This window comes from Sinohyriopsis cumingii, chromosome 3 (assembly GCF_028554795.1).
Source record: "Sinohyriopsis cumingii isolate HCF-2022 chromosome 3, ASM2855479v2, whole genome shotgun sequence".
Classification (NCBI taxonomy): Eukaryota; Metazoa; Mollusca; class Bivalvia; order Unionida; family Unionidae; genus Sinohyriopsis; species Sinohyriopsis cumingii.
Window position 1 is genome coordinate 69,813,878 of NC_142963.1, and position 129,123 is coordinate 69,943,000.

Sequence of the window (129,123 nt, forward strand, 5' to 3'; positions counted from 1 at the left end):
GCCTTTTCCTTCCTTCCATATTTTAGTAGGTCATCGCGGTTTGTTTGTTTAGTCTTTTGGGTTGCCTCCGTATTCAGGTCTTTGTCGTAGCCTCGGTAAATTAAATGTTTAGATAGCTTATATACATATAGTCTTAAACTAGGTAACAGAAGAAGAAAAGCAACGAAAACCATACAGTTTTGTAAAATGCTAAAAGTAATTTATATCTCGTGAATACAAAAGTGTAAATTTCAATAGAACTTACATTATTGTGAAATAAATCCCAAATAGTTCTAAACGTTTCATCACAAGTCCAAATGTATAAAGTTCCAACTGAATTCCAGTGGTATTCCATATAAGTTTCAATATTGAATGTGTTGATGTGCATATAGTCTATAATGTGACACTGGCCTGAAGTGAGTAGTTGTGCAAACAGTATTTTGATTTATCAATAATATAACACAAAAATCTTCTTTTCTGAATTCACTATAATTCCAAATTAATGTTTCTGTCCAAGAATATTATTGATGAGTACTTTTTATTTCCAGTGGATAATATTTTAATTAATTTCACCCAAATGAAAAATTCCTAAGGCGGCAAAAAGAGTGATTCTGCTTCAAGATGGTAAGGAAAAAATGAGAATAGTTTTTTAAGTAAACAAGGTTGTATAGCCCTCTACTTGACAATACTATGTTGCTTAATGGAATTTTCTATTCTAGAATATTCAGAGGTCAGAATCAAGATTGTCTCTCTTTACTCAAATTCAGGTAAACATGTTTACATTAATAATGATCTAAATATTTAATCCACAATCAAAGAGATCATTTTAGCTATTTATTATGTTGTTTGCAAAATTAATGTTACTAGTCAGTTACAACATGAACATGATTTTGGGCAAATATTATCAATAGGTTTAAATCGCTTTGAACTTCTTGTTTAAATTTAGATAATCATGGCAAGGGGTCAACTCGTGTCAGACGTTCTGCCTTTGGCATTATCTTAGATTTCAGGCTATCACATAAAGATAGTCATGTACGTGCATATATAATTGTTCCCATATAAGACCACTTGATCATCAGTGAATGAGCAGTTCGAACCGCCAGTCAGACATGGCATACTGGGTGTTACTCGCTGCTATAGTGAGTATTTGTTTGGTTAGCCAGATGGTAAATGGAGAAACCGCTGTTGTGTGCCTCTTGCATCCACGTGGAATAGAATTCAAATTAGTGGGTAAGTTTTACTTGGGCGGAAATCTTTTTTTTTTCAGAAAAAAACATAAAGGCGCAGCTACAAAAGCGATTCTCGACGTTTCGAGGTAGTCGATGTCTTTTTCAGGGGAAGAAACAACTTACGTAAGACAGAATAAAATGTAACACAAGAGCGTGACTATTTGCATATTGGAATAACAGTGAAAATTTACAGACAAATAGCTAAAAATAAAAATAAGGTTCAGATGAAAAGTATGACTAGGTAGCAAGTGAAATGTGTAATGGGATTATTGTAGGGGATACTGACAAAATGAACAATAAACTAATAATAATAATAATAATAATAATAATAATGATGTATCTTTTGATTTTTAACGTAGCTTCAAAAAAAAAAAACCAAAAAAAAAATACCAGTCATATCGCTATGATGTCTGCAGTGTGACAGTCACAAAACAATGTCACATAAATCCGCTCGACACAGGCAACATATAGTGTATCATGCAAGTGTACCAATGTGTTGCTACAATGTATTACAAAATCCTGAAAAAATAAAATGGACTGCATTGAATTTCTTTTCGGTTCTTGAAACGTTTTAAGTTATGTCTCAAATCCAGTACAGTAAATTCTATGTTAACATAATTTGATTTACCCGGATACCTTCAGTATTGTATAGGCTAATCTGTATTGTCACGCACGGGATGCAGCATGGAGAGGATCGTCAATTCGAAAAATCGGTTGTCGTTTTTCATATTTATCAAGCTGGAACATTGGTGTTGGAATATAACTAGACCCGCAAGAAGGTTGGCAAAGGCGAACAGCAAAGTGAAGTTCCGTACTTTTGAAAAAAGAGTCCATCCTGAACTGTTGGTGAAAGTGTCAAACTTATGGAGGATCGGTGCAAAACCTATGTCGATTTCACTGTTGGTGGTCTCGGTATCTTCCCAGTTTAATATCAAACGAGCACCACTGCAGAACGTATCTAGTCATGCTTTTAAGCCAATTGGTGTAACCTCCACCGGCGTAGTAAAATCCGCAAACAAGAGGAATATATATATATATATATATATATATATATATATATATATATATATATATATATATATATATATATATATAGATAATGTGCCCGGTGGTGGTCAACAGGAGTAATGTTCATCTTGTACACGAAGGTGCTCAGTTGCTGTAACGTTATGATCCACAGAAACATGTTTGATTGAAGCTTCACAGCGTCGCTGCTTGGTATGTCTGCATGTGAAATTATGTCCCGATAATCTTCGATATCACCAACGCGCCTTTACGAAACCTAAATCCAGGGACTTATGCTCGTTGATGAACATACACAGCAGCCTCAGCAGCAATAACCGCGCGCGCAGCTGCATCCTGCATGGCCCGTGGAGGAATCTTAATATGTAATTGTGCTGCTGATGCTCGAAGCTAACTTAGTCTGGCGCATGCCTTTGTCATGCCACTTGGTTTTCTTATTTCCACTCCCTCAAGAGAAGTTCTTAAGCTGCTTCAGTCAGCAACCCTCTATGTAAAGGAGAAATACTGTCGAAGTGCTTTTTCGAAAACTATATTTTTGTTGTATTCTTACTTTACCAGGATCAGAAGCCGCAGTCACTTCATTCCTTGGTATTATTTCATCTACTTCATCGTATTTTTCCTCAACGACAATCGTTGTTTTTCCTTGACGACAGTTTACACGCTCTTGCTGGTAAGTGTTCGGCGCCGCTCGCGATAATACTTCGCAATAGATCCGCATGGTCGGCAAAGATCATAACGCGAGCAAATGTGAATTAAAATATTCATAATGACAAATTCTACCGCGGAGTTTACGTTTTCCATGGCATGCATATTTGCATTGATTGCGTTCCAATATCATTAAAATTTCTATATACAAACAACGTTATTTAATTGGTTGATTTATTCCAGTCGCCTTCGTTTGACCTCCTTATTTGCATATAGTTGTATGTGAATGAGGAGGTCGCAAAATCTATATCATAATTTAGAATATCACGGAGTCCAGCAAACGACATACAATATGTTTGTGCCATAGTAAAATGAATTTGTAAATAAACAGGGATGTTCTTTCCTAGATCATAAGATCCCCATGCAAGCCTAGATAGAATTTCTCTCAGGTTGGTCTCGGCACCAGTGAACTCATCCAATCCATCAGCAAGTATTACCATCAACTCGAATACGACCGACCAGACTTCGCACATTTATATCCAACAATATCAAATGTCTTAGAGTGCTTTTCTATATCAGCTATGATTTTGCTTTATTCGACAACGAAATGGCTTAAATTCTCTCTCTCTCTCTCTCTCTCTCTCTCTCTCTATATATATATATATATATATATATATATATATATATATATATAGATAGATAGATAGATAGATAGATAGAATAGATAGATAGGTAGATAGATATATAGATATATGACTGTGATTATTAAAGACAATGTGCTCTCACATAAGGAATCTTTCCTCGCTAGGTTTGTGATTATCAGCAGTATTTCAATGAGATTAATAGGCACTCTTCTGTCTTTAACTTTTGTACAATAATTCTTATAGTCAACAGATATGTTTTAGTCAGTCTTTATTACGGTGGTTTAAATTTGCAAATCCAAATGAGCCCCCACCCCCACCCCCCGCCAGCAAACGACATTCTACAATGCTCGGATGCTGTTTTGAACCAAGCTATATCACAATGAAGTATGCGTGGCTCATAGTAAAAATTCACACTGACAGTATATTATCAGATATATTTTTTCATTTTCGCATCCAAACCAGCGTGAGCTCGGCTTATCTTCAGCTGTGAAGAAGAATATCATTTTCCTTGAGTGTTATACGAACCTGAAATGTCTCCATGGGAGTATAACATGCTAACCGACTAGCTCACCAAGAACACTTAACAAATTAAAGGAAAGAACTCATATATAAACTTAACACCGCTGGCGAAAAAGAGTGTTATGCACCCTCCCTATTTGTTTCTGTAACAAAGAATCAATATAAAGATTTTCATTCCATTATTTTCGATAGTGTACATATCTCGTTTTATCGCATACGTCGTCCTACACGAGTATCGCAGCTGGCATCTTGGTATTGTAATACTATGTCTCAAAATTATTAATTAGAATTTTACCAACAATAATATGGGACGTTTTCACGTCAACTGTGACCAGTCTCTTGTGTAAGTGATGGAATGTTTGGTTCCTCTTTGAGAATTATAGACATTGAGAATTCTTCATTTCTTGTCTGATACAAGAGACATACTGCAAGCTGATAATCGCAGAACGAAGATAACAGTGATACAACCAGGTCACAGCGGCTGCATTGCTCTGATTGGGGCACCTCATGGAAACTTGGGAATTACAATTGCCTATGCACGTGTGTGTAAAATAATCCGTAATGGGAAATAATCGTGGAACTTAAATGAATAGGAACCGTGATCAGCTAGATAATACCATGCCCGGTTTAATTTGCTATTTGGCACAACCTGATATTCACTGAAGGGGTTCATATAAAGAAAGAACACAAAACATTTAGCGAAACTGTTCAGACTTGACACCAAATGTATTCATATAGAGAAAGATCTGGGCATGCACATCTAATTCAGCACATTGCGCATAGTTAGCAAAGTGTAAAGGGAAGGATCATAGATGGCCCAGAAAATGACAGATTTCATGCGAAGAATAATCATGCAATTAGAAGTGAAATAATGTATATAGGTAAACATGTACAGCCTCATTTCATTTTTAGAACAACGCCAATTCACCACGAGCCGAGAATTAATAAAAAGAAAGGTACCAAATCAGGAAGTAGAAAGACAATGGCATGAACAATTTTCATATAGTGACATGACTTTGCATGGAGAAACATTTCATCCTAAAGAAACAAAATTTATAGAGATCTATGTTAAAGTGATACAAGTTTTTTTGTTTTTTTTATGAAAAGAAATGCGTTATATTTACTCCTACTCCTAAGGGAATAAATAAAATTACGGATGGTTATTGAAGAATTGAGTCGTAATTGAAATTAAGCGAAACAGTTTACACAAGCCATGACGAGGGGAAAAAATGAAAGACGTTTTGTTTGAAAAAAGACTGAATGACAATCTACCGGAAAATACAACGTCTTAGAAGATTATGTGTAAACCTCAAAACAAATCTATACAAGATAATGACGAAGCATTAAAAAAAGTATCAAAGGTGACAGACAATCACTTAAATCTATCACAAGAGCAAACAAAGGTAGAACTGTTACAATTATGGACAGCAATGTTTAAAGTGACCAACTATTGCGATTATAGAAAGCTCTTTCAGGAAATGGGTGGGCAATCCGATTCGGACACTCACAGTGCAATATTTATTTAACTTATTTTAACAATTATACCAGTTACCTCTTTTACCGAAAATCCACACAATTAATACAATTGTAGAAGCAACTGAGGAGTTAGATACAGAACATTCAACCCAAGCACAGATAATAAATGTCTGATATAAGTAACGAATGTGTCACTTGTGAGAAGAGTCTTCACAGTCCAAGAAAACGGGTGAATTTGCACCAACACTGTGCTGATTTTCTTAGATTTAAGTACTTCTCCATAGCTGCAACAGGACACAACATGTTGTTTCTAAATATGTGAATGCACATGCCCTGACCAAATAAATTAGATTTTGAGGCACGTAAGGTCACTTTGTAGGGTGTGATTTGTCCTGAGCAAATTGAAAGTAATTCATGTGAAACATTATTGTTATAGCCACCAAACTTCATACTGTAAACTCTCCACAGTCCATAACACCAAGAATGCCATGAAACAAGCACTATACATTAAAGAACATTTTTAAGTCGTGAAGAAAAAACCCACCATGGTTCAATAAGTCACAAATTTTTAATAAAATGGCAAACGTTATGGAAAACATTTTGTAGACTCAGTACCATTTTGCAAGCGTCTAATCCCTTTCAGTATGAAATCCAAACGTTGCATTAGTAATGTAACTTTGGAACGTCCTTGTTAATAACATTAACAGTAGCCATGTGATCACAGTAGATGAACACCCTTTGGCATGGCCACAGAGGCCGCACTTTGGCCGCATGCCTGTACCATAAAGTTAAAAAAGGCCATAGAAGTTTTCTCGCCTTCTTTAAAGAATTAATGGGGCAAGTACCTTGAGAGCATATATTGTTATAGTAACTACCAAAAGCTTTGTCCGTAGCTTCAGTAACTAAGTGCATATCTGTTGCAGCAGTAACAATATCATTTAAGAAGAAAGAAACCAAATTCCACTGTGATAACTCTTCAGCCACATGTCAATAAAAAGTCTACATTCTGATGGCTTTTTATGTGATGATGGAGTTTCTACGGCTGTAGCTGAATAGAAAAGAAAATATGAAACGAATAAACGGTCTAGACGGGAAACACGTGAAGAAAAATTGAAATGAACCAAAAGACTAAGAAGCTGCCTCTTTGTGATGGACTGATTGTGCAAAAGAGAATATAATATATCACGAACGCAGTCCACTTGCATTTCTTCCATCTTTACTGAAACTTCGATGATCCCCAGCAAGTCTAGACACGCTGTGGGGCAAGTATTTTAAGAGGAGCTATTGGAATATGATAAATATTCAATATATGTGTTTGCCAATCCATGGTACGATTAAAGTCAAAATCTGGCTAGTCCACAGCCAAAAAGTCATCTAAAAAGTGTAGAATATTTCCAATGTGAAATTTCTGCTTTCCTATCCAAGAGAAAGCTGTAGTTGACTAATCAAAGATCGTTGGACTCGATTTGCTCCCAAACACCAGCCTGTGTGTTGTTCTATTTAATACCATGGAGGGACCAAAGAGACCGATAAATCGGTATAATTTTAAAGGAGTTACATATATCATAAAGAAGTTATTGACAAAAATATAATACTGATACTTTTCCGGGAAAATTTATTTTGTAAAGACAATTAATGAACAGCTCTTATATGCTGTGTCATCTGAGTCAATAAATCAAAGACAAAGTTTAACTTTTGTTGGCTTAGACAAGAATATTAAAAAATTACCCTCTGAATTGTTGTATATGTACAAATTTGTATACTTCAGAGGTTTACGATAAGTATGTATCAATTTACAGAATTACTTTGTGTTCAGAATGAAAAGGAATATTCAAAAATTCAACCAGGTGCTTTATAAGTAACCATCGAATATCACATCCCTTTTGTGTGTGTTAGTGTATATATATATATATATATATATATATATATATATATATATATATATATATATATATATATATACACTAACACACAGTATAGAGTTTTAAGTGTCTAAGATTAATATAGTCCATTATGTTACCTGCTTATTAACTGCCTCTAGGCAATTTTTAATTCTGCTTAGTTATTGTCTTCTGTTATTGATGCATGCATTTTCTGACGTTGTAAAATTGTTTATAAGATATAGGGAGATATGATAAGGATTATCATCCTTTATTTTGCATAATTTGGGGTATCATTGTCTCCTTCAGATGAACCAGGAATCGATGTTGTTGGTTTTCATTACAGCATCAATGAAAATCTGCAGGGTAGTTCAGGTTCCAAGAATAATTATGATGTACATAAAAAGTCTGGTAAGCAAACCCATCTGTGAAACGTCATCAAATATAAAAATACCATTATATATATATATATATATATATATATATATATATATATATATATATATATATATATATATATATATATATATATGTGTGTGTGTGTGTGTGTGTGTGTGTGTGTGTGTGTGTGATGGTCTTATTATGTAACGAATCTTCTTGAGGTCCAAAATCTACAGCAGTAATGTCGAGCATTCACAAACATGGATCTTTGATGATAATAAGTGCAGGCAATATTTAAAGTGAAATGAATCTTTGACAAAAGGCATTGACATAGTATGTGAATTATGTTTGGGATTTTTGCAAGCACTTTTGGTCGATCGAAAGAGAGAACGTCTGTATGTGCGTGTATGTGTCCGATATAGATAAATGCAGCAATAACATAAAAGGTAGACTTTTAAAACTAATCGTATTTGTCTAGTCATCCTAAACATGAACAGTGTAAGAAAGCATAACTTTTACGGGACAAAAATGCAAAGGAAATGAGAAAGAGAGAGAGAGAGAGAGAGAGAGAGAGAATACTTCCGAATTCAGAATATATATTGAAATGATGAACACTGCAAAATTTACTTTATTTATTGTGTCATCCTTTCAATGATTTAAATGAACAATGCAAGAAAACAATATAATACCGAAAAGACAAAATGATTCAATGAGAGGAAGAAAAAAAAATACCTTTTTATACCATTGTTCCACGAAATCAATCCAGAAATATAACAAATTTTGTCGTCAGTTTGATATATTTATGCAATATTTCGCAAGTATAAAGTCAGCAAAACTAATTCTAACACGATATAATATATTCCAGATAAAAGCAGGTAATTGTTCCAAGTAATTTAGGTTGGAATGTTTTGCATGTTCAAATCAGGTTTCATTCAGCAGATGAAAGTATGGCACTTACCTTTCAGCAGTGGAATGTTTTCATGAAGCATTCAAGTTTCCAGGTCAAAATGTCCAAAACTATACGGCGTGAATTTCCGTCTAATAAAACCCTTAGCTATATATCTAGATGTTTTCACTTCCTGCCCTGCCATCGGCATGATACAGATTGTGTGGCAAAATATTGTAAAATAGTCTTGTCATAAAGGTATCACAGCGCTGTCAAATATACTCGTATAAACGATGTGTTAACGAGAGACTGGAGTAGTCGGAAATGATCGGTTACATTTATTCCGATGATGCAGCATTTTAAAAAATAGAATCCTGTGTATGTATGTATGTATGTATGTATGTATGTAAAACCTGTAAATCACATAGGTACAATGCTTATTACTTTCTGAGCCTTATTTCCTTACCAGCTGATGGATTATGGCATCATATAAACACTAATATCGATGTGAGTCCTGGAGATATGGTCAACTACTATCTGTACATCTCCAAGAATGGAGTCGCACATGTGGTCACAGGCCAGCATTGGACAGCAACTGGTACTGCTTACAGTATAATAATAATAATAATAATAATAATAATAATAATAATGACATAAGAGGAAGATTGCTAGTGAAAACGTTTGCTAATCAAATTAGGCTTGTCACTAAGTATTCAGATACAAACATTAGTTCCTGGTTACGTTGACGTACACATCATTAATTATCTTAGAATGAAAGGGGGGAAAAATCTGACGCAGATCATCTGCTGGATTTATTGTTTATAGCAATATTCGCAAGAGTCCCTATTCATTTATATTTCAATATTCTCAATAAACATTTTTTTTTAAAAATGTATTTATCTCATATTGATCTTATTAGAGTCCCTCATTCATTGAACTTTAAATATTAATATTGGTAAAACAATTATTTATCTTGTATTGATCTTGTTATAAACATAAAGATGACAGTTATTTAGCATTAAATGTTCTTGTCACAAAGTCGGGTGTTCAAGTGGCAATGCTTCTGGATCATCCGGGTCTGGATCTTCCTCAAGTGGTACAAGTTCTTCCTCCTCTTCACTAACGTCCCAAGAGCCATCGCACATCTGGGCTGCTTCTGGCACTGGATCACTGCAACCTGCGCCAAGTTCTTCTGGTGGTCTTCGGCTTGTCTTCCAAGATGACTTCTCCAATGGTCTGGATTTGTCCAAGTGGAAACATGAAGTCTCTGCATTCGGTGGAGGGGTAAATGCACAAAAGCTTTGTATTGCAATATTTTGTTATGAAATTTCAATAAGGAATGTACAAGTTTAAAAATGATACTCAGACTTATGACTCTGCTATTCATTAATGTTTGTATAGGTATAATTCCAACATTATATTTGTATTGGACTTTCCTGAAAATTGCTATGATATAATAATGATTACAAATTATCTTAAATTTCCTTTAACTGATTTCAAGTTTTCTTATGGGTTTTGGGTTTATTGGTTTTACCTGCGATCTGCCCCGAGAATTTCTTCTCGCCAGGCATAATTTTAAACATCTACCTGTTAAATGAAACTTACCTTTGGAAAGATTCCAACAGTTTCGCGCTAATCCTCTGCCTTAATCTCTTTTTTCATTCCCCTGCATAATGATTTGAATTTCTTGCTGTGTTTGTCTTTGTTGTCGGTAGAATAATTAATCTTGTCATGAAATGTTAACCTCAGAAGTGTTTTTATTCATTTAAGCAGAGAAAACAAAGCAGCTTAGCATAAATTTGGTTTTTGAGTCATTCATTGTAGATGTTTTCTTTGTTGAACTTACATACAAATGAGCTCAGCTTTTAATTTTTTGCTTTTTTGAAAACATAGTAATATTATTATTTGGAGATATATTTTCTGCACAGAATTGGGAATTCCAAATCTATTCACCGGACCGGAAGAATAGCTTCGTTCGAGATGGCATTCTGTACCTTAAACCGGTGAGTTTTACAAAGCCTCCTTAAGAGACATCCCATTCCATTTGAGAACATACGTTAGTTGAGAACAGTATTTCAAAAGACAAAATGACCAAGATAGATTTCATGTGATATTTATTAAGTGACATTTTGTTTTCTTTAAAATGCGTCAGAATATGTTCCATATTTATTAGAGTTTATAAACAAATACTATTAGACAGTGTAAAGAAAATACAAATCAACCTTGTAAAACAAACATGTATTAAAAACAATTTTTCTTCATGTCAAGCTAACGAATATTGCCTCTCATTTGAGAAAGAAAGTATGCATAGAACAGAAAAAGAAAATGTATCCAACTATTTGCTGAACAAATGAATGCATTTTACTTGAACGGTGTAATGTTCGATGTAGTTTTATAAAGCGATGCACATACGATATCCTAAAAACATTGATATGTTGGTAAGATAATTGGATGTTTTTCAGTCTACATATAGTCTTCCCATCACCATTTCCACCGTTAAACGGCACCCTTTATGGACTGGCCACATAATTTTGGTCCCCACAGAGCTATTCTAATGCTAATTAAACCTTTTCAGAATGGTCCTTGTATAAAACGGCAAAGATATTCAGTACAAACGATGGTCGGTTTAATGAAGTTGCACTGTAGTTCATTTCTATCAATTCTTTACTTAAAGACTCCCACTGCAGACACATTTGGCGAAAGTTTTCTTCATAGCGGATTTCTTGATGTTACTGGTAAGTGTTATAAAAAAAACAGGAAACTGAAAATTTAATATCAAATTACCATGATCAGTATGTTACAAAAACATACAGTGCACTTTTTAACCAGTTTTCCTTAGGCGGTATTTAACATTACAAAGGTTGATAATAATTCTGTCGATGACTATAATCACTGCTTTATTGTGAAATTTTCTGTTAACATAATTATGCTTGTCATTGTCTTTGAGCTTTGAGGATGGAAATTATAGCATCACATGGGTAAAGAACAGCAATTTTCAAAAGTAACTAACTTTTCTTTATTTGTAATCGTCAAATTCTTTTGCAGAGTGCAGTCTTAGTGAACGTTTCAAAACTGCTAGTGATATCCTATCCAAAATATAATATTCAACAAGTGATTAGACCATGGCAAAAATAAAAGTTTTAATTTAATTTTTAGCAAATACGTTTCGTATATAAGCTTTTCTTACGACGATCTTGAAAATAAAAGACTCACCGGGGTAAATTGCATCACACTATCATTCGCTATAGTTTTATTTGATTTTACTCGTAACGAACACATTTGTTTTGGAAACTTCAGAACAGTGGGGAATATGCACAAAAGCAGAATTCTTTGGTTGCCTAAGAAACGCCGCTGATTCCATGATTCCACCAATCATGTCTGCAAAACTAATAACCAAGTCCCGCTTTGCAATTAAATATGGCCGAGTTGAGGTAGTGGCCAAGATGCCGATAGGAGACTGGATCTGGCCAGGTAAATATAGAATACCATTATTCCATTGACTTTAAAATCGACTTTTGAATTAAATTATTACACATTAGGAACTCTGTTTAACAATGATATGTCCACATACTACTAATACTAATGTCCTTTCTCTCGATTTGAGAAACGAAAATTACAATGACATTCATGCTATTGCTAAGTTTATTTTGAATCCTTTCTTGAGGGGCCCCGGAGGCCGAGTAGAACTAAGGCACTCGCCTTCACATATCACTGACATGTCACCTTTGTCCGCGTGAGTTCGGGTCTCGGGCTCGGCCAACGTGGGTATGTGCGAAAACTTTCTAGTAGCTGCAAGATGCAAGGTTGTTTTTCTCGGGCTTTTCTCGAGTTCTTCCTTCGCCGGCTGCAATGACCGCCATGTATAACGTTGCTGAAAAATGGCATTAAAACCACAAAACACAAACACGCATCGTTGCTAGAAGGCGTAGTCGTAAATAATATTATCAGTTTTACAATTTTAAGTCAAATACTTTACTTTGGGAGGGATAAAAAAAGGGCAATTGAAATGCACGTATCGCATTATAGACATGTTACACACACACACACACACACACACACACACATATATATATATATATATATATATATATATATATATATATATATATATATATATATATATATCCCTTTCACGGTCTCATTTCACAATTTATTTTATATTCATTATTTTCCCTTGTTTTTGTGTATAATGATATTTTACGAGTTTAAGCAACCATTTATGTGGTCTTTTTCTCGATGAAGCAATATTTCAATACAAATTAAAGCAAACCTTTTATGATGAATGGTGATGATTTATGTTATTTCATTTCGATGTAATTCTGATTTACATGTATAGTTATTTAGACAGCTTGTATGTTTCGTTTTATTTAATATCATGTATGAATACAGCTATTGATGAAATATGTATGTGCTATTAACAGCCTGTGCATAAATTTCAGCAATATGGTTAATGCCATCCGATGAACAGTATGGTGGCTGGCCTCGCTCAGGAGAAATTGATCTCGTGGAAACCAGATGTACGTTCATTCTTTTAATTATTGAAAATAACATAGATGCGCACGGCACTGAGAATGTAAGCTTGTCGATCTGTCTTATGGTTTTTAACTGCCGTGGAATTATTTGTTGTAAAATAAAATTGATTCACATTCGTAACCTTGGAAATGTGAAACATTCCTTGATAATAAGATAGAGAAATAGAAAAGCATATAAATGTATTTAACCAAACCCAGTAATTGATCAATATCATGTAACCGGTGAGACCTTGATCTGTTAGCAGCACAATGTAAAACACATTGTTAATACTTTATAACCTGTATACATACAAACCTATAATCATATATCTTATTTAATATTTAGAAAGATAGCTGAGCTCACACTATACTTTTTCGGATAATTCATTTACATGCACTTTTATACAAAAGTTTAATTTAGGACTAATCAGATACAATGTATATATTTATATCCAGCACATCTAAGAGATTATATTAAATAAAGGTATACGTTTTTGTTATAGACAATTGATCTCTGTTCGGATCTGTATTCGTGTCAAATGGTCCATACCTTATAGTGCAACAAAAATATTGTTGCTTGTATATAATTTATACCTTTTCTTTTTCGAGATGAATTTGTGCAAAAATCCAAATGTTTGTCGTCCCGTGATTTTAAGTTTCTGTAGTGCGGTTTCAGCATAAGAATGAAAGGCCTTTGTTAGGAGCCGAGCAAGATACCGTGCAAAAATGTGTCTTATTGTGATCTTGAGATCATCAAATTGTTTAAGTAGGATGGTTGAAATTAAGCTGAATGTGCAAAACCTCTGACGTGCTGCCCTACACAAGAGCTAAAATTTATATCCATGAGTTTTTTTTACAAATTCGATTTACTTTTGCAAACTGAATTTAAACCACATTAATACAATATAGCTCTCATATCGCATTTTTTTTTTTAAATTCGAGCTCAAACTTCGGCATCTAGTTAATAGAAAATGGAGGCTAGACGAGTCACTTCCCAAACCTTAGTGCTATCCCAGACATCTCATTAGTTTAGCTAATATATTGCGTTAGTCCAGAATCAGGCACCCATTATTCTATGTCCTATGATAGGATGTTTCGAAATAACAGCTTATTAGGATGATGGGAAACAGCGAGGGGGAGGGGGGCCAAAACCCCTCCCCCTTCAATTCGGGACTTGGAAAATGTTGATTTTTTTTGTAACCAAAAGCCAATCAGTGCCTTATATGTAAGACAACAATTAAATATAATTAATTAGCAAAAGGAGATGATCACGCCCAGATGAACGATGTTTGATATACTATTTCACGGATAATTATTACATTTATTGTTATAATTGTTAATTTGTAATCAATCACCACCACCACCATCCCGTGAGTTAAGCTGAATGTGCAAACTCAGGGTGTAAAATGAACACCCTATAGTGTTGGGGGGGGGGGACAAGGGAAATTTCACTTCTCAGCCGACAGCAGCTGTTCCCCCAATTATAATATTTTTTTTTATGCAAACTTCGACAAATTATTTGTCGTGTGGATTCGAACCCGAAAAGAGTTTTCACTTGGCGACCACGGGCCGCTGCTCAAACCTCTAGATTATCAAACCAGTTGTAAGAAATATAGTTTGGAACTAATATATAAAGATACCCACGGTGTCAATAGCACATCAGGCATGTTTTAAACGTGATTAAGATATAAATGTGATTTATTAGTATAGCTCTGAAGATGCTGTGATTTATCTATGATTTATCAATACATCTGCGATTTATCAATATAATCGGACTACATTGCTCAATCACGACTGTTTACACACACGTAACAGGCATATGTGACCTCGCTGTGTATAATTGCCGCTATTTAAAAAGTTATACCAATCTGATTCAATATAGACAAGACAAATTATTGATTTTTTTTCTCCGTCTGTAGCGTTACCGTGCGATCAAATATATGTACACCGCTTACAAAATGTGTTAGTTTAGAGTGTTTGAACTGAATAAGTCACTGGAAATTCCCATGTTGTTATTGAAATTTGTCGTAGACAGGGGCTCCGGTGGACGGTTGTTAAAATACGGTACATTAATATATATACTGAAATCTTACCGCTTCGATAGTGCTGAAAATATTTTGATCGTGTTTAATTTAAGTTTTATTTTTGTTTTAAACTTACGTGGGTAATTTTATTTGATAGCATTTACTCTGTACTGAATTTGGATGAATATAAAAATATTTTCCATCAGCCGATATTGATGCAAATATTTTTTTCGTCTGTCTGTTTAAAATTATCTATCATCTATGATTTCCTTGTCGGCAGAAAATCTATGATTTTTATTGAGATAATCTTTGGCGTCTTTTATTCTAGCCTCGTCGTATTCATGGCGACTTTTATTATAGTATCGTTTTAGCGTTCTATGCCCCCCCCCCCCCACATTGACATTAAATTCGGACATTCTCCTCACGCTCACGCCGCATTACCGCATGGTTTTGGCCCTAAACTTCCTCGTCGAACACTCGCTAAATGAGATGCACAATACTCATTATAACAATATTTTCCACATGGGTTTTCAATCCAATCATAAGCCAGTTACAAGTAGATTTTACTAGTGACATTATTATATAAAAAAATCTTTGATACCATTCAGTTAGAGAAAAAGTTGCCCAAATTATATAATGGGTTTGTGGACTGTAGCAAAACAATTGTAAGAAGAGCATTATAATCTTACCGGTGTTAGACGAGCCCTTGCAAGGTCAAAAGCTGACTTAGAAAATTTGCGGAATCTGATTAAATTGTTAGAAACAAAGAGAGAAGAGTTTGCAAGATTATCTGTCATTAAACCATCCGCGGAAAGGTTTGATTTGGATAGAGTAGACGATAAGAAAAAACACCCACCGTTTGCTTTCCAATTTTACGAATATATCAGAATGGCCAAGGAGGAGTTTAAGTTTGGTCAAATTTCCGGATAGATCACGACAATATTTTCATTGATGCTACAGTGAACGGCCAACGCGGGGGGTGGGGTGGGGGTGATTATTGATCGTTTAGCTGATGATAAAAAGTATTTATTTAGAATTAAATTTATTGTTGAGCAGAATGGCCAGAATGACCTAACATGGATTATCCGGAATAAACTTGACCCTGTTCAATAATCAGGAACACGTGGCCTGCATATTGCCGTTGCTGATTTTAAAAATATTCCGCACCGAGATTGCTGACGGGCAATGACAGGACATATTATGAAAAATCATAAGTTTACCCATTTTATCGTTTAGACGAGCCCGATATTAATGCTCTTCAACCGATTCGAACTGGCATCTTAACTGTGTTGTTCACCCAGTCACAGAACATTTTATGAACGCCCCACGAGGAAATGGACTGACAGAATCACGAATAAAAAATATAAAATAATGGGCAGCGCGTGTTAACGACAATGAAGCCCGCATGGAATAATACATCGCAGTATTGGAAAAGCGATTAAAGTTATCCATACTTGTAAAAACAATAACCGAGGAGCCTTTGTACGATTTCAGCAGCTATCGTAGTAAAGGCGCCCCGATAGTGTTAGTCGACCACAACGCTCATAAGTGAAAGACGAGAGTAACAAATTTGCGCCGAGAAAAACTACTAGCTTATACCACGGTAATATTTTGTGGAAATTTATTTAAGAGTTTAACGTTGTTTTTCTGAAGGGCATTATGTAAGCTGTGTGAGTCGGCCACTGACAGTTTATACCACGATAAACTCAGAAAATAAACTCAGAAAAAAACAACGTTAAACTCTTATAATTTAAATTTCAATCATTCGTTATGTGTTTTTGTTTGCATCATTAAAATCAGAAATCTTAATTGAGCGTAGTAATACATGTTTGGGGTGTTCTGTTACGTAGCTATTTATATCACTTGGGATTGTCCTGCTTGATCGTAATAACGTCATCATAATACCAGTCCTTCAACCAATGGAAGCAAAATTTATTCAATTATTTTTTTTAAATTGTTAGAATCTTTTGTTCCTTTAATGTTTACTTCGTGTCTGCCTTCACTGGCAGTGTTTATCTTATGCTGTACACATGACTCTATTTATAGAAGTGGGTATTCTTAGAAAAGTAGTTCTCCTTACAGTTCATACAGAAATAAACGCAATTCATTTTGATCACGTGGTAACATTCTGACCAATGGAAATGTTACTTTCCTTTACCAGCTACTGATATTGCACTTATAATATTAACAAAAACGATCCTGTGTCGGTCTGGCTGTTTCAGAGTTATTCAGAATCGGAAGCCCGATCCTCTGGATCCCGGTTTGATCAATTTGTACTACCGTCGGGTCAACTTGATCGCGAAGAATCTCACCATTATAAGATAAAACAAGTACCGCTAAAAATATATCATCTTCCGTTCACAAATTGACATAGATGAATTGCTGAATAATTGTTTTACAATCTCATCTGTGATTGCTCGTGTCGCCGGACAAAAATTCATGGAGTCCAACACTGTGGAGACTTCTCGATGATATATCGCGGTCGTGTATTAAATTAGGACACGGCGACCTTTGGAACACAAAATATATTCCCGTTCATGTAATTTCAGTTGATATGGTGGCCTGTGAAACTGCTTGTTTTCTTGAAGCGGGTGAATGTGAACCGTATTTCTTACGATTTGGTCATCCAACACATGAAACAACCAGATTTGCAATAAATGGTTCGTGGCAGCAGTAGATCTAACTCGATTTGCCGAGATTGAATCATTTGAGTTCCCAGCAATCATTCATCTGGATATTGTTGCTTGGCTTGGTTGTCATTTTAATAACCAGATACGGGAAAAAAGACACTTAGACTGCTGTGCAAAAAATAAACGTGGTTGGGTTCCATCAGTGTCATTGAGATATATGCTTGATTCTGAGATACCCACATCGCTGACAGGGAGCACGAGGATAATTTCATATAGGCCACAAAAAAGGTCTGGCTGCCAGAGGATTATCGCCAAATTTACCCAGGGAGCCTCATCTGATAACAAGCGCCGCTGTAAAAGGTTAATCTTAGACCAAGCATAACTTGACTTTATAATCGCAGATATGCCAGAGAAAGGCGTATTAGCGTCCGGGAAGTGTGCAAATTTACCAGATGGAACCACGATCGGTACCACTGTGTGCTACTACGGCGGTAATTCACCCTAGTTTACTCATCTCAGATCCTCTATGATTGCATATGCATCAATAAACATGTTATCGATGATTAACCGATTTCCAAATGACGCCGTTAGTCAGCACGGACTCAGTTTATATAAGTAAATCAAAAACAGATCTTATAAAAGATCTTCCGATTATACACACTGACAACACCGACTCAACTCGCTGGGTCATTGGAGAATACACAATGAATATTTACATAATTATTCTAAAATTGCAGATTATAAACCTCACCGTGTGTATTACCGCAACGATAAATTATCACAACCGTCATCGGTACCATGATCCCAGTTCACGACATAAAATGGTGTATCTTAGTGGTCCTGGCGGTTCTGGTAAAAGAACGCGTGCGTTAGAATTATTTAGAAATTTTGATATGATAGTGCTAACTCCAGCTCACCGGCTTACCAGGGAGATGAGACAACGATGTTAGCACAATTACTTATCACAGCTTCTTTCGATGGCAGGGAGATGCGTGGACATAAAACTTGAATGGGTGAGAAACATATTCCTAAAATCATCATTTGGAACTAATACGTAATGTGTCCAAGCAAACATCAACAGCGTTTCTCTGTTGTCTGTCGACGAAATCTAGGGCCATTATCATGTGCGGCGATCAAGGACAATCTCCTTCGATTAAAGGAGAACCTCCATTCAACTGGCTAAAAGAAATACGTCGATTATTACAAGGAAATGTAGATAGATCACTGGGCCAGCGATGAATCATTACGAGAGCTAAAAGCGTTAATTAGACTTCAGCCTAACACGATTTAATGCTTGATAATGCGTAGTACAATTCCAGAAACGGCGATCAGTGACTTCTGTAACTTATGGTGCCCTAATAATCTGATAGTATTACCACCGGTAAATAAACGCTGAGAGATATCAGCTGCTTCATTGATGAATTCGGGGAAATTATTGCCCGCTCGTCTTCCACCAATCAAAATTTCTAGTCGAGCATCATCAGCAAGGACGTTATTGGGACAACGTATATCGTAAATCACCGGCAAAGTTTGTTATTTACGACCATGATCGTGAGTGTCAAGGCTACTTTCGGCTGCTTCTTCGAGTAAGTTGTCGTGCGGATCTGGTTGTGGCTCCAGAGAAGGTTGGTGTTTCCTTGACCCAGCTTTTCTCTCTCTTTTTTCAGATCTAGTTTCTACGTCTGACTTTCTTCTGCTGACTTTTCAAGTTGACGCTTCATGTCTTCGTTTTCTTCACTTCCCTGTTTTACTATTGCAGCATATTCATCCACTGCTTGGATAAAGAGCTTAAGATTTTTTTTTTGTTATCGTTAGATCTGACTGTCTTGATATTACTGGCAACTCGATATACGGGTGTCACGTTTGCTCAGCCCCAGTTCGTAAGTCGTGTATAAACAAAGATATTATTACAAGCCATGGTTTGATGTCTGAAAATTACTGCAGGCTATATGTAATCTCTTCCGCAAGGTTACTGTGACCAGAGAGAAGATCCGGCATCTTGAATCGCAGAATAACTCATTACTACAACAATGATAAAATTACACGTCACCGATCAGTGGATAGACAAGATTTCAGTACATATATAGTAATGTACCATATTTTTTTACCTACTAAACGACCCACCGGAACAACTTGCGGAAAATTGTCTAGGAAAATTCCAATAAAATTCCCCAGTGGCGCATATCTGGTTCAATGACCTCTCGCGGGTAAATATAACACGTTATTAGCAGCGTAGTGTTATAGTCCAACACAAACAGATGTACTGATAAAGGTCATGCTGTATTTAAAAAACACTAAAAAATCACAGTGGTATTGAACAGATGTATTTGAATAACATTGATATCTTAATTATTTCAAATTACGTTTAAAACATGCATTTTGTGTTATTGACACAGTGGGTATCTTTATACATTACTTCCAAAATATATTTCTTACAACTGACTCGATAGCCATAAGTTAGAGTAGCGGCACGTGGTCACCAAGTGGAAACTCTGTTCGGGCTCGAATCCACGCGATGGACAATTTGTCGGAATTTAAAAAAAAAAAATATTATAATTGTTGGGACAGCTGCGATCGGCTGAGAAGATGTTGCAAAGAACATAACTTTTTTGACCCAGGTGAAATTTGCCTGGTCCCCCCCCCCAATAGGGTGTTCGTTTTACACCCCGGGTTCACTTAGGGGTGGTGGTGATTGGTTACAAATTAACAATTATAACAATAAATATAACATTTACCCGTGAAATAATATATGAAACATCATTCAGCTGGGCCTGGTCATCTCTTTTTGCTAATCAATTATTTGGCGCCAACCAGGCTTTGGATTGGCTTTTGGCAACAAAGAAATCAACAAAGCCCGGATTGTGTGTATGTATGTGTCACCCTCCCCCCCCCCAAAAAAAAAACAAAAAAAAAAAACGACTGCTGCCCCCCCCCCCCCAGCTGCTTGGGTAGATAATGAAATGTACTTACCATCATGAATATGTTCGACGACATATTCATGATGATGATTTTTAAATAATTATTTTTATATGTTCATATTAAAGTGTTATGGTGAGTTAAAATCGTTTCCTGTCTTTTTTCTTTTCGTTTTTATAAACTATTAACTATTGCTTTAAAAAAAAACAGGTAACAGAAACTATGGTGATATTGGTATCAAACGCATGATGTCCACTCTGCATTGGGGTACTCACTGGGACCAGGATCGGTGGCAACTAACCACTGCTCACAGGTATTTGTAATGTCGTTAACAACCATTTAGCGTACTTTTAAAATAACGTATCATCTGCATATTGACCATTTCGCGTACTATTATAAAAACGTATCATTTGCATACTTCTGAGAACCTTTTCAACTCAATACTTTATCTCCCTTTTTTTGTCAGTGATTCTGATTTTATGTACCACTTGGTACAATGACTGTTTCAGCGGTTCACCTTTATCCTACTGTTTGCGTATTGCTCCTATTGATTTGATTATCGAACTGTTTGCCTATTGCTCCTATTGATTTGATTATCGAACTGTTTGCCTATTGCTCCTATTGATTTGATTATCGAACTGTTTGCCTATTGCTCCTATTGATTTTATTATCGAACTGTTTGCCTATTGCTCCTATTGATTTGATTATCGAACTGTTTCGTCTTAATTTTTTGCCACTTGTATTCGTACTGTTTTGTCCTCAAATAATTTCTATGTTGCGATTGATGTTTAAAGAAATAAATGAAACATCCATTTCTAGTCACAAGGAATAAAAACTCAATTACATTAAGGTCTCAAAAATGATGTCAGAAACAATAGGGTGAACATTTGGTGGTTGGATCCATATGTGGGTAATGTACCATGTTTGACAAGAATAATTTTACTTCAGTTTTTATTTTAAACCATCTGATGATTATTTCTCTTGAATACATTTCCGTTTAGTCATGTACACACGGATGCTGTTAATATTTAAGACAATTCTTTATTATTAAAGGAAACTAATCAGGAGCCTCTATCAGCTGTCAGACTTAAAGCATTTTGAAACGTATATGCATCCAAATTTAAAATATAATAGCTTGCAGAGACTTTGAAAATATTTGTTTCATTTGATACATCTTTATTGCAGAGAAACAAGCTTCAGTGTTAATCCAGAGCATTCCTGTCGTGCATGATATTAATTCCAACTGTGATCAAATAACCAGTATAAAATAGCATGCCCTGTAATATATTCGATATTGCAGCTTTCAAATTGGGGATGATTGCATGATCGACTTTATTATTCAAGCAAGGCTTCAGATTGGGAAAATTGTACAGAATACTGGGTATTGGGGTTCCAATGAATAGGGAAGTATTCAGATGTATTTACTTGTAGTTTTTAGCTCTTTCATGTCTATATTACATTCATTGACTGTTCCCTTTTTAATATCATGCCTGAAGAGTCCTAACCAATGGATCCACATGGGGGGATGATTTTCACACGTATACCATGGACTGGGACAGTACCCATATTATGTAAGTAGAAATGAAATCTATCTGATAGTCTTTCTTCTCATATAGTACAAATATGATCTGGCCATTTAGAAGACATGTTAATCAACAAATATATCGCTTTAAGTCAAATAATAGATTTTCGATTAAAAGAAAATGTCATTTCTTTGCAAAACTGTCAATTATTCAGTTTTATTCAAATGAATTCTTATGATTAACTTTAGCAGGAAAGTGACTTGGAAATATATTATTGTGCAACCTCTTAAATTTGAATTGATTAGAAAAGCCCTCCCCACCTCTCCTAAAACGTGAATAATGATTGTCTTATAGTACTAATATTTGTACCCCTACGTCGTGGACCATGTTGAGGCTACGTCATCATAGCCAGTTTATCTTATCGTCTTACGGCCACGTTCATAATAGTTGAGAGAGAGAGAGAGAGAGAGAGAGAGAGAGAGAGAGAGAATAATGTACATCTGGTGTCATAAGAAAAGAGAGCAATGAGATATTCGTACCTGTATCAAAATAGTCCGAGGAATGTAGGCAGTATCACAATGTTGATAGGTTTCAGTACATCAACACGGAATCAATAAATTCAAAAAACAGAAACACAAATGTATATGTAAGTCATTATCTAGAAAGACACTCTAGCTATATCAAAATAAAAGTTGAGACAGAAACTTTAGAAGAAAGAGCAGAAATAATATGTGATATGAAAAATTAAGTATGTTTCAATATTATCCCCGACACTGTAAGCTTATTGAATGCTACTGCGTTACAGTCTCTCTGTAGATGGACAACCAGTTCTGACCGCTTCAACTCCATCAGAAGGTTACTACAAGAAAGGAGGCTTTAACACTGGTAATATATGGGCTACCGGAGGGAAAGATGCACCTTTCGATCAACATGTAAGAACCCTCTGATTGTTCTATTATCAATGAGTCCTTTACCACTCTTCCTGTTGCAATATCCTTTCCCCCCCAAGATTAAAAACAATTATAGTATTCTTACACAACATGTCTTTTGTTTGTACCACCCATTAAAAAAAACAGAAGGCATTAAGGATATAATTTTTTTTATATAACTTAGTCATTTCAGTCATTGAGTTATAGGTTCTAACTTAATTGTCACCATGGGTCCCAAACCCTTTCAACTTTTTGGCATTTCGAATCAAACAGGAGCTTCTTTACCAACATGGTCGCAATATTTGCTTGTGCCAGTCTCTTTTCAAGCAAAAGATGTAATTCACCAACTTTGATAATCTCAATAATTCTATACATTTGGAGTTACATCTCTTTGAACATATGCTTGCAAGACTTCCTCCTATTTATTTGTTTAAGAAATATTATAGCTAGACATTGCAAATATGGGATGCAGGCAACAGTTTCTAGTGAAATAGATCATTCTAGAAACCAGAAAAGGACAGCTAGTTTACATCAGAAACTTCCCTTTGCATTGAAATGCCAATAACTTGTTAGGGACACCTTGGCAACAATCAGGTTAGAATTATAAATTAATAAATGAAATGACTAAGTTTTGTTCATTTTTCAAAATATCTTTGATGCTTTTCATTTTTCAAATCAGTAGGGGGTACAAACAAATGGGAGGGTGTGCGAATACTATAGTATGGTGTAAATTTCTAACAGCCTGATATATATATATATATATATATATCAGCCCTTATATAAAAATGAAATTCTGGTAATTGTGTTATCAGTGGATGTGTCACAAGAAACAATGTAGTCTTCATTTTCACAAAGGTGTAATGTTTTTTTAAATTCTTATGTTGTAGCATAAATATACTCCGAACATTGCATATCAGAGTAGGAATTTAAGTAAATTTCTTTCTTTACAGTTTTATTTTCAAATGAACGTAGCAGTTGGTGGTACTAATGGCTTCTTCCCTGATGACATTCAAAACAGTGGTTACCAAAAACCATGGGCTAACAATGACCCCAAGGCTGCAGAAAATTTCTGGGCTGCAAAAGACCTGTGGTATCCAACTTGGAATGGTGACAGTTGTGCGATGAAAGTTAAATCTGTGAAAATCTGGCAAAAAGAATGATGTATTTGATGCACATGAAAAGTATTTTATCATTTGAAGAATTAAAATTTTATTCATTTTAGTTTTCTTCTATTTTTCTTTATAAATCATTATGCTGTCATAGAAACTACTAAGCATCTTGTGACCAATCTTATAATTGTCAATAGAGACATACTAAAACCTTCAAGAGGGTCATGCCATTTTCAATATTTACATTGTTACAATAGTTATTTTATATCATGAATTTTTTATGTTTGAGCTTCCTTTCATTATCATTATTTTTAAACTATAAAATGGAGATTATTTGCCTTTTATTATAGTAATAATCTGTGTTCTTCTTTTAACATTTTCGACTGCTCCAGTGGCCAAGTGGTTAGAGCATCCACCTAAGATGTGGGAGCTCACAGGTTCAAACCCTGGCTGAGTCACGCCAGAGACTGATAAAAATGGTATATGCAGCTGTCTCACTTGGTGCTCAGCATTAAGAGGTTAGTGTTAGGACTGGTCGGCCTGGTGTCAGGATAATGTGATAGGGTGGGACATGATGCTACATGTCTGCAGCATAATGCCCCAGAGCTAGACATCAATATAAACTATCACACTGCAGACATCTTAGCGATATGACTGAATTTTTTTAAAAACTATGTTAAAAAACCAAAACACACACACACCACACACATACACACGCTCTTTTAACATAGGCCACTGGCCCATAACATATACATATATAAAAGAAAATATGGTACAACGACGAAACGTAACATTCTAGGATTTAAAACACTAACTTTTATAGATTTGCAGGATAAAGAGAAAAATAAATGCACAATACTAATATTATTATTGATTCTTTGCTTAATGTAATAAAACCGTATTTGATTTGCATTACAATAAATGAACAAAGGTAAATAGAAATTTGTAAAAATTGTCATACATGGGACATTAATAGCACAGTGAAACTCATCTTCTATATCTGCACAAAAAGGGCAGTCTTGCAACATCAGAGATATATTTAAACCTACCTATATTTACCTTATATAAGAAGTTCTATTTTTAAACATCGATAGTAAGCAGACACTATGCAACGAGTTCAATCTCTATAGTATTGACAACCCAAATCGTTTATGATCTTATTATTAAATCATAATCTATCCATTGAATTAAACTCTTCCATTTCGTAGAAAATTATCTTTACATTATTTAAATGATGAAAAAGAATTCTCACAACACACCCCTTGATTAACCACACTTCTCCTATTCCATATGAAAACTAGCTTTAATCATGGGTACCAGTTGTTAAAACTGCCAAAAGATCAAGAAATTATTAAGAAATGGCATCCATGATCAAGAGATTGGACAATTTCACACTTCCTGTCAAATCACATTCTTGGCCATCACTGATTAAAGTGCGTCTTCCATTGAATCGATGAGGTAACACGGGATTGGAAAAGTCCATGGGTGGAAAAACTCTGTATTTGAACAGTTCCTGTGACGAATGTTTTCCACATCGATATGCTTTGTAAGAAATTCTGGCTTGCCCATCATGAATCAAGAATATTTACAGACCTATGGGTACTGTGAACACATATCAATATGCTTAATTTGTTCTCAAGATCTGCCTACACTGCACATATCGATATGCTTCAATTTGCCTACAATGTACTACAGCATATAGCGATCTAAGCTGTTGATGGTGGACAACTTAATTAGTTGTACAGAAACAAAATTTTAACAGCCAAATTAAAAGACTGCATAATACATTCCACGTTATGGTAGGCACATGTAAACATGGTGAAAAATTTGTTGATCAAGTGTTCTAAATGGATGTCAGATCATTTTAAGTTTAATGCTCTCAAATATGACAACTTACAATATTTCATCATATTCTTTGTGTCACACTAGTCATTCAGTAGATCTGGTTGCAAGGAGTCTTATAAAATGTATGTCATGATAGTCTTTGTCACACCACTGTCTGTCAGTGAATCTGAGTGAAAGGGACTATTTTATATAAAGTCCAAATATGTTTCACCATATTCTTTGTGTCACACTACTGTCAGTCAGTGAATCTGGGTGCTGGGTCAGTTTTATATTATGAAGTCAAAATAAGTGTCACTGTATTCTTGTGTCACACTACTGTCAGTCAGTGAATCTGGGTGCTGGGACAGTTTTATATTATGAAGTCAAAATAAGTGTCACTGTATTCTTTGTGTCACACTACTGTCAGTCAGTGAATCTGGGTACAAGGGACAGTTTCCTATAAAGTCAAAATATGTATCATCATATTCTTTGTGTCACATTACTATCAGTCACTGAATCTGGGTGTAGTGCCAGTCAGTGAATCTGGGTACAAGGAACAGTTTTATATTATCAAATCAATATATTTGTCACTGTATTCTTCTTGTTATACTACTGTCAGGCCATGACTGGGTGCAAGAGACTATAAACTGAAGTCAAAATATGTGTCAGTCTGGAGCTCCTCTGATTTGTAGAAATCTAGGGTATCATATATTTACCCATCCATGAATATGACTGTAACAATGTATTATTAATACACAATGACATACTAAACCACCTCTGAGAGTATACAGTAGTAAAAAGAACATAAATGCAAACCACCTTGTTGACATCACTATAGTAAACAGAACAAATGTTTGACAGAAACGGTAAACTTCATCAGACTACCAAATAACATATCTTAAAATGGTGTCATTCTCATGCAGTTTAAAGTTTTAAACAATCTGTTTACATTCTTAATACTTTGTTGCTACATGGAGTTGTATTCAGTTGTGTACCATTTGTATTGTATCCAAGCATTTATATCTTCACAAAAGGTACACTTAGAAGAGGAATTTAAAGTTTGAGGAAGATATACTGAAATGTAATGTTTTGAAATGAAATACAATTTATTTTGTTAACACCCGATATGCTTGCCTTATTTTCTTCACTGCATTAGGTAAAATGAATGGTGGTGGTGGGTTTGAAGACATTTTCTTAAGTCTGGAATTTTTTCAACAGATTTGTCTTGGAGATGCTGCCAGGATTTAATCTAAAGGGGGGAGCTCCCCCTTGTCACCAAACTAAAAGGGGAGTAGAAAAATGGAGGGGTAGGAAGAAAAATTCATTGTTCAATATTTGCCCAAAACTTCAATGTCAATCTCTTTTTTCCTGCTTCACTCTGTTAGAGTTCTATCGAACTCAAAGTTTTTTAATTATGTCGCCTGTAGTTGTATAAGGATTAATCTGTTGGTTGTTTGAGCTTATTCTGAGCCTAATCTATGAATGAATATTGTTCTATGCTGAGACCCGCCTTTTACCAGTCTGCTGTCTGAAGGGACACATACATAGCTAGCATAGCCAGCTTGAACAAGTTGGGAAAGTGTTCATTATGGTTGCTATGTACAGTTGGGAAAGTGTTCATTATGGTTGTTATGTACAATTTTCCACAGCTCATAGGTATTGTCATTTGGACACTTCTGCTTCAAAAGAGATTTTGTACTAGATAATCTCTGACAAAATTATAGTTTCTTAAGTCCATGCATTGCTTACTATTATGCCCGATTTCCTATCTGCTCCGTTATGCTGTATTAGGATTTTAAGTCCATCAGTGACATAGTTAAGACAGAGATGTTTTGATCAAATAAATATGTGTAGTTTTTAATTTCATTTTTGATGCTTATTTATTTATCTTATAGTTTTGTAGCACAAGATCCCACAAGGCTAAATTGTTTGAGAAAAGAAATGAAAATTGTACTCCACTTTTAGGGACCAAGAATTCCATGTTCTGGTGAGTGCATGTGTGTGATGAGGATTTTTAACGTAGCATTAACAATTTTTCAGTCATACTGCTATGATGTCTGCAGTGTGACAGTTTATAATGATGTCTAGCACTGGGGCATCATGCCACAGACACGTAGCATGATGTCCCACCCAGTCACACTATCCTGACACCAGACTGACAAGTCCTAACACTAACCTCTTAATGCTGAGCGCCTTGTGAGGTAGCTGTTTAACCACTAGGATGCTCTTTAACCACTAGGCCACCAGAGTGGTGCATGTTCTGGTAAACCAGTAATATTGAACACCTCTGCCTGGCAGCATCTCTTGCCTTTTCTGCTCTTCCTGTTGATTCAAAGAACAGAACTGATGTCTGAAGTGCGGCCATATATGGCAGCCAGTATAACTGGTGGAGGAAGAACCTGGGAAAACCCTTGTAAGTACAACCCATGGGAAGCTACTGGCATCTTTCTCAGATACCCACCATGGCCAAGCCCGGCTATAAAAAAAAGTACAGTTTTAAGATTTGCTGGTGTAAACTGGTGGGTATATTGTCCCAAATTTAATTTTATTGTTGACATGCTAACAATGCCAATAAGCTAGCTATATGGTGAAGGATCTGCAGAGCCAATCAACCATAAAATCTGTAACAGTATTTCCACCAATATTTGTCAGCAAATCTAAAAATCCAGTAGTTATCTCGATTTTAAAACAATATGGAAAATTGTGTTAAAACTGAAAAATGCAGCTTGTCTGTAGCAATATATTAAAAATTTAACTTTCATATGAATCCACTTGGCAGCTTTCTTAGCATTTTTCTGTTCACATTTGCAGAAATGAATCTGAGATTGCTTTATAAATGTTGTTCTAGGGTTGTTCTGGGCAGAGAGAACCCTCTTACAATCAGTGTTCTTGAGAGGCATGTACATGGTTAGCTTTGCTAACTTTAACAAGTTAGGAAATAAATCCTTATAATTAGATCAAATAATGAGGCAAAGGGGTGCAATGAAGGGACGGATGAGCAAACAGTGGGGGCAAAGTGGCAGGCATTTTGAGGGGAAGGAGAGTGCACCCCTCTATTCCTTTCTAGCCAGAACTCTAATAACAAAACAAAATACATTAAATAGCAAATGTAAAATGTTTTAATTACTTTACAGTACAACTCCCTTTTGCTACAAGGATATTGTTTTAGTATGCCAAAGTCTCTAATCTGTCACGTTTCTTTTTCTAATCTGTCACATGTTTCTTTTTCTAATCTGTCACATGTTTCTTCTTCTTTTTTTCTATCTGACCAAGAACCCTGAAAATTTGCTTCTTGACCTCTTTCTGTTTCTCTGATTTCCTGGCATTAATTTTCTCCATCTCTTTATGGTGTTTAGTTGCCCGTTCTATCATCTGCATCTTCTCCATTTTCCTTTTGTGCTCGTGTATAGTTTTCACCATATGCATCAACTTAGCCACCTGAAAAATAAATGTACAATTTGATTTCTATGGAAATAAAGATGTCAGAGCTGTTCTGTATCCCCTTTCTAAAAAATCTACTGGAAAGTACAGCAGGCTGTGGTCACAATGCTCATTTTGCACCTCTGAAGTGCCAGGTGCAGTACTGGGATCTGGCATGAACAAAGGTAGGTCATCACCTATCTAATGTCAATCCTTTCCTTCTGGCTTGAAAATCTAATTGGATCATCTACATATGAATACAAATATGCCTATCAAATTGCATCAGCTAAACTCTTGTGATCTTAATAGTTAAAAATGTGTATTTTTTTGTTGCAAAACAGCTGTAATGGCCTAAAAATGTAACGGGGTAAACTACTCATAACCTTGATAAAATGTGTAAAATTGCACTGCTCTAAGTAATTAGTTTTTATGATATCACGTTAAAAAAGTTGCAGGACAGACACATGGTCAGACAAAGCAATATGCTCCCTCATGTCACAATCTTGCCTCATATAATGAATTATGACATCAATTAATGAAGAATACAGTGCATACTGACAAATATAGGCACTGACTTTCAATTAATGAATAATACAGTGCATACTGATAAATAAAGGCACTGACTTTCAATTAATCAATAATACAGTGCATACTGATAAATAAAGGCACTGACTTTCAATTAATGAATAATACAGTGCATACTAACAAATATAGGCACTGACTTTCAATTAATGAATAATACAGTGCATACTGATAAATAAAGGCACTGACTTTCAATTAATCAATAATACAGTGCATACTGGTAAATAAAGGCACTGACTTTCAAGTAATCAATAATACAGCACATACTGATAAATAAAGGCACTGACTTTCAATTAATGAACAATACAGTGAATACTAACAAATAAAGGCACTGACTTTCAATTAATGAATAATACAGTGCATACTGATAAATAAAGGCACCGACTTTCAATTAATTAATAATACAGTGCATACTAACAAATAAAGGCACTGACTTTCAATTAATGAATAATACAGTGCATACTAACAAATATAGGCATTGACTTTCAATTAATCAATAATACAGTACATACTGATAAATAAAGGCACTGACTTTCAGTTAATCAATAATACAGTGCATACTGATAAATAAAGGCATTGACTTTCAATTAATGAACAATACAGTGCATACTGATAAATAAAGGCATTGACTTTCAGTTAATGAATAATACAGTGCATACTGACTAATGAAGGCACTGACTTTCAATTAATAATACAGTGCATCCTAAAAATTGCTCTTTCAATTAATGAATAATACAGTGCATACTGACTAATAAAGGCACTAACTTTCAATTAATAATACAGTGCATACTAAAAATTGCTCTTTCAATTAATGAATAATACAGTGCATACTGACAAATAAAGGTATTGCTTAAAAGAAGATTTTTGTTCCCAAACAAGAGCTGGAAAAAATGAGTCTTACATTAAAAGTTTGTTCATCTAATTTCCAATGACCAAGTCTAATGCCTATTTTAACACAAGTCACATTCTCTAATTACAATGTTACCTAATTATCAATGGAGGAATATGCATGGCTAGATGGATTTGAACATGGATGCTCTATAACCTTTCAAGATACACCACACAGAGTTCCCTGCAGCCAACACAAGACCCAGAATACCCACCTTAGCCTCATGTGGTTCCCTGACTACAACCACCCTCTTGATGGGATCCTTCCTGGGCTTTAGGAATTTGGGTGTGTCTTTAAACGGCAACACCTTCTGGAGATCTTTGGGGATTACCAAAGGTGTAAATTTACGTCCTGCTCGCTCAATGGGCTGAAAAAAAGATGAATTCCTGTGAAACCCTCTGAATATCAAGTAACAGCCATTCACACACATTAAGGCAAGGCAAGGCATTATATACTACAATAACCTAACAAAATTTAAATTTCAATGAGTACTTTTTTGTCAGCATATTAGATGTCAAAATTTTCCCAATTATTAACCGTCAGTATCTTGGCATTATACAATGCATACTGTTTGCTTTATTATTTGTGCAGACCTTGTGATTTACTGAAATTGTGAATCTCAGCTCTTGACGACAAGCCCCAAGTCCTGGATCCTCAAATTTCAGTCATGAATGTCTTCAAAAGACACACATACCACGATCAGATGTTCTTACAATTATTTTTACAGGATCAGTCGAAATGCGTATTTTTGTAGGCAAACCCACAACAGGTCAATACAAAAATATCAGTGCAAGGCAAACAAACAAAATTTTAACACCAGCTGTTGTTCTTTACTGTCTGTATCAGATGTCTGTGACATCCATTTACCTGACACTTATTATCAGGTGTAACAACTTGCTGAGTAGTCTTTTCATCTTAACCAAACACACATCAACTGAATCTGAATAGGCTAGATTTTAAAATCCTGCCAGTATGGCGCTGACTGGTTCAAGAAATGTTTTAGTTATTCAATATGAAACACAAAGGCACAGCACTGCAAAGTATATTAGCTTGATTAAATTAGTATATGGTAAGCAAATGTTTCATTTATTAAATACTTAAGTAAAAATGTACAAAACTTATTGGTGAACAAATTTTCATATTGTTTCATTGCTATGTTTTCACGTGTCAAAAATATATCCTTTCCCATCATGCCATGTAATGCTTGACAGCATGTGCCTATAAAAGTTATGCCTCGTGCAACAAAAACAAACACTTTGTGAGCTAGAAGAAATATATAGAAAGTACATTAAATTTCAGATGAGAAAATACATTTTTGCTGAAGAAATTCAACTCAATGTCATTCATATCTGTATGATGCCATTTCCCCTTACTACCTTGAAAACAGCAATAAACTCTTTGTAATGCATTGCTAAATTGGACTTTCTTTGTGGTCAGAGAGTTTACAAAATGTCAGAAATGTAATTTGCTATGACAGATTCGGTCCTCCCAATTTGACCACTCTCTTAAGTCATCGACATTTGTATGTCAGAATGAATGTGAGGTTAATCTGTGAATGGGGACTGGGATGTTGTGCTAAAGAATTTAATCTTCTAAGCTCCATTCTTGAGCACATCTGGTATATAATAAAAAGAGAAATTTTCTTTTCTAGTGTAAACAGCAGATATATTTCATGTGATACCAAAAATCATATATTTAACTATGGTTTTGCCACTTGTTAAAAATTCACATTTTTCATGTCACATGATGAAATATATCTGGTACTAACACAGGAAAAGAAATATCCTATGCTTATTTGTGATTTATACTCAGATTTACAATAAACATGGTCATGTGGCCAACAAGCCTATTAAGTTTGTTTCTGTAAAAAGAAAAATGTGCAGTGATCACTCTGCCAGTTTTAAGAACTGATTCCTGCAGTAATGAAAGTGAGGATGAAAAGTAATTGAAGCTGCGTCTGATTATCTGAAACTGGATGAACACAGTCTCTATATCTTGAGAGACAATGGTAATGTAAGCTCTTTTACCATGCTGGAGCAAAATCCAATTCAAAGTCCGTCTCCAATGTGGTAACAAACTCAGCTAATTAGATAAAAGATTATCTCATACATATGCACAGATCTTGTTCCTAAAAAGTTCTCAAAAAATCTTGATGATATTAAAAATAGACCTCACTTAACTTGCTTATTATTCAGTTTGATGATATATGCAAAACTGGAATATTTAAACTCAATGCCATCAAGTTTTAGCAAGATATTTAAGTTTAATTGTCATGTCAAATATTCCCTGAAGGCCATCAACAACTTTTGCAATTTCCATGACCTGAATCTGTGTGACATTACAAGAGGAACCCGAAATGTGAATCACTTTTGCTTTACCATTGTCAAGTGTCAAGTTTTTATAAACTGTTTCGTGATTGCATCATGGGAAGGGTGTGAGTCATTGGTGGATGCAACAGATGAAGCATATCCTCACTGTCTTAACATTACAAAGATGAATATAATCATACAGCAATTTCCCAATAAGCTAAACCTCAAATACAAATGGTGTGTATCAAGTCATCAAATTCTTCTTTTCTTCTTAGAGAGAGAGAAAGAGAGAAAAAGAGAGATGATGTTATGACTGCTGAAGACATACATTTGCACTCATATCTTTACAATACATGCAAGTTGTAAACCAAAAAAGCCATATAAACAATAACATATATTGGATGAGGAAGTTTCATATTCAGCCTCAAGAGCTATGTCAACCAAATACAATATTACTTCACTATTACGTGTATGCTTAACTCAAATTTTAATATAACTCTTCCAACATACTCTAAATATCAGCCTATTTACCAAGTCTGATTCTGAGGGGGTCAGAAATAGTCTTTTCATGGTAAAAAAAGCTCAGGCAATCTTACACAAGATCATTTCATTAATATGCATACATACTGCAAATAGTAAAACTCACTGGTGATCCAATCTTGATGACATAAGCCTATTTACAAAGTCTGATAAAAAAATCTCATCATAAATACAGACACTTAAGTTCTGACCAACTCAGGATATCCAGTACAAATTTACCATAATATGTGTGGATCTTGTTCATCATCAAACTCATTGTGATGATGTTAGGGAACTTAGGAATTTTCTTAATACCAGCTGGATTTAATGAAACAAGAGAGGGATAACTTGAACATGTGATATTTTCATGAATTCAGATCATTTTTGGCAGAAATGTTTCAAATAAGCATGAATTCATCATGCATCAAAGAATAGAATAGAACCCATTTGGAATTTTCATTTTAATTTTGTATTCCATTCCCATTTGCATTTCATCTTGCCTTTTTTCATTTTCAGTTTCAGAAATGCATTTAGGTTTTGCGTTTATCACTTTCATCATTTTTTATCACTTTTGTATCTTGTTTTATTAAAACTGTACTTTTTTCAAATGTCAAATGGATTAAATACAAGCACAGAAAAATGTATGATAAAATTTAACTGCAGTAAGAGTAATAATATATTTGGAAAGTATTTGTCTGTTGTTTTCTTTTGTTGAAAAAAGGACTGTATTGATACAAGAACAAATGATGATGTCATTACATCAATGGCAGTTTTGTTGTTTATGATTGCTTTGATAAGAACAATGTTAAAGCTCAAAACAGAAAACTGTTTATGTACAAAATCTGAGTCAGAATTATTACATGAAAGGGCATTTTACGATGGGATTTCAGCAGCAATGTTACAACTAGTAACTGAAAGCTGTTAGTTTACATAATCTTAGTCTGAATTATTACATGAAAAGGGGCTATGACCGTGTGATTTCAGCAGCAATGTTGTAACTGTAAAACTACATTAGTGTACAGAATGGGTTATTAAAACTACATTAGTGTACAGAATGGGTTATTAAAACTACATTAGTGTACAGAATGGGTTATTAAAACTACATTAGTGTACAGAATGGGTTATTAAAACTACATTAGTGTACAGAATGGGTTATTAAAACTACATTAGTGTACAGAATGGGTTATTAAAACTACATTAGTGTACAGAATGGGTTATTAAAACTACATTAGTGTACAGAATGGGTTATTAAAACTACATTAGTGTACAGAATGGGTTATTATATAAAAGAGCTTATGGTAGCAGTCTCCAAATCCAATCATGAAATGCACTCATGTGACATTCCATTATTGCTTATTACTTTTATACTGTACATCTGTACATTCCATTTTCTTTAAAACACATTAATTTCATTTGTTTCAGTAGCATTCAATGTGAATTTTGTTTGCACTCACTCTGCATTTAGTTTGCACTCACTCTGCCTTTTGTTTGCACTCACTGCATTTTGTTTGCACTCACTCTTATTTTTTTTTTGCAATCACTCTGCATTTATTTGCATTCATTCATCCTGTAGTTTGTTTGTATTCACTCTGCATTCTGTTTGCATTCATCCTACATATTGTTTTCATTTTACTGGTAAAATGAATCATTTCAGGGTTTGTAAGCAAACATAATCCTTGTATTACAATACTGCTGGATCTTCACCTTGTACACCGAGTCCTTCTTCTGCTCAAATTTCATTCCCCTCTCTCGTCTCAGCTGTCCAGTTGTTTTCATTCCCATCCAGGCTGTTTTCTCCTTAGCAGGCAACAGGAGGGTTGTAACAGGATTATAGAATGCAGGCACTTCCACTGGATACCAGGTTCTCACAAATACTATGTCTAAAATACGAGATAAATGTAAGTCGCTTTTGCAGAATTAAAAACCCCAAAACACTAAAAGTTGTACATAAAGTAACCTGTCAAATAATGAATTCTACCGGGTAATCATTTACCACAGATTTAAAAAAATTAAATACCATTACATTTAGTTATTTATTAGTCTACACAAGGCAAATCTACTGGAACATGGATTATGTGAGTTACTGAAGTCTACATGAAGCAGGTTCAACTGTCTAAGTGTGTGTGGGGGGGCTACTGATACTTAGATGTGAGTTATAGATATCACTGATAATACAATCAAGATCAAAGTGTCACTTACAGAGCACAAGCTCAGTCTCTACATAAACACAAGCAAATGACAGTGAGGCAAAGGAATCGGACTTGGACAATATTTACGATGACTCAACCACAAAGATTTACAATGCCTAGACATTGGAGGATCTTGAAACTTTATGAAACAATGAGGATGAATTTCCGCACTTTGTGCCAGGTGACGTTTATTGGATACTTTGAATCATAAAAATGTGCACTTGACTTTCATTGTTCATTTGTACGCAGCATGGGATTAACATATTACAGAATATTGTGAATTGGATGATTCTGAACTATATTTATAACGGTATGTGACTTATATTTGAATTCATGGATTTATGATATAAATGGATTTAAAATGTCAAGCATTATTGACTTTAATGGATTTAATTAGGACAAAATTGTGAGTTGTCAATTTATATGCAACATATCCCACTCAGGAATATTATTGTATTTTGCACTGGTTCTGTTGTGTACCCACCTACCTACCTACCCAACCACCCACCCACCCAGTTGGGCCTGTTTATTATTCTGCAGTGCAACTTTGACTCACCGACAACAAGTCACCCATTCTGACAGATCTGACTTGCAAAATACACCAGGACTTATAGGAGGATCATAGAGAAATTGGCTTTTTGTAGGCCTATAATGGTTTTTTTATTACTTATAAGCAAGTCGACTTACAAGCAACTATATATGCTATAAATGTATTTATACACCTCTGGTGAAGCACAATGAGATACATCCATAGCACTGATATATCAAATTGCTTTACACCAACATTTTCAATGATGCCCTGATTTCAATATACATATATATGCACACTAAAATTTAACCTACCACTCAGGAGTATTTTGTCCTCAAATGTGGCTCGGAAAGCTCCTTCAGGACTCTTAATAGCTTTTTTAATCTGGCCTCTAATCCCGCTAACTGTCCGAATGCTGGCACCTTCAAACTTTGCAACCTCAAGAGCAGAGTTAAACATGCCTTGGATGAAGGCTGTTTTTCTATAGATTTTTAATGGTGTACCCGTCAGCCTCAACTTCTTGAGAATCTGCATGGACTTGTCCAGCTCTAGCACCACCCCAGTTGCCGCAATACGAAAATTTTGCTAGAAATGAGAGCAGTTAGTAGGTATATGAATGGAATTAAATAAGAATTCAAAAGCCAGTAAATTTAGGTAGCAACAGCATAATGAGACAGATTATAGATGTTATTTAAGTTTTCAATACAACTACCACATGATTAAGTACTCTAAGGTTTAATAATTAATCATATAAGCAGTCATATAAAATAGCAAATGCATTTATATTAAAAATGTGTAAAGGTCAGAGAAAACCACATTAAATGCATCATCAAAAGAAAAATCAATGCAGTAATTATTTGATTGAAAGATTAAATTTATATACATAACTTACATTAATTACAGCCTTCACTGACATTAGGGGAAAAAAATGAGACTTTTCTGAGTTCCTGTGCATACAAATTCTGATCCTAGAGGGTGGAATTTCCTTACATAGCACTAGTGCAAATGATGATTATTTTTCCTCCAACTCCTAAAAAATGTGTTTTAATAGTGATGGATCAACTGAAATGGTCATCCTCTTGCTGACTGGGTTAATAATGTCACTGCCAGGTCCTCAAGTAAAATCCAAGAACTAATAGTCATGAGGGAGGGATTTAATAGTAATGTGTGGAAGATTTAATATGTGTAGGAGGATCTAATAGTAATGTATAGGAAGATTTAATAGTAATGTGTGGAGTATTCAACAGTCATTTGTATGAGGATTTAATAGTAATGTGTGGAAGATTTAATATGTGTAGGAGGATCTAATAGTAATGTATAGGAAGATTTAATAGTAATGTGTGGAGTATTCAACAGTCATTTGTATGAGCATTTAATAGTAATGTGTGGAGGATTTAATATGTGTATGAGGATCTAATAGTAATGTATAGCAAGATTTAATAGTAATGTGTGGAGTATTCAACAGTCATTTGTATGAGGATTTAATAGCAATGTGTGGAGGATTTAATAGTAATGAGTAGAGTTTTTAATAGCAATGTGTAGGGGGTTTAATAGTAATGTGTAGGGGATTTTAAAGTTATATGTGGAGGATTCAACAGTCATGTGTACAAGGATTTAATAGCATTGTGTTGGAGGATTTAACAGTAATGTATTGAGGATTTAATAGTAATATGTGAGAGGGTTTATTAGTAATGTGTAGGGGGATTTAATAGTAATGAGTGGAGTTTTTAATAGAAACGTGTATTAGTATATAACAGTAATACGTATGAGGTTTTAATAGTAATGTGCTTGAGGATTTAATAGTACTTTAATCTGGTTAAGTACTCTGAAAAATAAAATTTACTAACAAAATTTACTTTCTCTATGGAATTCATTACCCAGTCATCTAAATGTTAGGGGAAAAGGTAAAATGCACCTGCTAACCCTAAAACAAATTCTAAGTAAGGCAGTCAATAGTTTTTAAGAAGTCAGACCAATTCTCAGTTGTTGTTGATGGGAAACTACTGGCAAGCTTTCTCATATACCCACAATGGCCTAGCCAGAGACTCAAACCCAAGTGGACAGAGGTGAAATGTCAGTGATCTTCAAAGTCAAGCACCTTAGACCACTCAGCCTACACCCTTCGAGGAACCCCAATTTTCAGTAAGGTGCAACAAAATATCATATTGGAAAACATGTATTTGAAAAAAGTTCGTAAGTGTGATCTGATGCAGCGAAGTCTGTAAATTACAGTTGGACTTTAACAACCTCAAGTTCAGTTTCCAAAGCTGCAGTTTCAAACCCTAATGAGGTCAATGGCTCCAAGAGCTCTCAACCTAACACAATACGTTGTTTTTAAAATTTCACATGATGTTGGTGATCATCTCACCTGCTGTTAACAGTACTCAACTCGACAAAGATGCCCAATAAACATTTCCAGGATAAATGCTGATTTTCTTCTTTTTAACCAGTAATCTAAAAATATTCCATTTTATACTCCTGTGCTGACCACTGAAACTGATAAGAGGCTAATTGTCCTTTTGCCATCAACACATTTGTTTGTTACATTACACTCTAGACATAACCAAAAGCTAGATAATGCGGGCATTTTTCATGGTGAAAAATGGCCAGATTACGGTTTACGAGGTACTCCAGTAAAGTTACCCTGGATCTGACCCTTCAAGTAGTGCAGGTGAACAAGGACTCAGTCTTGCATCATTGCCTCTTTTAACATAACAACTGAAGACAGGGAGTACATCACCATTTTCTGGTCGCTCGCTGAAAGCAACCAATTCACAGATTCATACCTTTGAAGCCCATATGCATCATTATGACCATAGAACAATCTATACCTGTAGTGGAGACAGTTTGAGTCCACCGAAAAAGCATACAACTCACTCTATCTAAAGCATGCAACTCACTCACCCCAAATTTAGGGCTATCAGAAAACATCTTTAATGTGATAGTAGCTTCACCAAGATTCCGAATAAAGACTTGAACTTATATGAGCTGAGCCCAAAAAAATCCCACTTTACGGTTCCTCTTAGAAAATAACGAGTGTCCTGGGCCTTTTCATGTGTATACCCTCTACCTTTATACCTGAATGCATCAGAAATCAAGAAGTGGTAGCTTGTGATAGTTACAGAAACTATCTTTCTCATCAACATACCAGAGGAAAGCATTAGCCAGCTGAGGGATCATGGTAATCAAAAGGATTATACCGTTGCCTGTACACCAGTCCCTAATAACAATATGAACAAAATGTCTGTCAAGTGTATTAACAATAATAACACTTGATACTTGAACAAGCAAAAAATATTGGCAGTGTGCATGAATAAACAACCAACAACAAACACCAACAATAACTCTGTTGGATCACAAGGTCAGAATACGTCCACCAAGTAAAAAATTCATACAAAACTGAAGAAAAAACCCCCAATAGAATGCAACATGTAGCAAAAAATGTTAAGACACAATAACAACTTTCTAGAGGTAAAGGTCGAAATAATGAAGATATCATAGAATGTTGATTTTTCTGAGCAAAAGCATAAATTGTTAGACATCTACCTGATGGGTCGTCACCTAGCGATAAGGGCAGGTAATGGGTAAGAGTTTCTTCCCTTTGCATAGACTATAGAAGGGAAAAAGTTGTTGCATCTTTCTGGGAGGGCTGGATTCAAGAGCAGTGGCGTATATTTTCCTAATGTTTATGTCATCAAGTAATGTATTTGACAGAACTGGGACATGTTCATCATCTTGATATACCCACTGCTTGTCTTTAGAATATTTCATATATGCTGAACATATCGCCCTGGGACTTACTTTCTGACCAATTATAAAATGCCCAAATCAGCTGTACATTGCATCCGGTGGGAAATGACTTGGCATCTTCTGTAAACAATTTAATGTAGCCTGTACCAAAACCAGGCACCAAGGAACTAATTCCCTGTCCCAATCAAGCTTGGGAGTAGTCCATTCAATTTTAAGGGCAGTGAAGGATTCACAATATACAATTTCATAAAAGCACATGAAAGAAAACTTGTAATAATCCTGCACATATTATTATTATCGTGTGGAGTATGTGCTCAGCCATTTAACAAAGTCATCTTCAGCAAGGTGCAGAGCCTGCAGTCCATGAGGGAACTTTGTCGGTGGACAATTGTCCACAATGTGTGACATGGTCTGAGGAACTCCACAGCAACAGAAAGGCTTAGTGGCCTGGTCCTATTGGACAATGACCCTGTCCTGTCTGAAAGCGATTCAGTGTGGTCCACATATGATGTAGAAGGCTGAAGCCAGGATAACTATGGGGTTCTTAATTTGATGTTTGTTGCAGCCCTAATCAGGTGCATCTTGGACATTCACACGGGCAAGCAACATCGTGCACATACAAAATGAAAGAAAAGGGTATCCCACACATCTCTTGAGTAAACCATATCCAAGATGCATCTCCCTACCCTCTTGATCCACCATACAAAATTATGAAGACAAAACTTAAATGCTTATTCCACCACCCTGCAAAGTGATATTTACATTATGTACTTGCTTATAAGTTGAATCCATCTACATACAACTAAGACCCTTATCTGCCATTACATGACGTACCACCAGATCGAGGTCTATGTTGTATGCTCTACTGATTACTATGAATAAATTGCATAGACCCAGATCTGCATGTGCATTATGCAATGGCAGATCTGGGTCTGTGCAGTTTACAGTCTGACCTAAGTGAGTATATAGAATACATCTCTCCATGCTAATGCAGTTTTAACAGTGAAAACTCTTACTGTAGCTTCAAATACTCACAGTGCTACCAGCTACACATTCCACGGCCAATAAACCTGTTCCTTGTGGAGTGATAGGACCTGAAATTTTAAATAGTTCAATATATTTTTGTTAAACTTAAAAACACATCATTTTTCTTCAGCCTAAGTCAATCTTGTGTATCTCTCAGATCTGAAGTAGCCAAGAAAATGAAAATTAAATTTTAATAACTACAGCAAATATTAATAACAACTGATCCATGATCTATATGACTGAATAATTCCCATTTTTATAGACAGTTTTTTTTGCCAAATGAATGAATGTAAACCGAACATGTCGATAAATTTTCAACTATGATCGTTTCATTCTACAAAAAATATATATGACTGCTTCCATGGTAAAAACTTGATATGCAAATCAAATGGAAATAGTGATACTTAATTCAGTTTAGTCGTTGTATTATATAAAGACTGGGCCTGATTTTGGCACATGTAGCGTAGGTATTAATGCTATGTACATATGCAGCTGACATGTTATTTGTTATATTCAAGTCAACACATGTATTAATGTAGACGTAGGTCTTTATATAGATTTTAATATGCATGAAATATGAGAGTTCAATGTGGGAGTGAGCTAAAAGTGATGAAAATTATTTTTTCTTAAAATTACCCAAAACAACAACAGATATATAAATTATAGCAAGGAAGACATTTGTTTCATTGGGAATTTCCCTGGAAGATGAAAAGTGTAGTGTTTGCTAACCCCAGAAGCTGGCATGGCAGTGAAGATGTTCAGGTGTATATTTCAGCAATCTGTTCCTCAGGTTGTGATCTTGTATAGAGTACAATGGAAGGGTCTGAAATCTCCGCCAGCCAAGGGAGATAACAATAGGATTCTTTGTCTTCAAAATTCTCTTGTGCCATCTATGTTTCTTCAAGCGAGTCTGAAAGAGTGGGCGTAAAAAGTTAACCCATCCTTGACAAATTTGAATCGATGATCTACATATGAAAACTCACCTATCAAGTGTTATAAATTAATATGATGAAGGCTTTACCCAAATTCCAGCCAATGCAATATAACTCTATGGGTGGGATTTCTCTATCTTACATCAATACACAATTCTGATTTTTTATAATATATTTCTGGATCATGTTCAATTTAATTTATTGTTCAAAATAATAACTGCTTTAAATAGCTAGTGCACACTATTTCAATCAGTGCATGACTATAGTAAAAGTTGTACAGGTATTGTATGTACTTTTACTCATCTTAAATTTTAAATATAAAATGCTTTAACACTAATTTTGTTTAACCAAAGTATTTTGAATCTGATTATTAAATGTTCTGTTCCTTAACTGTCATCAAGAAACTTCCAGAGGAAAATTGTCGATCAGTATGGACTTTTACAAAGGTGTCCAGATTCTAAACTAGGTCAAGAAAAGAGCATGTTGAGTCTAATCATCACAATATAGGGTAGTACAAATTAGTTTATCAACATGTGTAGCTTTCATTATGACATCACAGCATGCAACATTCAATCTAGATTGTACTGGATCACACCTGTAGGTTGATGTCAGTTAAAAAATGCAGACATATTTTAGCACTGATTTTGCCATATGTACTTATTGTGGCGCGTGAATATTGACATTCCAAGGAATATGGATATATGAGGATCCAAATAAAGTGAATAACTGCCATTTAATCGTAACTATAATCAAATTCTTAAAATGACACTCACTGCTGAAATAATCTGTGTTGAACGCCTACATGACATATGTGAATGTTACTAGGGCAATTTTCATCATTCATCAGATTTCAACAGAACTGTCAGAAACATTTTTTCGTACAATTTTGTTATATCTTTCTAATTCTTTAATTCCTAGAGATGGTAACACTGGAAAAGACTATAACGATTTTTATAATATAACAGCAAGCAATGAGAAAGCAATATTTAATAGGACAAAATACCATTAAATTTGGAAGGCTACAGTGACATCATGTGATTTAATACAGCAGTCATTTTAAGCAGGAATGAAACATTTAGCATGAATGTTCCACTTATAAAATTGTCCTTGTACATAAAAGGGCAAATGTAAAAAATTGTTTTTCTACTTGCTTGATACAATTATATCTGACATGTCATTTTCAGATCTCAGCAGAAATCAAGTTAAGTGCAATTATTGTGGTACGATATCAGTGATAAATATGAGTGCAAAGGTTCATTTTACTTTTACTTTTTTCTGTCAGAAAATAAATCCTAGCAGATTATGATTCCTCATGGAGTATTTTTCTGTATGGAAAAAGAATGTTTTTTAATTTTATTTAAGATTGCCAAAAATCTTTTAAAACCCTCTTCCTTGATGACTGTGTTATGATCTGTCCTTTGTCGTTACCCCTCTACTTCAGGACACGTTGAATAATACTCTTTGTGAAATGTGCAATAGTAAATTACTCAACACATTACATAAGACAGAATACTATTCTCAAAGAGGCAGATTAAAACTTCAATTCTGAGAACCTGCTCAGGGATAATTATGATTTGAAAATAAAGAAATATCATTTCTAAAGACTTATTAAACACATCATTCCAAATCAAAGAGCAGAATGATCATGTATTACCAAGAATAAATGCACACTGGAGAAGAAACAATCTTGATTTGGATCATAACTCCATATGACTAGTGAAATCTCCAAGCCTGCTTTGTATGATAAATATTTTCAGTATCCCTCTCTACTCTAAGAATAATTCTATCTTTACCTGCACATATCCTACATTGCCTTCATTATTCAGCAGGCCTCCAAGGATAACTGGATAAGTGGGGTCGAAGTTAGTTACAAATTCACACGGCACAGTGTTCACCTCCACTCTAACATACATTCCTGGTCGAAATCCCTCATATTGGACACGCATTTCATCGGTCAGATTTTCAAATTCTGCTCTGTTTAGCTGAAATGCAATTGAAAACATAAACATGTCAGCCGTGTGCCACTAAACATTTGTAATTTTTCTCACAAGCACTTATCTCTGCTTATAAGGTGACATAAATACAAGCCCTCCACACACCCAATTGAGGGTGCAGAGGTGAGAGAGAGAGAATTCTATATTTTGTCATAAGATCAATGACTGAGAATAATGCTGGTGACATTATTTATATGTATAGTAGATGAGGAAGCAAAACACTGTAAATATCATTGCAGGCCGTTCTTTCATTACAACTTTTCTCTTGAATGGTGACTAATCTGTTATCACGTATGGGAAATGGTTCTGTATAACACATAATTGTTGTATGGAATTCATCAATACAAAATGATTTACCATATTTGGTGAAAATCCATACCATGTTTGATTAAAATCCATACCAAATTTGGTGAAAATCCATACCAAATTTGGTTAAAATCAAATAATTCCCAGTAAAGTTATCTTGCTGAAACTAAATTCTTGACAGACGGATGGAAAGACATAATTACTTCAGATATTTCATGAATATTTATTAGTTACTTAAATGTGTTTGTGGGGAAATGCTCTTGAAGTAGATTTAAAAAAAATCTAAATACCCTAGCTTGCTCCTCTGCTTCAGCCTTCCAGTTGTCATAAAACTCTGTATCCCCCTTCATGTCATACACTTGGTCAAACATCTCCTTTAGCTTTCTCTTCTTCTCCAGATGTCGCTCGGAAGCAGTCATCTCTTTCTTTTTTTTCTTCTCCACATCTATCAAAATAGGCAATTTTACAAGTTAATAAAGAGATCAAAGCCAACAAGAACTTTTATAAGGAAACTAAACTTCAATTTTCAGAATCTTGGCATTACTTATTGAGTGAACAGCTTGTTTTGTAAAAGTAACAGGCTTCTGAATGTGATGGGTGGATATGAACAATTTGCAATAACAAGTCTCATCAAATGTAAAATATACAAAACTACATACGTGTTTTGAAATAAGTCAGCAAAAAGAATTAGTCTGATATGGCATAGGGACCATTTTGCTGAGACATACCCATAAGCCATATCAAATGAGTTCTTTCCCTTGACTTACAACAAAAAACAAACATGCACTTTTGTATTCATTACATGCCCCTTCATTTACACCTATAAAACATATTTAACTTTACAATATTAATGAAATTTAATATGAACTGGGATTTAGAAAAGTTTAATTCACTGCATCTAGAATTAACAAGATGCAGACATCAGAGAAGATACCAAATTAGTTCCAATCTGTGTGTGATGTATGCTCAATATCTGTCTTGAACACCAGATCAACCAATCAATATTAAATGAGTATGTAATACATAGCTTTATTATACTTCTTTTATGTAAAACCCTCTTTCATTGGTTAGATGTTGACCTTTTGAATCCAAATCAACAGGTGACTCCCTTGTCTTAAGTGTAAGCAATACACACTCTGATCAAGGTACAAGACAGATCCAGTTTTATTCTTTCAGTTTTGCTGCCTTGATCTATGACATACTGACTCCAAAAAATGATTGGTGCCTTTCATGTCTCAACTGCAAGCTATGTAAAAGGTTTGGTCAAGGTTTAAGGCCCAGGAAGTTATCTTGTGAAAAAGGTTTTCCTTCATGGAGTCTACACGACCTTGAAATTTGCCCTTTAAACTCCAAATTACATGGGTGTCTTCCATGTCTCAATGCAACTCATCTTCAAAGGTTAGACAAGGCATGTGGAACAGAATCAAAATACTTCTCTGGAAATTATTTATTTATCTGTCAGTCCATGTGACTTTGGCATTTGACCACAAAATGAACAGGAGACTTCCCTGTCATAAATTCAAGCCCCTACAAGTGTGGTAAAAGTAGGTGATAAAAGATCTAAAATTAGTCTATGAAAACCATTTTTCTTCTCAGAGTTACCATGGCCTTGACCATTGACCTTTTGACCCCCAAAACAAAAGGGGTTGTTCTTATGCTATTTATATATTTTTGCTAAGGTATCTGGCATGCACGTCAATTTATATCACATTGAGAGAAAAAAATCTTTTGGTCATTTACCATTCAACCTTTAAGCCTGAAGTTGATAGATTTGTTCCAAGTCCCAAATGCAAGCTGAATACCAAGATGGTTGGATGGATGGATGGAGAAACATCATAACATGATGGATATATATAAATATGGATAACATTACTGAACACAATTCTTAATCACGATTCAAAAGCATATTTCATGACGATATCTCAAAGGGTTCAGGAGATAGGCAAGCTGATTACAGTATACCCACCCCAACCCACTTTGATTGCAGGTGGTATAACTAAGTACACTGGACAACAAATTTTTACAAAAGTCATGTTACTGAAATAAAATTAGTCAATTCTTATCAATTTTTATGTGCTGAACACGAATATGACAGTCAAATTGCAAAATTGGCTCTAGTTTTTTTGTAATCTGCAAGAAATTAATGTTTACATAACGAAATGCATTCCAATAGTAAAAGGTCAACTGTAATAGCCTACCTATAAAAAATCAAGTCACTGACTACATCTTAGATTTCTTCGCCTGTCTCTTGTACAGCTGTTCGGGAGCATCTCTGAGGAGTGTCCAGCAGTAGTCAGCCAGCATTGTAGTGGACCATTTTCCCTGGTATCTTTGTTCCATTGTTGCGATATCTTGATGAAAACGTTCGCTGTGTTCATCACTAACAATACCACAGTTGCTAGGAAAGAAATCCAAATGGGAATGAAGGAAGTGAATCTTTAGAGACATATTGCAGCCAAGTTTCTTATACTTCATCAACATGTCTTCTACTAGTTCCTTATAGTTTTCTGCCCTAACATTTCCGAGGAAGTTTGTAGAAACTAGGCGAAAAGCATTCCATGCTTGTTTCGCGTCACCTTCCAGCAAGTTGTTGAACCGGTCATCTTTGAAAAGCTCTCGAATCTGAGGACCCACAAAAACTCCCTCTTTAATCTTTGCTTCGCTGAGTCGAGGGAATTTTTCATGCAGGTATCGGAATGCTGGCAAAGTCCGGTCAATGGCTTTCACGAAGTTCTTCATCAAACCTAGTTTGATGCGAAGGGGTGGTAGCAAGATTTTCTGAGCCTCAACCAGAGCTGGGTGTTGGATATTCTTCTCTCCAATGGCTACATTCTGCCTGTGAGTCAATTCCTTCCTCATGTAGTGCATTTCCCTTGCTCGGCTATCCCACTCGCATAAGAAACACATGTATTTTGTATATCCTTGCTGCAGTCCCATTAAAAGGGCAACTACCTTCAAATCACCACAGAGGTGCCAGCTATACTTGTTATACTCAATGGAATTCAGTAGCTGCCTTAAGTTATCGTATGTCTCTTTCATGTGGACAGCATACGCTACTGGAATAGATGGAAGAATGTTTCCATTGTGCAAAAGCACAGCCTTGAGACTCAGTTTCGAAGAGTCCACAAATAGTCTCCATTCTTGTGGGTCATGAGTGATTTTTAAAGCATTCATGAGGCCCTCAATATCGGAACAGAATATCAGATTACTTTCCTTTCTGGAGAAAGGCTCCAATTGCTGGTGGCGCTTTCGATATGCAGTAATTGTGACATCTTCTTCTAGAAGATTCCATTGTTGGAGTCTTGATCCTAGCAATTCTGCCTTGTTCTTTGATAAGTCCAAATCACGAATCAGGTCATTTAGTTCTTCCTGTGTTATTCTGTGTGGGGTTGATGATGCACCACAGTGAAAATCTGGATCACTGCATGCTGATGGACCAGGAGAAGAACAGGTCGACTCACCTTTGTCTTCGTCAGATGAATCAAGAGAATATTCTGCTGGAGGTTCTGGAATAGGAAGTCCCTCACCATGTGGAACTGGTCTCAATGCAGACGGAATGTTTGGGTAGACTATTCTTGACTTCTTTCGCTTCGTTATTCCGCCGGAAAGAGGAGGAACCAAGCAGAAGTAACAGTCATTTAGGTGGTTGCTTGGCTCTCTCCACACCATTGGGACTGCAAACGGCATTGATGACCTTTTGCAATTCAACCACTGTGAAAGCTGTGTTGTACATGTAGCACAGCATATATGCGGAGCCCAAGGCTTGTCTTGGTCACCAACCTTGCATCCGAAGTAAAGATGATATGCCTTCTTCACTTGAGAATTGATACTTTTCTTCTGGTTGGCAAATGTCACTTCCCCACAAATATAGCAAAAATTGTCCGCGGTATTAACACACTTTCGAGGCATTACTGTTCTTTATTGTACGTAAATGGATAAAATAATAAGTTTTATGTAACAGTAGCTTGAACTGTCTCGCACAACGTCTAAAATATTTTAAATGCTGAACCTATCTGATTGGGCTTTATATAGTACACTGCTTACGTCAGCTTCAGCAGCCGCCTGGCATTAGTATAATAGGCCTACACATGTATAGTACACTGCTGACGTCAACTTACTTCAGCAGCCGCATGGCATTAGTATTGCATTGCATCAGAAAATGATGCAATCAACTGTGGATGATGTGAGCATGATGGTATTATGCAATGTTACATCATTATTCCGGATGTTGCTGCAGTCCTACTGGAGAAATTTACACAGTGAAACATAGAAAATGAGGTATATGAATATCTTCAAAACGAGAGCCAATACAAATTTTTCACGGTTATATTCGTGTTCGGCACACCAAAATACTACAGATTAGGGCCTTTTCAAGTCAGTAATGATTTCACTGTTGACCAGTGGTATTAATACTGGTTTCCTGTCTACCGTATGAGCCAAATTTTCATTATGTGTGCATGTAGAATCTGTATCTGATATTTGTAAACTAAACAATATCTGCCATAACTGAACTAATTCTCAAATGCTATTAGAAAAAGTAAGCTTAACTTTTACTGATATGCATATGAAAGAGTAAAATATCTTTCCATGCAGTTTTACAGTCATTTTCTTTTGGTTACCTATTTAGTCCAGATGTTTCTTTTAAACCGTATTCTGTTTTTGACAATGAGAAACTGCATTCTATTTACTGGTTTATCATGCTAGTGCCTAAATAATTTTCTTCCTACATGTGTCACATTATCCCGACACCAGGCCGACCAGTTCTAACACTAACCTCTTAATGCTGAGTGCAAAGCGAGGCAGATGTTAATACCATATTTGTAAGTCTTTGGTATGACTCGGCCAGGGATCTAACCCATGACCTCCCGCATTTGAGGTGGGTGCTCTAATCACTAGGCAACTTGAGTAGTCAAATTTAAGTGGAATAAGTTTTCAAAAGATTTCAGTTTGTTTCTGTTTGCTTACAATAGTATGGAATTTTCACCTTTCTGGGATTGCTGGATTCAAGTGGTAGACTGGAGTGTATTTCCTAAACTTGATGTGATAGGGAATGTTTTTGACAGTGTAAATACAAACTCAAGATGAAACTGAGCATCAGCTGTAGCTTTTTAATCGTCCATTGTTGTTTATTTTTCACATTAATGATACTGTATACTTTCCTCTGTGTTAGCACACAAAATGGCATTAACATTTTAAACAACAAAAAATGAATAAAAGGAATGCCTCACTTTCCTCCTGAATGCCACCATCCTTAGTCTCTCCCTCCTCCACCTCAGAATCCTCCATGTCTTCCTCCCCCATCAGGTCTCCACTTTCTGCTGTTGAACTCCTGTGAATCTCCCCTGTCTCTAGGTCCTCAAAATCCCCATACTGCTCATCTGAATAACATGTAACACACTCATATGACGAAAGTTAATTGTTTGGTCTATTCAAATGAATAACATGTAGCACACTCACATGACTAAAGTTAATTGATTGGTCTATTCAAATGAATAACATGTAACAAACTCACATGACTAAAGTTAATTGATTGGTCTATTCAAATGAATAACATGTAACACACTCACATGACTAAAGTTAATTGATTGGTCTATTCAAATGAATAAGATGTAAAAAAAACCTCACATGACTAAAGTTAATTGATTGGTCTATTCAAATGAATAACATGTAAAAAAAAACTCACATGACTGAAGTCAACTGACTGGTCTACTCAAATGAATAACATGTAACACACTCACATGACTATAGTTAATTGATTGGTCTATTCAAATGAATAACATGTAATACACTCACATGACTAAAGTTAATTGATTGGTCTATTCAAATGAACAACATGTAACACACTCACATGACTAAAGTTAATTGATTGGTCTATTCAGATGAATAACATGTAATACGCTCACTTGACTAAAGTTAACTGATTGGTCTACTCAAATGAATAACATGTAACACACTCACATGACTATAGTTAATCGATTGGTCTATTCAAATGAATAACATGTAACACACATGACTAAAGTTAATTGATTGGTCTATTCAAATGAATAACATGTAATACACTCACATGACTAAAGTTAATTGATTGGTCTATTCAGATGAATAACATGTAATACACTCACATGACTAAAGTTAACTGATTGGTCTATTCAAATGAATAACATGTAAGACACTCACATGACTAAAGTTAATTGATTGGTCTATTCACATGAATAACATGTAATATACTCACATGACTAAAGTTAATTGATTGGTCTATTCAAAACTGACAGATGACAATATTTCCTACCAAATTATCTGAGCAAGAGGTCCAATACTGATAAGATCACTCATCTGACCAACCTCTACCTAACAAACAAATGCAAGAACAGTTGGCCATGAAATCTGGGTCTTTAAGATGTTTTGTATACATATTTATTATGCTACAAAAACAATCACATCAAGGTTGCTCAGTACTTGTGTCTTCACCATATTGGATGACTAATCAGTATCATCTACAGAAGGACTCTAAATGCCAAGATGCTTAGTGTCAAAGATGGACAAATTCTTGTGTGTGTTTTCTATTAGAAGTTGTTTCTATCTTCATTTTGATAATAGTCAAAGTCCTCTTTTACTGAATGCTTTCTGTTAAATTGTGTCAAATTTTATTTTCTTCAAAGGTGATTAATTTTTCTTTTAACTTGTTAATAATGGCAGCCGTATTTAATGGCAGATCAGCATCATTTGCACAAACCTAGAATTCTGTTGAGCATTTTCTTTGAGTAAGTTTGTTTCTCCATTTTCTGGTTGTAGTAACAGCAGCCACATTTAATAATAGAGTTGCTTCTTTTGTATAAAATTGAAGTTGGTCAGATTCTGCCCAGTCATAAATTTGAAAATGTGTTGCTACTTTTCGAATCATATCATTTAAATAAATCTGAAACGCATTCAAGCTTTTTATCAAATTAGGTCAGTTTGTTAAGCTGTTATTTAATCAAAATTAATAACGGCTTTCCTACTTTTTGTAACTGCTGCCATATAGGACAGCAGATTGGCATTAGTATGACAAACTTTGTCCTTCATTCCAGAAAGCTTACTGTAAAATTTCAAATTCTGTTAGGTGGTTTCTGAGAAAAATTCATTCAAAGGAGTTTCTAATTTTAGTAACGGCAACTGTATTTTATGGCAAACTGACTGTATTGCACAAATCTGATGCAATTTTTACAAAATGTTTCTGTCTAATCCAGTCAAATTTCTACACAGCAATTTCAGTCAACTAATTTGTTTAGAGACTTATTTTGGGAGTAATGATAGTTATACTGGATGGCAGATTGGAGTAATGATAGTTATACTGGATGGCAGATTGGCATCATTTCTAGGAAACTGAAATCTCATTATGTTAGATGCTCTGTTTCTTATTTGTTCAAATTCTGTTGAGCAGTTTGTCAGAAGAAGTAAACTTAAATATTTTTCTATTTTAGCGACTGTGTCCATACAGATCAGTACCACTGTACAATTTTGAAAGCCTTCTATACCAGTATGATTTCTGTCAAATATGTTCAGATTCTGTTGCATGGTTTAGGCACCTCAATCAAGATGAAACCACTGACAGCTCAACATGAACACTTCTGACTACAGTGTTGAAAGGTAAAGTCCATGGCTGCAACAAGTGTCATATCCAATTATACTAAGTCTTGTCCATACCAGTGACTGCCAAACTCCCAAATAGTGATCAGTTTTTCAGATGGCAATTCAACAAATTTGGCACTTTAAAATTTGACAGTTTCTCCTGATATTCAGATCTGCTGTGCAAAGTCACTGCCAGATAGTAACGTAACATTTTCTATGAGGATGAATTAATGACAAAATGAAATAAATTTAGAATAGATTAAACTGATTTAGCAACTAATTTATGAATTATTATTTGCAGAAGGAAACAGCATTAGAGAATAGGAGAATTATTACATCCAGATAAAATATAATGGGTGAAGACAACCATATCCTGAATAGAGAATTTCCATAATGCAACCCAATAATAATAAATGAACTGTTTGGGTGGTGAATTTGATCATCAGTGGGAATTTCTAGTGGTCAATCTAGACTAAGTATAAATCCAGTGCATTTTTTATGACATTCCTGGGAAACATGTCCACAACGATATAATTCTTATACATTTATTCATAAGCTTTATCCTGATCTGATAATAAAAGTTGTTTTGCTTGTTTGTCCATTCTATATAGAGGCAGCTGGAAAGAAAATATTAACCATGACATTACTGTACATAGCTGAATATAGAAAAGTTAAAAACCATTATATCTTTACATGCACTTTCAAACTTTCTAAAATTTGCAGATAAGAAAAGGTCAGTATAATTAAATGAATAAACTGCACTCTAAGACCAACAGTTCTATAGTTCGGTTTTTACATTTTATGCAAATTTGATGACAACTGTTCTTATCTTCATTAAATGATAAATATTTTGCATTTAATATTCTCCAGAATTATGCAACTTATTGCAGAGTGACACAATTGTACATCCTCAAATTTGTAGCAAATGAATTGCTTTTGTAATTTAATTTTAAATAAGGTGTTTTGTATTCTGTTCAGTTCTGTATTCATTTCATGCGTTAAGTCCCAGACTCATTATGTGACAGAACACTGTTCAACCCCTCAAATTCATATCACTGGAGTGATATTTATGACACTAGACATATTAAGACCATGAATTAATATAATTACCATCATCTTGCAATCTAGCCCGAGCATCCTCACTAGAGTCCCATTTTCCTGTCACAAAACAATCCTTGATCAGATCCCGAACCTGTGCCAAAGAAAATAGAATGGGAACTGGAAATTCTTATGACTTTCCCTTCAAACAGAAACCCATGTCACAAACCTAAAATCAGACCAGTCTTGAAAAATTAGATTTCTGATAAGTCTTTACCTAATTTGGTTTTGATGATGTAAAACATGCTGGAAAAACTACGTGATCTCTGAGAGACTCTGATCTGTTGGTTGTTAAAAATGATAAATCATAATGCAATTGTAAAAGAATCCATTTTAGATGCACATGCATTTTCATGTGTTTCATCCACGCTTTAAAAATAAATTTTTGTTCTTTTCAAATTACACCATGAAGAGAAGGACTTCTAGTTTGATACTGGTGTGGTTGCAGGAGTTAGTTGTTTTTAAAATAAAACAACCAGATTCAACAAAATTGTATCACCTGCCAATCACAACAAAGTAAAAAACATTACACAATGATGTACTGTTACCTTTGTGACAGAGCTGTTGAGTTATTGGACCGACAGGAAAAGTAACCACATTTCATGGCCCCATCAAGAAAGGCATTAATTACAGTAATCAAGTGCAAAAGGGTGTACAAAATTTGATCTGTCACACTAACCTTACTCATATAATTTTGCATGTGATATGAGACAGAGAAAAATAAGTATACCTTGAGATCCATCCCATGCTTTGTACATGGTCTGTGAGATTAATGGGACGTTAATAAAAATGGGAAAACAAATTATTAATTTTATTTGGCAGAGGATGTACCAAAAACACGTAATCCAAATACATTTAGGCATAAGGCATAATTTAGTGAAAAAAAGTGCAATGATTATGGCAAAAGTGTAATGGTTGGCAAGTATGTTTACAGCATAAAGGAAAGTGTGACAGAAACCTAAAGTATCAAGCTGTGACCTTGACCTCTAAGACAGGGATACCAAGTTTCATCCATTTACATCAAATGCCTCCTAAATTATAGAGCGAAAGTGAAAGCATGGCAGAAAGCTCAAATATTGAGCTATGAGCTTTAACACAAATGCAGAGACAATTCTGGTAATGGCACAATTTCTAGTCATGATAGTACCATATATACTCATTTATAAGTTAAAGGAGACCAGAAACCAATAGAAATATAGAATAATAATAAAAGTACTATAGCAGAAAACCTTATTCTGAAGTATCATCTGCGACAGTAATGCCAATGTGTAAATATTGGCCTATCTTCTAGGAGCTGAATTTCCGTGACCTCGTATGCAAAATTTCCGCGCCTATTTGGTTACTTTTGGGATGTGACGTCATAGTAGCGACTCCAGCAGCCCAAGTGGGAGTTGCCAGAGTAAAAGACAATACTGTTTTGCGTTGCTTACGGGTGTAATAGAACATTAAAAAAAGCCTGTTGACGTAAAAAAAAAAAAAAAACTTTTCCTAAAGATAAAGGCATAATGAAAGAATGGGTACATTATTACAAACGAGTCGATTTCAAAGCAACACCATACAGCACTATGTGCTCGTTACATTTCTCAAAGGAATGTTACGAGAGGGATCATGAAAAAATAGCAGCTCAAAGATACGCAAATGCTAGGCCTAGACTAAAAGTTGGCGCTGTTCCAGACATACCTTTGGACATTTTAAATCCTGGGAAAAGTGTTAAATGTGTGAGTTACGAAAACAGGCAGAAGGACGAGTAAGTGACCACAAAATGCAACAATCAATCCACATCTTTTATCTAAAAACAGCAGTGCTAAAAACAAATCTGATAGCCCGACACCCTGGGCCCCTTCTGGTTTTAGTTCCGGCCCATCCTGTATTCAAAGTGAGGTGCCCGTCAGGCTTGTCGAAACAAAAATTGTTTGCCTGAGGAAACTTTGATTGCGCTGATGAAATGAGTAAATGTATTTTCAAGATGTTGACATACATGCCTTAACACGGCACAATCTATATCAGATCACCACTGTCCTAGGTGAAATTTAGATTTGATTTTAATCAAATGGAAACTTTGCTAAAAATAAGATTCTAAACCGGTCATGTTTCGAGAAAACACAATTTTCAGTAATCTTATAAAAATTAAAAATTAAAAAAAAATGCATTGTATACATGTAGTATGCATAAACTGTAATCTGTAAAAATTGTAACTGATATAAAACTATTCCTTGGGCAGTTTAAAAAGCAGCGATTAAAAAAAAAAGAGGTCAAAGTTTCACATTAACTATCTGACAATAGAATGGTGGGTGGTGGGTGGGGGGGCTATTGACCCCCCCCTTGCCCCAATGTGCGACCGCCCATTTGACGTGCCTTTTCTCCCTGTGATACGCCTTATTATTCCCCCATGACAAGCCCCTTCTGCATATTCTGGTCAGTTCTGGCTAAATTGCAAAATAGCTAAAGTTTTGATTTAAGTACGCAAACGATAAAGCCGGTGTGACTAATGAACATAATCCTTATCCTTGCATTGATCTTGTGAAAAGGACTGCCCTTCGGACATACTTCAAAGAAACCATGTTCGACAGTGTGTGTATGCGTAAGCACCAGCAATTGATTACCAAATAAATGATGCCTATTTTGTTGTTACTTACGATGCCATGGACTTAATTTTAACAGTTCACATCTGCAGTCACAAGTTACCGTACTTGTGGCAACTGTTTTTCTCAAGTTTTATGCCCCACCTTATTTCCTTAGGTTTAAGTCTTAATGCATGTAACACTGTTTGCTGAATAAAATATTTATTCAGAATTAGTTCTTTAGGGCCACATATACTGCATGGTATATTTTGTTTTATTCCTTGTAATTTAATCATGATCATTAAACTTTTCATATACGGTAGAGGAATGTCAGGTGTTAACTGGCCGAGTTTCTTTGGCGGAAATGGAGATGCGATTTTGTTTGCAGAGAAAATTTCAAAGTGATCATTCATTTAAGCTAATTGGTGACAATTTTATTCTTTTAATTTTTTTTTAATACTATAGTACTGTTGTAGTTGTTTAAAAAATCTGAAATTTACTTGAATAATGTTTAATCTTCATGTTCTATTTACTGAAGAAGAAAAAAAGAAGAAAAAAAAAGCTGTTGTATGATATTAATTATTTCGTCCAGTGCCGGTTTAGACGTGTGTGCGTGTGATTTGAATTTTTAACGTAGCTTTAACAATTTTTCAGTCATATCGCTACGATGTCTGCAGTGTGGCAGTTTAGACCGTGGATTGCATACGTTATATTTAAAAATCGTTTGGGGTTGGGGTTTTTCTTCTGACAAATGAAAATTGACAGACATAATGTAATAATTGGGACTTCTCTGTGCAAAACTGAGAGATATTACGAGATCGGGAGGTAGATGAGGAAATACCCCCAAAATCGGGAGGTTTTTCTCCCGGCTTGAGAGTTGACAGGTATGAACTATCCGGGCTTGTGGAATTTCATTCAGGACTTTAGTTTATTTAAGTCGCCAGCCCGGGCCTGTGCCTAACAAATTTCTTTTAGCACTTACCAGTACAGTACATAAACTATTATATCAGATTGCAGATTAAACTTTTGAATGTGCAACCCAAATGTGGTCTCCTGTCTGCCTCGCTTGCCAATGTTTATGTTTGTATTCGAGGACTGGCTAGTATTGCGTCACGGTACCACGTGATCTGTCGTCTCATCAAAACTCGGAAAAACTCGGCAATTTACGGAATCGTGGTATCTTCCATGCAATATAATCACTACCCGCTGACGATATTTAATTTATAAGCATTGCAGTTGAATTAAAATCTGAAGAAAATTACATACGTAAAAGGAAAATTTTGATTTCTAGTCTCCTTTAAGTCCAACTGAAAACAACAGTCATCCTGATCTGCTGTAGAATAATACACCTGCAGATCAGGGTCTATCTTGTTTGTTCTACTAATTACTCCTTGCAAACTGTACAGACCAAGATCGACCAGCACATTATACAATGACAGATCTGGGTTTGTGCAGTTTGCAGTTGGACTCATCTTACAAGTGAGTATATATGCTAAGTATAACAAGTTCCATCAGTTTCAAATGTTTTTTTTTTTTACTGGCAGCTGAAATAAAATTGTGATGCATGAATGGACAGAGAGATAGAAATGTGAAAATACAATGTCCCCTGCCTTTGTGAAAAGGTGTGGGTAAATAACCAGCATTGTATTTTTCTGTTATTAAGATCTTAAACCCATCACATAAAAATCACCTTCATGGAGGAGTGGACCAAGCACATTCTTTTTAAAGAAAATTCTGTAGTCTTGAGCCTAATGAGAATATTTTCCCTTTGATTTCTTTCTTTATCCAGATGTAACTATCATGTAATCAGGCAAAAGATCATTATTTCATTAAAACAAGGAGCAAACAAAATACACTAGCTGAAAACAAAAAATTCCAAGAACTTTTCCCTAGATAAAAATGAATCTCTTCTTAATGAGTAACAAACAAAATAAACTGGCCATCTTACAACTGATTGATTGGTGCCTTCATGATAGCATTAAAATGCTTTATTGATTTTTCAAAAGATTAGTGTTCTATGTTCCCATTCTTACATCTTCCACTTGCCAATTCCTGACTTTGTCAACTGGAAACAGTGAACAGTCTGTGCCATTAGGATCTCCAACTGCTCCTCGATCCTGTCGGTTTTTCTCACTCTTGTTCATCAGCACTCGGAACAAACCTCCTAACTCTGCATCCTCCTCCTCATCTTGCTCCTTCTTTTCCTCCTCCTCACCTAATATATGGTTAAGTCACATTATTTGTAATTCTACAACTTATGATTGCAAATTCAACTGAATTCAATATAATGGTTTTTGTCTTGGTGTCAGTGTATACAGATGATTGTCATTTTGGTCATGTCTGGATGATCTGGCAATTTTATTGTGCTTCAGTAAAAAAATGAACGCTGAGTGCATTTACCACCAAAAATAACATAGTTTTAGTAATTTATGTTTCTCTGAGAATCACATCAATAGAAAATCAGCAGCAAATGTAAAAGCAAACAACATAATATAATAATGATACTATATTGAAGCAAAAGGTCAGAAAATAGAAAGTGCACATGAGCAAGAAACTCACTAAGGGATGTCTCATTAAAACATACATGGGACCTAGGGAAGGCACTTTTAAACTGGGGTACTCACCCCCCGATGCAATTCAGAAATTTCTTATCATTTTAATATAAACTCTGTGAAATCAAAGTATACTGGCATACACTTTTTAAAAAAATGCCTTCCCTGGGTATCATGTATGCTTAAATGGAACAGCCTAAATATCAACAAATTTCATAAAATATTTATTGTCAACATGTAGTGTTTTTACACTCATTACTATATTTACTGTCAATACTATACAAGATTAACTTTGATTCTGTGAAAGGAACATGGTACAATGTATGTTGTATTGAGCAAAAGCTAACAACTAACTGGTCAACAACCATAGCCACCTAGTTGTGGTAAGGGTTGGGAAGAGTTTCCTTCCTTTACCTACATGGCGATGGGAAAGACGATTGCCTGAATGCAAAAGGTAGTAGAGCTTCTTCCAAACATTAATGTGATTGGGGAACGTATTCCAAGGAGAAACAAAGCAGAGGTTTTGATAGGATTTTAACAAATTGGGTATTTTACTCTGAGGTTAATACAAAATTTGAATAAGATATTTTGTGAACATCGTACCACATGATTTGGAATACCTCATTCGATCCTAATCATTAAAACATTTTAATGTGTTAAATCTGTCTGTTTTAAAACAGCTCTATGACCAAGAATAACTTGTGAGGCACTCAGTTATATGGCTCCAATTTAAGAGTGTTCTCAATGTAATCAAGTACGAAATTTCAAGCAAGCACTGATTCTCTGGAACTTCTCTTCATTGCATTGTTTACATTAGTTAAAAGTACCATAAACAAGTTTGACTTTAAATACATCCCCCTAATTCTTTGTAAATTTCTGGTTAATTTACTTGCATATTGCTGCTTATTTAGAGCTCTGACAAAGTTTTCCAAGCCATGACATTACTGAAAGATCAAATTATATTTAGACTTTAATCTTTTTATTATAAATGGATAAATCAGCACCAATCTTATTTTTTCCTACACAATGATTAGGCTAATTTTCCTTTAATTTATTAGGCCCCATCCTACCTTGTCCATAGATGAGTTTCCTGTAGTTGATTCGCTCTCGCTGCCTCCTTCGGAATGACTCGGCAGCCATTTCTGTAAGATTGGACTTCCATTTCAAATGACCTGAATCATAAAAGCATAAAACACATGTGCATTACATACTGCATAACAGCTTTCTAAGTTAAAGTAAATCATAAGCCCTGCTGGAACATCATATACATTATGCCTGTCTCCTTGTCTTGGATTGTGGTGATCTAAAACATAACTTTGTCATCCCCAAATCTGTAAATATTGGTGAAGATACAAGTTGTGGAACACACAGTATCATGTTACAATCTATTCATTTCTTTGGTGCACCATAACCAAGACCTCTGAACATTTGGTCCACAATAACCATGATCTTTGACAATCTAGTCAACCAAAATCATGACCTTTGGTCATCTGTCATAATAACTATGACCTTTGACCCTGAAATCAAAAGGCTTCTATGTATATCCTATTATACATCTATTATGTTTTGAGATGCTACAATATTCAATTCAGCTCAATTTAGCATACAAAAACCCATCTCCATTTTTATCATCACAATAACATTGACATCTTAACTTCAGATTTAACAAGAGTCCCAGAATGGACTGATGCTCTACTGGGTGAAATGAATGCCATGGAATTCAAGGAAAGACAACTTTTCTTCCTTTGAACTGCTGATTGCTGAAACCATCTCCAAAATTCTTAAGTGATAAAAATATTTTCTAATTAGCTGCTGTGGTGGACATACTGAATATCCAATTTTCACCATTTTCATTTAGGATCAAGTAGTCATTATTAGAAGTGTTTTGGGTGAAAACCCATGTCAATATGACCATTCATTCAGGAGTAGTAGTGACAGCAAGATTTCAAGACGCTGTCATGGCAGCCATATTGGATGTATCTGACTGGCACCATTTCCATTTAGGATCAATTAGGTATCATTAGATGTCTACTGGTGAAAACCCTATGTTGATAAAGCCATCCATCTGCAATGAGTAGAGATAATATTTCGAAGATGGCAACCATGGTGGCCATGTCGAGGGCCACTTTGCATTATTTTAATTTAGGACCAACAAGACTTCATAAGAACTATTCTGACGAAAACCCTACAACCAAATGACTTTTCATATAAAAAGAGTTGCAAAAACATTTTCAAGAGGACCACCATGGTGGGCATCAGGTCAGCATCATTTTAATTTAGGATCAAGAAACATTATAAGAAATCTTTGAGTGAAAAACCCCATGTTGATATGACTTCCCATTTTGGAGGTGTAACAATGTGGCCATATTTGATATCAGATTGACACCATTTCAATTTAGGACCTACCAAACTTCATAAGAAGTCTTCTGGTGAAAGCAAAATGTCAATATGACCAGCAGCCATCTAGAAGAAATAGCAGTAATAAGATTTTCCAGATGGCCATTTTGGTATCCATATTGGAGGTCAGATTGACACCATTTTCTTTTATGATCAACAATAAACCAAATAAATGAAAACTTCATGCTGATATGACCATTCATTCCATTGATAAAAAGATTATCAATATGTCCACTATGGCAGCACAATTAAATTTCCATTCAATACCAACTAGCCATCATAAGAAGTCTTCTGGTGAAAACTTTATTTTAATGTGACTTTTTTTTCATGAAGAGGAGCAATAACAAGATTTTCAAGATGGTTGTTCTAGCAGCTAGGCACCATTTTCATTTAAGGCCATCTAAACATGATAAGAAGTCTTTTAGTGTAAACCACATGTTGATATGAACATAAATTGTTGAAGCAACAATAATAAAAAAATTAAAGATGGCTACTATGGTGACCATATTAGACATCAGATCAGCATCATTCTCATTTAGGACCAATTAGACATCATAAGAACTATTCTGGTAAATACCCAACTAGACATCATGAGAAATATTCTGGTAAAAACCCAACTAGACATCATAAGAAATATTCTGTTAAAAACCCAACAAGACATCATAAGAAATATTCTGTTAAAAACCCAACAAGACATCATAAGAAATATTCTGTTAAAAACCCAACAAGACATCATAAAAAATATTCTGATAAAAACCCAACTAGACATCATAAGAAATATTTTGGTAAAACCCCAACTAGACATCATAAGAAATATTTTGGTAAAGCCCCAACTAGACATCATTGGAAATATTCTGTTAAAAACCCAACTAGACATCATAAGAAATATTCTGTTAAAAACCCAACTAGACATTATAAGAAATATTCTGGTAAAAAAACCAACAAGACATCATAAGAAATATTCTGGTAAAAACCCAACTAGACATCATAAGAAATATTCTGGTAAAAACCCACCTAGACATCGTAAGAAATATTCTGGTAAAAACCCAACTAGACATCATAGGAAATATTCTGGTAAAAACCCAACTAGACATCATAAGAAATATTCTGGTAAAAACCCACTGTCAGTGATACTTTCAGTTCAGAACGAATAGTTATAACAAGATTTTCAAGATAGCTGTAATGGTGGCCATACTGTATATTAGATCAGCACCATTTCACTTAGGAATACTTGACACCATTAGAAGAATTTTACTAGGTAGCAAAAACTCCATGCTGATATGACCATTCACTTAAATTAGTTACAAGATTTTCAATACATGTATATGCATGTTGATTGCAGCAGACATATTTCAGGATGATTAGTTAAAACAAGATTTTCAAGATGGCTGCCATGATGACCATACTAAAGGTCCAATTTGCACCATTTTCATTAAGGACCAAATAGAAATCATATGAAGTTTTTTTTTAATGAAATCCCCATGTTGCTATGACCATCAGAAGGAGTAATAATAACAAGATGTAAAGATGGACATATGGTGGCCATTTTGGATGCCCAAGCAGCAACATTTTCATTTAAGACCAACTAGATCATGGGATGACTGTGTCTGTAAAGTTTCAAGGCAATGCTCCAAGTAGTTTAGAAGGAGTAGCAAAAACAAACTTGTGCAAACAGATGGACAGCAAAGCCTCTCATAAGCTCTTCTATTCTACAACCAGTAAAGCAAACAAGAAAACTGCCAATGGCAGGATGATCTAGTTGCAAAGCTGTTTTTGTTTAATGCTTCTTATGATGAATCCAATGTCTTATGTTTCATCACTCTACAACAGCACCATTAAGACTCTAAGACCCAAAGACAAATGCAAATCAAAGAAGCACCAAAATGTACATCACATCAATTCTGGTTGAAGAGTGCAGTACTTATCATGAAGCACATACATACCAAGTAAGTGACTTGGCAGACAATAGTGTTAGAGAAATGGAGCTGAACATCAAAGTTAATGCATGTATCTGGAAAGTGAAATGAAAATAACAGAAACCAAGATTTGGCTTAAGGGTGCAATAAACTTCATAGTGCATCTTTATACCAAGTTACATGACTGCAGGCAATAGTGTCTGAGAAACCAAGGTAGATACAAATGTTAATGCAAATAATTATAATTATGGCTGGAAATATAGGTCACAGTGATGTAATTTTGACTGAATAGCTTAACATTCCTATTGATACATCATTATCCCAAGTTGTATGACTTTCAAATCTGAGCTGAATACAAACCATAATACTGAGAAATGGAATGCCTGAGAAACTGAGATTAAAGCAAAGTTAAGCACAATTCAGTGAACCATGAAATACTTGTCATAGTGACCTAGTTTTCAATGATGGCTTAAGTACTCCTCATGATGTGTTAAATTACCAAGTTATGTGAATCAATAGGCAATAGTACCTGATAAAATGATCAAAATGTAAATGTTAACACCAATCTAAAGACTAAAATATGTCACTGACCTTATCACTGAAAAGTACAGTATTCCTCATGACTCGTCTAAATATCAACTTATATGACTATACAAACTAATATTGTCTAAGAAAAAGACCTATCACAAGCTCAAATTTATACATATGTAGCTGAAAGTAAAGGCAAGCACAAATTGAACCAATAAATACAGGTTGCAATAAGCTAATTTTTGCTGATGGCTGTAGTAGTCCTCATGACAAACTTACATACCAAGTTATGTGACTCAAGGCAATAGTGTCTGTGAAAATGAACTAAATGCAAAAAACAAAATCACCCACCCATGAAATGTGTTACAATGACCTAGTTTTGACTGATGGTTGTAGGGATGATGCAATTAAATGCCAAGTTATGTGACACCAAAGGCAAAAAGTGCCTGAGAAAATGACTGAAATGCAAAGACTGACCAAAGTCATTGGATAATGAAATTATAGGTTACAGTTACACAAGTTTCACTTAAGTTGCAGCACTCCCCATGACAAATATGAATACCAATTAATGTTCGATCATATGTCACTCAAACCCTAATACATACTGATACCTATGGACTGTCCAACATAAACTATTGCTAGCAAAGATCTAAGCATCAGATGATTTACAGGTGGACTGGTAGATTGTTGGAATTTCAGGCCTATTATCCATCACATTTCTGACTGCCAGCATGCACCACAAAAATTAACACTAATTCCTGTGTGGGTCAACATAAAATACTTGGATTTTGTTTACATAATATGCTGTGCTAATGAATAGGTCATGGTTATCTCAGCTTAGGTGATAGGTCAAATTATGTGAGTATGCAAGCAGACAAAATGACCATTTCATGTTTCTTTCTGTTGGTTTTAATGGAACATTTCACACAACTGGTTACATCATTCCAAGGAAATGATATCTAAGTGCCTTTTTCAAGGACACAACTCCAACCCAAGTGATGATACCAGCGAGACAGACAGACATCATCAATCCATATGCTGGAATAACATTGCAATCTGACCAAAAATAGACAGGCTTCTTTGTATCACTGATGGTAATACAACTCTCTGCTGTTATTAAAGTGAATCATTTTCTGAAAATGGCTTTTAGTTTCTCTCTATTTTTTTGTATCAGGATTCTCAAAATCTTCTATAAATTTTCCAACACTTAATTGTCCTATATTCCCATATCTGCAATAGATAGAATTTACCTTCTTCTTCATCAGCTTTGAAATCTTCTTCCATATCATCTCCCTGATCAATACTGTCATGCAATTCTTCATCAAACTCTCCATCCTCTTCCTCCTCCATGCTCTCTTCACTATCACTTTCATCTTCATTATCATCATCACTATCCAAATCTTCTTCACTATTTACGTCTTCTTCATAGGCATCTACTGACTGAAACAAAGACTGATGTGAAACATTTATCTTTTGTTTGTTTGAATCAATGTGTTTATCAGACGTGGATGTACTTTCCTCTGTATTGTGATCTTTAAGGTTTCTCTGCTTTGTCTTTTCTCCATTTTGCTTTGATTTAGCTTTTGATGAAACAAGATCCTCCATTTTTTCATCTTCATTAGAGTCATCACTATCATCTGAACTGAACACTTTGTGGCCATTGCTTAATTCATTTCCATCACTATTTTGCACATAATCTTCATCCACCACATCCTCATCATTTTCTTCTTCACTATTCACCTCCTCATCTCCCTCTGAAGACACATGTTCTTCACTATTCACCTCTTCCTCCCCCTTCTTTTCCTCTGAAGACACCTGTTTCTTGAGGTCTGATCTAGTTTTGGCTTGTTGACTCACTCCTGTAGTTCTGTTATGAGTTTGTGTGGAAAAGAGGCAAACATCTTTCTCCAAATCATCATCACTGTCAGCAAAAGGTAATTCATTCTCCTTATCCACTGTGTTCTAAAATGAATAAAAATAATGCATGCATACAACATTACTGCAAATGCATCGAAATAAAAAAAACATTAAGACTATTTCATTTAAATCTAATAGAAAGCAGAGGTTTATACATATATATATATATATATATATATATATATATATATATATATATATATATATATATATATATATACACCTCTTTATTATACACACTTTTTTAGGGTTATCACCACTAGAAAATTAAAATTATAGAGTGGAAAAGAAACCTGTACAAGAAACATCTTCCCTATACATGTGCCTATAAGTCAACTGGACTGAATAATGCATGCATACGACATTACTGCAAATGCATCAAAATAAAAAAAACATTAAGACTATTTCATTTAAATCTAATAGAAAGCAGAGGTTTATATATATATATATATATATATATATATATATATATATATATATATATATATATACCTCTTTATTATGCACACTTTTTTTTAGGGTTATCACCACTAGAAAATTAGAATTATAGAGTGGAAAAGAAACCTGAACAAGAAACATCTTCCCTATACATGTGCCTGTAAGTCAACTGGACTGAAATTCACACACCCCCAAGTCTATAAAAAGCCAATTTCTTGTTGAAATCTCCTATAGGTCAGGGTGTATTTTCAAGTCAGAAGGGGTGGCTTCTTGTCAGTTAGCCAGAGTAACACTTTGGAAAAGTAAACAAACTATGCTGGATAGATACATAGGAGACTAAAGACAAAACCAGTGTAAAATACCATTATATTATTGATTGGAATGTCACAAAGAAATTGACAACTTACAATATGTTCAAATTAAAACCATTAAAATCCATTATGCTTGATTTTTTTATATCCATGTATATGATAAATCCTTGTGCATGTATTAAATTTGCAACTTGATCATCAGGATTGTCAACTGTCCTGCCTTTACAAGCGATGATCTTATTGGGCTAAGTGCACCATTAGAAAACTTGGGAAATATCACTTTGGAATTAAATATAACTAATGGAAAAGGAAAATACAAATTGAATTAAACCTTTTATTGCATCAAACAGTGTTTTTACAGCAAAACACAAATATTAATACAGATTGTTAAGACTTGCACAAAAATTGAAGCAATATACTTGCTAGTAAACACACATGGAAAACAACATTGACAGACACTTCCCTTTAAAGTGGGCAGTATTTAATTTACCTGTAATATTTTCAAATTATTAAAATCCAAGTAACTATGGATACAAAGTGTTGTGTAATGAATACCGTCATGAAATGGATCAACACAGTGCATACCATATACACATTTCTGAATGGGAACAGTTGCATGAATTGACAGTATTTTTGTGTACTGCAAACATCTAGAGTTTCCAACATGTCTCTAGATATATCCAATTTTTTTTGTCATGCTTATAACACGAGTCCTAAATCAACCAATAGACAAGTATATATGCTATGTACCAATGCCCTGATCCAAAACCAAAAGTAAAGATACTAATATAGTATGTAAAAATTTGAAACTGCTTTAATGGCCTTAAAGTCTAATCAGAAAATCTACTAATGGATACAAATTACTAGCAACTGATACTTGTCTACACTGACTTGTTTTTGTGCAATCTTGCTAAATATTTCAGATGGACAAAACAAATAAAGATGGCCCTCTGCAAGCAGTGGGGCATAAGAAATAGTTTCAGACACACGTCAACTGATAAAATGGGTGAACTCCAACACCACCAATTACATTTAAATTAAGTGATTAAAAAAACAGAAAAGCAAATGTCTCTGGCCAAAGGCAATGTTTGTAAATAAAAGTACATACAAATGGAAGCAAAGTTGTTCTACCTTTTTTGTGCGCTTTTTCTTATGAGGGGGTTCAAGATCCATCTGAATACCCTCATCTGAGTCTTCTGCCTGTAAAAAAAAAATGGAAAGCTTTGTACTCAATTTTCAAAATGTCAATTCCACTGGATCACATTTGCACATCTTGAGTTGTCACAAACCATCAAAAAAGTGCCACAATATAGCCTCAAATAATGTTTATATGTAGATATAGAAACGAGATGATTTTCCATCATGCAACAATGTTGTAAATTTTTCAACAACTCAAGGAACATTTCATTCATAATGACTTATATTACCCTTTCAATGTTAAAAAAATATGTATAAAAAAAATAATCTGGCATCAAATATCTACTGAACATTTAACCTAGAAAAGGCTCCAGACATTTTTACTGCACAAATGAAAATTTTTGTCGTATGAAGTGGGAATTCATCAGATTATGCTGCACTTTATGGTATCATAGCAACCATAAAAGACATTACATTGCTGATGGTGATGTTAAAAGGCATAGCAGCATTTCACAAGCAAGACAATTTACCATGCAGCAGCCACAGCAGCTTTTTATCAAACTGCTCTTGTAGTTCAAAAAAAGTTTTCTTCAAGCAAGTACCTGACAAAATCACTGTGCAATTGTAGCTGCAATAGTGCATTTTATCAACTCATAAGTGACCATCCAAGGTACATTCACATCAAAGAATTTCAAACATGCTGGTGAACTTGACTTTGAACTCCCCTATGATTACTATACCATCCCTGAGTAATGACTCTACAGATAATGTGATTCTGCACCGGAATGACTTCACAGAAATGCCACCATTTCTCAGAGCTGTATATCATTTCCTCATAAAATCTGTTGTTGCTGCAAATAAATGTACTTTCATGCACATGTGTAAATGCTGCTTGCGCTATACCAAATATCATGTGTGTAGTTGAAATAGGTCAATGATATTGACGGTGTAATGATGTCACTCAAGCATTAACTTTGGGTCACAGTGATCTAGCTTTGGCATGGCCGAGTTACTCTTCCCTGACAAATATTGACACATCAATTTGTATATACTGTGGTGGTAATGAACAATTAAACAAACGAACAAACATACAAACAAAGAAAAAAAAGGGGGGGTGGGATACAAATCTCCCCAATATTACCTGATCAGAGATGGACTGGCTTTCATCACTTTCCTCATCAGACTCATTCACCCCCTTCTCATCGTCTGAGTCACTGAAAACTGCTCTCCTCTGCATCTTCACTTCATTAGACTGGACATTGGGGCCAGCAGCATCTTCAGACCTATAGTAAGTACGCATTACTGTAAATAAATACCATTCTCTTTTTTTCTTAATGAACGTTTGTTTAAAAAAAAGTGTCTGGAATATTATGACACTCTTTATCTGTCTGTCCATCTTTCCACACCAAATTTTCCTAAACTACTGGTTAGAATTTTATAAAACTTTGCTGTTAAGTCACCCTTGTGGTAACATGTGCAAACATTTCAGTAACTATCACATTTTCAAATATTTCTTAATTAAACCCAATATATGCAGTCTTAGCAGGTAGATTCATTACATTTGTGACAGAGTTAGGTTACAGTCTTGGACTTTGGTAAGCAAGAGGACAGAAAACGGGTTTGGAATATGCAGTAAAAATGCATGAGGATTTGTGATTGTGCACCACAGCAGCTGCTCTTATCCTAAAAGTAAATTTTAGCCATTTTTATCCAAGTCAAAACCTGCAGAAGGTAGTCAATGAATTGATCTAGATTTCTTTGGTAACATGATTGTGCTTAGTATAAAATAATAATAATAATTATCTTTACATATTTATGGAATTAACAATAAGATTAAAATCTGATGTCTTTTTTTCATTTCTTTAAATTCTCCTGGAAATGTATATGTCAGTTGCATCTCACTCAAATGTACATGGGCAAGATGACACTGTACTATGACTGACTATGACTGGCTACATGTAGTGTAGGTGGATATGACTTCGGAAATGAACCATTTAAGTTATTGGCATAAACCAGTTTGCTATTACAATCAAACTTGCTATTCCCCATTTTTGGTTGTGCATTATTACAAAATCAATGTTATCAGTATGACATTATAATTTGAAAATAGAATATTTCATTATTTCTTTCTATTGCCTATTAAAAAATCGGGGGGAGGGGTATCTCTCTTTATCCATGAAATCTTGAAGTTCAGACAACAATCAAATTATGTTACATAGTAGTATTTACACACCTGGCAATTTCACATCTGTAAATCTCAGGTACAAAATAAGTTCAATATTCTGTGTAACTTTAAGTTAAAATAGTTTTTTATCAAGTCTAAATATTAGTTTCTTTGCAGAAGGTCCCAATGTTAAATTTGGAACTTTTATAGTCAGTCAAAACATTGGCTCTGTTTGACAAATTAAACAGTAAACATGACCCATTCCTGGCATGAACCATAATGTTACTTTGAGAGAGACATATTCTGAGACCTCATTTCCTGACATTCAAAGAAGCATATTAACACGATGCTAGGTACCTGTCATCTGAATAGAGATCTGTTGAAGGAGCTGAGTGAGAGAACACAGACACCTCACTCCTTGTAATCTTCTCATCTATAGGATTTGTCATGGAAAGAAGGGAGGAGACAAGCTGGTTTGCTGGCTTTGAATCCTACATATAACAGGAAAAAAAAAATGAATATGATAACTCCTGCTTTATCATGGTTTACTTAAAAATCTATGTCGTATCCCCTGCAGGCTGCTCTTCTCTCTAACTTTCACCTTGGTGCCCTTCAACCCATCAAATAAAAGGAACCCACTATGGCTCACAGTAAACCCTGCTTAATACGATGGAAATCTACTCAAGGAAAACAAATGCTGAACACTGTCATGCAAAATACAGCTGATGCTTGAACATAAAGAACTGACTTATTTAGCATTCTTCGAATAGCAGAATAAACGTAAAACCTTGTTTAACCAAATGCAAGCAAAGAAACAGGATTATAATAAATCAGATAACCAGGTACAAATCACAACAGCTAGGAGGACAGTCTTCCATTCCAAAGGTTAAACTCATTCCAAGAATGTAGTTCTTTTGATAACTATAAACCTTACCCATATTCCATCAGCAGTGATTCTACTTTGTTGAAATCTAGGCACAATGACTTGTTAATAAACCTGATCACATTCAGGAGAACCTTATCCTTTTCCCACTACATGCAAATTAACAAACTTGAATGGGCTTTAAAATTTCAGTGTTTATTTTTTTTATACAAACCTCTATTTCATTATGTGAATGGCTGCCTCCCAGGTCAATGTATACAGCATCTTTGTCATACACTATGCCACCAACTCCTGACATTGGGGAGTAAATAAGTCTCTCTTTTTCATTCAGAGATCTACGTTTCTCTCTGTCTGGGGTGGGGCAAGGGTCAGACAGGAACTGCATGTCATGTATCTTGAAATCACCACACCCCGGAATGTGAATCTCAATGTTATTTTTTAAATGAGTGCCTCGAACATATCCGTATAAAGACACCTTCCGATCACATTTAGGGTTTTTACGAACTGATTCAGGATCTGTTATATCTTCCATTCTGAAAGAATACACAAAATAAACTATTTTTTCTCGCAAAACATGTTTCTTTGTGAATAATTACCCAAATCATAATATCTTAGGAGAACTACTATCTCTCAAATCCAGTCCTCCCAGATAAAACTTTTAGCTAAAATGAGCTAAAAGTTATCTGCCTACCTATGTCAGGCACAGTGATCTCGCCTTAATAGAGGGAATGGTGGCAAAACACATGAATATCTCACTTACTACTTCCACTCACCATGCGAGACCCCACAGAAGCCAGAATCAACAATGTTACCAGTTGGAAGAGTTCTCACTTCACAAGGAAGGTATACTCCATCTATATTTCCAACCAACCTGTCTTTCTTTCTATCTTGACAAAGTTCTGCCTTAAAATTTTAACCACACTTTGTCATCTTGCACATTTAATTGTACTTGAGTACTTGCAAGGGAACCTATACGGCTTCACAAATAAGTTAAGGCTGTACTTTTAATTATGTTAGTGCAAGTCCCTGAGACCTATAGAAACTCTTACTATAAGTATAATTACTCAATGAATGGCTAGATACAGGATTTTGTGGCTGATCCATTTAAATTCGCCTGGTATTTTCCAGGTAATGCTACAAGGCATCGCCCTGCACCATCTTGCTGGTCAAAAATAGGGGACAGATGAAGAGCTACAACAGCTGTATATGTTCTGTTTGTCTTACAGATTAGACCAAGGGCAAAGCTCAGAAATGCACAACTAAGGATTAAGAAACTTTAAACCTATATGCTGAATTGTCCTCAGTGCGTAAATTTATGGCAGATAAATCAACAAAGACCTGTACAGTTACAAAATGCCATCAGATTCCTGGACATCAAAACATAATAGCAGATTCTTTGTCCTGTGACAATTGGCTTATGCAGACAGAATGGTCTCTCCATCCATTAGTTTTCACCCAGATATGAGACTGACCACTGGTGGACCTATTTGTGACAAGGAGTACCAAGCTCCCAACCTTCGTCCCAGATCCAAAAGCCTGAGCAGGTGATGCGCTATCCATAGATTGGAATGGCCTGGATGCATACGCCTACCCTCCAACACCTCTGATTCCAAAGGTGATAGAAAAGAAAGAGAATCGGAGTGTCACCTCATCCTCACTGCTCCACTCAAATAGGTGAATTTGTGGAACAATGACCTCATCAATCTCATAATGGAAATTCCTTGGAAAATGGCAAATTTCCATCATCTACTCAAACAAACATGATGGCAGATGTCTTACACCCAACCCAGCACATCCTGATCATATTAAACAGGATATAAAAATATAAATAGTTCTCTCAACCAGTCATAGAGAGAATCATTCAAGCAAGAAGGCCTTCCGCTCTGAAAGCATATGAAGGCAAATTAAAATTTTTACACAATGGTGTATGCAAGAACACATACCATCACAGGCATCTATACCTGAAATTTATAACTTTCTCCTCTGGTGCTTTGAGATGAAAAGGTTAGCAACAGACACAACAGACACAATCAAAGGTTACCACTCCATGATTGCTGACACATTTCATCATCAGCACCAACAAAATGTTCATGAGGGTCACTGTGGTGGCAAAACGGTACCATTTTTATTCATTTGACTATGGGATGAATGTGTGTTTGTGATGTTGCATGGCAATCCTCCAAGCAGTTTAACAGGAGTAGCAATAACAAACTTATGTTAACATGTAAATGGACAATGAACATCAGACCATCCCATAAGCTCGTCTGGTCTATGACAGTAGAGTTAAACAAAACTTAAACAATACAATCGGAAAAAAATGTGGTACAGTTCATTTTTATCCTGGTGTATATGACAAAAGAATGCATTCCACTGAAGAAGAACTTCATAACAGATCATAATATTCATGGATAGCTTACACAGTAAAGTATAAAATAAAAATCTTTCAAATTGAATAGATGCATACAAGAGTAAGAAAAAGCAGTCTCGAATGAATCATTACATAGTATCCAAAATATACCTGTCTGCTATGACATAAGGATGTGTGATTCTCCACTGTAGAGGTCGGAACTTCATGACAGAGATGAATCGGCATAGATTGTGAACTTCTGTTTTCTGGTATTCCCCATTTACCATTCCTGAGAGGTAAAACAGCTTGGCTCCCTGTTCATGTCATCATAAAGAATCAACTGTCAGATGCAATCAATCATAACAAGTACTAACAATTATGGTCTTGTTTCAATGCTCTAAGATTTTGTTTTCCTTATCAACAGAAAAAACATAAAGCCATCTTGTAAGAATACAAAAGTATTTAACTGAAAAAAAAAAGCACAAGAAAAAACACCGGAAACTCTACAACTCAAATAAGATGGTCACTGATATTTCCCATGCATAAGGTTAGTATCAATTCTGGCGGTATGACAAACTGTGATTTAGATTTTTTTTGTTTCTAAAATAACTGCAAAATTCATTTATCTAAAAAAACATAATTATGAGCAAATCATTTCAAAATAAGAAACAATTTTAACATGCTGAAATATCTTCTAATAAACTTGTATCACTTTGTTAAACAACATGTTTCCTATTTTGTCTTCCTGATTCTAACAAAATGTCAGTAAAATCATTACAATCTACTCTGGAAGAATTTTTACACAACTAATAGAAGATTGAGATTAATTTCCTTATGTGCAAACCAATCAGATTACCATATATGTACTAGCTAATAAGACGAGTCCAACTACAACAAAAATCCCTGATCTACTGTAGCGTAATGTGCCAACATAACCTGGTCTGTGCAGTTTGTTAGGAGTACACCTTTCCCACAATAACTCCCAAACAAAGACTGCACTATAAGCGAAGGCATGAGTTATTGAGGGATCTCCCCCCCCCCAAAAAAAATTCTTGTTATTAAAATATGACTTGTTATTAAAAGTTGATAATTTCAAAATGGTAATTAAAGTTCAGGTCACATCTAGCGTTTTCGACCATAAACCGAGCGATATATCAATGTTTCAGTTACCAATTTGGATTGTGATTTATTTCAAGTTCAAGAAATAGGGATCAATTGTTTTGGGTATTTGCTGGTTGAAAAAAATGGGCTCCATGCCTGACCCCGCATTATAAGAAGGTTCACAAGTTATCGAGGGAATGGTGTAATCAGTAGAACAACACAGACCCTGATCTGCTGACCCATTATGATATGGCAGATCTAGATCATTGGGAAAATAATGACTGTTTGGATGTGGAAGCAATCCCTCCTGTCCACTGTGGTGTGATAGTGCCGCCGCTCATCCCTATTACACCCCAGTAGATGGAATGGTTTGCTTCCACATCCAAACAGTCTTTATCTTCTCTAAGTTTATATTCTATCAGAAGTGAAGGCAACCCTCTGTGGGAATCCAGCTTACAAGATCCCCAAACCAATGAGAGCCTAATGAGTCTATATGAGAGTGCATCAGTACTCTTGTCCAGCTCTTCTACACATACACCCGACAGAAGAAATGAGTCTTCAAACAAAATGAGAAAACTGGAAGAACCAGTTACAGAACGCCCAGAAGCGAAGTGTTTGCTACTACCGTCCCAATCGATTCTGCTTTATAAAGAAGCAAGAAAACTTCTTCCAAATATGTGACATTAAAAAAGGTGTCTGACTACTTCCAAGAGTATGGCCTTAAAAGGAAAACTACTCAAGGATTAGAAATTAATCTACGTCTGAGATTCACTAATTCTCCTGATTTTGTCAGTGCTTGGAACACCGTCAAAACTAAGAGAACACTGTACTACATGCAACGTCATCTATTTACTAATTTGTACAAAATATACATAGGTGAGACTAAATGGAAATTCCAAGTGAGAATAAAACAGTACTTGAGGGATATCCATAATCATAAAGATTCCCCGGTGTCTATGCATTTTAATTTATCTGACCACAATACAGATTGTATTAAATATCAGATCATTGCCATCTCACCTCTGTTTGTGTGGGTTCAAGTCTCGGGCCTGGCCAATGTAGGTACGTGAGAAAACTTGCCAGTAGCTTCTCGTGGGTCAGTGGTTCTTTCTGGGGGGTTTCCCCAGTTCAGCCTCCACTACTTATGCTAGCCACCATGTATAGCCTATCTTGCGCTGAAAAATGGCGTTAAACCCTACAACAACAACATTAAATCTGATCCAGAGCTCTCCATTAACACTATTTTTTGGAAAGATAGAGAACTTTACTGGATATACCAATTACTTACTCAACAGCTGGTAGGGATTAGTATAAATAGGAGTATAGACATTTTTAACTCGAATCAGGATCTTTGTTGTGTCCAGTTGACTCGAGTTAAAAGTGAGTATATATATATATTGTACGATATTACTTAATAACTAACATGAATTTGGCCAACATTTTTTACATGCCACCAATGATAAGCACAGCAAGAACATTGATCAGTTCCCCAACCCCAACCCACAAGAACCGTTTAGAATCAATGATGATATCATGACTTTATGAAAGCATACACAGAAAACCAAAGACAATTGACACTGTAAATAAGAATGGTTGAGGAAAAAGACAAACCTGATACACTTCAGTCCAGAACCTGTGTTTGAGCCTCTTTTTAGTTTTCCTCATCCGCTTATTGTCCTTGAAGGAGTCAAGATGTGTCAGGACCCCCATTATCCGTGGAAAACCATGCACCTGACATATGTTTAAGAACTCGAATGTTTCCATCTCAAATCCAAAACTGGCATCCACAAGCAACAGAACCTGTAAAGGTCAAGGTCACATATCTTAGTTTCTGTAGAAATGATGATCTCTATAATCATAATGTCTGTCAATTTATTCTTTTTGGCAAATACTGGCTTTCAAATTTCAAAGCAAACTTACACTGAGAAGGACCTCACAGACATTTTGACACATATCTTATGTAGTGGATGTAGCAATACTTGACCTCCTTCTAGATGTCAGAATGGGTTGCAGATGTTTTAGCTGCTACACAGTGTAAATGACTACCCTGTATGCTGAAGCTCTGTCTTCAGTAATTCTGACATACAGTTATGAGTCAGTCTATGCTCTTACAATAAGTAACAGAAAAGAGAGAAAAGCAGCAAGCTTTGTAAAAAAATTCAACAAATAATTTATTTCCCTAGAAAACAAGCGAAAATGAAGAAGAAAAAAAAAGAACTTACAGCATTGCTAATTAAATTCACAAAATAATCCTAAAATTACATAAGTCCTAATAATTTAAAGTTCTGAATAAACTTTAGTAGAAATCCAAAAATAAGTCTAGAACTGAAGGTGTTGATGTGCCTGTGGTAGCCTGTATTGTGTTGTTATTGCAACAGTCTTTTGTTGAGCAATGCAATATAATTCCAGGTTTGAATTCACTATGAATCCCAGTGAATGTCTCTGTGCTACAATATTATTTTTTAACGAGCACTCTGATTTCCAGAGAAAATTCATTTGAATTGAACAATTTAAAAAAATAAATTCTAGCCCAAATGAATAACCTTTCCAGTGACAAGATTATATATAGTCCTCTATTTGACCTCAGGTCACAATTAACATTTTCTAAAAAAAACATTACCTAATAGAAAATAACCTTCTAAGTTCTTAATGTTTACAAAATAAAATGTTAGTATTAGAAAGTCTGTTACTAAAATTATAATATATAACCTGGATAATGTCAGGAACACCAGGTAAATTGTAGGGAATTCCAACAAAAAAAACCCCATAGACCCAGACCCAAATAAATATATTTAATTCTATTACTAATGATGCTGATATTAACCCATACACACAGAGACTATTTTATCTATGTATTAGTTGTTTACAGAATAAAAATTAAAAAAATATATAATGCAGGTCAAGTAGAAAATTTGGATAAGATTAAGTCCAACATACAATTTTACATTACAATAGTGTATAATAAAAAAATACAAAAAAATAACCAGCATTGCAAATTAAATATATGTAGCGCTTCCACTTATAAAGAAAAAGAAACATTTATGCGATAAAGCTTTATTTTCACTGTTAGTCAAATAAACATGTGATAGAAAAAAAACAAAACAACTAGATAAGCTGATATCTTATGAATGACACAAAATATACATGAAACTACAGTACTAATATACATGTGAAAGTGCGTCTGCTATTAAAATGTCTTTTCCCGTAACATGCCTAATGTCAAGATGTCTGTGATATTTCACACATTTAGACACATAAACCATTAGCAAAAAACTCTGGATAGCTGATAAAGATCAGTTACGGCTAAACCATACTTATTTGAGAAACTTGTCAAATGCAATTACAAACAAATGATTTTTGGGGATTCAGTAGAAAGCATAAGCTTATTAGCACTGTCTCCCCAGTTTATGCTCACAAAGACAGTGAGAATTTTGTCTTGACATCTTCTACTATGGGAAGAGAGGATACCACTAGATGCTTTTTATTCATTGACTCACCAGATCTGCAATCTTGGCTACATCTATCATAGCATTGATGTCGTTATTACATTCTATCAGGGTCAAACGCCTACTTTTACCTGGAATGAGTAAAATAGAGGAGTTAATTGTACGAAATGTGAGCACACTGGAATCAGCATTTTTCAAAAATTATGATTTCTTTATTTATTTAGCATCAATGTAAAAAGTAGAGAATTTTCTATACTATGAAACAGAAAGTTTTCATGCCATTCATTACTTTAAGTTTCTCTTTTTATATATCATGGAGTTGGAGTAGGTTCTCAAATATTTATTTTATAAGAAACATCTGGGAGAGATTCACAGCACTGTAATGCATTATGAAACCTAAACAATCAATCTACATCACGAAATGTCACAGGGCTTGAAATTAATGCTAATCCAAGATCTGTGAATTTCAGATGGATCACTCAAACCCAAGCCATCAAAAAACTTAGTGCCCCTACTTCATTGAGGCTACAACATCGTAGCTAATATATTACATGCCATAATTACAGTACACTATATGAAAAATGTCCATTTGTTTTTACTACTAACCTGGATCTGCAGGACAAAATATCTGGCAAAATTGGAAAAATCCTTGTGGATTACAACCAGAAAACAAACACAAAACAATGAATTTTTTTTTTTAATTCAACACTCACTTTAACTAGTCTAGATGTCCACCTTTAACCAAATGATCGCTAAGTCCACAAGTTCTGCCCTCAATCTGATTGCTGTAGTGCATCACTCTCATATTCTTCTTTACAAATTTGTAAAGTGCTGTTGATCTGTCCTTTTTCTGATCATACATGTTTTAAAGTCTAAAAAGATGCATCTGCTCCAAAAATTTACAAGCACAAATCAACCTGTAAAGCCCATTTTGCTAAATATCTGATGCCATTTTCTTTAAAAGTACAGACTGGTCTGCTAATTAATTTTGACCATCATTATATTGAAACTGAGGCAAAGTTTCAAATTAATGAAACCAGTCTGTTTTCTTGGAAATGGGTCATTACAACTGCTATGAATAAATTAGTTCTTATGTTACTGTTATGCAGCAGTCTTTCTTTTTAGAATATATATTCTAAAATTTTTATGATAAGTGGAGTTAAAGAGATGATAATATAAATTACAAACACAACTTTTATTGCATTACTTTAATATTATTTTTATGAAGCGGAAAAGCATAATCTATATACAGAAGAGTGCAAGATGTAATTCAGCATAATAGTTGGCATGTATGCATGCGCTTTCATGATTAATTGAACTGTTTAATTTTTAAACGTTGAGATACTTGACAAAGTACAATGCATGCCAGTAGTAGAATTGGCAATGCATTAACTGACTATCACCAAGGCATGCAAGTCAAACCAGTCTGGTTGCCCACATTAATGAATAAATTTAAATCCTGATGATATATAACAATTTAGGGTATCATGCTCGTGCCAAATCTTGGCCAATTGGAGAAGGCTGTGTTCTTTGACTCAAGCAATAAATAAATGCCGAATTATACAGAACATCAGGTCATATTTTTTTAGATCATTGTTGACTGCACTGTGAGGTGACAAGTTTCAAGATTTGGAAGTTCTTGCAGTGGGAGCAGTTGCAAATGAAACATCATAAATTACCCGAGGAAAATAAAGAGCACATTAGTAAATATGATCTCTAAAAAAGAGTGAGAAACAAGATGGGAACAAGAGTACAAATGCATGAAATATGATCCAGAAAAGTATGTGATGTTCTTCACTTTCTCAAATACTTATTAGGAGAAATATGAAAGTGTTTGACTCGGTAAAGTTTAGGATTAGTGCTTGTATGTATTCGGTCTAATTCTATTTAATTCTTCAGAAGTTTGTTTTATGCAATAAAAGCTTTTCCTGTTTTAATGATAGCAGCCATATTTGATTGCAAATTGGAATAATTTTGTACAAATCTGACATGCCCTAATGCTAAATTGTCATTATGAAAATTTTAACAACCTCCATGCCAGGATGTCTTTTTAACTGAGATCATGGACGTAAAAGAAATATTACAGCCCAGTGAGATAAATCATAGCATAACATATTAAGAGATCTCAGATAACCACTCAGTGGCTACAGTCGTTTAGTCAATTTTAGCTTCAGCAATACATCTACAAGGATGATCCATTTGTGGAAATGTGTGAGAGGGTTTCATAGTAATGTGATTGGGCAAGAATTCCCACAGGAACATAGTTTACAAAAAAAATCTGATTTCTCCTCTGAATACATTCCTTCATCATGCTAACATTAGGAGAATAGGAAGAGGCAATAAAGTACATCCTACTTCTACAATGGTCACCCTTCAAGGAAAAAGATGTATCTGGATAAACCGCTCCTTTTCATGAAACCAGCATGACTGAATGGTCACACATGCTGCGACCACAACACCCGGCAAAGGGAATTGAAACTAAAAGACTTTTCATAAAATTTCCACAGATGTTCACGAGGTGCATCTGTTCTTTTTGAGATCTCAGAATACACCAAACATATTATCCACTTCAGTCATGATACAAATGTTTGCGGTATTACTGGACCACCCAGCACTTCTCTGTCAAGTAGTGTTTGATGGTACATACCAGACTCAGTGGCCGAGTGGTCTAAAGCGCTCTTCGTTATGGATCACTGCCATCTCACCTCTGTCTGCGGCAGTTCGAGTCTAAGATTCAGCCAATGTGGGTATGTGAGAAAGCTTGCCAGTAACTTCTTGTGGGTCGGTGGTTCTTTCCAGGGTTTTCTCTGGTTCTTCCTCCACCATTAATACTGGCCGCCATGTATAGCCTATCATGTGCTGCAAAATGGCGTTAAACAGCACAACAACAACATACCAGACTCTGCATCAACACTGCTCTTGATGAAGGAAAAGGGATAAATGAACACTTGTTGACTGCCAACTGAATGGCCTTCATGCCAACATGCTTTTTGAAAATGTTTTTTTGGGAGAAGACAAATTTGATGGTGGAACAGACAAAAAATGAAAGCCTTCATGCTCCATGCAAAGTCTAGTTGAAACTGGCTTAGTGGCTTTGTAAAGAAGTTTAGAATTTCAAATGTTGACAAACCAATGATGGATGGCACACAATGGATGACACATACCTGATGGAGCCATACCATAAGCTCACTTGGCCATGTGATTTAACAAACACTAACAAGCTTCAAATTACCTGACACCACAGTAACTGGGCCCTGTATTTTGGAAAGCTTTTGTCTGGTGAAATTCTTGACTACACACTTCAGGAGGGTTGTTTTACCCACTTTTGGAGGACCTACAACTCCAACTACAATTGGTGGTTGTTCCACAGGTGTTCGGTCAACAAGAGGTATGTGCTGCTTCTTAGTCTTCAGATCTTGATTTCTTTAATAAGAAAAGTAATTAGTCAGTTACTCTATGACATATGTGACTTCCACAGTTTATGAACATGGATCATTTTCTCTACTACATCAAAATATAGTGCTCATATCAACTGCAATATATTGGATAAACTTTATTTTTGTAGGATTTTGTGGTTCCCATAAAGAACAAATTTAAAGACCCTACTAACAAATTACTGTGAAAATAATAGATCTTCTTCAATCCTTAAAGTACCAACTTTGCTCCCCACCAAAAAAAACCAAACCCAACAGGTTTTTAATTTTCACAGAATACCAGTATGTAATGATTCTGTAGCTGTTACAAGCTAAAAAAAATTCACAGAAAATACCAGTTGTTAAGGATTTTGTGGCTTTTACAAACTATGAATTTTTGCATAGAATACCAGTTTTTAAGGATTCTGTGGTTGTTACAAACTAAAAAGTTACAAAACAAAAAATACTCCTTCCTCAATTGATAAATTCAATACCAAAAACTCATTCTTTTGCAAAACCACACAATGTTAGTTTTTGTAAGGTATTAGTTTTCAAGAATTTTGTGGTTGCTACAAATCACAAATTAAAAATAAAATAAAAACTGACAAAGATCATTCAATGATATCAAACAGGACTGCTTCCTCTATCCACAAACTTATGTACCATGAAATGTCATTTACCACAAAAACAAACATTTTTTAAAATGATGAAAACAAATGAATTTAAAATATCCCATTCATAAAAATTTCCTTACATATCATTAATTGCGGTGTACCAGGAATGTTGTTTGGAAAGAAATTGTAAACAAATTGTATGACCTATTTTTAAATTTGATATTTCATAGTGTTGATTAAAATTTCCAAGTCCTATCTACCGTTTTCGAAAATAAAACGAGCGATACATCAAAGTTTCCATTACCAATTTCGATCGTGATGTTCTTCAAGTTCAACAAATAGGGATCAATTTTTGTGGTATTTTCTGGTTTAAAAAATAGGAATCCACGCCTGACCTTGCGTTATAAGAAGTTTCGTGAGTTATCGAGGGAGTGGTGTATATGGGAATTTCCAAGTACCGGTAATATTGTTACAAATGTAATGATATCAACAAGTTTTCATTTTTTTCACAAACCAGTTATATTTGTCACAAATTAATTTTAAATAGTATATATATATATATATATATATATATATATATATATATATATATATATATATATATATATATATATATGAATAAGCCTTTAATCACATGCTTGCCAGGTGGCATGTAAGATAACATGATGGCCAAATGGGATGTTGCAAAAAAGAGTTGGACCAAACCTTAATTTTGGCTAAATTTTGTATTTGGGTGGAAATAAATGTCATTTTTAATTATTTACCAGCAGATGTTAATGTGTTAAGTACAGGTATTCTTTTGTAAGAATGCAAATGATCCTAAGATTTTCAGGATAGCAGTCATTTTCTGATTGAATTTTATGCAGTTCTCAAATCCACTAAATATTGTTTCATTTATTCAGTAAGTGTGTTTTATATTTACTGATACTATCTGATAAATATCTTGCCCGGGTGCTGACATCCCAATCAGTGTCCCTGTCTATTATAATTGCTGTAAATCTTGGGATACGAAAAAATAATATTTTCCATGTCCCAAGACTTATATGCATGAAAAATATGTAGCATTTATGGTGTCATCAAAATTGTTGGAGTTGCTTTCTAACCATAAGTCCAAACCATTCACAAATTTAGTAACTGTATATATGGGGCAACTCAAATTATGGTGCGAAAACAAAAAATGTCAACAGACTGACAAGCAACATCTCAGTATAAGATGATCTACAATATGTCAGGCAAAAAAGGCAATAATCAGTATGCTGCATATGAATTTAGATTTTAGAAAAGTCATTCCTTCAGCAGAATACCATGTCTAGTATATCTAGCATGAGGAGTTTATTGATTAAAAAAACAAAACATTACAAGAACTCTAAGAACTATACCTCTGAACAATTCTGAGTGTCTTGCGGGCATGCTGAATAGCAAAAGCTTTTGGATTTCTCTGTTGTGGTGTTAACTCCTGCTCGTGCTTTTTCTTGACTTTTTTCTTTTCTGCCTTTGGCCCAGCCTGTTTCTGTCTGTGAACTTTTTTAGTGTCCCCCTCCATTCTGTCCAGACTGAATATAAAATGGATTCCACTAAAACAGAGAATGTATGATACAATTCAGTACAACTCCACTTAATCTATATGAATTAGTTACAACATATTAAGTAATTCAAGGTGTCTGACATTATTTCATTAGTATGATATGCTTTATTTAAAGTCAACAATTTTCAATCCAGAAATGGTAAAAAATCGGACACAATAGCCCCTAGCAGATAAAAAGTAGTCGTTAAGAAATTAACAGGTGTTGCAAATATCCTTACTCGTTTCTTCCCTATTTCAAGAAATTCAAACAGATATCATTATCACTGACACTCAAGACACAGATTTATTACTTTCTGAATAAAATATTCACTTTTCCAAAATTATATCCTTTGAATCAGTCATTGCCGAGACAGACGATGGCATGGTTTTCTACAATTTCCTTGTTCACTAAAAATAACCATGTCTACTTAACAAGATAAGATTGCTTCAGTAACCAATGAAATTGTATTAAGAAGACATTATAGTCAGACCCACCAGTGACCATTATTAGTTTCGCCTATGATAAGCCTTCGGAACTGTGAATTCTGTTTTTTATGCTTGAGTAACAATTCATTTTTCCATAATTTATTCTGGACATTTGAGTCCACATTTCTCTCATAACTGTATGCTGCTTTAGAAACAAATGCATCAGTGTTTTTGATAAACATTTCAACTTCTCTCGCTCATGAGCTCTCAAATTGTGTGGAAGCTAATAAGAATCATTAAGATATTTAAGGTCAGTCGACAAAATGATCATCTGATGTTTCTTTAACTGACAATATTCTATTCAGTAAGCTTCAGATGTGTGCAATTCAGTCTGTCTAAATTCAATCATGATGATCTTTTGTCTTTATTTTCCTGGGCCTATAGGCACCATGAAGTACCGGTAATCTTTCTTGTACCAAATATTAAAAATAAGGGTCATAGGTGCAAGGGTGCAGCTTAAAATGATCTCTGGTCAGTAACACAAACACAATCAATGTACATGTATCATACAAATTGGTGTGCCAGAAGAACATGCTAAGATGATTTTTTAAACAGTTTTATCATATTAATGCTTTTTGTATGGATTAGACAATATACAGTCGCAAAATGAACACGCAAAGTGTAGATTTTCGTCCACTATAAATGGGTTCAAGTTGTCGATGCTGTAAATATCTGAACTGACAAATGGTCATTGGTGTTAAAGTAAGTTCAACCTTATATTCATTATGTTATTACATTTGTTTAAGTTTTGTAATGGGACATTGATGAAATAATGATAAAAAAATTGCATCACTATCAGACAAATGCAAAGTTTTGGTATGACAATTTTTTTACTTTGACCAGCATAGCAAAGTAAATACACACACACACTTAAAGTGGGTTCTTAAATTTCCAATGCACTGATAATATTTGATAGGATCAATAATGTTTTCAAAATACAAAACAAAAAAAATACAAAGTCTGAAAGTAATACATTATTTTGCTTGTATATGATATTGAAATGTTAGTTCTAAGTGAAAGATGGCAGCATTCCCTGGTCCATTCTGTAACATCACAGGATTTAGAAGACGAAACCAACTTGAATCCTATTCATGAAATTAGGTCTTGCAACATTGTTTAAATGACAATTATGAATAAACATTGCATTTTTGTTTGTTTTCAAAGTTGTTTTACATACATATGAACTATTGCTAATGTGATATATTTGTATGAAGTTAAATGTCACAAAATTTGCTAAGTGTTTATATACTGTTCATAAATGAAAATACTTTAGTCAGACAACATATTTAATGAGAACAATGAATTCAGCAAGAAAAATGTAATCAGAACATCAAATTTCATAATTTCATAAAGTAAGTTATAACATTTTTTATGGATAGAACATTTCACTTTGGTTCCATGACTGCCACATAACCGGAATACATTTATATAAGACACAAATTCTAGAAATATGTAAATAATTTGGAACTTAAAAGTTGCATAACTTTTTTCTAATAGAGATATTTTAAAAACTTAAACTCTTTTGGAATGCTGTTAAACAAATCTGTATGAAGAAATCAAGTGTTTGCAGTTATTTCAATATCAGAAAAATGACTGGGGTTGTTAATGTATGGTTTAAAAACCAATGACATAAGATACATATTAGCAAATCATGCAACACAGAATACAAACTATAAACCTTATACAAGGGTGGTGCTGGCATTAATAAAGTTGTTGCCAAAACATTGCCAACCTCAATATTGTGTCCCCAATTTTCAAAAAGTGTTGCCATTTTCATAACACAGTACAACCCATTTATCTCCGTATCCCTGTGACCAAGGTAATACTGTTAACTTAAGCAGATGTTGAGATAAGCTTTTATTTAAGTTTAGTGCCAACTTCTTTTGATGAAAGGTGCTTTGTTTTTATTTAAGACTGCAGTTGGCTTTCTTTAATGAAGGGTGCACATGTTATTAAAGTCACCACTAAATGCAAACTTTCAAGGACCAAACATCAAATATTTGTAAAACAACGATGGACACCGATTCTTTTTTGTTTCATTTGCTTAGTATTTAATTAGAACAATCTTTGAAGTTTCAGTATACCTATATTTTTGGGGTATATTTTTGTTATTTTTAAAAATTTAACAATATACAGATTCCAGTGCATTTTATATCAAAGTTTGCAGCTTCCTTTTATGGTGCCTTTGAATTTCTCCACCCCAAATCCACGATTGTATATACAACAAGTTTAAACAGACAAACAATGTTGCAAAAAATCAATAAATTATATATTTTGTTGCCAATATGTAAAAAAAATTGCAATTTGTGACATTGGCAAAGCCCAGCACCATCACTGCTTATTCAATGACTGAAAAATCTGAAACCTAAAGCCTAGTTTGCTGGCTCTGAGGTACCAATTCCTGAATTTAGATAGCCCAGAAAACTAATGTATTATACACTAGTCATCAATGCCTGAATTCAGAAAGCCCAGAAAACTCACAAGTCTTTTATCCAGTGAACTATGGCATCTGACTCATAAGCCACGAGCTGCTGGTTTTGGTGCTAACCTAGTAACCTGATTCAGCTTCCTTGGGGTGTGCTTGGTAAAGACAATAAAATTCCATTTTCTTGTTATGATATAGCAGGGTTCATACAGATCAGTATGAAATGAAATTCATTCATTTTCAACGACTTGTAAACACCAGTTTTCAGTTTTCAAGGACTACTCTCAGTATCAAGTGTTCTACTTTCAGTTTCTAATTTAAAAAAAAGAAATGAAAACAAAAACAATGAAACAATAAAGATATAAATAAATGTAATATGAAAGGCAAATAATAATAAGGCATTGTAACTGGACCCAAATATTAACCACTGCTCTTAAGCTGCTGTACTTTCTCCACCGCTGCAGCTCTAGTACTTTAACTTCCTCTTTGTGTTTCATTTTTCTTCTGACTTCACTGATCTGATATAGTTATGGGCTAGCAGCTTACGCAGCAGCAAAATTATGGAATTCTCTCCCCAATAATTTAGGAAAGCCCACAGATTTTTAACAATTTTACATCCCTCTTAAAGACCTGCTTAATGAGCTAATATTGTAAATGCTCCATATGTAAACACAGGTAAGTAAGTTCATTTATCAACCTACCTTTTCTTCTATGCTACGGTCTTTCCTCAACAAACTACGTCACGAAAATTGGGAGTACTGGATTTACTTCCCTTTCTTATCCACAGCCTACAAACAAAAACCCTAGCAAATTGTGGATTTCATTCACTTTGTCGAACGAACGTTATAAGAACTCGCTGGATTATTAATAACGGGTAATTACACTGTTATTATCACATTCTGGAAGATGTTTACATTACTGAAAACAATTTCACGTGGGTTCGCAAGGGAAGTTACTCGCTATAATAGTTCCGGTCTGACTGTATAGTTCTCAAAATATGCTCAGAAACGGATGGGGGAAAAAATGTCGCAATCAGAAACGGAGTTTATTAATATAGTAATAACATTTTTTTTAAATAACAAGAAATTTACTAAAATTATATATGTAATACATCAAACTACATGATAACACATAAAGAATTTGATTGTAAACTTTCTTCATTTTCCTTTCCATATTCAGATGTGTGCTTTCCTTGTATATTTCTACATATAATGCTACTTTGATGTTTAATTTCTGTATTGTTGTTTTATGATTACATTTGTTTTTGTTTTTCTTTGTTTATGTGGTACTCGTTGATAGTTAAAATAGACTCCTTATAATTTGTTTCCTTATCCACAAACGAGTACCTTTGTCACTTAACAGTGTGCTATGCAAAGCGGGCGCACTTGCTACTTCTTCTGCCGTTGGTAAAACAGACAAACTTTTGATTCTATTAATTCTGTAGATGTTTTGGGCTTTTTTGGCTGTACTGTTGTACTTTTATTTATTTATTTATTTATTTATTTATTTATTTATTTATAAATGGAAAGTAACAAAGAGGTAAATTTAGTCATTATGGTCCAGAAGTTGTCATTTACTGTACCCGTTTTGGGGGTAACACTTTCATCATTTTTTAGTAACACGTGAGCTATGACATTTTCAGTTGTGAACTGGTTGATCTCTTTTACATCCACGTTGTAACAGTGTACCAAAATATGAGAGAGAGAGAGAGAGAGAGAGAGAGAGAGAGTAGTTTGCTGCTGAAATGTTTTATTGAAAGAAAGAAAACAAATCCTGACATAGAAAGAAAAACTCAAGGAGTCATGTCCAAACTTAGAAATGCCCCCCTTGTTCGGAGAAACAAAATACCCCTGTTTAATAAGACACTTGTCGTTACTTACTTGGCCACTGTAGTGAAAGATGGTTGGTACTATGATCCATATACAGTTGTTAGTTACCACAGAAGTAGTGAAGTGGGATACCGTAGGGACGTGGGGACTTCCATGTTAAATTGGAGAGTTGTACCGCAGGGACTATGGAAAATTTAACATTAGAGAATTTTTTTTTTGTACCGTAGGGACAATGGGAATTAACATTGGAGAATAGTTCGTGGGACTGTCTAGGGACAAGGGGAATTTAACATGGGGGAATAGATCGTGGGACTGTCTAGGGACAAGGGGAAATTTAACATGGGGAATAAATTGTGGGACTGTCTAGGGACAAGGGGAATTTAACATGGGGAATAGTTCGTGGGACTGTCTAGGGACAAGGGGAATTGAACAGGGATAGAGTTTGGGTCTGTCTAGGGACAAGGGAAATTAACATGGGAAATTGAAACAGGGAGGGTATGTATAGCGTCAAGGGGAATTGAACATGGTGGGACTGTCTAGGGACAATGATGGTAGAGGGTCAAACACAACAAAGACAGAGACATACATACACTAGTACAAGCGTGAGATTTATATATAAAGCATTACCAAGACCTGAAATCTTGCTGGGGTGTTCAAAAATTTGCATAATTGTAATGATGCTATAAATAGCTATAATCAAGGAAATGCTCAATGACAAAATGGATGTGACTAAAAGTAACGCTAAAATGACGAAATTGTCCCAGAATTTAAAGGAAAATAAACAGATCCCCGAAAATTAAGTTACAATGGTTTAGACTAAAATGGATAAAATTAGTAACTACTTACAATATCAACTTGTGTGACGATCGTGGATAAACACCCATGTATCTATTTATAGCTATAATCAGCTGAAATTCCTATGAAATCTCACTATCTATTTATAGCTACAACTTGTAGGTTATTCCTTTGGAAAACCCCACTATCTTTTTATAGCCTCAGCTTGAGTGACGTTCCTGTTTATGAACTCTAGTACATATGTATAGCTACAACCTGTGGAAAACCCCAAGTCCATATTTATAGTCTCAAAATTTCCAGCGTCAGTGACGTCACTGTACTGGAAATTAGGGGATAAATGGCAACAGTGATGCAAGTGGCTGACCTGAATACGCGCTACTGTAGGTAGGTAGGTAGAATGTATTTGATAGGGATAAAGGGAGTTTTATAGGGACAAACAGAGAGCAATACACACACACACACACACACACACACACCACAGAGGGAAGAAGAAAAAACAAACCCAAAATATGCTATTCACACAGGGAAGAGGAAAAAAAACCCAACAAATATACTATCCAGACCTTCTTACACTAACACACACACACACACACACACACACACACAGATCGAAGAATAAAACCAAAATTAAAATATACTATCCTAACAAACGTACGCTAACGCATACAAACCCCAAATATACTATCCATCCAAACGTACGCGAACGGATATAAACCCCAAATATACTATCCACACAACGTCACTAACGCTCACAAACCCCAAATATTCTATCCACACAAATGTACTCGAACGCATACAAACCCCAAATATACTATCCACACAAACGTACGCGAACACATACAAACCCCAAATATACTATCCATAGAAACTTACGCGAACGCATACAAACCCCAAATATACTATCCACACAACGTCGCTAACGCGTACAAACCCCAAATATACTATCCACACAAACGTACGCGAACGCATACAAACCCCAAATATACTATCCATAGAAACTTACGCGAACGCATACAAACCCCAAATATACTATCCGCACAACGTCGCTAACGCGTACAAACCCCAAATATACTATCCACACAATGTCGCTAACGCATACAAACCCAAAATATACTATCCACACGGAAGGGAGGGAAAACAAACCCAAAATATTCTATCCACACGGAAGGGAGGGAAAACAAAACCAAATATACTATCCATACAAGCGTACGCGAACGCATACAAACCCCAAATATACTATCGACACAAACGTACGCGAACGCATACAAACCCAAAATATACTATCCATACAAACTTACGCGAACGCATACAAACCCCAAATATACTATCCACACAACGTCGCTAACGCGTACAAACCCCAAATATACTATCCACACAACGTCTCTAACGCATACAAACCCAAAATATACTATCCACACGGAAGGGCGGGAAAACAAACCCAAAATATACTATCCACACGGAAGGGAGGGAAAACAAAACCAAATATACTATCCATAAAAGCGTACGCGAACGCATGCAAACCCCAAATATACTATCCATACAACGTTGCTAAAGCATCAAACCCCCAAATATACTATCCACACAATGTCGCTAACGCATACAAACCCTAAATATACTATCCACACTCGGGAGGAAGAAAAAAAACAACAAAAAAGACAACCAGATATACGATCTGCACAACGTACGCGAACACACACACACACACACACACACACACACACACACACACACGCACACCACAGAGGGAAGAAGAAAACCAATATACACTATCCACACGGAGTGAAGAAATAACCCTTTATATATACTATCAACAGAGAGTGAAGAAAATAACCCATTATATTCCATCAACACAGAGTGAAGAAGAAAAAGTTTTTTGAAAGCACATAAGCCCTCACCTGCAATGACCAACTCTGCCAAACACCTACACCCCACCCCCACCCCAACACTACAAAACCCATTTAACCCTTTATTTTATGGCATCAGTGTGTGATTTAGGAAACATCAAGACACAAAATGATGGATGAATAGACTGACTATTGTTTACCGACTTGCATGCCTAAAGAGCGTGCGTGAAGGAAAACATCCTTCCATTTCAATTCTAACTAAAACATGATCCAGAGGGATAGAGAGAGGTGAAAGAGCAAAAACAAAACACGCCATCCTTATTATACAATGTCAAGACCAAGAGACACTTACGTTTTCTTTCTGGTCTATTCTCTTTTAGAAGGTAGTATGAAATTTCACATCAGGGCCAACGCATCGGCTCACATTGTCAATTTTTCCATTTCCATGTCTTCACTGGTACAAGTTCTTCCTCGTCTTCAATTTCTTCTTCTTCTGAATCCCTCTTCTCTTTTTCGTCTTGTTTCTGTTTCTTCTGTTTTCTCGTAGGGCACTCTGAATCCCAGTGTCCTTTCTCCTGACAACGATATTAGATATCTTGACTTTTGTCTCTCTTTCTTAGACGAAGCAGGTATTCTGGAGACAAATACCCATTTACCTTTGCAGATATAGCAAATTTCATCAGCACTTACACACTTTCGTATGACTCATCAAATCAACGACCAAAAGAGTAAGTTTTGTTGCCACCTTCGCCTGTGAATTATGCTTTCGTATGACTTTTAGCATATATTTGACCAGCAGGTCGATCTGTGCTGAGTCTTCCATCTTCTTGATCGTTTGAGAGTGGAATGAATACTCTGACGCTAAGACACTCTCCCTATATACAGGGATCTGCTGCGTATGAAACCTAGTCAAATGTAATTTTGCAATAAGATGAAACAATTTCATTGAGAAAGTAAAAGGCAATGACGTGCCGTGTCGCCTCACACAAGACCTGAAGTGTTAGCTCAAATCCGTGTCAGCGATTTCGAAGACGACATAACTGAGCTTTAATAAATGCTCTCCATTCATGCCACAAAACCACGAGTCCTGATTCACGCTAAAAGAAATTTCGTTCGGTCCATAAAAAATAGTATCACATCTGAGAAACGCAAAAACGAACTTCCAGGAAACGACGGCTTACACCTACAACGTGAAATGTATGAGTTCAAGTAGTGCGTAAAACTTAGTCAAATTAAATTTTTATAGTCAAGACGAAACGATCTCTTTTCGAATAAGAAAGCAGGCAGCAAGCGACAATGGCGATCCGTGTCACACAACACTTTTCAAAATGTGTATTATTAGAGGTTTGTTCTAGCGATCTGCACGGTTAAATTAAATGTTGATGTATTTTGCAATAAGACGGACACAATTTCCATGGGATCGCCCATGGTACCATTGTTCGTGCATTAGTTTAATTTTTTTAAATATTTTTTTTATATAAATCGCCTATAGGATAGACCCAGTAAAGCATGGCCATTCTCGTCACTGTGTGAATAGCTACTCAAGTCAATTCGAAGTGAACGCGGTAAGAAAATAAGTATAGCCAATGAAATGGCTTACAACGGGTGATGCATTGTTTTGTTCTAGGACTGTGTGACATAATAATCCCTACTCTCTTGCGTTGTTACCATTACAGTGCAGACAGACTGGAATGTGAACTTACAAGCCCTCTTTGTGTATTGTACCATTTCTTCTTACCACATCAAAATACCGAGCGTCACAGTATTGGTTCGCGTTTTCAAGCTGACCATTTTTTATATCCTTACTTAAACATTTTAACATAACACTCACACTCACATCGGTAGAGTCAGAACAGACGTGTTACAGTATTGAGGGGCATGTTATCTTTTTTTTTCTTCAAACTAATAAATTTGTGGTTTGTATGAAGTAAAGAACCGAAAGTACAGTGAACCTCAAGGATGATGACCCAATCTGTCTGTCTATTGATGCGTGTGTTTACTTAAGAAGAAATATGACCTCTAAAACACAAAGAGATACGGCAAGCATGATTAGAATGAACACAACGATGTTTTCCTTCACGCCCGTGTAATTTAGAGTTTCAATCCTCTTTCAAGACAAACTTAGTCTCCTTTTGTAGGGCTTGAAATAAAAAAAAAATGAAAAATCTTAAGCACTTTGCTATAGACAATTTCATCAACAGACTAAACAACATAAATACCGTTACAACACCAGAAAGCCTTAAATCTTCTATCAAAAAGAAATGCATCAAAAAATTAAAGATTAACGATAACTAACCAATGAAACCGAATTTAACAAAGGCAATGACATGTGAAGAAATGTCTCTCACTTTGGAAAGGTAGGCGAATGTAATCTGTCATGCACCATCAACTTGAAAAAATTATAAACGGAGAGAAATCTGAATTCAAAATTCATTTTTTAAAAAATTGTTTCGTTTCTTTTTTCTTTTTTGGAACAAATCTAAGCACTAATATAGAGTGGAAATTGAAAATGCACATAAAAGCTTTGATATTTCTGAAAAAATGAGGGGATATTCCTAACGTTCATAATCACTTATATATGCTTGGACTTGTCTGTGACTTATCCACAAAACAAGAAGTACATATTTCTGGTCAAGCTGCAAGTGTGTGCGTGTTTTGGAAAATGGTAAAAATTGGACATACAATTTTCTCGTGACACTTATAAAGTGAAGAGTCTGTGCAAGTGTCAAAAGCCAAAGTCATATAAGTTTTGTATTTTGTACGGCTTGTAAAGATTTCCACTTTAGAAAATGTGAAGTATCACAAGTTATTATCACAAACAGAAGTGGAACATAGGGGCTTGCAAGAAAGAAAATAACCCAGACAGTTGGTGTCATCAAGAGTGCTAGAGACGGTACCCGAACTTGCTTGCTTGCTTACTTGAATTAAAGTGATTTTCGCTCCAATGGAGCATGTATCACTGGTTTAATCACGCACCGCGTGATTTTTAATTACTCCTGGGGAAGGAAAGAGAGCCTCATCCCCTAGGCTTTTATGTACTCACAGACTACTTTTAAATGTAGCCACTCAGGTGTAGGACTAACTAGTCCTTAACAACCTGACGGAAAGGCTTTAAACATGAGTGGGAATAGTCTCACCACACACTCATTTTTCTTAGTTGGTTTGAAATGCCTCAGGTGTCAACCCAAGCAGTATGTAAAGCCCGCTACGATTGGTCGGTAGCGATGACGTCACATTAGGACACATGGGCGTGTGGCAGGTGGAAATCGTTCCACATTCTGCCACGTGTACGATGTCCGAGCGTGGTAAAGGAGGAAAAAAAGGTGCTCAGCAAGCCAGCGATGGATGTTAAGTACTCCCCAGATATTCGTCCAATTTTTCTTCTTGACTCAACATTAGGCATTTATCGTGTTGAATTTGACTGGGATGATCGTTATGACATCCATAGCAATCTTTCTTGATCAATTCCTTAATTTTTTTCTGCCAAGACTATAGCATAACAGGAAACTAAATGGGCTTCTTGTTCTGGCCATCTAGACTTCATCATGGTGACTTCTTCGTCTTTGTCTTGGGGTTTTCCTTCCTCAGGATCTTCACATTCCATGTCCAAAGAATCCCTACTATATAAACATTGATAAAAGTTTTCCATGCCTTCTAATAGTCTAGAATGACTTCTCTCAAACTGTTGATTTCTATCGTATTGTCAAATTCAGCATACAGGATGACGTTCACCATATTATCTGCGCTTAGATTTTCTGCAAACTGAATTTCCACACGAATCTGGCCGGATTTTATAGGGTGGAAATGTCCCTCGTCGCTGTCTTGACTTACAATTCGTTAGAGAACCGTTTTCGAAAATGGAGTTTCACTGTAACTTTCCCTTTGGTGAATGGAATATTTTGTCCCAGATCTCCTTTTATAGCAATGTTGACAGTGTCCAAATACGACTTACTGACGGGCAAATAATGAGGATGTACAAATTTGTTTGAAATTTTGGGTGGGCATACAGAAATGGTCGCAAACAATTTGAGCCCCAAGATCAACAGTAATATGGATTTTTACAGAGCTTTTGGAAACCCGGTAGAATTTGTACATACGACTTACTGACGGGCAAATAATGAGGATGTACAAATTCGCGGTGTACGTGATAGGTGTTTCCACCTTCCTGGTCATTGGTCGTGGCACTATCCACTTTGAAAGGAATGACACGCAGTAACGGTACGGAAGTGTGTCCCACCACGTTGTACTTCACCACATCGGAATACACAAAGATCAAATTCAGTCCTTGGTTCAGTTCTACCGGGTTTCCAAAAGCTCTGTAAAAATCCATATTACTGTTGATCTTGGGGCTCAAATTGTTTGCGACCATTTCTGTATGCCCACCCAAAATTTCAAACAAATTTGTACATCCTCATTATTTGCCCGTCAGTAAGTCGTATTTGGACACTGTCAACATTGCTATAAAAGGAGATCTGGGACAAAATATTCCATTCACCAAAGGGAAAGTTACAGTGAAACTCCATTTTCGAAAACGGTTCTCTAACGAATTGTAAGTCAAGACAGCGACGAGGGACATTTCCACCCTATAAAATCCGGCCAGATTCGTGTGGAAATTCAGTTTGCAGAAAATCTAAGCGCAGATAATATGGTGAACGTCATCCTGTATGCTGAATTTGACAATACGATAGAAATCAACAGTTTGAGAGAAGTCATTCTAGACTATTAGAAGGCATGGAAAACTTTTATCAATGTTTATATAGTAGGGATTCTTTGGACATGGAATGTGAAGATCCTGAGGAAGGAAAACCCCAAGACAAAGACGAAGAAGTCACCATGATGAAGTCTAGATGGCCAGAACAAGAAGCCCATTTAGTTTCCTGTTATGCTATAGTCTTGGCAGAAAAAAATTAAGGAATTGATCAAGAAAGATTGCTATGGATGTCATAACGATCATCCCAGTCAAATTCAACACGATAAATGCCTAATGTTGAGTCAAGAAGAAAAATTGGACGAATATCTGGGGAGTACTTAACATCCATCGCTGGCTTGCTGAGCACCTTTTTTTCCTCCTTTACCACGCTCGGACATCGTACACGTGGCAGAATGTGGAACGATTTCCACCTGCCACACGCCCATGTGTCCTAATGTGACGTCATCGCTACCGACCAATCGTAGCGGGCTTTACATACTGCTTGGGTTGACACCTGAGGCATTTCAAACCAACTAAGAAAAATGAGTGTGTGGTGAGACTATTCCCACTCATGTTTAAAGCCTTTCCGTCAGGTTGTTAAGGACTAGTTAGTCCTACACCTGAGTGGCTACATTTAAAAGTAGTCTGTGAGTACATAAAAGCCTAGGGGATGAGGCTCTCTTTCCTTCCCCAGGAGTAATTAAAAATCACGCGGTGCGTGATTAAACCAGTGATACATGCTCCATTGGAGCGAAAATCACTTTAATTCAAGTAAGCAAGCAAGCAAGTTCGGGTACCGTCTCTAGCACTCTTGATGACACCAACTGTCTGGGTTATTTTCTTTCTTGCAAGCCCCTATGTTCCACTTCTGTTTGTGATAATAACTTGTGATACTTCACATTTTCTAAAGTGGAAATCTTTACAAGCCGTACAAAATACAAAACTTATATGACTTTGGCTTTTGACACTTGCACAGACTCTTCACTTTATAAGTGTCACGAGAAAATTGTATGTCCAATTTTTACCATTTTCCAAAACACGCACACACTTGCAGCTTGACCAGAAATATGTACTTCTTGTTTTGTGGATAAGTCACAGACAAGTCCAAGCATATATAAGTGATTATGAACGTTAGGAATATCCCCTCATTTTTTCAGAAATATCAAAGCTTTTATGTGCATTTTCAATTTCCACTCTATATTAGTGCTTAGATTTGTTCCAAAAAAGAAAAAAGAAACGAAACAATTTTTAAAAAAATGAATTTTGAATTCAGATTTCTCTCCGTTTATAATTTTTTCAAGTTGATGGTGCATGACAGATTACATTCGCCTACCTTTCCAAAGTGAGAGACATTTCTTCACATGTCATTGCCTTTGTTAAATTCGGTTTCATTGGTTAGTTATCGTTAATCTTTAATTTTTTGATGCATTTCTTTTTGATAGAAGATTTAAGGCTTTCTGGTGTTGTAACGGTATTTATGTTGTTTAGTCTGTTGATGAAATTGTCTATAGCAAAGTGCTTAAGATTTTTCATTTTTTTTTTATTTCAAGCCCTACAAAAGGAGACTAAGTTTGTCTTGAAAGAGGATTGAAACTCTAAATTACACGGGCGTGAAGGAAAACATCGTTGTGTTCATTCTAATCATGCTTGCCGTATCTCTTTGTGTTTTAGAGGTCATATTTCTTCTTAAGTAAACACACGCATCAATAGACAGACAGATTGGGTCATCATCCTTGAGGTTCACTGTACTTTCGGTTCTTTACTTCATACAAACCACAAATTTATTAGTTTGAAGAAAAAAAAAGATAACATGCCCCTCAATACTGTAACACGTCTGTTCTGACTCTACCGATGTGAGTGTGAGTGTTATGTTAAAATGTTTAAGTAAGATATAAAAAATGGTCAGCTTGAAAACGCGAACCAATACTGTGACGCTCGGTATTTTGATGTGGTAAGAAGAAATGGTACAATACACAAAGAGGGCTTGTAAGTTCACATTCCAGTCTGTCTGCACTGTAATGGTAACAACGCAAGAGCGTAGGGATTATTATGTCACACAGTCCTAGAACAAAACAATGCATCACCCGTTGTAAGCCATTTCATTGGCTATACTTATTTTCTTACCGCGTTCACTTCGAATTGACTTGAGTAGCTATTCACACAGTGACGAGAATGGCCATGCTTTACTGGGTCTATCCTATAGGCGATTTATATAAAAAAAATATTTAAAAAAATTAAACTAATGCACGAACAATGGTACCATGGGCGATCCCATGGAAATTGTGTCCGTCTTATTGCAAAATACATCAACATTTAATTTAACCGTGCAGATCGCTAGAACAAACCTCTAATAATACACATTTTGAAAAGTGTTGTGTGACACGGATCGCCATTGTCGCTTGCTGCCTGCTTTCTTATTCGAAAAGAGATCGTTTCGTCTTGACTATAAAAATTTAATTTGACTAAGTTTTACGCACTACTTGAACTCATACATTTCACGTTGTAGGTGTAAGCCGTCGTTTCCTGGAAGTTCGTTTTTGCGTTTCTCAGATGTGATACTATTTTTTATGGACCGAACGAAATTTCTTTTAGCGTGAATCAGGACTCGTGGTTTTGTGGCATGAATGGAGAGCATTTATTAAAGCTCAGTTATGTCGTCTTCGAAATCGCTGACACGGATTTGAGCTAACACTTCAGGTCTTGTGTGAGGCGACACGGCACGTCATTGCCTTTTACTTTCTCAATGAAATTGTTTCATCTTATTGCAAAATTACATTTGACTAGGTTTCATACGCAGCAGATCCCTGTATATAGGGAGAGTGTCTTAGCGTCAGAGTATTCATTCCACTCTCAAACGATCAAGAAGATGGAAGACTCAGCACAGATCGACCTGCTGGTCAAATATATGCTAAAAGTCATACGAAAGCATAATTCACAGGCGAAGGTGGCAACAAAACTTACTCTTTTGGTCGTTGATTTGATGAGTCATACGAAAGTGTGTAAGTGCTGATGAAATTTGCTATATCTGCAAAGGTAAATGGGTATTTGTCTCCAGAATACCTGCTTCGTCTAAGAAAGAGAGACAAAAGTCAAGATATCTAATATCGTTGTCAGGAGAAAGGACACTGGGATTCAGAGTGCCCTACGAGAAAACAGAAGAAACAGAAACAAGACGAAAAAGAGAAGAGGGATTCAGAAGAAGAAGAAATTGAAGACGAGGAAGAACTTGTACCAGTGAAGACATGGAAATGGAAAAATTGACAATGTGAGCCGATGCGTTGGCCCTGATGTGAAATTTCATACTACCTTCTAAAAGAGAATAGACCAGAAAGAAAACGTAAGTGTCTCTTGGTCTTGACATTGTATAATAAGGATGGCGTGTTTTGTTTTTGCTCTTTCACCTCTCTCTATCCCTCTGGATCATGTTTTAGTTAGAATTGAAATGGAAGGATGTTTTCCTTCACGCACGCTCTTTAGGCATGCAAGTCGGTAAACAATAGTCAGTCTATTCATCCATCATTTTGTGTCTTGATGTTTCCTAAATCACACACTGATGCCATAAAATAAAGGGTTAAATGGGTTTTGTAGTGTTGGGGTGGGGGTGGGGTGTAGGTGTTTGGCAGAGTTGGTCATTGCAGGTGAGGGCTTATGTGCTTTCAAAAAACTTTTTCTTCTTCACTCTGTGTTGATGGAATATAATGGGTTATTTTCTTCACTCTCTGTTGATAGTATATATAAAGGGTTATTTCTTCACTCCGTGTGGATAGTGTATATTGGTTTTCTTCTTCCCTCTGTGGTGTGCGTGTGTGTGTGTGTGTGTGTGTGTGTGTGTTCGCGTACGTTGTGCAGATCGTATATCTGGTTGTCTTTTTTGTTGTTTTTTTTCTTCCTCCCGAGTGTGGATAGTATATTTAGGGTTTGTATGCGTTAGCGACATTGTGTGGATAGTATATTTGGGGGTTTGATGCTTTAGCAACGTTGTATGGATAGTATATTTGGGGTTTGCATGCGTTCGCGTACGCTTTTATGGATAGTATATTTGGTTTTGTTTTCCCTCCCTTCCGTGTGGATAGTATATTTTGGGTTTGTATGCGTTAGAGACGTTGTGTGGATAGTATATTTGGGGTTTGTACGCGTTAGCGACGTTGTGTGGATAGTATATTTGGGGTTTGTATGCGTTCGCGTAAGTTTGTATGGATAGTATATTTTGGATTTGTATGCGTTCGCGTACGTTTGTGTCGATAGTATATTTGGGGTTTGTATGCGTTCGCGTACGCTTGTATGGATAGTATATTTGGTTTTGTTTTCCCTCCCTTCCGTGTGGATAGAATATTTTGGGTTTGTTTTCCCTCCCTTCCGTGTGGATAGTATATTTTGGGTTTGTATGCGTTAGCGACATTGTGTGGATAGTATATTTGGGGTTTGTACGCGTTAGCGACGTTGTGCGGATAGTATATTTGGGGTTTGTATGCGTTCGCGTAAGTTTCTATGGATAGTATATTTGGGGTTTGTATGCGTTCGCGTACGTTTGTGTGGATAGTATATTTGGGGTTTGTACGCGTTAGCGACGTTGTGTGGATAGTATATTTGGGGTTTGTATGCGTTCGCGTAAGTTTCTATGGATAGTATATTTGGGGTTTGTATGTGTTCGCGTACGTTTGTGTGGATAGTATATTTGGGGTTTGTATGCGTTCGAGCACATTTGTGTGGATAGAATATTTGGGGTTTGTGAGCGTTAGTGACGTTGTGTGGATAGTATATTTGGGGTTTGTATCCGTTCGCGTACGTTTGGATGGATAGTATATTTGGGGTTTGTATGCGTTAGCGTACATTTGTTAGGATAGTATATTTTAATTTTGGTTTTATTCTTCGATCTGTGTGTGTGTGTGTGTGTGTGTGTGTGTGTTAGTGTAAGAAGGTCTGGATAGTATATTTGTTGGGTTTTTTTTCCTCTTCCCTGTGTGAATAGCATATTTTGGGTTTGTTTTTTCTTCTTCCCTCTGTGGTGTGTGTGTGTGTGTGTGTGTGTGTGTGTGTATTGCTCTCTGTTTGTCCCTATAAAACTCCCTTTATCCCTATCAAATACATTCTACCTACCTACCTACAGTAGCGCGTATTCAGGTCAGCCACTTGCATCACTGTTGCCATTTATCCCCTAATTTCCAGTACAGTGACGTCACTGACGCTGGAAATTTTGAGACTATAAATATGGACTTGGGGTTTTCCACAGGTTGTAGCTATACATATGTACTAGAGTTCATAAACAGGAACGTCACTCAAGCTGAGGCTATAAAAAGATAGTGGGGTTTTCCAAAGGAATAACCTACAAGTTGTAGCTATAAATAGATAGTGAGATTTCATAGGAATTTCAGCTGATTATAGCTATAAATAGATACATGGGTGTTTATCCACGATCGTCACACAAGTTGATATTGTAAGTAGTTACTAATTTTATCCATTTTAGTCTAAACCATTGTAACTTAATTTTCGGGGATCTGTTTATTTTCCTTTAAATTCTGGGACAATTTCGTCATTTTAGCGTTACTTTTAGTCAATCCATTTTGTCGTTGAGCATTTCCTTGATTATAGCTATTTATAGCATCATTACAATTATGCAAATTTTTGAACACCCCAACAAGATTTCAGGTCTTGGTAATGCTTTATATATAAATCTCACGCTTGTACTAGTGTATGTATGTCTCTGTCTTTGTTGTGTTTGACCCTCTACCATCATTGTCCCTAGAGAGTCCCACCATGTTCAGTTCCCCTTGACGCTATACAGACCCTCCCTGTTTCAATTTCCCATGTTAATTTCCCTTGTCCCTAGACAGACCCAAACTCTATTCCCTGTTCAATTCCCCTTGTACCTAGACAGACCCAAACTCTATTCTCTGTTCAATTCCCCTTGTTCCTAGACAGTCCCACAAACTATTTTAATTAAGATAAACAAAATTGTGATAGAATAAAACAGTTGAAACTTAATTAACACACATATCTTGTTTTGTAACTGTTTTGTTTACCCTTCCCCAGTTCCCAATCATAGCTGGTTGTCGACCTCGTTTTTTTTGTTGGGGTGATTATGTTACCGTTTCAAAACTAGCTTGAACGGAGCAAGGCACACACTATTTGGCGGGAGGGCTGTGTGGGTGGGGACTAGTTTATATACAGTTTCTTTGTTTCATTTTTAAGCCGACCTAAGTCTCTACAACACGTTAGTTTCAATATTCAAGGTCAGTTATTTTCAGAAAACATTCAGCAATTGGAAAATCTACTTTTCTTTTAGCTACTCCTATGTAACACCATGACGTGTATTCTATTATTATCCTTTAATCAGTTTTCCTGCATATTTAGCTTATTCATATTGTCTACATCACATTCGGTTTACCAGTGAAGTAGGTGCAAGGTAAGTAACGTTGGAGCTTAAATAATCTCAGTCAATTGAAGCTTTACTTTCGACTGCAACGTTATGAAACTACAATATATTCATTTTCATCTTGAGACAGATTCTTTCTTTTCAGTCTGTTGAGTTCATTACGTCAGATGATACAGATGTTTTCGGCCTGTTACGATTGGCAAGGCACATATTCTTAATTAGATTTGACAAGAAATGCCTGGCCTGAGAGAGAGAGAGAGAGAGAGAGAGAGAGAGAGAGTATCTGTTACACCTTAAGAAACAGTTTTTTTGAATATTTGATACAGATAGGGATGAGACAATACTTGGAAAATTATAGCTTGCCCTTTGGTCATGGACGTCATTTCAATTTTTTCGGGACGTGGGGGGGGGGAGCAAAACTTGATTCATTTAGGGGCAAAGCTTGACCGGTTTGTTAATTTTCGTATATAGGCTACAGCAATTTTACAGCACATGCAAATTCGGGGGAGGGGGCAAATGCCTCCCCCGGCCCCCCCCCATGATGTTCCTGCTTTTGGTGTCTCCATGGTAAATGGATTTAATGTGTCTAATGCTGCTTCACAAATGTTTCTTCTCCCAAGCGTCTGTTTTGTAAAATGGAAAATGTAAACAGGATTTGTCATTGAGTTTGGCTGACCTTGATGCAGTTGGATCGAGCAGCTTCTGTCGGTTTTGTTTTGGTTGATATTGCAGTTGTTTTACACCTTTATGGATTTCAGTGAAAGTTATGTACCTTGGATCGCTTAAGCACTTACTATTTTGATGTTTTCGCCTAGTGTTGTAATGGTAACCGTAAAACACAATTTTCACACGTGTAACATTATCACCTGTATCGTTAATACATGCGAAGTGGAATACACTATTTCAAGAGAAGGGATTTATTTTCGATTTTTTTCTTCTTCTCCATCTCACCTACGAGTTTACAAAACACCCGGCAATTAAAAATCCACTTTTCATTTTGGTATCACAGTGAGATACCGATGCTTATTATTTTTTGTTTACTCTCAGTTTTTCATGCACATTTATCTTGAGTTAGTTTCGATTTGCTTTACAAACTCACCTACGAGTTCACAACAGTTTAGTTTCGATATTCCAGATAAGTTATCTTTAGAAAACAATGGCAATTGGAAAATCCAATTTCATTTTGGCGTCTCTGTGAAATAACATATATTTATTATTATTATTGTTATTATTATTACTCAGTTTTCATGCAAGTTTAACTTACATGAAATTGTCTACATCATTTTTCAGTTACAATTGAAAAATGTTTGGGCCGAAAGTAACTTGTGTATTTAAATAATGTCGGTCAGTTTAAATCTCTTTGGACTTGAACATTCTCAAAATGAGAAACAAATATTTTCTTTCAATACGTACGGTGCACTAAATCAAATGCAGCCGTTGCTCTCGGTTTATGACGATTCGGGAAGATAAGACAGCTTTACCTGCTTAACCTATCATAGCCCATGCATAGCAAATGGTTCATACTTTTTCTAGCCTCAACCGACTTTTTCAAAGGAAGTTTAATGAGTCTCTACAAAGTATCTAGGCTTGTATCATAATAATCTCATGTACATATGATAACGAGGGTCGTCTGTGCATAATAATGAGGTTTTCAGACACTTGATTGACCGAGGTTCATTACAATGTTATTTCTGGCCTATTTACTGTTAATAACTTAGCTCAGTGATTTCTCTCCTCTAAAATAAAGCCTTGTGCCAGTAAATCAGTACATATGTACAGGATTTAGAGTCTCGCTGTACACGTACCTGTCATTATTTGTAGAAAAAAAACAACTGCCGAACAACATGGTAAAGCTCAGTAATATCAAGCAGGTGGATGGTAATACGCAGGTGGATGATAGTATATTAATTACTAGTGTTACGACTCTATGGTCTTAAACTATGTAACAAAAAAGAAGGGAAACCAACAAGTTTTGTAAAATTGAAAATATAATTTAGTTACGTAAAATGCAAAATGAAATGTTAAAAAATAATATACAGTATAGTGAATGAAGTCCTAAATAGTCTTAAATGCTCTATCAAATCCAAAAATATCGAGTAATCCAAATGAGTTCCAGTAGCATTCCAAATGATGTTACTAATGTACTGTTGTACTAATGGTAATGAATGAATTACCCTTATATAATCCAAATATGTCTTTAAATGAGTTCACAGCAATTCCAATACAAAAATAGTTCCAAATAGTCTGAATAGTTACTTTGTAATTCCAATGAAAGATCAAATAACATAAACGAATACTCTCAGTTACACAAAACTAAATATGACTCCTCTGAGATTCATGATTAATGACAGGAATGCCTAATTCTTAATTATATCGTATATAGATAATTAAGTCGGAGTACAATTACGACCCATATTCATTCTGGAACGATTCGAACTCATAAACAAGATTAAATGCTTACTCAAACCAATCAGCAAATAGGTCAACCTGGCTTTTTGAGAACTCATGTCCTAATGTCAGATCACGCGATGTTTACATGGATAGAGTAACACTCAACCTTGGAACGTATGAATTAATTTTCCGCACGATACTAGATTGACGTCCTTAAAGAGCGAACTTACGATAGTAGAGAATATTAGTATTAAATGTTGTTAACTAAATAACCCTTTGGAAATATAATCATGAAAATAATACACATATTATAGATACACATAACGCTGGAGAACCCCCTAAAAATAGAGGCAGAAGGCAGGGAGGTAAAGTATTTGTTTTATACCAATTTTAGCACAATGTTCATCTGCATAACTATATATACTGCGTAATTATAGCACAATGGAATACACTATTTGAAAGGAAGGTGGCTAGTATAAATTCGTGTCTTTTTATCCCACTTTTTTAGATTTAGTAAGAAGCACGTGCCTTAGGGGATAGAGAAAGTGTGGAGGGCAAGTGGTGGTGTAATTATTGCTAAGAGCAGCATATCACAGGAGAGAGAGAGAGAGACATAAAGAGACAGAGAGAGAGACAGGGTGGTGGTAGTGGGATTTGTAATTTGCGTAATTATCGCAAAAAGCCGATGAATCACAGTAAGCAGGAAATGACAGTTCTGGAAAACTCGTAACATTTGAAATAGCACTATCGTGTTTCATTGGTCTCGTTATGGTGTGTACTTTTGACGTGTGAGATTCCACATATCCCTTACTGAGCCAGGGCAATAAGGATGATGTTCTGGCATGCCATAATCTTCATCTTTGCATCATATGTCTCCCTAACGACACTAGGTTTGTGACATTTGGTGACATTCAGTAACAGTCAGTTACATTTTCCACTAGCGAAATAGGGAGCATACCTATGTTATGTCTTTATTGCCATCACTGAAGGAGGGTCACGTGGTATCTCATAAATCTATAAAGCATGCACCCCAATGAGTTATATAAATTCAGAACGCCACAAGCATGAATGTTGTTGCCCATTGGAACAAGATTTTTGCAAAGCAGCAATAGCATTACCAGAGCATCATGGCAGATCGTTTTAAGTTTCATTCCGAATGTTCATGCATGAAAGTAATCGGCTAAATGATAGGCCCACCGTCTAAAATGTTTATGATAGAAATACTTTAATTGCCTGTACCACCCGCAACGTCTGACAGCACGGAGGGTTACCAGAAAAATAATTACCTTCATGTCTTCAGGTTATTGAGGGATCAAAGGGTAGATTGACTAAGCTTGGGCACACCATTCTTCAATGTAATTTTGTTTCTGAAATCATTTTGCTCAATAAGCAATGTTTTTAAGAGAGTCCGTAAAGTATGGCTTACTTAAAATTGTACATTGTAAATAGTTTGCCCATGAAAAATGCATTGTTTATTGTTCGTTGTGTGAACGTTGCTGTATACTCTTTGAATGAAATCGGAAGATGTATGTTTTAATGATTGTCTATGAGATTCTCATTACCTTCTGTGTTGCTCAAGATCTCGCCAACAGCTCTGTATTTTTTAACATTGCATTGCTTTTGAGCTTTTCCTTGTTGTGGATTTGATCAATTTTCTTTATCTTTTCCTGTTATTTCTTTTTGTTTTCCCTGTTCTGTCGTTTTATTGATATGATAAAAGATGGACTAAAATTTAGATGCCTTATGACATTTTTGTGTGTACCATTTTCTTGTTTAACTGTGATGTTTGGAATTCATTTTCAATTTCTCATCTATTGTTTTTTTTCTCAGTACAAAAATGTGCAAGTGGCGCTCCATTTTCTACATCTAACACATCCATAACTGCTTTTCTGTAAACATCTAAAAGTTTTCATACTCCTTACTACTTAATACTGAATGTATTGTGCTTCCTCCATAATCTATTTTAAGGCAATAATGTTTCCAGCTGTTTCCTTACTGTTAAACGATTCATAATATCCATTTTACAAGTACGTTTCCTTTCACTATTATGGTACTCAAAATCCTTCCAACTTTGTATATGTCATCTTGTTTGTAGAAAAGAAATAACGTTTGTTCGTCTTCCAGTTCGTAAACTACCAGATCACCTAATATTAGTTGCATGAATCAGAATTCTTTTCTCACTAAACTATGAATGATATCCGCTTGAATGTTTTTGCTCTATTTTATCCTGTTTAACCAATTTTAAATTTGTGCGTTCCAGTTGTATCATTCCTCGGTTTATCGAACAGATTAATCAAAACTTTTCACATATGTTTGTATTTTTCCCATTCTCGCTTAACCGAAGTGATATTTATAGTCGAATGAGGAGCACTGTAGTAAAAATCTTTAGTCAAACTCATTGTTTCATTTCGTTTTGAGTAAAATACTACCACATTAGTATTCAGTATTTCGTTTTGAGTAAAATACTACCACATTAGTATTCAGTATTTCGTTTTGAGCAAAATACTACCACATTAGTATTCAGTATTTCGTTAAACCTTTCCACTATAGATGCTGCTTCGACTGAGGAAGTTGAAAAGTACACAGTCTTTTATTTTTCACACGTACCCTTAACAGTTTTGTCGTAACACTCCCATTTCTTCATCAATTCGTATATTTTCAGGCTTTTTCTCTCTGCCATATCCCTTTTCGTTCTACTCTCTTAGCCTAAACGTAAACTGAGGTGACATCTAGTACGTTCAAGATGTAGTTTTATCCATTATCGGATATTGCTTGTGCATTCCTAACAATAAAGTCTGCATGCTACTGGTCATCCGCGTGACTAACAGACGACTCTTCGGCAGGGAAATCGTTATTCAGTTAAACAATCATTAAATACAGTATATTTTGTTTTCGTTTTGTCCCATTTAATTTGTTACCGCAATTAAATGGTAAGCAACTGGACGTCCGGGTTGGTAGAAAAGATGATGTTATTTTCAACAATTTAAAACAGTTTAAAACACTGAGATAATATTTACGTATAAAAGGCGTTATTGACAAGCCAACAGGACATCCATCTATCAGGGGAACTGTTATTTTCAGTAATTTGCAACATTTCTTCAATAATTTCAAACGTATAAATTATTTCAGATTTCTGTCATTCATTCCAGCGCAAAGTTGATTCAGAATCGTTGCAGGCGGACTGTGCACAGCTTATTCAATCGTTGAGTTATTCTATACATTTAGCCAAAACAAACTTGTGTATTTGAAATAAACGCATTTTATTCCTGCCTCATACTGCACTGTTTTGATCATCGTGCTTTCAGGGTTAATGCTTTTTATCTAGGTTATGATCAATGATGTAACCTGTACATCTGCATTCTTAAGAAACATGTATAGATGCCGTTTACATGTTTGAAATCAATAAATCAACGTTTTTGTTCTTTTCAACTTTAAAACTAGTTTTTATCAATTTTAATCTCATGCAAACTTGAAATTAAACGTGCATTATCTCTTTGAAAAAATTATATTTTTGTATCACCTCGCTGAAAACTGCTAAGTTTATCATAATAATGCCTTTTGCCACGGGTTATGTTGTGTATGTTAGTTTCAAATAATTATAACTAATTGTTTATTTTTAATTTTTTGATCAATTTTGCTAGCAGATTTTTACCATACTGTTGTCGACATTCTTTCAATGCGTTTAAAGAGCTACATAAAGCATGTGACTTTCTCTGCTGTTTCAAATTTTGTATTATTATGGGATGTGATGTCAATATTTGCATAAAATTACGGTCCAAAAAAAATGAACGACCACAGCTTCTTGGATGGATTTTGTTAATTTGTTAAGTAAAATCCTCCTTTCAGTAGTCAAAGAATCGGAATATTATCATTCTAGTCTTAAAGTTTTTGGGGATAAACCCCTGAAATCAAAGTGACCTATTATGTTATGTATACTTTTAGCAGGATGACGACCTTTTAATTTGTAATTCAATTCCACAAGTTCATCTTTCTTGAACGCTTACACCGTATATGGAAAAACACAAATTAACACGTGCAAGCTTTGAGTGTCTCATTTTTGTTCTTCAGATTTTAATTCAACATGGCTCTTGCTTCAGTACATCGTCACAACCAAACTGTTCTCGACAGTCTTGAAGAAGGGGACCTTGTTGAGTTCCCAAGAGGAATTTACTCTCATTGGGCAGTTTACATCGGTATTGTATTAATTGTCATTTACATATAAATTAATATCTACGCTCCACCTCTGTTTCTGCTATCATCTACTTCCCTCATGAAGTCAAAAACGTTTAATATTGATTTTAGTATTTTCATTATTTGTTCAGGACCTACACAATATTTGTTAAAATAGAAATTTACTCCCTGCACTTGTTCCACATTGAAACATTATCACAACAATTAACGAGCTATCTCTAATGCATACTATTGTTTGGTCGGATTTATGCATTTGTCTATGTAGATGGACATGCAGATACATAGAAGCTGTATTATCAATTTACCACATTCCTGGCTAAAATGCAATATTGAGAATTCATGCTGAATTATGTGGGACGGATTAATGCAGATAGGTATATAGGCTAGTGGGTAAGTATGTTATTTATGACGTAACTCAGAGAGCATCATGTGATATTCCCACTTGTGGACGGTTAAGTCGTCTACTTTTGCTCATATGTTAGTATTTCCATTTAACAATTCGTGAAATTTGAACACTTGTACCGTATTGTATCATACATAATACTTTAAATAATGTGAGAACATTACATTATATAGTGGACAATAACGAAAAAAAAAACAAATATATCATGTATCTATATTTAATAAAGACACCACATAAGAAAGCGTGTTCTCATAACTACCATCTGAAAACATAAAGATGGTCAATCATTCCTATATATCGTTAAGAAAGTGTCAATCATTCCTATATATCGTTAAGAAAGTGTCAATCATTCCTATATATCCTTAAGAAAGTGTCACTCATTCCTATATATCCTTAAGAAAATGTCAATCATTCCTATATATCCTTAAGAAAGTGTCAATCATTTCTATATATCCTTAAGAAAGTGTCAATCGTTCCTATATATTACTAAGAAAGTGGTCAGTATTTGTAATCGCATTCAAGTTTCAGTTGTACTGCTTTCTGGATTATGGTTAATAATGATAAATTTAATAATAACAAGGAATCAAAGAAGACAGACAAAAAATTCTAAGGAACGCACTCAAGCTAGAGCAGAAAATCAACTAGGCTTCTTTTACACCTGTTGATGCTTGCAAGACGATTTCCTCGTTTTGTATAATCCTGCTTAACCTGTTGTTGCGAACACGAGTACAATTGTCCGAGAACATTTGTCCGACATCAGTTTTCATGATGATTGAATGAGTAAGTTATGTTGACTCCAAACGCAGTCACTTATTGATTGATAAAATTGCACTTCCTTTGATGAGTAAGACCTTGTTTAATTGTGGTGCTGCTGATGAATTTGTTCATTAGTGAGCATTCATAGAGACAATTACTTCTTGTTGCTGGCAATCACGGTATAAACAAAACGGTTTTTCGCCCATAGCTAATCACGATTATTCCATGGAAAATTTGCCCAAGGGGCTTATTAAGCGCTGAAGTTTGCATTAAGGAAAAAATTCTTATTTTTGGGGAATATAACAGTGAGAGTGATGAAGAGTTCCTTGCTTTAGAAGAGAAAGAAGGCGATCTTAATGACAATTAAGAAAATATGTTCATACAGCAGAGAATGAAAAGAATGAAACCTGAAACAAAATGATAGGCATATGCAGCCTGTAAGAGAAGCAGTAACAGTAGAATTGTGAGTTCAACTGAAACGCTTGGAGCGTAAAAAAATATGAAGGATTACATATGGCAGCAAAGGCTAGTTGCTTATGGCTAATAACTGGAAAGTAAGATTGCAGTATCGAGTCGTCTCACGGTTATAATATGCAGAATGTACAAAATGAGACGGCTAGTCACTTTTCTGGCGAGTAAAGCAAGCTAGCTCAGAGTGAATAACAAATACGTCAGCGGAGACCTATAAACTCCGTCTAGATTTCGAGTTTAATGCACCACACATCTACAAAATACCTCATTCGAAAGCTTAACTTCCAGAACATTTTGATCATCTAGGTTATAAACTATAGAAGTGGTCAGGTGTTTGTTAAACAGAACGTTTCAGTATTCCTTTAGATTTGTGCATCTGTAGTAAAAGATTGCATTTTTTAATGTTAAAGTCATAACTTTGATTCTTGGACGTAAATTTATCAATTGCATTTATAGTCATCTTTGTCATTTCAGGGAAATTAATTAATTTTTCCAGGACACCATCTGTTTACTGTTACTTGATAACACTTTAAGAACAATTTTGGTTATATCATGCCGAGGATATAGGAGCTAAGTTCCATTTCAAACGACAAACGAAGGCAAGTCAGCTCCGGCTGACCGGGAGGGTATCGAACCCGCGACCCTTGAATTACTTGTTTGACGCTCAAACTATTCAGCTAATGTGGATCCAAAAAGAGAGTGAAGATATCTACATCAAACAATGCTAATCTTTTACAATTTTTACCTTGTAAAGCCAGCATTAAGCAGCATGTCAAAAGAACTGCATTGCAGAAGTAGATTTGAATGAATTCTGATGTTGAAAAGTAAACTATCGTTTTATCATCGGTTCAGGTCAGCAAAATTACATAATAGTTTCACTAATCACAGAGAGACCGATGAGGTCAACTGAACGATTTTTAAGTATTTTGAAGTATAACCTATTGGACGTCCAGATACATAACAATTGAATTACTGAATCACAACTTCTGAGGTTATAATAATAATAACAGTAACGAGGACTTTGCATAGCGTCTGATCTTTAGAAGCTCTAAGCGCTTTACAAAATTAGACAGCACTAAAACATAAAAAGAACCATATATAATGATATGATTACACAAAACAAACACCATGAAATTAGAAAACATAAAACATGCTGAAAATATTTAAGGTAGGAGACATTATTAGGTCTTTAAGTTTGTTCTTGGAGTCCCAATAGGTGAGTTTTAAGAGCACTCTTGAATGAGAACTCTGTGTCTTTGTGTCTAAGTTCAGTGGGCAATTCTTTCCAAGTTGCTGGACCCTGGTATGCAAAAGAACGTTGTCCATATGACTTCGTTTTCATAGTGGGAATAATGAGTATACGATTGTCAGAAGAGGAACGTACGTATCTTGCTGGTGTGTACATATGGGTGAGGCCGGATAGGTATGTTGGGCTGGAGTCCGTCAGTGAAACATAGCACATAAAACACATTTTGTGTTTGATTCTGGATCGAATGGATAGCCAGTGTAGGGTACATAGCAGAGGAGGCGTGCTCTGAACGTGATACTTTAAGGATGATCCGAGAAGCTGTGTTTTGAACTTTTTCAAGTTTCTGGAGTAGATATTGAGACGAACCAGAGAGAACTGAGTTACAATAGTCCAGTCTTTAAGGTACTAATGAACACACAAGTGTTTTAGTGGCATTAACTGAAAGATATTTGCAAATGGAACGGATGTATCTCAGCTCAAGATATGCAGCCTTGCATATGTTCATGACATGTTGGTACATGTGAGACTACTGTCGAGTGCAACATCTAGGTTTCGTACTGACCGTGAATTTAATGTTGGTGTTGCTGATATTTATTGTTTGAGGTAAAGGTGTGAATGAGAAAGTCTGTGTTGTAATCAGAATGGCCTCAGTTTTATCATCATTCATCTGCAGCTTGTTACATGTCATCCATGATTTCAGATCAGTAATGCACTTCTCTACACCTTGGATGGTAGCATCAACTTCAGTTGGGTGTCATCCGCGTACAATTGGTAAGACACTGGATGATGATCAGTGACACTCGAGAGCGGCTGAGTCTATATAAAGAAGAGAACGGGTCCAAAAACAGACCCCTGTGGAACACAATAGTACAGCATAGATCAACTGGGCTGGAGTGTATTCCATTTGCAGACACAATATGTGTCCTGTTGACCAAGTAGGACTTGAAACACAGTAAGGCTGTATTATGAATGCCAAGTACATCCTGGAGACGGTGATGTAATATATCATGGTCTATTGTGTCAAATGCTGCAGACAAATCAATGAGGGTGAGGACTGTAATCTTTCCGTTATACAAAGCAGAGAGAAGGTCATTAACTATTTTCAGAGGAGTAGTTTTAGTGCTGTGGCAAGGGCGATATGCAGACAGTATATTGCTAGAAAGACTTTGAATTCAGATGAGATACAAGTTGGGATGGAACAAAGTTTTCTAAGATTTTGTATATGAACGGGAGATTATAAACTGGGCAGTAGTTCTTTATATCGTTATGGTCGAGAGCTGGTTTCTTCAGCAGAGGCTTTACAATGACAGTTTTGAAATATGATGGAAATTCCCCGGATGAGAGAGAGGCATTAGTAACATCAGTTAGTAAAGTCAATATTGTCTTTAAGCACTCAAGTAGCAGTGATGCTGGAATTGGATGAAGTTCACGTGACTTTGGTGCACTCATATGTAATAAATACACTTATATTCTGTACCAGAATCAGCGCTTGAAAAACGAAGACCAACACAAAATCTGTATGTAACTAAAGCAAAACAAAACGTAAGTCATAGCGACCTGCATTTACTAGGGTGAGTTACTGTTGAAGATACTTGAAGCTATAATAATGCATGACTTAACAAAAATGATAAATTAAGAGAAATTCACACTGTTTACAACCACCACACAATAAACTTGCGATGAAAGATGCTACATAATAGATAGAAAAAGGCACCAGTCTTATTGGTATGCTTGCTGATGATTTTGAAAGGATTTGATGAAGGGGTATGACTTATCTGTCAGGAGAGACAAGCTCATTTAGCAAATCATTGTAATTTATTTATTGGAATTTCGAAAGGGATTTACTATTGTGGCTACATATTCAAATAATATTCAATAATGTCACCATGTTTGAGTTTGTTTCCGTTGCAAACTAACCTCGTCAGAAAATAACAACATGCATTTTCTTACACAAGAGACAATATAGCTCTAAAGATATAACTATAATACAGGTGTCTGACTGAGGGTTGAATTAAATTTGGGAAAACGTGGTTCATGCTTTTCATTTTATAAGTTACCACGACAAATTACACAGCAATACAAACCGTCTCAGAAATGCAGAATGTAATGCACAAGCAAGTCCTATCATGATAAGGCATAGCAAGTCGTTGACTGCAGCAACGTGAAACTTCTGTGGGATTTCAACACCCATATCGACCTAATGCTAAGCGCAGGAAGACATACAATGAGATAAACTGAAATGGACAGTAATGAAAACTTGACTCTCGACCTCACAGATGATGACCATAGTAGCGGGAATATCAATATCAATACCCAACCATCTCATAGACGACCTGAAATAAACAAAAAATGGCAATAATAGTGTATCCAGTCCTAATTCTTATTGTGAAGGTCATGAGAACACAATACCATGCAAATATCCCCTTCTCTCTCTCTCTCTCTCTCTCTTTCTCTCTTTCCCTCTTTCAGTGGTAATAATGTATAAATATCTAAGGTAAAATAGTAAGATTAGGAAGATTCTTTACATGCTAAGGATTGATGTTAGAAAAAGAAAACAATTTAATGTTTCCGTACCATTACTATTTCCAGTAGTTATGAAACAATTCTTTTTCAGGTAATGAAGAAGTTGTTCATTTAGCAGGAGATCCTAACGCCGCGTCCAAAGTAAATGCTAATTCCTCTCATGTCTTTGCCATATGCGGTAAACAGTTTACCAAGGCTAGAGTGAAACGGGACAATTTCTTCGATGTTGCTGCTGACTCCAAGGCAAAGAAGAATAATGATAAAGACAATAAGGTTAGGTAAGTTCTCAGTCACTGGTAAAAATGTAAGAAAAAGGAACATAATCTGTGTTTCGTTATAGCTTAGTAATTTGGAAGAGTTTTTCCTGGCAAAGGATTGTAATAATGTCCAGTCCGAATGTTAGGAAACTTACTGTATGCTGTACTTAAAGGTACTTGTTCTCCTTATGCTGAAGATAATGATACGCTTTCATATACCATAAATTAACTCACAAAACTTTAGATGAGTTTGATTATCAATTATATCTGAGGTTGCTATTTAAACACAATGGTTTATTTTACAGCAAAAAAAAGGAAATCACTGAGCAATCTTGAAAAACTGTTCAATGCAACGAACAAGAATTTTTTCTTTTCAATTTGATTTACAATTGAATCGTTTTGGTCGACTGTTTATCGAGATGTTTATATGGGTGTGTGGTCTGGGTTTCAAGTGATAATTCTATTATTGAACAGAACAACTGATGTCTTCAGAAAAGTTTCATTTTCAAGAAAAAGTAACCCAATACATGTGTTGTATTTCAGATACCGGTAGTTTTCTTGTGAGCATTTTTCATCGAAATGCTTTTGGGTCCTATAACAGAAGAACTTATCGGATTCATTTTTTTGTATTTTAACACATATGTCACAAAGGTATATAATAATTTTAGGAAAGTTCTGTTCGATGAATCATATGTTTTCCTATCGAAACTGGAAGGTGGAATAAGAAAACAATATACAAGACGTATCTCGAAAATTTCAATAATGTACATGTAACTTTAGTAACTTGAACAGTAATATAAATATTAAAGTACTGACTAGATGAAGTAAATTTATAGAATACATTTTTGTAATTCATGCTACATCCATGTACACTCTAAATAGTTATACATACCCCCATTTTGGCATGTTTATCTAAAATACAGATGACGCTATCTCTCTTTCTAAATTTCATCTTCCTACGTTTCTTTATCTGCAATATCATCACCATTAACAATTTGTATTTGTACGTTATGTCATGTGTCTACTGTTAGATCATATTTAGCAATACAGTTGTGTTCTCTATCGTCCTAATTCTCTTCTTTTCTGGTAATAACTTCGAATGGGAGAAAGCAGCGGCTTGTAGCCACATGGTCTTGGGCAACTTCTAGTCAGGTGTTTTAAAAGTAGCACATGTTGGTAGTTCCTTTTTGATTTAAATGAAAATGAAGATTATATTACGTATCTTATGCTATTTTTAGGTAAAACCGTACATAAGAGCCAAGTATAAAGAATTTGTTTAGTTTTGTTTTGCTCCAGATCCGTTAAATATCACCAAACATAGCATGATACATTGTCTCAAAGCAACAATGAATAAATTGACTTTGAATATTTCGTCAAGATCTTCTGGAAAATACGAGCATCTCGCATTCATTCGGGGACGTACGATGATTTGCTACATTTGATATGCTTTATTTGACTTGATTATATGACCGGGATGAAATATAAGATTATATGCTCCTTCTTTGAGTCGAGAAAGTAAATAATGGGTTGCAAATTTTTTGTTTACCTAACATTTCAAACTTTGTTTAAAATATATAAAAACCCATTCTGTCCCATTTATTCAAATCCTATTGGAAATCCCATTGATAATTTCAAAACAGATACTAATTCACATTTGATGGTAGTGCTTAATACCCGATTTTCGTACGGGATATAATACGGATAAATAATCTTAACATCCATGCATTTACCACAATTTTGATCAAAAACAGAAGTGAAGGATCTCAAAGACACGTTGACAGAATACATTTCTTCTTTATCAAAACAGAGAGCCCTTTTAGGTAAACGTATATCATGTAAAAGGTGTCAGATATGTGCAGCGCTTTGACAATTAGTTTTCTTAACGAAATTATTTCGAAGAATGTCTTTTTCCTGGATGCCATATGTGCATTATCAATAATCTTTATCTCTGGTCGGATCAAATGATAACACGACACAGATTTAATGTAATCAAATATATTGTTTTTAATATTCATTCACTCTATTCACTAACTCAGTCAAAACAAAATGAATTTATATTTATTGAACAAATTCAAAACAGTTTATATAAGTAGTGTTCCCAGCCAATGAAAACCCAGGATTCTTTTCTCCATGTTTCTAAAGTTGCTATGTAACATTCAGTAAACTAAAAAAATCACACTTATTGGAAGCACCAAAAGCACTTATGCAGCCAGGTGAATGGGTGCGTTCAAGTCATATAGACTGTTAAACTGAAAAAAAACCCACGAGTTATTTTTCTGTTTCAGTCAATGAATGTTTATTGGTATATACATTAAATATGACCTATAGCTCCAGTGGACCGGAAGCTCATTACATATTTGTTACCATAATGCATCATTACTTACAGTCCATCTGACAAGCAAACGATTGTGCAGAGAGCTTTGTCTAAAATTGGTGACATAGGGTACAACATTCTTTGGAAAAACTGCGAGTTCTTTGCGAGTTGGTGTCGCTATGGAGAGGGCTGGAGTGAACAGGTATGATAGAGAAGATGATTTAATTTCTTTTTAAATCCTAGCTCACCCCATCAATTTCAACATTTTTTAAAGAGCATTCGTCAACTGGTTTAATATTTAGCATTCAAAATTTTTCAGATATAAATATTTTAAAACTCTATTATCAAGGGAAAAACAAGGTTCACCGTATTTAAAATATAGGCAAATGGTTTTTATATATCTGGAAATAAAGTGAAATAATAACATCATTTGAACATTGAAGAGATTTAGTAATTACTATCTTATATTGAAAATGATGAACCCTATGGTCTCACAAAAATGACATATTAATCCATTTATCCAAGCAAAGCCATGAAAGTAACTTAAATATTTAGTCATAAACTGAAGATAGTTATATATATTATTTTATTTTTTTAATTCAGCAATTCTTATAATTAATTAAATTTGGTTGAAAATAAAATTTAAGAGTTCTAATCATAGTTCTGGAGTTGCTATAATTAAGAAATTTAAAATATTTAATTTATACTGAAGTCTAGTCACAAAAAGTTATCTTTTAATTCAGTGATTCATATAGTAGTGTCGTATTTTGAAGCAATAAAATAATCTTATGTGAATGGCACACACAAATGAAAAATGTTTACATTTACTTCCATTGATTACATCTATGTTGCTTTCATATAATATATGCAAATTTGCATACACTTCAAACCTTATAATATAGTATAGTTATGGTTTATATATAAATCAATATGTATTTATGTATAATTGAATAGTCGCACATGAAAGTCCTTGCCAATTTGCGACTTTGATGCAAATAAGCACGTACATAGGTGTGGGAATGTCAGGTGCTTGACGATTATACCACATGTCAGATAGCTGCGCTAAGATTACCTGTAATGCAACTCACACTAACCGCCGGATTCCGCTATGTTCCTCGCCTGCTGAGGAACTTAAAGATTTAGGAGGATTTTGCACCCAGTCAGATACTATGCCTTTAGATAGTATTTGATATGTAAGTGGATATAAAATTGAATTAATCGAAGAATGATGTTCAATTCACTTAAATAATCTTATTAAGTAAATGGAATCCAGATTTGAAGTAATACTCCCCAGTATATATCAATCTTGTTCTACAGCCCACTTAATGCCCCATTTGATCAAGAAAAAGCCATAAATTTAAAAACATAAACGTATAATGCACAGAAACTTTAAAAGGTTTCATAACACACTTTGATACTTACGCTGCAAAATTTGATAATCATACGTCATTGGATAGATATAGAACAGTGTGATATGAACTTTTAGCAAAATCAAGTTAACAAAACATTATGGATGGCATCTTCAGGATCTGGAATATCTTACTGGCTTTAATTTGTCGAAGTATACCAGAGTTAGTAAAATCAAGAATATGACTCATATTTATCTTCAAATACGAAAACAAATGTCTAAATGTAAAACACCATTACCTGATGATCACTCGTTAAATCCATCAAATAATAATACAGATTTATAGCAATTTTACATAATTTGTAATAACTTTAATATGAGTCAATATCTTGACTGAAAATATATTTAATAGGAAATATATTTATGATAATGGATGTGGAGAGCATAAAACTTTATATCAAGATTTCATACAACCAACACTAACTGAATACTTACGCGCATTTAACCGACATTATAATTATGGAGCTGGAACAGTTGAATATTGAAAAACAAATTGACGAAATATATCCATTTTTCTCAGGCGATGAAAAATATAATCGACTTGTTTTTTCTTCAAGAAAGCAATGGACTTAGATGAGAAGGAATATCTAGACTAAATTAAAGTACACAACATAGCATAACATGTATTATAGGTAGCTAAGTAAAATAAAAATAGAATACCTATTGCATAGTCTGTATCAACAGTACAAGATACTTATCAAGTTTATCATAAATTTAATTTAGGCCTGCAAGGATATGAACCAGTCAAAAATATACAATAAGATTTCAGCAATATATTTCAAGTTTAAAAGTTAGACAAATTTATTTTGTTGGTGGTGATTTAATATTTTTATTTCCAGGTAATATGGTGACGAAAAGAAAACTAGAAAATTCTAATTAGGAAACAGTTAAATAATTTAATGATAGATTTTATTGCTAAAACTAGAAAGAACATCACGAAATTAAACACCTGAAGATATTAGAAGCATTCTAGAAAAAATCGAAGTTAAAAACTAAGAATAATACTTTATTGCAGTTGCAAAGTGAAAACAGTTTAGCAGAAATAACTAAAATACCAAAATCAAAATAGGTGTGAGTGAAACCATGTTTGGATGTATTTAAACTGCATATAATTGCTCTATAACTGACTAGGAATTCCTTAATAATGTAGGTGTTATGCTTGGAAGTATTGCAAGACGGATAAACGATTAGAATGAATAAAAAATGAATTGTATGGTATTGAACAAATATTAACATAAGAGACAGAAAACTCGTATTACTCAATTAAACAAAAAAGACGTACTTTTTGAATGAATTGATAATCACAAATCAAAAAGTGGCATAGAAACGTTTTAAAATGAATCAAGAGCAGAAACTGGGATAAGGATTATTGCTATAAATAGTAACATTGAAGAAATTTAGAACATAAAGCAAGAAGCGAGAGAGAAGCAAAACATCAAAGCGAGTTCTTAATAAATCAGATAATGAACTAATACCTTCTTAAATACTTGATGATTTTAGAAGAGAACAAATATTGCAGCTTCAGTGAATTCAAGATGTTTCTTTTGAAAGATAACAGGGGTTTTAAAGAACAATTAATGTATGTTGAATTTATTGTCTGGTGATACAACTCCACAAGCAATAGTACTATGCAGAAAATACAGAGACTGACCGTAAAAAGCATTTCAATTCAACAGTAGTTAACATAATGAGCAAACAGATTGTATTCACATGTTATAACATGAAGCTCTAAGCGAACAAAAATAGCATATGGAGCTTAGTAACGTCATTGTTAATAGTTTTATACCGATCACCTTTGTTTATATTTGGATCTGGGAAGCACACTAATCAGTAGACAATTTGTTTCCCGTTCCATATACTCTATTATCATGTCATGATAATAGATTATATGGAACGAGGCACAAATTGTCAACTAATCAACAAAGAATACACAAGCAGCGAGGCACAGAAAAGTAACCAAGAAAACAGAAGTACATAAAAGATATATTTTATATTTTAGCTTTCGTCTGGCGCACCTAATTATTCAGAAAAAAACTAGATAAAAGCTATAATGATCCAGTGAGCAGTGAACAAAGCAAACCAGTTGCTTCGAAGTTCTTTCATTTAATCAAAACATTACATTATTATTAAATGATCAAGATATCTTGTAATGAATAGGTTTCATGTAAAATGTTCAAAAATATTTAATACGCAGTAAAAGGGATTAATTGATGATGAATTTATATGTCAATATAAACATCAAAGAAAGTATCAGTACAACTGGTAAATGAACACATTTGAGAAAAAGAGTTGAAGGACAAAATGAACATTGATCAAATCCCGTATAACTTAGTTGTAGATTTATTTAAACTATTAGGTAATTTCATACAGATGCGATACAGAATTGAAGAGGGCAAACCTTAAACAATACATTATGGATATTAAAGAAACCCAAATACTAAATTTTATTTTTCAGGCAGAGATTCTTCAGGTATATTTAATGAACAAATATAGTTTATAAATTGTATATGATCAATAGAAATCCACTAGTTCTAAGAACATTAATATGACACTAAGCATTTTAACTAATCGTTGAAAACAAAGTGTACTTTAGATTTAATAGAAACCGAGCATAACGGGCTATCTACTTGTCTTTGCTACTAATTGTATTTTGGTTTTCTTTTGTTTTGATTGTCATATTGTAATATTTCACTTAAAATAATTGGTATCCTGATAGCGTTTGTTTTTCTGATAACCATTTTACTCTTGGTTCTTTTGCCATCTTTACCGATGAAATATATTTTTCAGACCATTACTGCTTTAAAATATGTCGGCGTCGGAGCTGCAGTCGTGGGAGGGATAGTAGCTCTTGGTAAAATGTTTGGCAATAAAGAAGAGGAAAAATGAAGGCTGCGTGCGTTGAAATGGAATTAAAAACATGTGATACAATGCTAAGTACTGACTTATTTTTAAAAACAAAGAAGACATATACACTCATTCGAGCCTATGTTATATTATTATCTTCAAATTTGAATGAATTTTGTTTTACACAAATCACTGAATCATCAATTTGTTTTAATGCATAAATGTATCCGACAGACGAAACCCTCCTGAGGAGTAAACCCTTTTACACATCTTCCGTCTTCTTGTGTGGCAAAACTTCTTCAATAGGAATAGCCAAATCAATCTACAAATATTGATCCTTTACCTGAGCATATTTGTCAGGCAAACCTTTACCGGATCTAAATGAAAAAGTTCATTAACTGAATTTTTTTTTTGCACCTTTGAACATTTTTGAAATTATCGGTTCTAATAAACCGACTGATCCCATCAAGGACATAAATCTTTTGAGTATTGGTACAAGCTATGCTCCGTTAAGATTATGTGGCAAGACAGATGTAGCTAGTAACTTGTTTACGAGTCAACTATCAGGTTTTGCAATGACAAATTGTCAAATTTTAAAGTATTTTTTGGAATGACCTAAATTTATGGAGACTTCGGTAACACCTAGTGTATTAAGCTCCTATTATCTATGATAACCGTTAATATTATATTTTCCCGTACCCTGAGAGAACGGGCACTAAGAGGCTAGTGTTAGGGCTGGTTTACCTAGTGTCAGTATAATGTGGGACATGATGCCCCAGTTCTAGACATGACTATTAACTCCCACACTACATACATCGTAGCGATATGACTGACAGAGTCTTATTATGACTCATGTAATTCAATTCTTTTTAAAAATCCAGTTAATATATTTCCATTTGACAAGGTTTATGCAATTGTTTTACTGCGAAGATGTGAAAATGTACATTTGATTGGTTGTAAAAATGGGAAAAAAAACAAAATGTTATCAGCGATAAGTTTACACTCAGTTGCGATGGTATCTGATTAAGATGATGGTGAAATTCGACCAAACAAACTGTTATTGACACTTTTCTTTTTTAATGCAGTTACATGAGTATAAAAATATATAGTTATTTTTCATGATACTAATAATCACCAGTACTTCTTTCCTCGGATAAAGACGAAAGTATCAAAATGACAAAGGAATGACATACTAAGAAGCATACAAATGAACTCGATACACATAAGAGCATACAAATGAGTAGGACATATCTAATTAGCACATACTTAAAGCTGTAGCAAATAAAAATCCCACAAATACACCTAATTTAGTGATGTATATAAAGTGTCCGCTTCGACCTAAATTTCCAAACAGATTCCCCAAACCTGCAACAGATCATAGGCAAGCATTGGCACCATACTGAATAAGTCCCAAAGGTATATTTCTAAAAGTTCCTATGGTTGTGTAACGTAGACCTTAAAATTTCAATTACCATCTGGTACATGCTAGGATAACGTCATATAGGACCACAGATACCGGAACATTGTCTAATATGCAAACATATGCCTGAGACCAAATCTTTCATAAGTCTGACAACACGAGTTAACTACACGATCAATCAAAAGACCAAATAATACAATATATCTTCTGACACGCGAGATCTGTGCCACTCAATATGTTGGTGAAACCATTGATTTTAGAAAGCGAATGAATAATCACAAAAGCCACATCCGTAACAAAGTCAATGCGAAAGTAGCCAAACCACTACAACTCGAATAGACATTCAGTGGAGTCCTCAGAGATGTTACCGATTGAATCTGACCATGGTGGACAGACACTGAACGCACACGTATGGAAAGATAACAGATACTACACTTTAAAAATCGTGTGAAGTTTGTCCTAAATGCAAAAAAGTCTAACCTTCCCATCGCAGTCGTATCAAAACTACAGCCAGTCATCAGTTTTGCACCCGAAACAAATTCTGCGCTAATATCTACTCAAGTAATTACAGTTATTATTATCATTATTATTATAGTTCTAGTCCATTATGTACAATTACTTTACATGTTGCCTTCACAACCTCCTTGCCTATCTCTACCAGGATATAATTTCTTAAAAAAATCCTGAAGATAGCTTTGATCGCTCGCTAGGCTGTATTTTCGACAGACAAACTATACTGGTTCGCTATGTGATAGACAAAAGCATCCGCTCGTATGTTAGTTTTTGCGTAACTTTATCTTGTTACATGGATTGTTGTAAATTGCACATGGGATTCTAACATGGACGAGTACGTAAGTTTTCGTAGATTTTGTGTAAAGTATCTGTTTTGTATATGAAGTTGTTTTTTCCCCTGATGAAGAGCTTGTTTAGCTACAAACAATGAAAAAGCGTTGCATTTACGTCGTTATAAATGATAAATGTTTGTGTCAATATATATATATATATATATATATATATATATATATATATATATATATGTGTGTGTGTGTGTGTGTGTGTGTGTGTGTGTGTGTGTGTGTGATTTGATCATTATATAGTTATGCATGCCAACGGCTTGATGTAAGCAAATGATGAACAAAACCAAGTTACAAATGTACAAAACACGGAATGATGGAACCATACATGTATTACTGTTACATATAAGCCCTCAAACATTATGCTTGTTAAAACACGTTCCAGCTCCACGTACTTGTACAAGCATAAGGGATGAAAACGTTTAAGAAGTGAAAACGCACCTTCAAGGTTACAAATGTACGAAAATATACGGAAAATGTTGTCTAGCTCCACGTAGGCCTACTAATATACAAGCATAAGGGATGAAAATGCATACGGGCGAAAACGCTGCTCCAGGGTTACAAAAAGATGAATGGATTCCAACCCAAATAAATCAAATATCTTGTTAATTGTCTTATTAATTGATTTGAAGAAGTGCAATCTTTGCAATTAACCTTACTTCTGTGCAAAATTGAAAATATTACAAGGGATTCCAAACAACAACGGTTCTTTTCTATTCCAACCTTTTAGTATGACACAGATTACATAGTTCATAACGTTTCATGATTGTTTTCTGTTTTAATATTGTTTGTGAACTTAGTTAACTAAGTTTGAAATCTGAACTTTTTCTTTTGTTCTTTACGATAAATTAAAATTTACACAGAAAAATCTAAAGCACATAAGTTTGAGACACGTTCATGGTAAAAAGTTTTGATGCAGACACCAAACTGATAGCAAATTTTCAAACCATCGTTATATGCTATATCTTGTATTAACAATGTTTAAAATATTTAAATTAAGGGAAATATGCATTCTTTGTACTCTTCTTCTTCCCACATTATCAGAACTAACAGAAAATTGACGCTATCCCTGTAAAACATCAGAATGGAAATATTTTGAAAACATTGAAAGAGAGGGATATGGTTCATTTCCTGAGGGGCATGCACTCCAGATATCTGTTTCTTTTCGTTATTGTTTTTCGGTAATTTATCAATAGTCACAATTAATTACAAAAATATTTGAACATATTATACATCAAGCTTTACTCATTTTCTGTAGATACAAACAAACGAAGTAATTAATTAGCCTATGTATCTGAAATTATACACACAATAGTACAGTGAAACTGCTACAGTAATCGTATATTGCAACTGTCCTCACGATCCATGTCTAATGCCTAGGGGATCCAGTCAAACAGTTGGATATTTTTCTTCAGATCATATGCATTATGAAAGCAATAAATTACTATGGAATAACGTGAACTATTTGTCACGAAGATAAAAAGAAACCAAAAACATTGTTTAGATTTTGTTCTTCTGCACATTCCTCGTATTCATGACAAGCAGAAAAGGCCCAGAATATTTGGCATGAAATCAAATTTAAAAAAGTAAACACTAACAATTGTAAATTTATGATCGGTCGAATCTTTGACTGATATAATTCTTCTCCCGATGTGTCTTAATTTCTGCCCGCTCTCCCCCTCCCCGCCAGCCCAAACCTAAAATCTTCTTCAATGCAACTGAAATAAGTATATTGATCAAGCTGGAGATTCATATTCGGATAATTTCAGATTACCCAGATTCGGCACCAAAAGAAATTGTTTTTCACTCTGTAGCAAAGATGCTTTCTTATCCGCTATTAGAGTGGCATCGCATTCAAAACACAGTAATGTCCTAAGAAGAATACTTTAAGCAAATAAAAAGAAAGACATTTTTTGGCAAGATGATCTTTGAATGGCTACTTCTGGGGAAGGATGGTGTCGTTATCAACCCACACCTTAAGAGATCTTGCGTTTTTGTATTAATCAGAAGTGATTACAACACCGAGTCCCACTGACAATTGTCGGATGAAAGGTTCTATTTGAAACTGACAAATATCTGATGGAAAACACGAAGCAATTGTAAGTTAAACACTTTAGTATATTAATGAAGCACAATACACACATCTGCTTCCTGCTCATCCCCAATATTCGTCCGTTTCTCCTTCTTTCTTAAAATTCATAAAGTATGTAACCCCATAATTCATATCATTCGTCTAACAAGTACCCGGCAGAACAAAACTTAGTTGATCGACTATATTCTCCGCCCTTTTGTACAACAAACCCCTTCATACATGAGGACACGTGCAATTTCTGGAAATATTCATCCTTAACAATCAAGGAAGCAGTTTCAAGCTATAAGTTTGTTTAAGTTTTCTATCTTTCTTTATAGGAGCTAGCTTTAAAAGAATTTCCCTTACACCAAAAAACAAACAAACTCCGGAATATACCATCCTCGTGTTGAGAATATGCCACTTGCCACATATGTATAGTTATTATTCTACGACCCAGAAGTATTTTTTAAATATGGACTATTGATTCGATACAACAATCGAATTAACACATGGGAACATACTGACTCAAAAGCATATATGAATTTTAACTCAGTTGCTTTTTATATTCGCCTAGTTATTGATTAAAGCTAGGGTCATGGGGACAGGGCACCTTTATCTTTCATATTTGACTGGTTACTTTTTCAGCTAGTTCTCAAATTATTCTCATTTTACCAATTTGTGTACTTATATAAAAACTACGATAATTTTGTGAAAATATGTCGCTGTGATCGTCAACTATTTTTGTAACAGTTTCAAGTTACATGTCTATTTAAGTTATCTACATTTCTTTTTAGGATCTATCTATAACTAAAATTCTTCCAACTTTCACGCACAGTTACAACCAATTACCTTATAAGATTATAGGGAATTCCAAACTACTTTTAATTTCGGGCGGTCGATAAAATCCTAAGTCCATAATCAAGTAGGCTTAGACAGCGATTGTTGGCTTCCTTACTACTGAGTCCGAAAAAGGACCGTTTTCTTGCAAGTGAACGTGGGGAGTTATATCTGATTATGAAGTAGCTGTTTAACGTGTGTATCTCATCCATTATCTGTCACAAAAGCAACTGCCTTATGTTACACTGGACAACAAATTTTTACAAAAGTCATGTTACTGAAATAAAATTAGTCAATTCTTATCAATTTTTATGTGCTGAACACGAATATGACAGTCAAATTGCAAAATTGGCTCTAGTTTTTTTGTAATCTGCAAGAAATTAATGTTTACATAACGAAATGCATTCCAATAGTAAAAGGTCAACTGTAATAGCCTACCTATAAAAAATCAAGTCATTGACTACATCTTAGATTTCTTCGCCTGTCTCTTGTACAGCTGTTCGGGAGCATCTCTGAGGAGTGTCCAGCAGTAGTCAGCCAGCATTGTAGTGGACCATTTTTTCTGGTATCTTTGTTCCATTGTTGCGATATCTTGATGAAAACGTTCGCCGTGTTCATCACTAACAATACCACAGTTGCTAGGAAAGAAATCCAAATGGGAATGAAGGAAGTGAATCTTTAGAGACATATTGCAGCCAAGTTTCTTATACTTCATCAACATGTCTTCTACTAGTTCCTTATAGTTTTCTGCCCTAACATTTCCGAGGAAGTTTGTAGAAACTAGGCGAAAAGCATTCCATGCTTGTTTCGCGTCACCTTCCAGCAAGTTGTTGAACCGGTCATCTTTGAAAAGCTCTCGAATCTGAGGACCCACAAAAACTCCCTCTTTAATCTTTGCTTCGCTGAGTCGAGGGAATTTTTCATGCAGGTATCGGAATGCTGGCAAAGTCCGGTCAATGGCTTTCACGAAGTTCTTCATCAAACCTAGTTTGATGTGAAGGGGTGGTAGCAAGATTTTCTGAGCCTCAACCAGAGCTGGGTGTTGGATATTCTTCTCTCCAATGGCTACATTCTGCCTGTGAGTCCATTCCTTCCTCATGTAGTGCATTTCCCTTGCTCGGCTATCCCACTCGCATAAGAAACACATGTATTTTGTATATCCTTGCTGCAGTCCCATTAAAAGGGCAACTACCTTCAAATCACCACAGAGGTGCCAGCTGTACTTGTTATACTCAATGGAATTCAGTAGCTGCCTTAAGTTATCGTATGTCTCTTTCATGTGGACAGCATACGCTACTGGAATAGATGGAAGAATGTTTCCATTGTGCAAAAGCACAGCCTTGAGACTCAGTTTCGAAGAGTCCACAAATAGTCTCCATTCTTGTGGGTCATGAGTGATTTTTAAAGCATTCATGAGGCCCTCAATATCGGAACAGAATATCAGATTACTTTCCTTTCTGAAGAAAGGCTCCAATTGCTGGTGGCGCTTTCGATATGCAGTAATTGTGACATCTTCTTCTAGAAGATTCCATTGTTGGAGTCTTGATCCTAGCAATTCTGCCTTGTTCTTTGATAAGTCCAAATCACGAATCAGGTCATTTAGTTCTTCCTGTGTTATTCTGTGTGGGGTTGATGATGCACCACAGTGAAAATCTGGATCACTGCATGCTGATGGACCAGGAGAAGAACAGGTCGACTCACCTTTGTCTTCGTCAGATGAATCAAGAGAATATTCTGCTGGAGGTTCTGGAATAGGAAGTCCCTCACCATGTGGAACTGGTCTCAATGCAGACGGAATGTTTGGGTAGACTATTCTAGACTTCTTTCGCTTCGTTATTCCGCCGGAAAGAGGAGGAACCAAGCAGAAGTAACAGTCATTTAGGTGGTTGCTTGGCTCTCTCCACACCATTGGGACTGCAAACGGCATTGATGACCTTTTGCAATTCAACCACTGTGAAAGCTGTGTTGTACATGTAGCACAGCATATATGCGGAGCCCAAGGCTTGTCTTGGTCACCAACCTTGCATCCGAAGTAAAGATGATATGCCTTCTTCACTTGAGAATTGATACTTTTCTTCTGGTTGGCAAATGTCACTTCCCCACAAATATAGCAAAAATTGTCCGCGGTATTAACACACTTTCGAGGCATTACTGTTCTTTATTGTACGTAAATGGATAAAATAATAAGTTTTATGTAACAGTAGCTTGAACTGTCTCGCACAACGTCTAAAATATTTTAAATGCTGAACCTATCTGATTGGGCTTTATATAGTACACTGCTTACGTCAGCTTCAGCAGCCGCCTGGCATTAGTATAATAGGCCTACACATGTATAGTACACTGCTGACGTCAACTTACTTCAGCAGCCGCATGGCATTAGTATTGCATTGCATCAGAAAATGATGCAATCAACTGTGGATGATGTGAGCATGATGGTATTATGCAATGTTACATCATTATTCCGGATGTTGCTGCAGTCCTACTGGAGAAATTTACACAGTGAAACATAGAAAATGAGGTATATGAATATCTTCAAAACGAGAGCCAATACAAATTTTTCACGGTTATATTCGTGTTCGGCACACCAAAATACTACAGATTAGGGCCTTTTCAAGTCAGTAATGATTTCACTGTTGACCAGTGTTATTAATCCCCCTAGTATAACCCTTCAATAGGAATGTCCAGATGTCAAGACCATAAAATATCAGCTTAGTAACAATTATGAGGCTACATTTTTCTTCATTGTATGTTACATTGGATATAAACGCTTTTGATAAACATTTCATATTCTCTCGACCATGTGATCTCGAATTGTGCGGAAGCTAATTAGAATCTGTACGATATTTTGTGTCAGCCAGTAAAATGATTATCGTACTTTTAGTTTCTAACAATAAACATGCGCAATTCAGTCAGTCTTAGATCAACCATAATGATCTTTTGTCTTTATTTCCTTTGTCTTTTTATGCGCCTGCGTGTATCATGATGTGAAGTTTCTTATAAACAAATTTGACAAATAAGGGTCATAGGGGTAATGATACAGCTTCAACTGAAATCTGCTCCGTACCACAGCAAGCAAAAAATGTATGGTTTCGAAACTAATGACACAAGATGGATTTTAGCAAATCATGAAATGATGAATGCAAAATATAAACCATATTAAATGACCGTCAAATCTTGTACCCAAAGCCCGGATCTACCTGTATTCTGGCTCTGAGGCACCAAGTGTTGAATTTAGACAGCCCAGTAGACTAATGCATAATATCATTTTTCTACTAGTATACTATGGAACCTGGGCATCAGACTTGCAATCCATGATGTAATGATTGATGCCCACCGAGGCCAACCTGAGCCGGCTGGATTGGCGTGTACTTGGGAAAGACGCTAAAATACGGGTTAGACTATTTTATCAAGCACAAGATATGTCAATGCATATAGAATGAAGAATGAAATAGATTAAGAAAAAAACGAAGAGTTTTGCTTCAGAACTTATGGAAAATCAAAACACAGCGGATAGTTGGCAAAATATGTATCCTCTAGTGCTACAACGTAAGATGTTGACATTGACCGTGATATGCATGAAGGGGCGGGGGTAAGGGAGGTCAATGTCTTATTCCCTGAACAGTCAGTGCTACTTTTATTAATGTAGGTTGGATTTTTCAAACTCTGTTCACAGGCATTTTAGTTGATTCAAGACAAATTGTTGCAAAGGTATTCCTAAATCGGCTGAACGAATCATTTCATTTTTTTAATGAAATGAATATGGCTAATCACACTGGACTAATGTGATGAGATATATTTATTTCATCAAAGAAAATGTAGAATATTTACTTCAAATTAACTGACTTCTGCGCTCCGCTGCTAACATTCCTCTTCAACGAAAGAAAATCCAGTAGAGTTTGAAAAACCCACCTGCTTTATTGTACATGGATATAATTAATTGAGGAAAACGTAATCAGATTAAATATAGTTCGAAAAAAGCAAATACACTCTAATCTGTGAAACAGTGGAAATATGGGTTTATAACATTGTCAGATCTTCTTGAAAATTTGACCTCTAGTTCCGAGGTCGACAGAGTTCTCAGCAAAGTATGCAGAACCTATTGTTCAGTCAGTAATATGTTAACCACC

General features: G+C 35.1%; 3 protein-coding genes across 7 annotated transcripts; 2 read left to right on the plus strand and 1 right to left on the minus strand.

Moving 5' to 3' along the window:
- Positions 1-1,034: 1,034 nt before the first annotated feature.
- Positions 1,035-24,416, plus strand: LOC149803060 (beta-1,3-glucan-binding protein-like). The gene is made up of 12 exons (XM_089951334.1): positions 1,035-1,209; positions 7,705-7,806; positions 9,132-9,260; positions 9,702-9,946; positions 10,591-10,665; positions 11,337-11,397; positions 11,960-12,133; positions 13,102-13,179; positions 20,954-21,056; positions 22,240-22,314; positions 23,072-23,198; positions 24,146-24,416. The coding sequence occupies exons 1-12, from the start codon at positions 1,062-1,064 to the stop codon at positions 24,353-24,355; spliced, it is 1,527 nt and encodes a 508-aa protein (XP_089807460.1). The 5' UTR covers positions 1,035-1,061; the 3' UTR covers positions 24,356-24,416.
- Positions 24,417-29,229: 4,813 nt separating this feature from the next.
- LOC149803061 (ribosome biogenesis protein BMS1 homolog) lies at positions 29,230-86,433 on the minus strand. Of its 5 annotated transcripts, none has more exons than XM_089952623.1 (23): positions 86,359-86,433; positions 82,381-82,575; positions 80,207-80,397; positions 77,026-77,105; positions 75,140-75,328; positions 72,599-72,741; positions 70,295-70,613; positions 69,555-69,688; positions 68,175-68,316; positions 67,028-67,096; positions 64,481-65,192; positions 59,460-59,561; positions 57,871-58,052; positions 53,289-53,370; positions 49,802-49,951; positions 44,864-45,018; positions 44,067-44,255; positions 42,071-42,251; positions 41,351-41,409; positions 36,880-37,150; positions 35,552-35,727; positions 31,234-31,386; positions 29,230-29,566 (listed from the first exon to the last, which is right to left on the minus strand). In XM_089952623.1, the coding sequence occupies exons 2-23, from the start codon at positions 82,542-82,544 to the stop codon at positions 29,357-29,359; spliced, it is 4,053 nt and encodes a 1,350-aa protein (XP_089808749.1). In that variant the 5' UTR covers positions 82,545-82,575; positions 86,359-86,433; the 3' UTR covers positions 29,230-29,356. The 5 variants fall into 5 exon arrangements, with proteins under 5 accessions (XP_089808749.1, XP_089808746.1, XP_089808745.1 ...); XM_089952620.1 differs by having other exon boundaries at positions 82,381-82,554; positions 86,178-86,433; XM_089952619.1 differs by having other exon boundaries at positions 86,178-86,433.
- Positions 86,434-100,902: 14,469 nt separating this feature from the next.
- On the plus strand, positions 100,903-120,084 carry LOC149803062 (phospholipase A and acyltransferase 3-like). The gene is made up of 5 exons (XM_089952625.1): positions 100,903-101,037; positions 107,467-107,591; positions 113,083-113,269; positions 115,635-115,764; positions 119,758-120,084. Exons 2-5 carry the CDS (start codon positions 107,480-107,482, stop codon positions 119,854-119,856), a joined length of 528 nt encoding a protein of 175 aa, XP_089808751.1. The 5' UTR covers positions 100,903-101,037; positions 107,467-107,479; the 3' UTR covers positions 119,857-120,084.
- The last annotated feature ends 9,039 nt before the right edge of the window (positions 120,085-129,123 follow it).

Coding starts and splice junctions, on each gene's coding strand:
- LOC149803060 (XM_089951334.1), top strand. CDS start 1,062: ATGAGCAGTTCGAACCGCCAGTCAGACATGGCATACTGGGTGTTACTC. Junction 10,666..11,336: donor GCATTCTGTACCTTAAACCG/GTGAGTTTTACA, acceptor CTTTACTTAAAG/ACTCCCACTGCAGACACATT. Junction 13,180..20,953: donor TGATCTCGTGGAAACCAGAT/GTACGTTCATTC, acceptor AAAAAAAAACAG/GTAACAGAAACTATGGTGAT.
- LOC149803061 (XM_089952623.1), bottom strand. CDS start 82,544: ATGGAGGGGGACACTAAAAAAGTTCACAGACAGAAACAGGCTGGGCCA. Junction 70,614..72,598: donor CCTTATGTCATAGCAGACAG/GTATATTTTGGA, acceptor GTATTCTTTCAG/AATGGAAGATATAACAGATC. Junction 68,317..69,554: donor GATCTCTATTCAGATGACAG/GTACCTAGCATC, acceptor TACTTACTATAG/GTCTGAAGATGCTGCTGGCC.
- LOC149803062 (XM_089952625.1), top strand. CDS start 107,480: ATGGCTCTTGCTTCAGTACATCGTCACAACCAAACTGTTCTCGACAGT. Junction 107,592..113,082: donor TCATTGGGCAGTTTACATCG/GTATTGTATTAA, acceptor ATTCTTTTTCAG/GTAATGAAGAAGTTGTTCAT. Junction 115,765..119,757: donor GAGAGGGCTGGAGTGAACAG/GTATGATAGAGA, acceptor TATATTTTTCAG/ACCATTACTGCTTTAAAATA.